The 139,592-nt window shown below is 35.6% G+C and overlaps 3 protein-coding genes across 5 annotated transcripts in view; 2 read left to right on the top strand and 1 right to left on the bottom strand.

Moving 5' to 3' along the window:
• Positions 1-3,449, top strand: part of timm44 (translocase of inner mitochondrial membrane 44 homolog (yeast)) — a 12,821-nt gene extending 9,372 nt beyond the window's left edge. The window contains exons 9-13 of the mRNA XM_058760832.1: positions 801-925; positions 998-1,048; positions 1,138-1,227; positions 1,423-1,533; positions 2,576-3,449. Coding sequence (XP_058616815.1) covers positions 801-925; positions 998-1,048; positions 1,138-1,227; positions 1,423-1,533; positions 2,576-2,695 — 497 coding nt within the window. The 3' untranslated portion in view covers positions 2,696-3,449. The remainder of the gene's footprint in view (positions 1-800; positions 926-997; positions 1,049-1,137; positions 1,228-1,422; positions 1,534-2,575) is intronic.
• A 33,091-nt stretch (positions 3,450-36,540) lies between these two features.
• On the top strand, positions 36,541-39,337 carry LOC131529969 (cortexin-1-like). The gene has a single exon (XM_058760003.1). It carries the CDS (start codon positions 36,707-36,709, stop codon positions 36,968-36,970), a length of 264 nt encoding a protein of 87 aa, XP_058615986.1. The 5' UTR covers positions 36,541-36,706; the 3' UTR covers positions 36,971-39,337.
• A 147-nt stretch (positions 39,338-39,484) lies between these two features.
• fbn2b (fibrillin 2b) lies at positions 39,485-120,119 on the bottom strand. 3 transcript variants are annotated; one of them, XM_058760000.1, is made up of 65 exons: positions 119,741-120,119; positions 117,748-118,042; positions 112,363-112,445; positions 110,525-110,623; positions 106,400-106,495; positions 105,943-106,038; positions 99,232-99,429; positions 96,071-96,196; positions 91,600-91,725; positions 87,540-87,692; positions 84,591-84,791; positions 84,369-84,509; positions 84,041-84,160; positions 82,802-82,927; positions 82,346-82,468; positions 81,181-81,456; positions 81,013-81,066; positions 80,811-80,936; positions 80,540-80,665; positions 80,322-80,441; positions 79,671-79,808; positions 79,095-79,145; positions 78,877-79,002; positions 78,420-78,647; positions 77,089-77,214; positions 76,679-76,807; positions 75,573-75,698; positions 74,024-74,149; positions 73,811-73,933; positions 72,308-72,433; positions 70,843-70,968; positions 70,642-70,764; positions 70,438-70,560; positions 68,855-68,980; positions 68,640-68,762; positions 68,063-68,185; positions 67,820-67,981; positions 67,283-67,351; positions 67,066-67,191; positions 66,036-66,161; positions 65,812-65,961; positions 64,088-64,159; positions 63,877-64,002; positions 63,677-63,802; positions 62,189-62,314; positions 61,994-62,110; positions 60,175-60,303; positions 58,439-58,558; positions 58,229-58,354; positions 56,673-56,825; positions 54,119-54,181; positions 53,910-54,035; positions 53,550-53,669; positions 52,507-52,629; positions 52,278-52,409; positions 50,697-50,822; positions 50,021-50,227; positions 48,721-48,846; positions 48,497-48,619; positions 48,258-48,374; positions 48,024-48,152; positions 45,030-45,149; positions 44,721-44,952; positions 42,096-42,255; positions 39,485-41,950 (listed from the first exon to the last, which is right to left on the bottom strand). In XM_058760000.1, exons 2-65 carry the CDS (start codon positions 117,921-117,923, stop codon positions 41,576-41,578), a joined length of 8,616 nt encoding a protein of 2,871 aa, XP_058615983.1. In that variant the 5' UTR covers positions 117,924-118,042; positions 119,741-120,119; the 3' UTR covers positions 39,485-41,575. The 3 variants fall into 3 exon arrangements, with proteins under 3 accessions (XP_058615983.1, XP_058615984.1, XP_058615985.1); XM_058760001.1 differs by lacking the exon at positions 119,741-120,119 and having other exon boundaries at positions 106,400-106,490; positions 117,748-117,802; XM_058760002.1 differs by lacking the exons at positions 117,748-118,042; positions 119,741-120,119 and adding an exon at positions 114,847-114,875 and having other exon boundaries at positions 106,400-106,490.
• Between the last annotated feature and the right edge of the window lie 19,473 nt (positions 120,120-139,592).

Below are 139,592 nucleotides of genomic sequence, written 5' to 3'. Positions count from 1 at the left end.
TAGATAGATAGATAGATGGATAGATAGATAGATGGATGGATATGGATGATAGATAGATATGGATGGATGGATGGATGGATGGATGACTAGATAGATAGATAGATATGGATGATAGATGGATGAATGGATAGATGGATAGATAGATAGATAGATGATAGATAGATAGATAGATAGATGGATGGATGGATGATAGATAGATAGATAGATAGATAGATAGATAGATAGATAGATAGATAGATAGATAGATAGATAGATAGAGATGGATGGATGGATGGATGGATGGATGGATGGATAGATAGATAGATGAATATGGATGATAGATAGATAGATAGATAGATAGATAGATAGATAGATAGATAGATAGATAGATATGGATAGATAGATATGGATGGATAGATAGATATGGATGATGGATAGATAGATAGATATGGATGATAGATGGATGAATGGATAGATGGATAGATGGATGGATAGATATGGATGGATGATAGATAGATAGATAGATATGGATGATGGATAGATAGATAGATAGATAGATAGATAGATAGATAGATAGATAGATATGGATGGATAGATAGATATATGGATGATGGATGGATGGATGGATGGATAGATAGATGAATATGAATGATAGATAGATATGGATGGATAGATAGATAGATAGATAGTTGATGGATGGTTGGAGAAAGAGGCAGTTGGATAGACAAACAGTACATAGGGAGATAGATGGATAGATAGTTGGATAGAGAGACAGTTGGCCGATCAGATGAATCATCGTAAGTGTTTTCTGCTCTTCTCAGGCGGCTTGTTCTCCAAAACCGAGATGTCTGAGGTTCTGACCGAGATCCTGAAGGTGGATCCGAACTTCGACAAGGACTCGTTTCTGAAGCAGTGCGAGCGGGACATCATTCCCAACATCCTCGAGGTGAGACACCAAACTCCCAGCATGCTTTACTCTTAAAGGCAAGCAAAAGCTGAACATTCGCTCTGTTTGCAGGCCATGATCCAGGGAGAGCTGGACGTCCTGAAGGACTGGTGCTACGAGGCCGTGAGTGTCCCGCAAACCACCTTTGCTGTCACAGGTTCTGGTGTAAAGGTGATGGTCTAACGCTGGTTTTTCTCTGGTTTTGCTTGCAGACGTACAGTCAGCTGGCTCACCCCATCCAGCAGGCCAAAGCCATGGGTCTCCAGTTCCACTCCAAGATCCTGGACATCGATAACATTGACGTAAGAACCATCGGAAAGACACATAACATCCATCTGCTGCATCCTAATGGCCCAGTAACTCCATCAGAGCGTCCTGATGGACGTATAATGCAGAATAATGGGATATCGGAGCGTCTGAATTTCATTATGAAATCATCATCATCATCTTCTCCAGATGTATGGAGTAACTCGTTTCGGTTGTTTTTTTCTCTGTAGTTGGCGATGGGGAAGATGATGGAGCAAGGTCCCGTTCTCATCATCACCTTCCAGGCTCAGCTAGTGATGGTCATTCGTAACATGAAGGGTGAAGTGGTGGAGGGCGACCCGGTGAGTGAGCGCTAGCATTAGCGATGATGTTAGTCGCTAGCGCTTGTGAATCAGTGGCGTGATTCACCTCTGGAGCCGCCGTGGCTGGGCAGTTCGCAGAAATCGCCGGGTATAAATCTGCTCAGAGGCCAAATGTAACGACACACCAGGGATGTTTCTGCGTTAGGAGTTTGTAGTAAATTTTCGCCGTCCAGCGCCCTCGAGTCGCTGAGTTCAGACGGTTGTGGATATTAGAAACGCTGTTTTATTTCACAGAGCTGAAGTAGCTGTCATGTGTTTGATTAAATCGGAACATTTAAAAGTTCATTTTTAGTTTCATCATAAAGGTTCTCCTGCAAAATGTCTGAGTCTCATTAGCTTTTGGCTGAATCTCATGTCCAGGTCATATTTAACCCTAAAATCAAAAGAAAAAAAATGCAAGATATAGTTTTATATATATTTATTTTTAATATATTTAGTTTAGATAATTTTATAAGATGATAATATTATTATTAATATTAATAGCAATAATATTATTAATATCTCATGATTCACTGCACAAAAAAAAAAACTTTAAAAACCCCTGTTTATAGAGCCATTAAGAATTATATAATTTATTTATATTAATTAATTTATATTATTTTTTATTATGGATAGATACGATTAAGCAACTTCACCCATAATTCTAATTAAACGCAATGACTATATGAATTATACCTTTAATATGAATTGTATTTTTGAAAATTATATGTAATTTATTATATTATTTATATATTCTAATTAGAAAAAATAATAATTTGTAATAATTAATTTTAATCAAATAATTAATATTAACAATTAAATAAGTAATTGTACTACAGTGGTTAATGAAGACAAAAATCTGTATTGAGAGTAATCTAAATTATGAAAATTTAAAATAAAAAATTATATTTTTAAAATTGTAAAATCTTACTGCAAAAAAATCTTAATTTTACTAAAATAGAATACAAATCTTTTGATTTCGTAATGAAAAATGTACGTTTTCATAAAATTCACGCATTCGTTGCATTTGTGCATTCCACAGGAAAAGGTTCTCAGGATGATGTACGTTTGGGCGTTGTGTCGAGATCAGGACGAGTTGAACCCTTACGCCGCCTGGAGACTCTTAGACATCTCCGCTTCCAGCACAGAGCAGATCCTGTAAACAACGGCTTCCTCAACAGGGACACGACGGGAGGGATTGGGGGTGTGGCTCATCTGGGGGCGGAGCCACACACATCACGCTTGTTTTACATAACTCCGCCCCTAGAGGTTTCTTCCAGAGCTCTACCACGAACCGCAGGGTTGTTCGCGGTGAGCCAAAATGGCCGACGGTTGGACTCACGCCATTGGCCCAAATCCCCATCAGTCTGAAAGACTAAGAGACTCGTTTTTGTTTGTGCGTATTCTCTGTTTAACTGTTTCTGGAAGGAATATGTCAAGTCGAGTGGTTATCATGTGCCATTCTACCAAGCTATCAATAACAATGTTGAATAATAATAATTATAATAAAAGTACTTAATTTCTACTGGATTGAATCTGAATATAACCAAACATCCCCAGGCATCTTAAACCGAGATACAGTCTGGAATTGTTGCGACAGATGTGTCTATTTATTAAAGATTTGGTCAAGGTTATGTAGGTTTCTCAATTACAGATTGTTTCTTTAAGATCGGCCTTAGCGCTTTCTTCTTCGGAGCGTTTCAACGGATTGTTTGTAAAGCCATCAGTTCGTTTTTTTTTATTAATTTCCGCCTCAGTTATGTGGGGCTAAAATAGTGGGTCGTCTTCAAAATGACAATAAGACCTTAGAATTTAATTCGATTTTCCTGCTGTATAAAAATAAGTTGCTGGTTGATGTAGAACTTGATCATAAACATGTAATGTATATTAAAAAATATTCCATGCTTCACCACGAAGGATGTGTTGATTTGGTTTGACTCATTCTACGATGTTACCAAAAGGTAAGACGATATAAAATGCCCAATAATAGCATTTCATAGTATTTGAACTGCTAATCCATACTGTTTTCACATATTGCTTTGACGATATACAGTATGTAAGCTCGAATTCTATTCTGAACAAGTTAGCTCGTTGGCTAACCTTGCTTATAGCAGCTTTAGGTGGATGAATCCTTTTTATAGAGAGAGAGAGAGAGAAACATAGCATTTTATGTTTTTAAATATTAACCAAATGCCATTGTTTATAAGTTTATAAGTTCTTAAAAAACTTTCTTTGTAGTATTTTGTGTAAATTATTTGACCTTAGCACCTGAGGCTATACTGCTCTGATTGAATATAAAACAGGAAAATACAAGCTACTCAATTTAAATATTAGCTAATTAAGCTAACCTTTAAAAAAAGCAGTTAAATATACAAGCTACTGCCATGAAGTTGCTACTCAAAGTAGTTTAATGTTAAGCTAGTTTTAGTGTAGCTAACTGCTTTTTAAAGGAGCAACTTTATTTGAAAGGACAGCTACTCAATTCAAAGGCGTTTAAGCAACTCTTTTAAAAAGCACTTCGCTATGCAACAAGCTACTAGCAAAAACTAAAGTGCAATGAAGGTAGCCACTCAATTTAGTTGTTTAAAGTTTACATACTCTTAAAATCAGTTTGTTACACTACTATCTGCAATGAAATTGCTACAAACAAATACTAGCTAACTGCATTGAAAGTACATAGCTAGTCAATTTAAAGTTGTACAATTAGTCACACTACATGCTACTAGCAAAAACTAGCTAACTGCAATGAAATAGCTACAAAAACCACATTAGCTACTCAGTTTAAAGTAGTTTAAAAGGTAGCTAAGCTACTTATTTGTAAAAGGCAGTTAGCAACACTACAAGCTATTAGAAAAACTAGCTAACTGCAACGAAGATATAGCTACTAAATTTAAGTTTTAAATAGTAGCTATTTAAGCTATCCTTTTGTAAAAAGCAGTTGACCAGACTACAAGCTACCAGCCACTAACGCAAACTAGCTAACTGCAATGAAGTAGATTTTATTTGTAGCATTATGGCAGTTAGCTAGTCATTTGTGCTGTTTTTAAAGGCTAGCTTGACTACTTTAAAAGTAGCTTGCAATTGCAGGTTATAATTTTAGTTTTTAAGACTTGAGGCAGAAAACTAATGTCTCTGCTAAGGTACGTTTATGTTAGCAGCTGGCTTACCTCCTGGGTATAGCCTAAACATATTGTAAGCAGCTAATTTTGCAGAACTGCTGGCAGTATCTGGCCATTTACCTACACAGTGAGTGAGAAAATACGGTTATGTAATGTGTTTCAGAGAATTGTTCTCTTCGGGTTTCTGTGGGCAGATGCTCGCCAACGTGCAATGCTCGTCCATGAACGTGGGAGCGCCGTTTTGACACGGTCAGATTTATTGCCTGGGCTTTGGAAACGTGGAGGAAGCCTGATAAACAGGCCTTCCTATTTGTTCATCCATTCATACATCCCCATGACAAGCACATATGTTTGGTGATGGATCTCCTCGGCTTGAGGAGACCGCTGAGGTGTGCGCTTCTGCTTCCTGAAGTTTCCCTACATCTGCAGAAGGATGGTCTGGATGTGCGGTTATGAACTGTCACAGTGAGGAGAACAACAGAAAACACACAAAACCCACCTCAGAACATGAGATGATATCCTAAAATATAAGACAATTCTGAGTTTTAATACTGGTTTAGCATACTGTATACTAATACTACATACTATTCTTGCGGTATTCTTGTAGTATGTATAATAGGCTATGTATACTGTGACCCACAATTTTTAAGGAATTAATTTTTTTCGAAAATGTGATGAATATTGCATGTGCGATTAAATATTGGTTCAGAATACCATACTATACCATAGTATTAGTACTACATTCTACTCCTGCAGTATCCTGTCCTGAAGATTAACCATATGGTTTACTACAAATAAAACCAAAAAACCATGGTTACAATAGTTAAACCATGGGAACCACAAATTAAACATGGTTTTGCAACACTAACCATAGTTTAACCATGGTATTTGTAGTAAAACTGTGGTCAATACGCCAAAAAAAACATGGTTACTACAATTTTACTATAATAAAAACATGGTTAATTTTCGTAATGGAGTGCGTGTCAACAAATTCCTAACCTAAAACGACTATTAAATAAGGCTAACATAAAATAAACACAATATAATATAGACTTTATTACAAAGTTTTGAAGGCATTCTCGTATCAGATTTGAGTTTTGGGTGCGTTGAAATATTTTATTGTCCATGACCAAACAGCACGTTTGGCACGATCGACCCGATGTGATGTATTCTAATCAAAACTACAAGCGTAGAAGTATTTTTCCACATGATAGGCCTATATCGTTTATTTTCTGTAGAATGGGTGGTTATGAATAATTAATTCCTATATAGTCCTTTTATAATGATGAAATTATTTACGTTTATATGTATATATAAGCACTGCAAAATAATATTTCTCCTCCAGATGTATTTTGTGGTCATTTGCTCTGTGTGAATAAATATTAATTAATTTGTTATTTATTCCCTCAATAAGCAGAGGGTAAATGCACTTGCTGTGTCCAAAACGATGCATGTTTAGCGGTTTAATTAAGGTTTCATATTGTTTTAATGCAAAAAAATCTAATATGAGGAAGCAGCTTTCAAAGGAACGGCTTTGACTGAAAATAATTACCCTTTATATACTCAAAATATCAAGTCCTGCCATTGCAAGCATTATGCCGATGAAAATGTTTTAATTGTCTCTTCATCTTCATGGTGTTCCCCTGCATGTCGATAAACACTTGCTCGTCCAGTGCCTCAATGGACCTTGCTTGATTTAATGGAACCTGGAGATTCGTCATAAAAATGAAGTCAATTATTATAAGGTGGGCGACGGCCGAGAGAGACTCTTCTGTAACTGTTTTCCCAACCTCCAGTCATATGATTTACGCCCATAGATTAGTTGTCACTTCCACGGAGCAAACAAACGCCTGAGAGGGCGTAAGTAACTGCCCTGGGGGTAGATGGGAAGATATATATAGGGCCGAAGACATGCTCACATCAACACCCACTTCCCACAAGGTTTGCCACCCCATTAGGCTTGTTTTCCAGACACTCAAGCCTAATTTCCTGCTTCTTGTCGGTTTCTTGGATCAGGCTGTTCCTAGAGTCATCTAATCCAATCTCGGGATTCCTGAGGGATTTTCAGATGTTTTCCAGAATAAGCTATATGCAACACAAAAATGCCTATCCATCACTTCTAGTTGCTAACTTTAACTTTAAACTGCTTTACATTGAGTTGCTATGTACCTTCATTGCAGTTATCTAGTTTATACTAGCTTGCAGTGTTGCAAGCATTTGAATGATAAAGTTGACCATCTTTAACTTGATTTTGTTCTGATGTTTTGTGTTCATCTGCTTCTCCCATCTGCTCTTTATACATTGACACACTATATAGACTAATGCAATCAGATACAACAATAATTTCTAAAATATTTATTACAATATACTGATAAATTGAACACTCACTTTAATGTTTGTTGTGACCGCATGCTTCAACTGATTTCCTACTGAACCGTCAGCAACCGAACTGCAGTGCTCGAAAACTATTTCAAATATAGTGAATTAAGCTACAAACTCAATCGTAATGCACAGTGTTTCCATCTAACATGTATTTTGAGCGGCAGCTCGTCATATTAATGGAGTATTTCACTTGTTAGCAGGTTGATTCTATAATTGCAGGTACATTTGGCATTTCAGAAAGTTAAGAAAAAAAAAACTGTTCACTAACAGAGATTCTATCTTATTGAAAACATATTAAATTTTAATAATTCAGTGCTTGCCAAACACAAATTACTTCCTTTTTTTTTTTTTTTTTTTTTTACTTTTAATGAAAAACCAGATGTCTTTAGGGTATTGTGTGTCAACTCTGTTATGGACAAATTGGGCAATGTGTAGAAATAACAGTAAATCATAACAGGAAAAATCATTCTTGTTTCATTAGACAAACAGTCCTTACATTCCAACACTTGAAACTGAGATAATATTTCACCTATGCATACCTTAAAGATGAAAAAAATGTCTTCACAGAACTGTCCACTTGGAGCAAATATTTTCATCTGAATATGTATTATATACAATATCCAATAATGTTGTTGAAATATTATAAGGGTGCAAAAATATCTCAATAATATTTATGAGATTTTAAACAGCAATTTTATTGTTTTTTGTGAAAATAGTTCATAAACAGAGTTGACCGAATTGAAGTAACAGAATTGAAAAGTAACAGAGTTGACAGAATTATCCGGTGGACTGTCAATTCTGTTACACTGTTGTCAGCATTGTTACTCTACCTTGGTAACAGAGTTTGACGGTAACAGAATTGACAATTTTATTTTTACCAAAAAATCCACTTGCTAGCATAAATGCTAAGAGCACATGGCACTAATGAAAACATGATTAAAAGGCGTTTAAATAACCCAATGTGTGATCAGTAATAAATTCTGTTTTCTTTTTGATATTGTGGTAACAGTGTTGACATTCTGCAAAATAACTCTTGGTGTAAGAACTTTTTAGATTAATATATTTTCTCAGAGAGAGCACACAGAATAAAAAAGCCAGTAAGTATACACAAACACAAATCTCTTAAGAAACATTTGCCATGGTTTAGTACAGTAAATGTAGTAGGCCTAAATATGTTTAACAATTTTCTAATCAATTAATTTTTAAAATTTTTGTATAACCAGAGTTGTTTTACTACAAATACCATGGTTAAACTTGTTAGTGCTGTAAAAAAAATTGTCAATTTGTGGTTACCAAGGTTTAACTATAGTAATGTAGTAATGTAATATAATCTTTTTTTCCTCATAAGGGATGTGTTGACAGGTTAAAAAACAATAATACATTTACACTTAAGGGGACACATTGGATGAATATAGAGATGCAGTTTTGAATGCTTTAGTATTAGCAGAGCTTTGGATAGTTTCCATGTACTTGTCTAGATCGACTTGTCCTTAGCAATAATTTTGATCAAACAATTAAATGTCTGACGTCTGCTGTTATGTCCCCACCAATGCTAAAATCAACCTATAGGCCCTTGTCGAGTTTACATTTCACAGTTCAGACTTTTTTTCTCTGAATTCTGATTTTACATCTCCCAATCTTTGTTTGTTTGTTAGAATTAAAAAAAATAAAAATAAAAAATAATCGGGACTTTTTATTTACGAGAAGAAAAGAACAAAACTGTGAGGAAAAAAGTCGCAAGCATCCATAAAGATTTCCTGAGTGTGTAAGTGTGTAAAAATACTAAAGAATTGGTAATGCAGTCATTAAAGAACTTGAATCTGAACCAAACCATTAAATTCAAAGTACGACATCTATTTGAGATCATCTTGAGGAAGCGCTCCCAGTTCCCAGACAGCTGTTTGCGATGTTTTAAGGCTGAAGTTGAATTTACACCAGCAGAAATCTCCCCCAGTCTCAAGCCCTGACAGAAACAAGTCGTCCTCCGCATTAAAGCCGTGACAAATTGCCATCCTGAAAGCCACTAACAGGAGAACCGCAGGCAGAGGACTTACTGATCAATAGAAACCAGATTTGCCATTGTTTTCGTCCTCCAAAGCAGAGCCATACATCCTCATAAAGAATCCGCCGCTGGGATGAGGCGATGGCCGTGTCTGCGGCGATTGTTCATTTCATTTCGGGCGAGGAGACGCCAACGTAGGCTCATGAGGAGATCGTATGCGGCTCCACAGTGGAAAATGTTTAAATACCCGTCGATTTGCCGCTAATTTGCTGTCGTTGAGTAATCGCACGTCTCCTTGACCTTTGACCTAACAGCACATCTCTCCTCAACAAGACACACGATCATTCCAACAATTATTTGCTTTCTGCAACATGCTAAGTGACTCACAAAACGGCCTAAAGGTCTAATAAATGAGCACTGGAGGGGGCTCATTAGCACGCCACTAAATGAATGCCAATGCTGCGGCTTATTTGCATATGTAAATGAGAATGCCTGTGTGTGTGCGAGCGTATGTTCTTGACAGGTCTGTGAAGAGACTTTGGGTTCGTTTGGAACGTGCAGTATGCAGTATACAAACAAGCTCCATTTCTAGTATGAACAAAAGGCAAAGGATCTTGTTATTTAGCATTTTTTAATTCAATTATGTACAAAAATTTAATTTTGGCTGGTCCAATCAAATACTGAGTGAAAAATGACAGTTACAAATTATATTTAATATTGCTTCCTGATCATTTGTCTCACTGGAAATGTTCACAGTATACATACTACATACTGAAAGAATAGTAAATAAATAGTATGGTAGAAAGCTATTCTGAAGCATTTTTAAAGTCAAAAGTTGAGACATTTTCAAACTAAATTTTCTTAAATATGGCAGGTCATAGTATACATACTATACATACATACTACATACTAGGTCTGGGTTTTGACAAATTTCACAGTTCGATCCGATTTTGATTCACAAGCTTGCGATTCGATTAGATTCAATATCAATTATTTTGGATATACAGCAGGTACAGTACATGGCAAATTTTCTCAAGGAAAAAACAAACTCAACTAATTCTGTAAAATATACATGAAAGTCAGTTGGTACTACATTACTAAAATATTGAAGTTTAAATCAATTGATTTGTATACAAGCATTTAAATTACGCTCAATTAAGTTTTTGCTAATAATAAAGTTACCTTTACAGTTACATAATTATAGTTCTACTCCAATTCGTTTTTTTAAATATAAACATTTACCCTGATAGCACACGTACATCTCCGAGACGTCTATTTGACGTCTGCATTTACATCTGCAAGACGTATTTTTTAGGGTGTTTGCTCATCTGCAATACGTCTATAGGACGTCTCCTTTTAGATGTCAAATAGACGTCTATTAGATGTCTTTAAGATGTTTATGACTTAGAATGTATGTAAAACTGACATCTTAAAGACGTCTGTCAGACGTTTATAGACAGCAGATGCTTTCCAGATCAAGAGATCTTTAACAGACATCTTGCAGACGTACGTGTGCTATCTGGGTAAAAGGTAGCTGTCATAAAAACATGACGGATTTATTAAAAAATAAATTAAAAATTGAAGAACATTAAAAAATCCTCATGGATATGTTATTTGGTGCATATATTTGGCAAAATGTTCCTCTTTTGGAGTTCAGTTTTCTACACTGAAAAAATTTTTTTTTAAGGCAAACAGCTTCAGCAGATTTTTGAGTTTGCTCAACTTATTTTTGTGGGAGATTCTCAAATGTTTGTTGTATAAACTTAAAACGACAAGTTGAGTTTTTTTTTTTTTTGCAGTGTAGCTGACTAAAGAGTCACCGAATATGTTTTTTTCTGAGGTAAATGTGACGTTATGTAACATTGTTTACAAACTGTTGCCGTGTTTCCGCAGATGAAACGCAGATTGAGCGATTATATGAGACAGGATGCAGATTTCGGTAAGTTGTACTCTTTATGTTGACATACTTTTGGGTGCTTATTCATGTTTATTTTGTGGTGTAATGCTAATGCTAAGCTTCTCTTGAACTGCGGTGCTACAGCGACATGTCACTCCACATTAAACAGCACCAAAACACCATTTATTGTTTGAATATTGTAATAAAATTGACAGAATTTGAAATGTGAGACTTTGTTTTGTATCAAAAGTAACGAAGTGCAAAGCTTATTGCAACTTCCGAATACAATCAGAGTTATATTAAAAAATGTCCTGGCTCTTCTGAGCTTAATAATCGCAGTGAATGGGTGTTGAGATTCTGAAACCCAAAAAAGTGCATCCATCCATCATAAAGTTAACAAAGGCCATCTGAAGTGAATCGATGCATTTGTCTAAGAAAAATATCCATATTTAAAACTTTATAAACTATAATCTCTAGCTTCTGCTAACTGTCATTTGCATGTACAGGAGAGACGTACGTCATCAAGAAATTGATATTTTTTACCCAGCCCTACATACTACAAGAATAGTATGTAGTACTAGTCACAGTATACATACTAGTAGAATGCTATTCTTAACCAGTTTTTAAACATACAGTCAAAAGACAAGATTTTTGTAAAGCCTTCATATTTTGTGTTTTGTCAGTAGTAGTTATAAAACGGTGGCAACAGCCATATTATTTATGTTCAAAGATTTGACGTGTAGGCCTACTGTATAGTGCTTTGCCCTCCGTCACCCTAATTGAGGCTCACACTTGAGGCATAAATGTCAACAGGACTAGTCTTAATGTTAACTAAGTTTGCTTGTGTCTGTAAATGTAGAGGGTGACGGATTGCGCAATGGTGCGTCTGTTGGGATAAATAGTCGTATTAAAGTCGCCGCAGCCCGAGATGAGCATCGCTTACTGGCCTATGAAATCTGCAAGGTCCTGCTCTACATGATAAATGAGCTATAATCTGCCGTAAAGCATATTAAAGTCATAATGCATGATGGATAATAAGACGGAGAAGAGGAAAGGGGACGGGGGACCGGGATATTTAGGAAGCCAGGATAAAATATGAAAAGATAGGAAATTTAAAACCCAGACAAAAATATCAAAATCAACCCCCTCCTCTCTCTCTCTCTTTAAATTACTGATGAAATGTGCAGATCTAATTTAAATTTTTAATGCCTCACGTCCAGGTTGGTGCTAAATAAAGATCTGCTTTGCAATCATAAAATCGCTCTGATCTTTTAATTCGGGAGATCCTGACGTGTCCTTCAAACCCAAGGGATCCCGTTGCCACGTCACTCTCAAGAAAAAGTCAATTTTCATATGTAATTAAATTAGACGTGCTCAATAATATCCATAGCTGAGTTCATGCAAAATCCACGTGCAACTCATTCGTGAATAATTTATAGCCTAGCGCTCCCACAATGGCAGTAATTATGAAGAAAATGTCATTTAATTATTTCACAGGACTGAGTAAAGTTTGGGCAATAAATCACTTTTCTGATGGTTTTGATATTTAGGGACTCAAAATTTAACGCATACGTATTTTGACGAATCAACACTCACGTTATGCGCACAGCACGCAACTAGCTAATAGTTTTTACCTAATTTACTTTCACACACCTCGTACCAAGAAAATTATTGTTAATGCTGGTATGAAATGTTTGCGTCCATTATGCATTCATGCAATATTAATAATCTTATGCATATCCGATGGAGCCGGGCTCAAAACGAGCACCTTGTTTTTGTGCCGTGGCTCAAGGAAACGCATAAATCCTCCAAACTCAATTCCCAAGGTCATTGAGAGACATAATGAGTTTATCGCCTGGCTTTTTCGCTCATAATAAAACCATTCCCGATGGAATATTGGGATTGATGGATGTCTATGGGATATTGATCGATACCTGCTGGCCTTCCGGAAAGAGGGAAATGAGTGACCATTAGTCCAACTCAATTCCACGAGCTCCGAGCGCTGATGGCGGGACTCTATTTCACAGCAGGGCATGACACAACTCAACGACGCCGCAGGACGCTGGTAGAGTTGTGTCTGAATCAAGCCCTTTGGCCGTTATGAAACCCCCGCTTAAGAAGGAAGGTTGAAGACGTTCAGGTGCTCTGCAGGTGCCCTCAAGAGCGAATTTGCAAAAACAAAGATTGGATTTTCCCTACAACACCATGGTTTGTTGTTTTCAGTTAAATAAACTGAACACAAACTCACTGTAATACTTTATTTTAGCATATTACCCGTGAAAATGTCACTAGTATCCCAGGTAGCAAATTTACGTTATAAAAATGTTGTGGGAACGTTGTTTTGAAATTTTCTATAATGCTGAAAAGTCGAGTTTTCTTGTTGTGATTAAAATGTTATTTAAATTTTATGAAACCGTTTCTCGTAACGTTCTACTAACTTCATTTTTACCCAAAATATATACACTGTAAAAAGTGATAAGTTGACTTAAGCAGATAATAATTTAAAAAAAACTTGACAATTCACTTAACTTTTAAATTTTTTTATTATTATTTACTAAATAATTTTAAGGCAACGGGTTTCCTAATTTTTTTTAAGTTAAGTCAACTTATCACTTTTTACAGTGTATATTTTAAGAACGTTAAAATGTCCAGTTTTCTTGTTGTGATTAAAGCATTATTTAAAGGTTACAAAAACGTTTTTACAACATACCCAAAATGTAATGTATTATTTGAATGTTTATTTTTTAATATTATAAGAACGTTAAAATGTCTGGTTTTCTTGTTGTGATTAAAAAGTTATTAAAGGTTACAGAAAAGTTTTTACAAAGTTCTACTAACTTAATTTTTTTACCCAAAATATAACGTTATTTGAATGTTTATTTTTAATATTCTAAGAACGTTACTTAAAATGTCCAGTTTTCTTGTGATTAAAGCCTTATTTAAATGTTAAAAAAACGTTTTTATAATGTTCTACTAACTTTATTTTTTTTACCCAAAATATAACATTATTTGAACGTTCATTTTTAATATTCTAAGAATATTGCTGTAATTGTAACATTATATAAAGATTACAAAAACATTTCTTAGAACGTTCATCAAATTCAAATAACATCACAAGAACATTCAAAAAATATTGATCTCAGAATGTTATGACAACATATCAAATATTAATACAATTAAAAGAACGTTCTATAAACATACTTTATGAACGTTTTGTCCTAACTTTTATATAACGTTAGTAAAATATGTGAGAATGTTATTCCCTGTTAGCAGGGTAAGTGTTAGCAGGCTAGTCAGTCCAACTGTAAAAGCTTCTGAAACACTTGTCAACACATTTTGAAAGGGTGAGGTTGTCAAATGTCTGAGAAAAATAAAATAACCAAGAAGAAAAAGAGGTGATTGAGTTGTTTATAGTTCATTGTTGCTCATTGCTTGCAAAGGAAGTGACCCAGAGGCGCCTTCCTCCTGTCAACCCGGTCTGGTTCAGCCCTCATCATATGAACAGTAGGCTAAGTCACACACAGACCGCCATAATTTAGCAAGATCCATATCACTGTGTATGGATCTTGCTAAATTATGGCGGTCTGTGTGTGACTTAGCCTACTGTTCATGGTGTTCAAATTATGGTGGTCTGACTTGTGATTTTAGATTTGTGTAATCTTATTGTCCAGGAAAACTACCAAATTTGTGGCTTCACTTTCCAGTTAACCTTTTAAAAGAAATGTATAGCCCATATACCTTCATAAAAACTGTACATACATGTCTTGAGGAAAAGGAGAGTGCTCTGAGACCTGTAAAGGTTAATGAGGTGCGTTTTGCGCTTGATGGAGACAGCGCTCGTCACGGAAGAAGGTGCATGTGCGGCCGGAGGGGGTGACGGTAATGACACCCCATGGATCTCATTATCAGGGTTATTGATTCGATCGGCCCACCTGCTTTCGCAGCGACACTCCGACCGCTTTCTCTTTTTAACAGGCAACACGCTGCAAGAGTTTCCTCTGAGGAACCGTCCGGTCCTTCTCTTTTCTCATTCTCTCTCACACATACAGATGAGTAGCGAGGCGTTATTTAAGGCAGTGTCATCTGACAAGGTGAGCTGGGTGAACTAACTTATATAAAATTGACAAAGCAGGAATTATTATAAAAATGCATAGCCCAGATAGCACATGCACGTCTGCAAGATGTCTTGTTAAAGATCGCTTGATCTGGAAAGCATCTGCTGTGTACAAACAGACGTCTTTAAGCTGTCAATTTGACACACTTTCTAAATCATAAACATCTTAAAGACATCTAATAAACGTCTATTTTACATCTGATAGGAAACATCCAATAGACGTGTTGCAGATGAGCTGGTCGTAGCTGGTTTAAGCTGGAAGTAGCTGTTTTTTTAGCTGGCCAGGCCGGTCAAGCTGGTTTTAGCTGGTTGTTCCAGCTGGTCTCCCAGCCTGACCGACTAAGGAAGTGGCCAAAACCCCTCTAAAACCAGCATGCTGACCAGCTAAAACCGGCCAACCAATTTAGGCTGGTTTTAGCTGTTTTTTTTTCAGCATGGTTGCGTCGCCCGGCGTGAATTTGCGTCTGTTCGTGCCTTTGCATTGACTTTGTATGTGATCTACTCACACAAATAATTCACATACCTTTGATGTTAATGTCATTTGTGTGTCGCAAGATGACGCCAGTGTGACAGAAGTGATGCGAACACCATTTTCTGGGAAGAATTTATATAATGTTTAATAAAGTTCTGAAAATAGTGCCGCAAAAATGTTTTTTTTTTAAGATTTATTTTTGCCATTTTTGCCTTTATTTGATAGGACAGTAGTTAGACAGGAAGCAAAGTTGAAGAGAGAGAGGGAGTAGTGTTCCTATAATGTTTACAAAATTCTAAAATGGAATGTTCCTTTAAAGTTTGCATTTAAAAAATAGAACATTTAAATAAACTGGACATTTTTAGTGTTCAGGGAACATTCAGGTGTAACTTTTCATAACTTTTCATTTTCATAGTTTTGTTAGCTGGGATTACGATATTACAATTTCCATATACCGTGATACTCCAAGGGTATTTTAGTCTTTGTATATGTCTGAAAAGTTGGAATTTGACCCAGCAGAAATTAAATTTTGAGTCATTTGCCTAATGAATCAATTCCCAGCTGGCATATCAGTGACTTTGGCCAAAGCCTTCAGTGAAGAACATTCTGATCTCTCCTCAGAAAAACATACATCATCTGACAGGACAGGTTTGGAAGATTGAAACTGTTAATTAGCGTTTGAGTAATTTGTGTATTTAACAGTATCAGAGAAAAATTAATGACAAGACAAACTGACGAGGTAATTTAAGGAGATTAGTTGCAAGCTTGCCAATACACCTCCTTACAGACTGTTTCCGTGAGGGTTCACAGAGACAAATCTCGCTGTCTGACCTGCGGGAGAGGCTGGCGTCCACATGCTTGGCACAAGCAAGGATTGGCAGAATGCAGCGTAGATGGCAGCAGGTGGCGCAGATGGCCGAGTCGCCACCTTCGGTTGGATGATTCGCTGTGTTGGGAGTAAGTTCTGGAGGGTTATGGCTTACAGAGTCAAACTGTAACCTTCGGTCAGACTGGAAACCTCAATGTAATTTGATGATTTTTCCATAAATACTGGACTTCATTGTGAGATTAATGTTCCTGCTAACAACTTTTGGTTTCCAGAATGTTCTGGAAAATTTAGTTTTTGGTTCTAAAAACTTAAAAATAGCCATTAGGGAACAATCTGTGTAGGTTCCCTTTAGGTTGTCACACATACACACAAAAAAAACTTTCTAGAAAGATTATATTAAGGTTACAAAAAAGAACCAACAGAGAACGTTCTCAGAACGTTTTTATTTGATTCCCAACAAAATAAACAAATGAGAACCAAATGGAACGCTCTGTGTTTGCTATCGAAGATATCAAAGTACCAACTCCAATGCAAATAAAACATCTTAATCTGTATTTTGGTCCTGTTTTCCAGTAAAAAATATATTTTAAAGGTATAGTCCACTCAAAAATGAAAATTCTGTCATTATTATTCCAAACCTGCATGAGTTCCTTTCATTTGTGGAAAACAAAAGAAGATATTTTGAAGAATTTTGGTAACCAAACAGCTTTGGCCCCCATTGACTTCCATTGTGTTTTTTGTTCATGGAAGTCAATGTGAACCGAAACCATATATGATTACCAACATTCTTCAAAATATCTTCTTCTATGTTCTGCAGAACTAAAACAGTCAGGTTTGAATGACATGAGGTGTATAATTAAAAAATAATTGTTTTTTGGTTAGGCTATTCCTTTGACAACCAAATTAATAATAATAAATTAAATACATTAATTCATGATATATTTGAGTGACACCAGAGTACTTTTTTTCCCCTTCTTGTGGCTTGGATTCTTGGATTCAAACAGAGAAACTGTAAGTGTTACATGCTTTTTTAGTTTAACACCTTTTCTTTGATCACATCATGTTTTGTCTACATCCTTATTCGTTTAAATTTAGTCTTTTGGGAAAGATTTACATTATGTAATTGGGTGTATGTGGTTTCTTGTTGGCAACAGATGGCCGGTGCTGTCATGAACAGATGGGGGGCCACACTGATCACAGAGGGATGTGTTGTGTTGTTTATTTCTGAGCAGTCAAAACATAATTTTTATGACACTTCACATGCACCCCTGAAGCTGGTGACTCTTTAAATAAATTCATATTTAGTTAATAGATTTTTTTTTTCTTGCCTTATCTTAATTTTGCCTTTGAAAAAAAAAAAAAAAAAAAAACAGTAGCCTATATGTGATTGAAATGTGTCAAAATACCAGAAAAGCCCTGTCTTTAAAAGAAACATTTATTTAATATAATGTTTCTCAACGGGGGCGTTCGGAGAGCATCGGGGGGCGCTGGAAGCAATATTTTTGAAAGGGGGGCGCTGAGCTGTTCTTGGGGGGCGTTTGGTTAAGGTGAGTTTACACCAAAGATGTATGAGCTGAACCTTGCAAAAGAAAATGGTCTGCCACATCCTAACGCCGTCTCTACACTGGATGCATCAAAGCGCACTTTCTGTATCTATTTGTCAACTTGTCTGTAGCGCGTTGAGTGCGTCAGAAATAGAACGCGGCGTAGCGCTTGCGCTCAGTTATGATTATAACGGGATCCATGTGCTTTGACGCAACGTCTCGCGCCGTCCGCGCCCGGTGTAGTAGTGTTAAACTAGACGGTGTATCATCTTCATAGCAACGACTCTTTACTTTAGTGTTCGCTCGGCTTTCTGCAGCGCAGCTGATGAACTTCCCGTGAAAACAATATGCGTTTAGACATGAGATGCTTTTTCTTGTTTAGAAAAAATAATATAAATGCTTTTTGTTTGCTGTTTGACAAATTTCTAATTCAATTCTCTAGTTTAGAGTTTATTCAACGCACAAAATATAGCCTAATTTATATTCACGAGCCTTTTTTTTGTCCTTGGAAAACTTATGAGTCCAGTCAAATCAAATATGGCATGAATGCCATTTGCCATTCAATGTTATATGGGTTAAAATACATGCTTTTAAGATATATATTATAAATAAAATATAAGGTCAGTAATGGTTTTAAAACAAATCCTTTCTGCAGTTGCATTTATTTGATAGAACATACAGTAAAAACAGTACAATTTGAAAGAACTGCGTTTTATTTGAATATATTTTAAAATATATTTTCCTCTCATGCTAAAGCTCTGTTACTCCAGCTTTCGGGGTCACGTGATCCTTCAGAAATCATGCTGATTGTTGCTCAAGAAATTGTTATTCTTTTTATTATTATAGCTGGCACACCACAACGACAAAAAAAAAAAAAGAAGCTAGATTTGCAATTGAATTGATAATAACAGATATAAATCAGGACTGCACTAAAATAATAACTACTTTGAAAATGAGAAGCATATGTTTCCCATTTTTCTACAACCCCAATTCCAGAAAACTTTGGCCGTTTTGTGAAATGCCATACAATCAAGAAAATGTTATGTGCTCATTCTCTTTAACCTATATTTAATTGACTGAAGTACAAAGAAAAATATACAATGTTTTTACTGGCCAAATTTTATTTTGTAAATATAAACTGATTTTGATTTTGATGGCTGTAACACACTCCAAAATAGTTGGGACAGCGGCATGTTTAACACTGTCACATCACCTTTCCCTTTAATTACAATGTTTAATTGTTTGGGAATTGAGGATACTAATTCTTAAAAGTTTTGTGAGCAAAATTTCTGTGGTCATCGTTGTCTGATTCTTCTTTTCATGATGGGCCGTACATGTTCAATAGGAGACAGATCTGCTGGCCAGTCAGTCACATGCACATGTGTCTATGAAACCATGTTGTTGTAGCACATGCAGAATGAGACCTGGCATTGTCTTGATCTAATAACCATGGACTTCCCATGAAAGACGTATATATCTCTGTACGATCCCAGTAAATGTCTCCATGTTAATGGCACCTTAACTCATAACCCATGCTGTTTGCTCTGCTGCACTCCCATACCATGACAGACGTGTGCGTTTGCATCTATCACTGATGGAAATCTGGATGGTCCCTTTGGTCTTTGGGACTGAAAACTCGACATCCATTTTTCCCAAGAAACAAGTTGAAATATGGACTCATCTGAGCACAGCACACATTTCCACTGCCTTTTGGACTATCTGAGATGGGCTCTGGTCCTGAGAATCTGGTGTTATCACTGCATAAAACTGATAGCTTTCTCCTTGAGTAACAGAGATTCAAGTTGCATTTCTTGATGCAGCAGCAGACTGTGTTAAGTGACAGCAGTTTTCTCAAGTACTCCTGAGCCCTTGCGGCTATATTTAACACTGCAGCATGATGTTTTCTCATGCAATGCCATCTGAGGGCTCAAAGAGATTCATGGATTCCCTGAATCTTTTCACAGTATGGTAATTGGTGAAAGGTCTAAATTCTTTGTGATGTTGCATTGAGAAATGTGATTTTTGATTTGTTTGGCACAAAGTAATGAGCCATGGCTGAGACTGAGATGATCCTTTTATACCCAAACATGATACCCTGGGCCTATTCACCTGCTTACTGTGAACTGTTTCAAAATAGTTTAATTTGGATATTCTATAGCCTTTTCATTTTTATTTCACCTCTATCCCAACTTAATTGGAATGTGTTGCAGCCATCAAAATTGAATTTTTTTTGTAAAATGCATTTATTTTGGTTAGCAAAAACATTGGAAATATTTTCTTTGTACTTCTGTCAATTAAATAAAAGTTAAAGAGAACTAACAAATCACAGGTTCTTGATTTTATTGCATTTTACAAAACATCCCAACTTTTCTGAAACTGAGGTTGTAGTATTTGTAAGCAAACTTTGAAATATTGTCACAGAATTTATGAAATATAGTAAAAGAGAGTTTATATTTCTTCCATTTGCAAGTGTAAATGTGGTTTAGCCACCAAAATTACCATGTCTACTATAAAAAAAAAAAAAAAAAAAAAAAAGGGTGGGGGTATTTCTTAAAACTAAGGGATAAATATTGTTATTTTTCACTGAAAGCTTATTGAAAACATCCATACACTGTAAAAAATGTAATGGGCTATTTACTTAAAAAAAGTATGGTAACAATATTACACTTAATATTTTTGAGTAGTTTTTACGACTTGATTTTTTAATGGAATCTACCTGAATAAATCATGTAAAATCTCTTAAACTAATTAATCTATGACACAATGAATTTAATATAATTAGTGAAATGAGCTCATTTATTTTAAGTTGATTCTCAAAAGTCTGTGATTTTGAGTGAGGCTTGTTTGTATTTGACTTTGAGTTATTTTGTACATTTAAAAGACTGTATACAGCCAAACAGCTCAAGTAGGAAAATACTTGAGAAATACTACATAACTGAACATTAAACATTAATAGATGTTTCCCTTCACTCAAAAACACATAAAATAGCATTTAATTTCAAAATTTACTCTCCATATCCAGCCATATGCAAAGCATGCTGGGAACTAACAATCACCTCTAAAATAAAACCCCAAAATTGAGCTAATTCTCTTAAAATAAATAGGTAGCCTTCTTTCTTTAATTTTTTTTTTTTTAGTTTAATCAGTTCCTCAATTCAAGCCTCAAAACTGCTCAAGTTTCCTTTAAAAAAATTAGGGCTCTTGGTTTTATTAGTAAAAAGTTCTCAATATTTTCTATTCAACACTGATTCACAATTTCTTTAATGAAATATACTCACTATTTTTAATTATCACCTTAATTTTTTAATGAAAATTACAAGAGCCATTATTCATTTTTTACAGTGATACATAATACAGCAGTAAAGGGGTGTTCAAGACTTCCAGGAACAGAAGAACAAAATCAAATCTTTTTTTTTTTTTTTTGTTTAAATGCCCCTGTGGATATATTGAGCCCAAAAAAGGTTGAGAGCCACTGATTTAATATGTGACCCTGGAGCACAAAAGTAGTCATAAGTAGCATTAGTATATTTGTAGCAATAGCCAGCAATACATTGTATGGGTCAAAATGATTGATTTTTCTTTTATGCCAAAAATCATTAGGATATTAAGTAAAGATCGTGTTCCATTAAGATATTTTGTAAACTTCCTACCGTAAATATATATCATTTTTGATTAGTAATATGCATTGCTAAGAACTTCATTTGGACAACTTCAAAGGCAATTTTCTCCATTTTGCACCCTCAGATCTCAGCCAAATATTGTTCTATCCTAACAAACATCAATGGAAAGCTTATTTATTCAGTTTTCAGATGATGTATAAATCCCAATTTCAAAAAAATTGACCCTTATGACTGGTTTTGTGGTCCCTGGTCACATATTAGCTATCTTAAAAACTGTTATGTATTTATGTTAAATTAATATCGGTAATTAATTTTAATTTTTTTTTTTTATTGTGCATAAAAATAACATATTTTATATTATTAATCTTGAATTCTGTTTTAACAAAATTTAACTTAATCCATGCCCAGCTGATTATTATCGATTTTTTCATGACTTATTAATGATTATATATTTATAAGTCCCACTGTATTCACTCTGCAAGATCCAAATCGAGCCAATCCCTGTAAATAATAATGAAAGAAATCGCTCTTCTCTGCTCTGATTGGTTTATGTGGTGCGCGCGGGTTCTTTAAGAACAGGTCGCGCGCCCGCTCGCGCGCTCGCTCTCTGTTGGAGCTGCCTCGTGAGCGCGCAGCGGCTGAACGCGCCCAAGTTTCGCGGCAGACACGGAGGAGGCGAGTCTCCTCACAGATCACACTTAACAACGAGCAGGTGAGTCTTTACTTTATTCCAGATTTTATTCAGATTTAATGCGTATCTGCGGGTTATTTAGATGTGTGAAGCGTTTTAAACAGCTTATATGTGAGCTCAGGCGAAATCTCAGTTATTTTACGGAGAACCAACTAATTAACGTAGATGTCATATTGAAAAACTTTAATTTATTTGGTCATATAGAATCAAAAAATTCATGTAACCTTAAGGAAATCAAGATTACTGCACGTATTTGTTTAAAGCTTTATGATATATGTAATTAGACAGAAAAGTATGAAAAAGTATAGGCTACCACATTTAATATGGTAGTACCATTGTATTCTTTGAAGTACCTCAAGCACTCAGTCATGTAGTACTTTGTGTTAAATTCATATAGTGTTTTATTTATTTTTTTAAATGTACCATATGTGACCCTAGACCACAAAACCAGTCATAAAGGTCAATTATTTGAAATTGAGATTTATACATCATCTGAATAAATAAGCTTTCCATTGATGTTATGGTTTGTTAGGATTGGACAATATTTGGCTGAGATACAACTATTGGAATCTGGAATCTGAGGGTGCACAAAAAAAAATCAAAATATTGAGAAAATAGCTTTTAAAGTCGTCCAAATGAAGTTCTTAACAATTACTAATCAAAAATTAAGTTCCATCTTCATGGAACAATGAAGATGGCATTACTGGCATTTTGGCGTTACTTAATATCCAAATGATTTTTGGCATTAAAAAAATAAATAAATAACAATAATAATTTTGACCCATACAATGTATTGGTGGCTATTGCTACAAATATACCTGTGCTACTTATGACTGCTTTTGTCCTCCAGGGTCAAATATATTACCTTATATTTTACACATTAATATGAATACCATTCAGTACCATGGTAATGTCAAATTGCTATATTCACATAGTGTTGCTATCCGACCTTCATATCATGATTATCACCATACTGTGTTGTTTTGGACATGTACTATAGCAGTACCATAGTATTTATTTATTTTTTTTCACCTTGGAGTAGTACTTTTTTTGTTTCTGTTACATGATCATATTTTTGCATTAATGCTAATATTATGTAATATGTAGAATACTCTGATATTAGGATGATCATCATTTTGAAAGCATGTGGTGATAATGCACTTCATTAAATATTAACATCTTTTCTCACACCATACATTTTATGAATATATATTAAAAACCTTGAGATTTAATCAATATTTTATGAACGTCTCTGTAGCTTTATATCAAACCTAACGAACTGAATTGATATAAATCATGAATTATAAAGTATATATGGCTTGAAACCAAGTATGCATGTCTTCTGAAATGATGCAGTAATCTGCTTTTAAAAAAATAAGACTATAAAACGTAAGCTGTAGCTGATGTAATGCAGATGATAAGGCACAGAATAGATACTCTGGTCCAGGATCATTTTTCTCATTGGGAAACTTTTGCTGATCTACTTCTATTCAATTAGATCGGTCTCCCACATCCATAAAGCAATGCTGTAAAGATCAGTGTTATTAATCTCAGTCAGCATGTTCACGACAGAAACAATTCATAAGGTTTTCGGTGCAAAAATAGTACAAGCTTCAGTCAAAATTAATTACAGAGTCAATTACACTCGAAAATTAGCTTGAAGTGACGGATGGGGCGTAGCCGTATGATAATACGCCTCTTTAAGCCCGATCAGACGAGTGATGTGAATTTAATCACATTTAAATTTGAGAACGACACTTTTTCATTAGTTAATGCACTTATAGTCACTTTTCCACTGCATTTTATAGCTGGCTGTGCTTTATTTGAGTTAAAATGAACGGCATTTATTACCACCTACTCAAAAGTCATTTAATAATCGACAGCACTGGGGTTGCATTATTTTAGTTTATGTTATTAAGATATGCATGCGTTCACGATTAAATTTGTTTAGTGTGCTTTTCTTTAAGTATTTTTAATAGGATTAGGAAGAAAGAAAAATGGGATATTAACCCTGTCCTTCCCAGCTAACAGGAAACGTTCTCAGAATGTTCTGGCAAGGTTCTCTCAAAATTATGAACAAAAGTTCTTCGAGTAACGTTAATAGAAATTTTAGCGCTATCTGTAATGTTCTCAAAACAGTAGCGCTAAAACGTTATTTATACATAGTTCATGGAACGTTTTCTTCAAAATTTTTTTGGAATGTTACTATTTGTTTCAGAATGTTCCGAGAACGTTCGATAGTAACGTTCTTATAATGTTTGCAGAATGATAAAACTGAATGTTCCCTGAAAGTTGCATAAGGAAAAAAATGTTTTTAAAACATTTAAAGAACTGGAGGTTTTAAGTGTTCCGTAAACATTCAATAGTAACGTTCTTATTTTGCAAACATTATAAAACTGAATGTTCCTTTAACGTTCGCGTATAGAGAAACATTTAAACATTTCAATATCATTTCACAAATGTTACTGTTGAAAGCTTAGATACATTTGAAATATCCATTTAAAAAAAATAAAATGTTAAAAAAAAAAGTAAGTTTTGAAAAATACATTTTCTGAACGTTCTCCAAATGTTCAAAATCTCTGGCTTTTTAAATGTTTTTCGCTATTATGGAAACATTAAGGGAACATTTAGTTTTAAGCGTTCAGAATACATTAAGAAAATACCGTTTTCATAATTTACAGTACGTTTTAAAAACTGGATGTTTTGAACACTCCGAGAACATTCAATAGTAATGTTTCCATAATGTTTGCAAAATAAAATATAAACTTCACATTTTGAACATTCAGAAAATCACGTTTTGATAACTTTTATTTTTAAAACATTTAAAAAGCCGCATGTTTTGAACATTCAATTGTAATGTTTCCATAATGTTTGCAAAATGATAAAATGGAATGTTCCATTAATGTTTGCATAACATGGAAAAAAAAAATGTTTTAAACATTAAAAAAAATAATAATAATAATTTTTAACGTTGAGAACATTCCCGAAAATAACATTTTCATTACTGACATTTTCAAAGCATTTAAAAAACTGGATGTTTTGAACTTTCAGAGAACATCCAACCATAACGTTCCCATAATGTTTGCAAAATGATAAAACAATGTTCGCATAACCAGGAAAAAAACACGTTTTTGAAACATTTACAAAAAAACTGGACATTCTGAAGATAATGTTTTCAGAACTTGCTTTATTAAAACCTTTGACAAACTTGATGCTTTTAATGTTAAGAGAGAGTTCAATAATAACATTTACAAAGTATCTGCAAAATTAAAAAGAAAAATTAAAGGTTTACATAACCAAGAAAATAACGTTTTTTTTTTTTTTTGTAAACATTTAAAAACATGGATGTTTTGAACGTTCAGAAAAAGTGTTCTTTTTTTAACAGCAAAACGTTCCTGGAACACATTTTTTGTCAGCAGGGTGTCCTTTGCCCTCCAGCTCTCACGTCTCGTTCTCCAGCTTTTTTTTGACTCTGTGGAAAGATGAATTTGAGCTTTCAGGGCCGGATGTGGGCGCTGGCAAAGCGATTGTTGCGTTTTCCTGGAATCAGCGTTTTTATTTCCATCTGTGGTGATTTAATAATCCGTTCTTAATAGCCGCACTCGCGTACATCTGCGCTGGGATCTCCCATTGTCAAGATTTGGCTGGAGTCGTTTTATCTCCCCTGGCGTCTCCATCTTGCCCTCCCGACGGCGACGCACACTTTTCATCTCATATTTGCTGAGGTTTGACATGACACAGCGTCTCTCTCTCCCTGCGCGGCGAGAGCTCTTCAGTATTCAGTTGCGTGCTTGTGGCTGGAGTTGGCTCATCTTAGGCAGCGATCGGTGTTGTCCTTTTGAATTTCGGCCTGCTGACCTTCCCACGAGCGGCCCTGTGACCTCTGACCTCGCTGAAATCAACTAGACAAGCCTGGCTGGATTCACAACCTTCTTCATTTGAGCATTTAGGTTATTTTACTTGCAGTATATGTCCATTTTGCTTTCATATGAAGAAAAAAAATACTCCGTTAGCTAATTCTGTTTCTTGAGAAACTTTTGGACTTGGTACAAAAATATTAGTTTTAATATTACCAATGGGACCCAAACTATGACGTACTACACTGATTGCAGTGTGTTTGATTCACTAAAAAGAACTGGTTTAAAAGAGTCATATGTTTGTAAATCATATACTATGCTGGTTGCAGTGTATGTTTTGATTCACTAAAAATAACCAGTTTAAAAGAGTATTTGTTCATGAAACAAAATGACAATGTTTTCAATGAAAATATTTACTTTAAAAAGTACTTTTTTAAAGTTACTTTAAAGGTCACTGTTGCTCAATGTTTTTACCCAGTTATGTAAATCAGGGTGTGTCTAGTTTTGTTAGTAATATTTACTGTTAAGTTTAAGTATGTAGTCCAAAAGTTTTTTCGCAACCCAGAGTCCGAGTCGCCCTCTCTTCCCGTCCTGTCTGACACCAGGCGGATGTGTCCGTTTGTTGAGGACGTCCCGCTAAGGACCAGCTCTGTCCAAAGCGCTCACTTACTGCCATCTCTTCTGTCCATCAAACACTCACGCAGCTCAATAATTCATGCTTTGATTTGGGATGTGAATTAAAGACGTCAGGAGTGCTGACAGATCACTTCCTCTCAGTCTCCACAGGCCACGTTCAGGTTAACACTGACCCGTTCAGACTGATCTGGGTCCAGCCGTCCTTGCGAAGTATTCCGATATTTCACTTCACAATACTTTATATGCACTTTTTATTCAAATGCCAATATTTTCACAGCAGAATACTCTAATTCAGTGACTTGCTCTTTTTTTTTTTTCTAAAAGTTGAGTGAATGATTAATTGGGCCCTATTTTAACGATCTAAGCACATGGTCTAAAGCGCAAGGCGCCGGTGCACTCAGGGCGTGTCCAAATCCACTTTTGCTAGTTTAACGACGGGAAAAAACGGTCGGCGCGCCCTGCGCATGGTTTAGAAGGGTTGTCCCTATTCTCTTAATAAATAATCGGTGTGTTTTGGGCATAACGTGCAATAAACCAATCAGAGTCTCATCTCCCATTCCCTTTAAGAGCGAGTTGCGCTCGCGCAATGGCGGATTCGCTATTTAAACAGCGGATTTTGCAAGCGAAAAAACTGAACACGTCTCCAGAGAGGAAACGGAGCAAATACGTAGCCTAATTCTGATACATGCAATGATTATCCATTATGATATGTAGGCATTTTTATATTTATGTAGCCTACACGATAATAATCTTTTACACTGTAATCCTTTAATGTTTAATATTTGTCATGTTTGTGTGCTGCTGCGCGTCCCTGTGTGTGTAATAAGCAGAGTGTACGCGTGTTGTGGATCCGCCTATAGGTGCATATTACTGACGTGCTCTTTAAATAACAAAAAAAGTACTGCGGCATTGACTTTAGACCAGGTTTTAGTTGTCCATTTCATTTGTCTCAAAATAGCAACGCGACAACAAAGGCTTTCGCGCAGAATTGGGCTACTTTAACACTGTTGTTTTTCATGTCTGCAAGTTGAAGCGACCCCAATAACGTAATATTTAACCCCTGTAATGTTAATTTTACCAGGGGAATCCTGCCAAAATACGTGAATTTTACCCCCCGGAATGCAATTTTTACCGGGGGACCCACCTCAAAATGCGATTGGGCTACTTCTGGGCTAGTTTTGAGTAGCAATTGGGCGGGTTTTGTTGTGAAAACCTGGCAACCCTGATGATGGGAGCACTGACTCACATTCATGAAGGCAACCATTTGTTGCTGTATGAATCCGTGCTTTCAACAAATCTGCTGAAATAATGATTCAGTGACTTCTCATAAAGACAGTCACTTCGTTTGTTTCCGAATGATTCAGGAACAAATCAGCTGAATGAATAATTCATCAGCTCCATCATAAAGATAGACACTTTCATTTCTAAATAAATCGGTTGACTGAATGGTTCAGTGATTTGGGTATAAATACAGTCACTTGTTTTGTTTCTAAAAGATGCTGTTTTTGAAGAATCTGAAAAGTCACTAAAATCTAAAAAGTAAATGTTTGAAAGGAAAGTGAATTATTTCCTTGTTATGGTCGATAACCGATAAATGGAAGATCATTATACTTTTTTTTGTTTTGTTTTTTCTGAAGAATATATATATATTTATAAAATATAAGAATATTTCTATTTATGCTTTTCAAAGATGCTTTTATAAACAATTTACTTTAAAAAATGGGTCATTAGTATCAAATATTTAAATTGACTTTGATAACTTTTGTACATTTTACCTTTTAAAAAAAAAAAAAAAAAAAAAAAGATTTTTTTATAAGAATTTAGTGTAAAAGTGATAGTTTTCATATTTAATCATTTTCATTTGAAAATCAAAAACGTTTTTAAGTTAATGTAGTAATAAAAGTACATATTTTAAAACTTGAAATGTAACAAGTATGTATTTTTAATATTGTTTAAGATTAGAAAAGTATTAAATGTTAATATAATCAAATATCCAAATATTAAAATTAGCTGTTTTAATACAAAACATTCTGTATTTAATATAAATTTAATATAAAAAGTATATTTTAATGTTAATCATTTTAGTCGTCTAAATGTAAAAACATTTTAAATTAATGCAACAAACTTATGTAATTTTTAATATTTAAATCTAAAAAGTGTTTTTTTAAAATGTTCTTTAAATATAAGATGAACAAATATTAAAATTCGCTCTTTTAATATAAATTTTATATGGATTTTGAATTCTGTATTTGATGTGAATTTAATATCAACATTAAAAATATTATTAAACGTTTTACTCTTTAAAACAAATCTTTTGTAATGTTTATTATAAATATTGTTGCGTGTTATGTATGTAAAATATATATTTCCTTTTCACTACAGGCAAATCAGTTTAAAGCGATCTTTTCCCCTTTTCATTGAAATTAGCTGTTATTATGTTCTGCTCGTCTGTATTTCTGGTTCTCTTGGCAGCTGAGAGCCTCGTCGTTTGGTTTGACAGCGAGGCCTGCGCGGCTCTTAAAACAGCTCCCATCAGCGGCAGGCCGTCTTTATAGCACGCCCCGTCCTGACAGATCCTGTGACACAAGCACTTAAGGGAAAATTGCACGGCCGTTTTCACTCACTACCAGCCGGGTCTAAAGCATCGGTCTCATTAGTCCACGCCGTTATCGCGTCAAATTACGCTGATAATTCATGCGATGATATAACCGTCGCAACTTTGTTTGCAGACACTAATAACCTCATCTGAAAAGACAGATCGTCCCCGATGGACGTTTTTCTTTCGCCTCCAAAGCCAAAGGAGGCATCCGTCATGCAGCCGAGCATATAAAACTAGCGTTTCTTTCCTCCTGTTATAAGGAAGGACAGCGGTTTGAAGACGTCTTCACACTCACGTCTCCTCGACTTGCCCACTCAGCAAACGCGTGGGGTGAGATTTCTCCAGTCTCTGCTGTCAGGAGAGAGATTTGACCAAAGAAACCCACTGTACGACAGATTTAAAGCGAGGAACATGCACAGCCGCAGGGAAGAAATCACAGTTGATAATCTCTGTACTATATCTGTTGTGTTTCAGAGACGGTAATGGAGTTAGATGGAAATACTACGGTAATCTCACATGTGACTCCCCTAGAGTCTCTAACGAAAATTCAGCGTCTCAAACTGTGTTCGATTCACCAAACCACCAAATTTTGCAGTGAAAAATTAAAGATGTCAGGCTGAGCTCAATATATAAGCTTTAATATTCAAGCTGATTGTTGTTTAAAACCTTGTTTAAAATCTTTAATAATTTTAATATTGTGTAGACAGCAGTGAGATTAGATTGGGGGTCAAAATTAAACGTTATATGAACATTGCTTATTAGATTATATTTTTATTTTATATTTACTTTATATTTAAAGTGGCTTTGAAACGATGTGTATTGTGAAAAGTGCTGTAGAAAATCAAATTAACTTAACAATACTGTTGTAAAATTTACATTCTATTTTATGTTTTTTTTTATAGTGCTGTCAAACGATTAATCGCATCCAAAATAAAAGTTTTTGTGTACATATGCGTGTCGTGTATATTTATGTATATGTATATACACACACACACACACGCATGTATACATTTCAGAAAAATAGGTTTTTATTTATAAATTATATGAATATACATATAGACATGTAAATACATGTAAATATTTTCAAAATATATACTGTATTTGTGTGTGTATTTATATATACATAATAAATATACACAGAACACACACACACATTATGTACACAAACTTTTATTTTGGATGCGATTAATCATTTGACAGCACTAGTTGTTTACAATTATTTGAAATATTATTACTTAGGCCTATCTTATAAATTACATTTTATGTTCAGTTTTATATGTAAGGTTTCTTTTTTTTTTTTTTTTAGGTTTTTTTACTTTATTAAGCTTTTTAATTTTACTTTTTATTAACAATTTTTATTTTAGATTTTATATACATATAAAATTAGATACATATTTTATATAGGTTTCATATACATTTTTATTATTTAGAACTTTTTACCTTTTATTTATAATTATTATTTACATTTTATTTTCTATTTTGTGCATTTTATTGTTTTAGCAATTTTATTTTACTTTTTATTTATTATTTATTTTATTTTATTGTAGATTTTATGTTCTGTTTCATATGCTTTTTATATTTAGCGTTTTTATTGTACTTTTTTATTTATTACTTTTATATGGCATGTTATAGATTTTATATTCGGTTTTATATGCATTTTTTATTTATAATTTTTATTGTATTTTTTTTTTAACATTTATTTTATATCTTATAGGTTTTATGTTCTGTTTTATGTGCAGTTTTTATTTAGAATTTTATTTTCATATATTTATATATATTTTTTTTTTACCAATATTATATTATTTTTGCAGGTTTTACTCTACATTTCCTTATTGAATTTTACATTTCTCATTGAATCAAAGGTCCAAAGTCTCCAATCAAGACTGATATCTCATATGAGTTCAAGTTTCTCATCAAAGCTGCTGTCCGCATTCATTTTGCATCCCTGAACTCGTATGAAAGCGACTGTGTATTGAACTTCAGGAGAAACATCTTGATTCTGAACCCCGCATTTCTCCATCATCCACGTGACATTTCACTTTTGTCGCGAGCTCAAGGTGACCAGGACGTTTCCCACAGACCTGCCGCCGGTGACAGTGATCCGTTATTGATGAATGAACACGGACGAACAGAAATATAAAGCCAAAAATCAAAGACTGTCAGCGGTATAACAGCCGTGATGGATGGCGTCATCTCTCGGGCCGTTTTCCTTTCTTTTCTCTTCCCAGACCCATTTTATCTTGATAAACACACAGCTGGCGGGAGAATTGAACCGAATTCGCTCGTAGCCCTTGGTTAGAGTTCGCTTCGATGCTAGCACCCTTCGTTTGTCATTCGATTGTGGCCTCTAATTAGTTTTGGAGGGGGCTCTCGGACAAATAACGATGAATGGCCGAATATCGTTTGGCCAGTCTCGGTGAATAATGAGATTGGCTTCAGTCGTTTTCCTCACAAACGTTCCCGCGGGCCGAGAGCAGAGAAACCACCCCGAGGAGCTTGTTAATGAAATGCCGTTCGTTTGCCTGTTTGCTCTGACGGCGTTAATGAGCGATGCAGATTTATCGAGAATCGAGGAGCAGACGAATGAACAGATGAAGAAGAGCTGACAAGAGTTTCTTCCTGCTCAAACACACACACATTTACTACTGTAATGGAAAATCTGATGCATCATGAGAAACTTTTAGACCAGTAAGGGATTTTCTGAAAGAAACTGTTCTGCAAGGATGCGTTAGGTTGATTGAAAGTGACAGTAAAGACATTTATAATGTTGGAAAATATTTCTGTTTCAAATAAATGCTGTTCTTTTGAACTTTCTATGCATCAAAGGATCCTGGAAAATAAAAAATATTGGGCAGCACAACTGTTTTCAACATTGATAATAATCAGAAATGTTTCTTGAGCAGCAAATCAGCATATTAGAATGATTTCTGAAGGATCATGTGTCACTGAAGACTGGAATAATGGTGCTGAAAATTCAGCTTTGATCACAACAGAATAATACAACATCAAATAAACACTGCCTTTGTGAGCAGAAGAGACTTTTCAAAAAAAGTAAAAAATAAAATGTATTCAGAGAGAAATTCTATATGTAGATAAATGCATGTATAAATATTTATAAGTAAATATGTGCAGGAAAATATTATAAAATATTGTTAGTTATTAGGCTATTAAAAAAAACAATTTCTACGTGTTCAATTAATGAAAAAAGCATAAAGCATACCTTTTTTGAGCCATAACAGAATATAATAGTAATAATAAACAGTATAGAAATCTTTCCAATTTTTATGTTGTAATATATAAAAAATAATATAAAATTATTTTATAAGTGAAAAAGCACAAAACACGCCTTGATGATTTTTACTGTAACTATTATTATTTTAATATTATTTAATAAATATATATTTTTGATAAACATAAAATATTTATTTTTATATTAAAATAATATACATTTATTATAGAATAAATGTAAAATGCATCAAGTATGCCTTGATTATTTTACTGTAGTTATTTATAATTTAAATCATATTTACTGTATTATATTTCACATTAACGGCCATAGCAGAATATAAGAGAATAAAAAAAAAAAAAATCAATTTTATAATGCATTATCAATGTAAATGTATTCTATAATACACTTAAAAAGCATAAAACGTGCCTAGATTATTTTTAATTAGAATTATACTACATTTTACTTCTTGCATTAAACATTTTACTTAATAAACAACTTCCATCTATCTATCTATCTATCTATCTATCTATCTATCTATCTATCTATCTATCTATCTATCTATCTATCTATCTATAATTAAAACATAGTATTAAAATGTTAAATAAACAGTACAATATGAAATATAATACAGAGTATACCATACTATATATAAGTATCACTAACAAAAAAAAGGACCAAAAAGTGTTTTTGGACAGTTTTTGAAAGTACCATGTTTCTTTGGACATTTACCATGGTATTCAGACTCGTTAGGTTTCAGTGACGCATAACTGGCATCATAAACAGAAAGAAAGATATAATATTCGTGTCCCGTTCACTTGTTAATTGATCCTGTGGATGTCATTGAGGGGGTTTAACAGCCTGAGGATCTGGCAACCGGCCTTGTTATTGCACAAACATGCGCTGGCGACCTGATAGATGTTGTTAAGGGTCCGTCTGCATGATTTGCATGGAGCCCCACGCTGGGACGTCCTGACAGGCGATTCGTGATGCGAGTGGTGTTTGAGTGGAGTTGAAGAGGGTTCGCTGAGATGAGTCCTCTGACTGTGACCTGTGATTTCTGAAGGCCTGCTGGGTTGCCATCTGCTCGAGCCGTCCAGCAGGCCGAACACAAGTGCTCTGTCCAGCCTATGAAGGACAGAAACCACAAACCAGATCTCTGATGTTTCAGAGCTTTCTCATGAGCACCAATAAGGTGAAGTGGCGCACATTTGTCGTCTAGAGTTTCAAACTGGGCTCAGATTTGCAGTCAAAAGTCTCAGTATGAACTTGAACATTTGGCATCAGATCCTCAGACTGGTTTTCACACTTTTTGATGCCAAGGACTGTCACACATGTGAATTCTTGCAAAATCATATCAAAATCAAATTGAAGGACCTCATATTTTTACTGGTAATACTGATGTATTATTATATAGACTACAATATCAAGTTTGGTCAATTTATTATTACAATTATGAACAAGAATTATTAGTATTTATTTTCACTAATCATTTATTTTAAAATGACATTAAAAGAATGAATAAATAGAATCAAAACTATAATATAATTTAAATATAAAATTTGTATAGTGTAAATTCCTGTTTATTAGTTGTATTTATTATTATTATTAGTATTTATTTTTATTATTTTAATGGATTAATAAGAACAATTATTAGTATTTCTAGTGTAGTATAGGTGTCTTTTATTCATTCATTTAATTATGATAATGAAGATGATGATGATGATGATAATAATAATAATGAATAAAATGTTAAATAAAAATATAGTTTTTAATATAAATGATTATTTAACTGGTTCATTCAAATAATATTCATTAATTGAATAATAACAACAATGATAGTGAATGAATGAAGAAAACTATTTGAAAATCAAAATAATAATAATGAATGAATGTTGAAAATCAAAATATAACTTTAAATATAAATGATTTTACTGGCTTATTCATATCATATTCATTAATTTAATAATAATTTAATATTAGTTAATGAATAAATAAAATGTTGAAAATCTAAATATAATTTCATTTTAGATATAAATGTAAATTCTTACTGGTTCATTAATAATAATAATAATAATAATACATTATTATATAAATGAATAAAAGTACTAATGATAACAATATAATTTGTAGTCTATTTTATTAGTAGTATTTACTGTAAGTTATGAATTTATTATTATTATTATTATTATTATTAACAGCAGCAGCATTTTGTTTAATTCGTTTTTTTTTTGCACACTAAAATTTCCCCCTGCTTTGTAAGACGGTTCTCTCCGATGTCAGCTCTTGTAAAACATGTCTTAGGGAAGACCTGATTGATTAAGTCCCGTTGATGAAGTGGCCAGAGCGAGTGCTGGCGCGATATGGCCTGCGTGAAGAGAGCGCGATAGTTTGTCAGCATCGTCTGCGGTGTCACACAGATCCTCCCATCGTCCCGTCATCCATCATGATGCTTGGGCCCGTCCATTTCAGCATCAGTGATTTCTGAGCCCGTCATCCATCTCTCCCCTTGTCTCTGTCTGATCGCTTTAATCACGCCACTGCTGTTCACAAGTTTAAGATAATCGTCTGCTGACATTTCGTATCCTGTGATCCCAGACTAGTGACACTCGAGAGAGTGAGACTCGTATTATTCACGAATGCTTATTTGGCTTCCTCCAGGAGTCAGCTAATGATTCGTTAAAACGCCCAGCTGATGGATAAAGACGACATTTACAACAGCCACTTTTGCTGGTATTGCTGTTTTGTAATCAGCTTCACCATTACATAGAATGTCAGGGTAATTATGGCAGTTTTGCTCGGATTAGTCAACATTCATTCACTCTCATATTTGACACATGACTTTATAAGGCCTCCACACCATTAACATGATCAACAATGTACTGAAAACATGATTTATGCGATGATTGATGATGCATTTAATGACATTCAGCTCACCACAACCCCTTTTTAATTCAATCAAAATTGCATTAAATCTTTATTAAATTTACGAAATTCTTGAAAATGTTTAATCAATAAATTATAAGATTGTACATACTCCAGAAAAATACATTAGTACATTTTGCATTTTGTTAAAAAATACATTTAAATGCATTTATAAAATTATAATTTTTGTCTTGTATTGACTTAAATAGTATTGTTAAAAGTGAAAAATAATATATAAAACATGCCTTCATTATTTTTAACCAAATTTTTACTGTTTCTCCCAAAAAATAAACATGCAAAATGTGCCTATTTTTTATTTATTTTATGTTTTTTAAATGATTTTTTTTTTACATATTTTGTTAACATGTGTTGACATTTCTGAAAAGCATTTAATATCTCTTTAATTGTGAGCATTTTGGTTTAGGAACAGTTACTGGTCATGCAACTAAACGGATTAAATGCTGAATACGTGTATGTTGTGTGTTTACAGGGTGAAGTACAACAGACCAGAGGCCAAACACACTGCAGCAAAGGCATCGTTTCTGTGACTCTGTGCTGTCCGCCTACATCCCATCCTGGCCCTGAAATCCACACTGTACCAGACATTAGCCAGCCTCGATCAATAGTACCAAGCTTACAAGACGCTTCTGTGTGAGAAAACGCAAGCAAGAGAGAACAGATCATCTCTGACTCATCAACCTAATGCACACCTACTGGAGCCCACTAATCTAACTCGCTTGAATGAACGGCTTTCCCAGATTGACATATTGATCTGATCCGATTAGCCGTCCGATGTTCATTGTCTGACGCTTCCAGCAGCAGCCAGAAATGGAATACTTGCCATGGGGCGATCCGTAAACTGGCGCCCAACGTAGGGACAACACCTGCAAACCGTGTCCCATCTGGAACCAATTAGCCTCATCCCTGCAGCCAAAAGAAACGAGCGTGTGACTCGAGTCCTTGCTGTTTTTATCCGTTGTGGCAGCGCGTTGTGTCATGTCCCATCGGCTTGCACCATGCCACTTGCGGGTCAGATCTGATTTGACAGGTCTGGAATAAAAAAAAAAAAGCTTGTCGTTTTGACCCCTCTTGGTCCCGGATTGCTCCACTTGTGTCACTTTGCGTGTCCGTCACGCGGTTGAAAGTGTCGACTTTGACCTCGTTTGTCCACATCGAGGCCGCCGCACCAATCTGGCCAATCTCTCCGTCCAACCCACCCTCACGACAGCTTGCAAGTTCTGTCGTCGCCCTCCCTGGAGGATGAGCGATGTGTCCACGCTGGACTATGAGCTGCTTTCGCCGGGGCCGTCATTTGCCGGGGTCCCCAGCAGCCCACCTGTTGGTGGTGATGCCGAGCAAAGGACGGCCTTCGCGTTCGTGGGTCTCCTGATGCTGTTTTTGATTTTCCTTTTGGTACGTTGCTTCCGGATCCTTCTGGACCCCTACAGCCGAATGCCCGCTTCGTCTTGGACCGATCACAAGGAGGGCTTCGAGCGGGGCCAGTTTGACTATGCCTTGGTGTAGTCACGTGACCTTGAGATACCAACTGCCTTAGCCCAACCTGCAGAGCTGGACAGTAGTGAAGTATTTTTACTTTACTCAAGTAAATTTAAAAAGCATCTGTACTTTATCAGAGTGTTTACGTCACTACATTCCAAAGCGTAATGTCGTACTTTTTACTGCACTACATTTCATAAATATTGTTGGTTAGTTTTTATCTTTTAATACTTGGGAACATTAAAAATGTAGTACTTTTTTGTACTACAGTAAATCTTTGATTAAAAGTAAGAAAGTACTAGATTTCTAATGTAATTAAGTATTAAATGATATTTAATATGAAACGTAGTGCAGTAAAAAGGACAATATTATGCTTTGGAATGTTGAGAAGTAAAAGTTTTCTAAAGAAACACCCTCTGATAAAGTACAGACACTTGGAAAGTACTTCACTACTGTCCGTCTCTGCCAACCTGTGGCCCAACTCCAACCCTGTAGCTAATTGCGCTTAAACCATCACGGGTTCGATTCCCAGGGAACGCATGTGCCATGTATACCTTGAAATGTAATTTGGGCGTAAACGTAAAGAACGCAACTTTCCGAATTGACAGGGTCGTCCATTTCTTCCGCTGTAGCTACTTCCTCAGGACGGTCTACAACGAATAAACACAAGAAGTCGACGGTTCAAGGTGACCGACACAATGCTCACTGTGAACTGTTACTACCCTTTGGCTACTGTACATACTTCATCGTTACTGTAGATATATCTTAATTGTAAAAGACATGATGAAACTCTTCAATGGACCTGAGTAGGCGGTATATTTAATTTAACGCAACTGAAAATGAGGCTGTGATGGATAGATCTCACTAAGTCGATTGTTGCTGTAAATTGATGTCAGTTGATCAGGCACCGAAACACTGGAAACATGGCTTTACAAAATTTTTTACAGTGGACGAAAATAAAAAAAAATATGCATAACAATTTGCGTTAAACTATACGATGAAATGACCGAAATTGAGACACATTGGCCCTGAAATTTGTGTATAAATCAACAAATGGTTTAACAAACTGAATGGTTGTTAAATTGTCTCTGTTAGTTGTTGCATTGAATGCACTAAATGGTTTTATGAATAATTTATACCATAAAAATGAAACTGTCACTAAATTGTCACTTTAAGTTAAGTTAAGTCATGACGTATTGTCAAGTATGGTGACCCATACTTGAAATGGTGCTCTGCATTTAACCCATCCAAGTGCACACACACAGCAGTGAGTAGTGAACAAGTGCACGCACGCACACACACACACACACACACACACACCCGGAGCAGTGGGCAGCCTTGCTCCAGCGCCCGGGGAGCAATTAGGGGTTCAGTGCCTTGCTCAAGGGCACCTTAGTCATGGTATCAAATTATTTAAAAAATGTTAACCCTAAATCTGTCAACTGTCTCTAAATTTTCACTTTACGTTAATTGTTTCAGTGAATGCAGCAAATGGTTTTCACAATTTACACAAAAAATCACTGAATTGTCATTAAATTTTCACTTTACGTTAATTGTTGCATTGAATGCAACAAATTGTTTTAACAAACTTTGCAATGTAAAAATCACAAAACTGATGTTAAATCATCGCTTTAGATTATTTGTTGTATTGAATGCAACAAATGGTTTTAACAGGTTACACTGTAAAAATCAGTAAACTGTCACTAAATTGTTGCTTTAAATTTAATAAATTACGTAAGAAATGGTGTCAAGCAATTTACACTTCATTCTGCTTAGTCATTGCTGCCCTCATTGCCTCGTTTTCATTTGTGTAAAATTAAATAAGCCTCCTACCATGATTATGGCCTATTCAGTATGATTTTTGTTCTATTTAGCATGGTAATTTTGCGTGAAATACATCTTTAAGGAAAACTTCAGTATTGTTGGAAAGTCCAAGGATGTCCGACATGCCTGCTGCCTTCGACAGACCCCGTTCTAAACTCTGTGCTTTATACATTTCTGAGGATGTTCTGGATTTGGAGCAAAAATCCCTTTAAGACTTTAGAACTGAGTGTCAGTCCTTGTATTACTGCTGTTTTGACTCTTTCCTCCTTTGACTGTGTATATAAGCCATATGTTCTCATATCTCGAGGGTGTTCATGTCATTGGTTGTCTGTTTGCTAATCTGCCGAGCTCTCCGAAAAGACCGAAAGCTTTATTTTTATATGCCGACTCAGATTTGGAGTTCCCTTTTTGCTAATGTGTTGTCTCGAATTTGTAGCTCTCATTTGGATGGATGTGCAAAGTGTTGATGTGCCAAGAAAAGGAGAAGCTTGCATTGCTTTGTGAGTTTTGTAAGTAGATTGGATATTTTCCTAATTCCCTTTTGTCTGAAATAAAACTGGGTTTATTCACTTAAGGCTTCCAATATCTTCAGGACGAAGTGTACAGAAGTGGCCACCCCTCTGAGATCAATAAGCCATTTCCACTTGGATACACTCGCTAGATCTCTTTAACGTGGCTAAAAATGGCCTTTGCACACAGAGAACAGAAAGACAAAGGTTTAAAAATATAACCCATGTTGTTTTATTGCCATTTGTTGTTTCGTACAGATGTTCACAAACATTGTGCGGATCACTCGGATCTAACATATGGATCGAAAATGGTATAAAAACAATGCATTTGGAATTACTCATTAGCAGTGTACGGGGTGCTCAGGTTTCTCCGTCATGGATCTTTATGGCTCAAAAAATTCATACAGATGCCCTAATCGATGCACCTCTGAGATTTATGGTATGGGACGACATCCTGAGCGACCCGGTCCACTTTCTTTGGTCTAAAGTTCGTAACTCAACACTAGCTTGATGACTATTTCAAGTTTGCTGCTGATTTTTGACATACAGTACAGTCACGCACATTCGCTCTTTTACATGTAGTGGCATCAACAAAAACAAAAGATATGAAAGTATACAAATTTCCCATGTTAGACAAATGGTTATGCATAAATATAGCTCAGGCTGTCGTACAGTGCAGTTACTGTGATGTTCAAGAAACAGTTTTGTCATTCTAGCACCAAAATCACTGTTTACAGCCTTTGAAAACAGTCCAATGTTGCTGGTCGATGCAGTAAACTACAGTATTATTCATTTAGATGATCGATGGACAAGCTCATGTAAACAGTGACGTCGGTCACGTAGAGCTCAGTGACAGTAAATTAAGGACACGGTGATCATTAATTGTCCGTATTCAGAGGAAAAACAAAGTCAACAGCTCTTAAAGGCTATTTATCTAATGTTTACAAGTAAATATTTGGCTTGGCAATCTTGATGCTCGAGAATACAAAAAGAAGAAGAAATACAAACAAAATCTACATTTCACTTTAAAATATACAATTAAAATTTTCAACAAGCTTTGATAGTATTGATTTTTCAGCATTGAGACAGTACAAAAGACAATCACACACGAAATAAAAAATAAAACACAAAAGACCTTTGAAAATGTCACGTTTGCGATCCACAAATCAGTTCGTAGTACAGCGTAAGTTGGAATCTTAGCACCTTGTTTGCTCGCGGTTACTGAGAAACTAAGAAACTAGGGTCGGTTTGTCATCGTTCCCACACTTGAAAATTGAAAATGTGTGTTTGCATGTCCATATCTATCTGGAGTGTTTTGGAGGACGGCTTGCCAAACAATCCTTATGTACCATTGAGACTGCACGTCTCCAGCTGCAATCAAAAATGGCCTCTGGTTGATTTACCCAGCAGGCTTCCAGTTCTCCATTCGTATGTGCTCTGTTTGCCAAGCACATCTTTGTCAAATACACCGACAAGAGCACACAAGTATGGAGAAGAAAATGGTTCAAATGTGAATGCCAAGTTTGTGCAACATCACATGCATATTCTAAAACCCTTTGGACAGTCGTTGCCATTTTTGGAATGAAAATGTCCCTGATTAAATACGCAGAGAAGGCCCTGTGCAAATTTTGAGCGTTTAGCACCACTCCTGTCCTAACTGCCGTACATATATTTGTGTGTGTAAAATGAGGTAACGTGATGTGGCAGCTCATGCAAACACTCCAGAAAGTCCCAGAAATCTTGTGTAAAAAGACGCATTTCAGTTTCGAGAACCACAAGCCGTTTGAACCCTCTCGTCATTTAAACCTGAAAAATTGCTGCAGTCCTTTGTGTGACCTTTTTTTTTTTTTCTTCAAAAACGGTACAATACTGGACAAATGACTCTAAATACTGAATGGAATAAACTTTGACCCCAGTTTGCACTGAGATATCGAGGTGAGTGAATGGTCATTATATATTTCTTCATCTATAATGCATCGTTTTTATGTGCACTAAAGACTGAATGTCATTACATGATGATTTTGACAACTGTAATAGCCGTACTAAAATTAAATCGTCCTTACGACTGATATTTCTGATTGTCCCTCTGGTAAAAGTGGGTGCTAATGCTAGCGCTAACGCACTTCTGCTAATTTAAGGTGGTGTGTATATATACATATTCCACCCAATCTGGTGGAGTCGGTGGGGGCTGACATGAAAGGACGGCAAATAAAAACAAACCCAAAACATGGCGGTAAATGGACACAGTCTCTCAGAGCCTACGCCCTGCAGTGAAGGGCACGGGGGTCAAGGGTCAGTCTCAGTGCAGGTGGATGTGCAGCTTGATGCGCAGTGCATCGCCGATCTCGCCCAGCAAGTAGTCGCTGTCATGTTGGTCCTCCATTTGCTGAAGTTTGCGTGGACCAAACAGACGCAAGCTGGCGATCTCCAGGCGGTACAAACCTGGAGGGGGTGGTTTTCGGCCCAGTCGCAGAATGCTCTTCCCGTCGCGACGCTCCAGGATGCGGAAGTGTTCGCCATGGTTTCCGTGCGTTATGACGTAGCGCACATGGTGCTCAAGTGGCTCCAGGGCTGGAAGCAACTCAAGTAGAGGTTCCTTGTTTTGCAGTTGCGCCAGACTGAGGTTCATGGGGATAGAGGTCTGAACATCCATGCTGGCCAAGCTCACCGTCTCCTGAGGGCAGGACAGAACAGTTGGAAACCTTAGAAGATGCTTCTGATACATTTTGACTTAAGTCTATCATACCCTTTCAGGGTTAGCAGTGTGGCCATATTCATAACAAGACAACTAAAGAGAGACGGACAGTACTCAAAAGTACCTTGAGCTTATTATCGCCAGTATCACGCCTATGGCGACCTTTCTTTCCAAGGTCACCGTTGATCTTGCATTCATAGCAGGCCTCTGGTGACAATGACTCTTCGTCATCCACTCCCTCTGAGCCAAACTGACCCTGGAAGCCCACTCCTGTGATGCAGTGCCTAGAAACGAAAAAAGTGAAACATTAATACATTCTTTGGGCTTATAAATTTCAGGGAAGGGATTTCCAAATCTTGCTTCTGGAGGGCCAACAACCTGTGGAGCAGGGATTTACAACCCCGCTCCTGGAGAGACACCGTCCTTGCAAAGTTCAGTTCCAATGCTGCTCCAACACACCTGTCTGTAATTATCAAGTAACCCTGAAGATCTTGTTTAGCTGGTTCAGGTGTGGTTGATTAGGGTTGGTGATGACCCAGGAGCAGCGTTGAGACCCCTGCGGAGTCTAGCGCCAACTTGTTTCAATACACCTGCCTGTAAGTTTTGGTAATTCTGAAGACCTTTTATAAGCTTGGTTCACAATACTTGGGGCTGAAGCTAAACTCCACAGGACAGTGGCGCTCAAGGACCAGGTTGGACACCCCTGGTTTAGGCCTTGCCCAAAATTGTGCATTTAATGTGGACTTGCTGTCTTTGCTTGCATAGGTCTATGGCAGGGGTGTCGAACTCAGCTCCTGGAAGGCGGCAGCCCTGCAGAGTTTAGTTCCAACACACAAACCATGTAGTTTTCAAATAAGCCTGAAGGATCTGATTAGCTGGATCAGGTGTGCTTAATTAGGGTTGCATCTAAACTCTGCAGGGCTCCGGCCCTCCAGGAACTGACTTTGACACCCTTGGTCTATGGAGTCCTCAATACTGTAGAGTAATCCGTTTTAGGATTCAGAAGGGTTCTTGCACCCTTGTTGAGCCCATGCTGGTGCGGACTCCACACGTTTGACAATCTATGTAGGAGTGCATCACCAAAATGTGAACTCGGAAAAGGGATATGAGTGGAATTTAGGACAGGACCTTTAAGTTTCAGGCGAGTATATGGTTCTAGACTACATGGCAAAAGGATGTAGGCATCCCCTTCCATTCACCAAGGAAAGACCTGAACACTTTTGAACTCTTTATAAAGTAGACTATAAACTAATCCTGTCACAAAGAACAGTAATGGAAGTCATTAGCCATGTTTCCACTGTCGGGCCAAAAGCGGGCGTGCTAGTGCATGCCAGGGCCAGTCGCGTTTCCACTGTCACTTCCGGGGCTTGATTGTGCCTCGTCAGTGCTTCCTCGGGGCCAACGGCCAAGGCTTTTTGGCCCGCCAAAAACAATGGCGGAGTTTCTCCATGTCTGGAGAGCGTCAGAGTGGGTCATTTACATAACACCAGTATTATAGACTTTTAAAATAATTTTAGCTCAAAACTCACTTTCCGACAGCAGTGAGTGTTTGAAATAACTTCAGTTTAAGATCCGATGTGGATTATTATGATCACCATACAATATAGAAATATTTAGAAGCGACGCAAAGGACTGTGCGCTAACCATTACCATAGTAAATACGACTGCTTGAAGAAATCAGACACATCACAGGCTATCAGAATTGTGTATTTATTTAGTAACATTTTATCTATCAGTAAGTCTCGTCTCTTTATACCTGACTGTGTGATGTTCATATTTAGCTCCATGTATGTTATAAAATATAGCCTATCATAATCATAGTTTTTCTTCGGGAGCTCCCTCTGCTACTCAGGTCGTATTTTTGACGGAAAATTATAGAAATGATCATTCTTTCTAAATGTGATGTATACTGTGACTACAAATAAACAAAAACAGACGCAACTGAATAAATGTGTCGTCTTTTGTGAAATAACGGTTAATACCACTTTATTGCTGTGTGGCTAATTTTCAATCCTGACAAATTAATTATGATCAATGTATCACTTTGTAAAACTGGTAAAACATTGCTTTTGGATTTAAATCTTTAAGTAAAAACAAAAAATGCAACAAAAAAAAAGCAGCTTTTATCATACTCGTTTTGTGATCTCGCTAGTTCCAGTGATTTTATTTCTGATTAGTTTTCCGATAAGTTCTCGAAATGATGGGGTTGAACTGGTGACGCTGTTCCAGAGAGGCGTGTAAAGGGCAGGTTTTAGTGAAGCGCTGAGGAGCTTCTGGCCCGACGGTGGAAACGCAGTGTGATTTTTGGGCTCTGTGCTACAGGTCCGAGGCTATTAGCCCCGCTCGGCCCGTTGAAAACACTGGCTTGCACTGGCCAGTGACTGGAAGCAAATCCTGTGGTCGTGTTCTGATATCATACAGAAAGTCTTGCCAATGATTTGGGATGGAGCTAAACCCTGCAGGACCGTAGCCTTCCAAGGCCAGAGTTGACCTCCCTGCTCTATAGTGTACAGAATGTTAAAACTATTTGGGTGTCCAGTCCTGCTCCTAAAGGGCCACCTTCCTAGACTTTAGCCCTTGAACTAGCTAGTGAAGGTCTTCAGGATTACTAGAAACATCCAGGTGGGTGCGTTGGAGAAAGCTGGAACTGAACTCTGAAAGAAAGTTGTCCTCCAGGAGCAGGAATGCACACGGCATAAACTCTGGTAATCCAGTGGTCAAATATGAACAGGCTAGCCTAAGTACTCACCCTTGTCCTGCTCGGTAGAAGCCTCCGGGACATCCGCACAAGTATCCGCCGTCTGTGTTGGAGCAGCCATAGCTGCAGGGGTTATTGTTCTGGGAGCATTCATTAACATCCTGGCATCCACCAGCAGAGGGCTCAAAGTCGAAACCTGACGGACACGCGCACTTATAGCTGCCCAGAGTGTTATAGCAAGACGCAGACCCGCAGACTTGGTTCCCGGCGCATTCGTTCTCATCTGGGTGGAAGGAAGATGCAGAAATTAGTACAACTGTGCAACTGAAAATCACTTTTCATCTGCGTAGAAATACTTACCCACACACTGGTTCCACTGGTAGTGCTGAACATAACCCTGCGGACATCCGCAACGAAATCCTCCCAGCATATTCTGGCAACCGTGTTGGCACCGGTGGTTTCCACCGCATTCATCGACATCTGTAAGAAACCAAAATCAGGTTAGCATGTGATTCTAATATATGGTGGCATAGATTGTGTTAGTGCCCGTCCACATTCTTAGCGGTGTTGGTTCCGTAAGTGTTTTTTTTTTTTTTTTTCAATCGATCTTCCCTTTGGGATTTTGAAAAATGCTTTGTTAAAGCATTATAAGCCATGAACCAGACCGAACAATTCCATGAAGCATTGCAAATGACAATCTGAAGCCCAAAGTATACTTTGGCCATTCATGATCCGTGACGGTCCGCACACTGTCCGTGTGATGCAATTTTCGTAATCAGAAGTGTCCGCGGACATCCGTGTACAACAGCGCAGACGTGAGGTGAATGTTGAGACCGAACGAGTCCACAAGGTGGTACTGTGATGTGTTGAATAGGCTTTGAAATAGAGACCTGTGAGCATGCAATTTCAGCACTGCGGTGAGTGGATTCTAACTTCTAACCTTCTTGGATTCTAACATCTGATTGGCCACTGCGTTCCAGAAATCTGAGTCTGTGATTGGCTACATTGCGCAACCCTTTAAATACGTGTTATAAACAGAAACTCTGCCTAGCTTGCGCATGTTAATCATTTTAATGTTAATATTAGTTGTTCTTTTTGCTTTTGTTGCAACAGATAAATAACAATTTATGTTTTAGACATTTTGATTGGATCACTTCTATTTTGTGGGAGTCCCGCGAATAATTTTATTCTCCCGCATCCCGCCCGCACCTGCACTCGCCCATCAAGAGTTGTCCCACACCGCACCCTGTTGCATTGGGTCCCGCGGTACTCCCGCGGGAGTGCAGGTCTCTACTTTGAAAGCCACGCTTACACGGCTGTGTGCGAGACGGAGTGGAACACGGAAAAACTACACCCGGACCTTAAAAAAGAAAGTGAAATTTGTATTTAAGTTAGTGCTGTCAATCGATTTAAAATTTTTTACTAATTAATCAAATTTTTTCTGAAATTAGCCACCTAATTAATCCCACCTAACATTTAAAGTTTTTAAATATACTTTTATATTGTAATAATTTCACATTCAATCTTCAAATGAATGTAGAAACAGCATAAAGAGAGTATATTTTTAAGATTTGTTTAATGGCATTTTTTTGACTAAAGGCCACTGATACCTATACTACTGATGTCTAGGAATTTTTTTTCCCCCCTTAAGGCGAGACACTGCAGGTGAATAGGGTAAAAACAAATAACTAATAGTTATCGCCTTACTTACCTAGTTCATTGATTACATTGATAATTGCAAAACAATTTTGTATTACAAGTTTTCTAAAATGTTCGGTTTAAATATGCAAATGAGGCATTATTTAATTAAATATGCGATAATTTGCATACATTTCTAGTACAAAAATCTAAACACTGGATGAAGTCAGTTTAATTTTTTTGACAAATTTTGGGTATCTCATTTCCATAATTCAGAAAATACTTAGAACAGAAAACACTATTTTCACCATTTTTGGGGGAATAAAATGTTGTATATAATTAAGTAAATTATATGAACAAATCCCTCTGTAAAAATCTTCAGGATATGGACAGGAATAAAAATGTAAAGTTTGGTGTGTGTAAGTGCTACTGAAGTGGAGATTTATGGCTCAGTGTAGGAGACATTTTTTTTAAATATGTATTGTAATTGAAATCTATTGACACACATAGATAAAGTGCTATAAAAGAAATGCTTAACAGTGTCTTTTGGATGTTTTCTTTCCACTAGTCTGAAAAAACACTTTATGAAAAACCAAAAAGCCCAAAATCTCAAACTTGACCGGTGCATGAAAAAAAGTGTTTTTGCCTGCAGTGTCTCCCCTTAATATTTAACCATTGACTATTGTCATTTAACATTTACAGTATAATTGAGAGCTATCAATTTTAACATTTTATTAGACTTAAAAAAATAACTTCACATAAACCCATTATAATGACTGTCATTTTTACCTGTGCCCTTCAGCAGATAGGAAATGCATAGAAATTAAAGTTATCAAACACTAACTTCTAAATTAAATGTAGCTGAATCCTTAAAGCTACAAAAATTATCGATTTCCTCTTTTTTTTTTTTTTTTTTTTTTTTTTTCTTTGATTAATAGACATCACAGCAGCTGGGTTGTTAGGTTATTTGGCTGCTATTACTTTAAGAGCTGCCGCTGCTAAACATGATGCGAATCTGACAAGCATGCTCGTAATTTCATTCGTGCATTAATATGAAATGATACAGGCTACAGTGTGCACCGCCGTATTTGTGCGTGCAATTGAAGAGCACATGCTACGAGCACAGTATAACGTCTGACAGGACAGGAAAATTCGTTTTTACTGAATTATGGCCAGACAGCATCTCATCTGACTGCAGTTCACTGTTGTTCTATTGAAGCTCCTCGTCACCTGTACCGTTTCCGCACTCGTTTAATTTGCACCTTTGATGTGCACGTTCTGCGTCTAAATAAACGCAATTGTTGTCAAGAAAAAAAGAGACAGAAGCAGCAGTTGTGAGTAGGGTGGCCAACCCTAGCTCTGCACTGGCATTAATCGCGTTAAATATTTTTAAATGGAAAAAATTAATTGTCTGCGTTAACGAGCTAATTTTGACAGCTCTAATTTGAGAGCGGATCGATTACGTAATTCACAGTGCTTTGTGGCAGTGGGCGGGGCTAAAGTCCTCTGTAGGCGCGATTTGATCACCACAACGGTGGTATTTTCCATAAAGCATCATGGGTAATGTAGTTTTAAGACAAATTCCACTGTTAAACATGATTATAAAATTGTGATATGCTTCAAGAAAAGCATATACCAGCGATTAGCTAACAAGCAATATCTGCACTGGCGCTTAGTGCAAATACATTTCAAATGGGCTCAAAATGGGAAACCTACCGTCACAGTTGAGTCCGGTGGTGTCCAGAGAGAAGCCCTTCTGACACTCGCAGTTGAAGCTGCCAGGGGTGTTGAGGCAGGAGGCGCGGGAACCGCATACATTTGGCTGATTGCTGCATTCGTTGTTGTCTAGGAGATGAAGCATGGAGGCAATTTTAGCTCCAAATGACCCGCTCAATTATTTAGTCTCTGGGCTAGGCATGTTAGTGGGCGGTTTGAGTTCATATCACTCACCTATGCATGCCGTCTGGTGCTGCGTGAAGCCTGAGGGGCATTTACAGGTGAAGCCACCGATCGTGTTGACGCACAGGAACTGACAGTTGTGTTGCTTGGTTGAGCACTCGTCCAAATCTGGGATGAAATAAGCAGTTTTTCATATTAGCACACATTGGTTTGATCACTGGGACGGATTATTGCTATGACCAGATTTTTATCGCAGCAAGGAAAAATCTACGCATTAATTATGAGCTAACCTTTGCAGGTCTTCCCATCAGGCTGTAGGATGTATCCTCTGGGACACGAGCACAGGTAACTGCCTTCGGTGTTTTTGCACAGGAAGTTACACGGTTTGGGCGACTGAGAGCACTCATCCATATCTAATTGAAAAGCATCAAGTATTGCATCAAAAACAGGCTTTTAGAACCGTATCACACTTTATTGTCTTAAATAAGGGTTACGGTGAGCGAGGAGAACGTACCGATACAGGAAGTGCCAGTGAAGTCATTGGTGTAACCCACGTTGCAATGGCAGCGGAAAGAGCCGACACTGTTGATGCACTGGCCGTTCTTACACAGGTTAGGCATCACCTCACACTCATTGATGTCTGCAAAAACACAGTGGATATGGTAAAAAAAATCCAAATATGTATTTCTACATCTAAAAGAAATGCCTGAATTTCAATTAAGTACTTCTAACTAAACATCTATAGCACTTTTTATTTAAAAACAGTACTAATATTAATATTATAACAATGATAATAAATTAAATTGTATGTATGTATGTATGTATGTGTGTGTGTGTATATATATATATATATATATATATATATATCTATCTCCACATCCAAACCAAGCAATGGTTGTGCTTTTTGTATAATTTGTACGTTATTATAGTGACAAATAATTCACTAAAATATGATTAAAAATTTTTATTAATGTAAACATTCATAATTATAAATCTAAAAATAAATAAATATTTTCTAAATGTATATATTTATTAAATACATTAAAATATTGGCATGTCATAAATAATTTTTTCAAATATCCATAAACTTATCTGACATATTAATAGAAACATGAATATATTAAAAATATTTCCCATGTACATTACTGGTAAATATTCACATCCAATATATTTGTCAAATTATTATTGTAATAAATAATTCACTAAAATAAAATGATAAACACATTAATGTAAACTTTCATAATTATAGATATAAAAATAAATCTTTTCTGAATTAGTTTTTAAAGATTCACACTATTTACATTTGATATAAATAATTAAATGTATTTTAAAAAATGTATTTGAAATATTAATAAAACATGAATATACATATACAAATATTTCAAATATATTGAAATGTCCCAAGCACTTTATCATATATCACAAATAAATTATTAAAAAATATACATATTTGATCGTTTGTCCAAAAGGTATTATAATAACAATTTATTACAATAAATTATACCAATTTAAAATATTAATTAATGTAAATATTCATAATTATAAACAAATATGAAAAGTAACACATTTTCTAAATTGATATTTAATAAATACATTTATAAATGTATTAAAAAATAAAAATATATCATTCAAAATAATTTTACACATTTAATTGTTCATAAAATATCTGTTGAGCTTGCGCATCATTGCATTGGTCTAAAAGAAGCTACTAATCTTTATTTATTATTATAAAGATTGATCAGCTGTTGTCATTTTCTCAGCTGTCGCTCAATGAAATCTCTTCACAATCATTCAGAAGATCTGAGATGCCTGACCTCTGCCGTCAGTGGTGTATCCGGGTCCGAGCGGACACATCTTCTTGTACTGGATGGTGCCGGGCAGAGGACAGAGTTCACAGAGCGAGCCCCAGCCGCGGCCGCCGTTACAGCAGCACTCCGACTTCGTGACCGTGTTTCTGTTGGTGGACGACTGCTGGCACATCGTCTGCAGGACCTCCGTGAAGCAGAAGCCCTTCCTGTTATCTGACAATCGCAACAGGCCAGTTAGACACAATTATTCTAATTTAAAACCAAAATTGTGTATTAAATGATTGAAAACTGGGGATTTGATTCAGTTTTAGCATTTGGTTTCATGCGATTTGTGCACACGTATCCCCATTTATTAATTTCACAAAAAGGGACAGTGTACATTAATCAATATTCATGAATTAGCCCGAAGGCTAGTTTTCATTGGTAGTCCCTTTGCTAGATGGGAAATATAAGAGAAATAGAAAAACAACAAAATACAACTCTCTAAAATACAATTAAACAATAGATTATACAAAATAATAATAAGTGAATAAAAATTATATGTTAAGGCCTGTTGTCAGCCGTGCTCTGATTGGACGCTGGCTCTTTCAGCTGTGTTCTGATTGGCAGCTGACTCTTTCAGCCGCGTTCTAATTGGCCGCTGGCTCTTTCAGTGGTGTTCTGATTGGCTGCTGGCTCTTACCGATGCACTCGGTGCCCGTGGAGCTCGACTCGAAGCCCTCGTTACATTCGCAGCGGTAGCTGCCCACGGTGTTGACACAGCGGCCGTTCTTGCAGATCCCCGGCTTGCTGCGGCACTCGTTCAGATCTGCCAGAGAGAGAGAGATGATCTGAGATGACTTATGCAACAAGACAGACGGCAACAGCACCATGAGCACATGCTATATAAATGTGACTAAATTACTTGTGTAAATTTAAATTATATCCAGTATGATTTAAATTATATCCAGTATAATACAGAAAATGGTTTGGGTAACATCAAATAAAAATGTTACAGATTTTAATTGCATAATATTGGACAAATTTTGCCTATTATATAATTCTATAAAATATAAATAATTATTCTTCTTTTATTATATTTCTTATTTATTTTACTTGCTTTTATATTAATATTGCATAAAATACAAGATTATTTATTACTATTATTATTATTATTATTATTAATAATAATAATAATAATACATAAAATATAAATTGTATGTATTTGTTTTATGCTGATTTTGCATACAATTTTAAATGTTGTTGTTGTTTATTATTATTATTATTATTATTTAAATGAATGTTAATTTATCCTAGACAATATAATTGTTCAAAATTATATCACTACATTCTCAATACTCCAATTTACATTAATATAATGTAACATTAAATTATTATTATTATTATATAAACATTACTTACTTACATTTACTTACATTTAGCCTAGTAAACTTACATTACTTACTTACTTGCATTACTTGCATTTAGCCTAGTAAATAATTTGACAAAATACAATAGTTACTTCAGTCACTCCAATTTATATTAATATTGCATAAAATACTGAATTAGTATTATTACTATACAGAAAAATACAATATTATATATATAATTTTAAAAATTAATTTAGCATATTTATATAATAATAATAATAATAATAATAATAATAAATTCATATTTCCTGCATTATTATAAATTGGAGTAACAAGACTGTAGTAATTAACTATTGTATTTTGTCAAACTTTTACTAGGGTAAATGTTTTACATGTTTTTAATAACATATGTATAATAATAATTTAATATTTTATTGAAAATGCATGTTAAAAATAGCCTAGTAAAATAAATTAATATTACATAAAATATTAAGTTATTATTATTATTATTATTATTACTAAACAAATATGATATTATGTATTTGTTTTATAATAATAAAATAAAATAAAGCATTATTATTAAATGAATGAATAAATAAATAAATAAATATTTTAAAAAATGCATATGCAAAACATTGAAATATATTTTGATGAAATACAATATTTACAATATTTACTACATTTAGTTATGCCAATAAAAACAAACTTATTAGTCACTATTAGTTTCTGTAATATTCTGGTCTTTTTCACCAGTTTTCTCGTCCACCAGTTGAAAATCATGAGTCTGTTCTCTTGAATTACTGTATATTTTTCTGATGACGACACACAGGCGTCGTTCTCTCTTTAGAGCTTGAGCGAGTGTCTCTCTCTCTCTCTCTCTCTCTCTCACACACACACTCGCGCTGGTTTCTCACCCATGCATCCCTCTCCGTCGGGCCGACGCGTCATGCCAGGCGGACAGATGCACATGAAGGTGCCGATCTGGTTTTTGCAGGCCATTCCTCTGGAGGCGCAGTCGTCCAGCCCCTCCGCGCACTCGTCCTGGTCTGCAGAGAGAGAGAGAGAGGAGTAACGATTATCACCTGCACTCGTGTGTGTGTGTGTGTGTGTGTGTGTATAATGGTATAATGATGTCATACAGACCTCGGCACATCCGGTTGTCGTCGCGCAGCACGTATCCCGTCGGACACATGCACTCATACGAGCCGAAGGTGTTGACACAGCGGAAAGCGCAGAGCAGCGGGTTCACCGCACACTCGTTAATGTCTGAACACAGAATAAAGACGAACACACAGATCGTAAGAGAAAACAACCTCTTTATGAATGCAAAAAACTATTTAATTTATTTTCCAGTAGCAACATCTAATCAACTTTTTAAAAAAAACATAATTTATGCAAAAATGCAAAACCCCTATAAATTAGGGGTTGACCGATATGTGTTTTCAGGGCTGATACCGATTATTACAGATCAAGTAGACTGATAACCGATATATATGTCTGGCGTAAAAATAAAAATAACATGGGCTCTGATAAAACTTTTTGTTAAATGCTTTTGAATAATTTTATAGGCAAATGACCGATACCGGTAACCATAAAAACACTTAATATTGCCGCTGATAATCGGCCAGGCCGATAATCGGTTGACCCCTACTATAAATTGTGTATCTTTAAAATGAAGCTTCTTGGGTAAATAAATCTGGTATTTTATAGGAATAAAGTAAAAAAAAAAAAAAAAAAAAAGTACACACACATACATATAAAATATATTAAAATAAAAAATATTAAAATTTAAATTATATGATTTTTTTTAAAATAAAATTAATCTATTTGAATTAAACAGTCATTAAAATAACTAAAGTTATTATAAAAATTAACAATTTATTAATTCTATAAACACTTTATTAAATTATACATTTTTTAAATTCAAAAATCAAAATTAAAATGACTAACATTTATCAAATTTAGAACATTTAATTATGAAACATTTTCAATGATCAAAATTAAATATGATAAAATTCTTAGATATTTCTTATTATTTTTCTAAATATGTTTCTATTGTTAAAAAAAAAAAAAATATATATATATATATATATAAGTATTTTTAACATCAGAATATAAAAATGTTGTCATGTGTTTATTATTCACATATATTGTGGAATACAGTGTAGCTTATCTCCTGCCCATACCTTCACAGGTCATCATGGGTCCGGGTTCGAATCCCTCTTGACAAGTACACTCAAAGCCACCAGGAACGTTTGAGCATGTGCCGTTTCCACAGGGGTTTCCGATCGAGCACTCGTCCGTATCTGTCCAATCAACCATCAGACCATCAGAAATGTGCCGTAAATAACCCACATAACTAACAAGTTCATCATTTGCTTGATACTTTGCTTTTATTATGTCGTAAACCTAAGGGATTTGAACCCACAACCTTCCCGCAGTGATCGAGAAGAGGGAGAACAGAGTGAATTCAGGTTAACTGGGACACTTTTAGCCAGTCCGAAGCAGAACTGGTCTCAATGAACGTGAGTTTCTGGTGAACTCACCCACGCAGTTGACGCCGGTGTAGTCGAGGTTGTATCCGAAGGGACACTCGCAGCGGAACGAGCCGTCAGTGTTGATGCACAAGCCATTCCCGCAGATGCCTGGGTTCTCCACGCACTCGTTCATGTCTGCGGAGGCACACGGGACGTTAGGACGGGGATTGTGGGAAGGAAACGTGCTTTAGTTGACAAAGTTTAACCGGTTTTCTTACCCTCGCGTCCCTCGGGTCGCGGGACAGCCTCGTGACCATACGGACACAACGTGTGGAACGCAGCTGCGGGAGAAAAACACCACAAAATTACTCTGATATTATAAAACATACAGACACGTGAAGGGTCTGATTTCTCTAAGTGCAGTTATTAAAGTAATTGTTAAGTGCAATTATTAAAGTTTGACATACTAAAATTTTACTATATAAAATATACAAATATATTTTGTATTCAATTATTCAATTTTTAATTAAACTATTATAATTAAAATGACTTTTTTAAAATAAACTTTAGAATGATTTTTTAATTTTATAAACTGATTTTTATTACGATTCAATTTTTGTTAAATTAAGTGATCAAAATTTAAATGACATAAAATATATATATATATATAATTTAAATTATTTATTGATTATATAAACCCTTTTTATTAAATTATTACATTTTTGGTTAAATTGTCAAAATTAATATTACTACACATAACATAAAATGATTTATTAATTATATGAAACAATTTTTTATTAAATTATTAACTTTTTTGTTTAATGAAATGATCAAAATTAAAATGGCTAAACTGTATCTAAAATCTAGAATGATGTATTAATTATATAAAACTGTTTTTATTACATTATTCAATTTTTTATTAAATTATCAAAATCAAACTATTAAAATGTATATAAAATTTAGAATTGTATTAAATTATTCATTTTTGGTAAGTGATCAATTAATATAATTTTTTAAATAAAATTGGGAATGATTTATTAATTATACAAAACATTAAATTGTTAAATTAAATTAAAACAACAATTTTATATAACATTTCAAACTTAATAAATCATTTTTATTAATAAAATGACAAAAGTTTCTTATTAAATTTAGAATGACAAACAGACATTTATATGAAACGGATAGTTTGTAAATATTTTTAAATTAAATTTCACTAAAACTTAAAGCTACTTTTAAAAAATAAAAAAATGTAGAATGTTTTATTCTTTATATACATGTCAAATATGTCAAACTGACCAAGAATATCTTTTAAAAATGTTACCAAAAAAAAAACAACTGAAAGTATACATTATCTTATAAATGCGAAAAAATTCAGATCACTAAAAAACATGAAATAATTAACTAAAGATTATACTGTTTTTGCTAATATAGGTAATGTTTACTTATACATTACTAATTTACAAATTTAAAGGGATAGTTCACCCAAAAATGAAAATTCTGTCATTAATTACTCAGCCTCATGTCGTTCCAAAGCCGTAAGACCTTCATTTATCTTCGGAACACACATTAAGATATTTTTGATGCATTAGGAGAGCTCTCTGACCCTCCCATAGACAGCAAGGATCCTGACACGATCAAGGCTCAGAAACGTAGCAAGAACATCGTTAAAATAATCCATGTGAAATCAGTGGTTCAACCGGAATTTTACGAAGCTACGAGAATACTTTTTATGCGCAAAGAAAACAAAAATAACGACTTTGTCTCCTCCCTATAAAGGGGACCCTATAGCGCCATTTTGCGTAACGTATGTACGCGGATACGTTGTTTACATTCAGATCAAAGTGTAAACAACGTATCCACGTACATGCGTTGTTTATGTATGTGATACTCTCAAAAATGGCGCTATAGGGTGACGTGGAGGGCGCATAGAGCAAAATCGTACTAATGCACGTTACTCCAATAAAAATTACACGACTATCTTTGAAAAAGTGCATAATGTTTAAAATGATGTTTATAAACCATATATACTTAATTATGTAGTTTAAACAATTAGAAACAAAAAGCATCATGTATGTATGTATAGTTTAATACTAAGGACCGAAAACCAGTGGGATGCAGAAAAACCGCCATAAAGTCTCGAGTCATGTTTTTAAATGCTGAACTTACATTAATTTCCCATGGCTTTCTAAACATGTGGCTCTCTTGTGCGAGACGCGAGTGCAGCAGTGATAGATGTCCCTCTAGAAAATGTGATAAATATCCGTTCTGTGTGAACGGCTTGGTTTCAGTTTTGAGGTAAACAGCATCTTCTCCGCATTGATGTTCTCTTTTTCCGCAATATTTTGAATGAGCAGCGCCGCATCCAGTGGGTTCAACTGGATATGCTAAAAAAAGCATTAAAATGCAATGACACCTAACGTTACATCGTCATCGCGTCTTGTGTGCCACTGATAAGGCAGCCTGACGGACACCTAAAATTCGAATTGCAACGTTTTTTGCATTCGAATGTGGATTTTTACTTTAAATTCGACGAATATTCAAAATTCGAATTTTTTTTGACAGCCCTATTACTGTCTATGGAGGGTCAGAAAGCACTCGGAATGCACCAAAAATAAGGGGAGTAATTAATGACAGAATTTGTATTTTTGGGTGAACTATCCCTTTAACATTTACTGATTTAACTCATTAGAAATAGATTTTTTTGTTGTGAATATATTATAAGGAGGAAATGAGTGTAGTTTCCTTCGATTGGACATAAATCATCATCTGTGGTGCTCTATATATGCACAGTGTGTCATCAAAGGCAGGAGGGGTTTGTGTGTGCCGTACCCTCGGTCTCGCGCGGGCACAGTTCGCAGGGGTCGCCCCATCCCTCGCCCGGCAGCAGGCTGCAGCAGCACTTGGCTTTGGTGGTGTTGAGCGGTTTGGGGACGGAGCATTTGCCTGCTTCAAAACGTGTGAAACAGAAGCTCTCGCGTGTATCTGACGACAAAAACACACATTCATGTGAGGAAAATACATGGAAATACTCAACACAGAGCTGCTAAATACAGTAATATACCTCACTTTAAAGTGTATGAAAAAATAATCATTATAAATAACATATTGTATAAAAAATAATTTAAATATAATAATATAAATAAATAAAATCATTTTATATATATTTTTATAAATATTTTACGTAACGCATAAATTTATGCTAAATACAACTAATAAAACACCCTATATTATCTAATGCAATTGCAAAACATATACTTTATGTAAATAAAATATTTATTAATGGCAACGTATTATATAAAACATTATAGATACATGTAGTATTAGTATTTTATAATAAATAAACTGTTTAAAATATTCATACATATTTATACTTCAGTTTGACGTAATAAAATGTTAAAATCTCAATTATACAAAACACTATTAATTTTTTCATTAAATTAAATGATCAAAATTACTAAAGTTTTTCTTGTAAAATGTAGAATGAGTTATTATATAAAACTATTTTTAATAATTCAATTTTTGTTAAATTGAACTATGAAAATTACTAAATTTTATACAATGTAGAACGATTTATTAATTAAATGAGACCATGATCAAAATTAAAACATGAAATTTAAAATGATTGATTAATTAAATAACATTTTTATAAGTAAATATTTTTAAAGTTTTATGTATAAAAAAATAATGTTAAATATATAATATCGTGTACGTTATGTGTATATATAAAGACACACATACAGCACATATTTTGAAAATATTTACATGTATATATTTATATTCATATAAATTATATAATGTATAAATTTATTTAATATATAAACGTAACATTTTCTTAAATATATACATGCATGTATATATTTATATATATATATATATATATATATATATATATATATATATATATATATATATATATATATATATATATATATATATATATATATATATATATAAATAAATAAAATATATATATATATATATATATATATATATATATACACATATATAAATAAATATACACCGTACACTCACATATATTATGTAAACAAAAACTTTTATTTTGGATGCGATTAATCGTTTGACAGCACTAGTACTAAAACACAATTTCACAATTGCAAAATATCAATATTTAACCAAGTGAATAACTATATATATAATTTATATTTCATTTATAAATTCACACAACTACACTAGAATAATTTATTAAACGGATTCATACGATAAAAATCCGCCATGTTGCGCACAGATCTATTTAATAAGGTAGTTCACTTAAAATAATAATAATAAAAAAAAAATAATAGTTAAAACAGCAACATAATATAATAAAATAAAATAAAATAATGCTTATAAAAGCAGACTGATATGATGAAATGCGTGTTTCTCACCGAAGCAGCGGCGGCCGTTGTCGGACAGCACAAACCCGGGCTGACAGAGGCACTGGAAGCTGCCTGGTGTGTTTTTACACGTGCCAAACTGACAGATGTTGGGCTCCACGTTGCACTCGTTGATATCTGTGCGGGACGGGACGGGTCAGTGCTGCTCACAGGGGTGGGTGTGTGTGTGTGTGTGTGTGTGTAAATAAGTGAAGCTCTTACCCACACACTTGTCGTTCTGCACCTCGTATCCAGGCGGACAGATGCAGCGGAACGAGCCGTCCAGATTCTGACAGGTTCCTGGCTGACAGGCGCCCGGCAGCGTCACGCACTCGTTAATATCTGACACACACACACACATTATTACATAACAGTCCTGCACAACACAAGACATGATGATCAGAGCAACTAAACTACAGCAAAGATAACAGTCTGAAGAAGTCTTTAAATGACTAATAATGCTTTGATAACAGGGTGATGTGTTTTTAAATATACAAAAAAAAAAAACATCTAGGCAGTGTTTGGCACACAAATTTATCTAAAAGTAGTGGTTAAATATGTATCTGAAAAATAAAATATATAATAAAATATAATATGGTAACACTTTACAATAAGGTTCATTAGTTAAACATTAGAACTAACATGAACTAACCATGAGCAATACATTTGTTACTGTATTTACTAATCTTCGCTAACGTTAGTTAATAAAAAATACAGATGTTCATTGTTAGTTCATGTTAGTTCACAGTGCATTACCTAATGTTAACAAGATTTTAATAATGTATTATTAAATGTTGAAATTAACATTAACAAAGATTAATAAACGCTGTATAAGTGCAGTTTATTATTAGTTCATGTTAACTAATGTAGTTAACTAATGAACCTTATTGTAAAGTGTTACCGATAATATATATAAAATATGTATAGATTATATTTGTACATTTATATAAAATATAAAAAAGTGAAATACTTTTAGTATAAAATCTATAATAAATATAATAGATATGAAATATGTCACCCTGTTATCTAATTCAATTGCAAAATATCAATATTTAAAGGTAATATTTATAAAACAAATATTTTAAAATTAATATTTATAAATATCTATTTTTATTTATAAATGTACACTAGGTACAACTAATAAAACATGAAACATTATCTAAAAATAATACTTTAAAAAGTAAAAAGTATATAAAACATAAAATATTACATATACATGTATATATGTGTGTGTGTGTGTGTAAAATGTATACATCTTATTTATAAATATTTTTACGTAAAACAAATTTTGCTAAATACAACTAATGAATCACCATTTTTCATTTAATTTAATTGTAAATTACCAACATTTAAATAAATTAATTCTATATTTTATTTATAAATTTACACTAGGTAAAACTACTAAAATGACCTACTTTATCTAGATAAAATAATATTTATTAATGACAGTGTAATATATAAAATATATTAAAAAAAATAGTAATATGAGACATATTATAATATGTGTACATCTTATTTATAAATATTTTAAGTAAAACTAATAAAACACTCTACTTTATCTAAACAAATGCATATTTATGAACATCTAGAATTTATTTATAAATTTACACAGCTAATAATATGCTATTTATAAATTGCAACACATTAAATAAAACACAAAATGTGATTAATATCAATGCATTTGTAAATTGCTAACAAAACGTGGGATTTTTATTTTAAAATAAGGAGTGTGCTCACACTTATTTTGACAAACTGTATTTTATATTAAAAAAGCATCGTTATTTCACTTATTTGGTCTACGTCTTTACAAACACAAGATGCGTTTCTGAAATAAAAGTTTTCCCAGGAGGTCTGCAGTTTCCTGATCAATGGTATGGATGTTGAGGTGTTTCATGAACTACTGGATCGATAGAGAGGTTTCAGCCGGAGAGTGTTGATCTGTACAGTAAGAGTCTCACCGACGCAGTTCTTGCCGTCCGGCGTCAGGTTATATCCGTCCAGACACAGACACCTGAAGGAGCCCATGCTGTTGATGCACTGGCCGTTCCTGCACACCTGACTGGCGTGAACGCTGCACTCGTCGATATCTGAACACACACACCGCACACCGTTAACCCTTCACAGTCAGCACACCATTAACCCTTCACAGTCACTCCTCATAATAAACCACCTCTGCTTTCATTAGATTATCATACGTGTATGCATAGATTAATACACATAGAATCAGTAACAAATGATGATCAGTATTGCGAATTTCTGTGACATTTTGCAATTTTAACTAAAATGTTCATAAAACATCCAAAATATGATTACATTATTTTTGCATGCACATTTTAGTTCATATTTATTTTATTTTCAAAATGTTTGAAGACTGAACATTTTGGACTTAAATTATTGCCTAGAATTATCTGTAAAAATGTAAAAAAAAAAAAAAAAAAAAAATTTGTTAAAAAAAAATTAGACACATTTCTGTACAGTATTAAATAGTTAATTATATATGTGTTTAAATGGTTGAAGTCAAAATATAAAAAAAGTTTAAAATATTAAGATAAAAAATGAAATTGTGTTTTGATTAAAAAACATTTTAGTCTTTCCTGTTGACAATATGCAAATGTATTTACAATATTAAATTAATTATGTATTTAAAGAGTTTAAATGGTTAAAACCACAATGTAAAGTTTAAAATACATTTAAAATTGTAAAGTTTCGTTTTAATTGAAGGAAACATTTAAGTCTTTCCTGCTAATATGCAAATTTATTTACAATATTAAATAGTTAATTATGCATTTAAAGAGTTTAAATGGTTAAAGTCACATTATAAAAAGTTTAAAATACATTTTAAAATAGTAAAGTTTAATTTTGACTAAATGACAAGAAATATTTTAATTAAATTTTGAAATTATTTCCTTTATTCAAAGTGAACCTTTCCAATTTTCGAAACTTTTCTAATTTGATTTTAACCATTTAAACTCAAACATTTAAATACATAATTAACCATTTAATATCAGTGTGCATATTATCAGCAATAAAAACTAAAATGTTTCTTTTCCTTTAATCAAAATAAAACATTTTAGTCTTTAATGCTAATAATATGCACTTTTTTTTTTTTAGATATTAAATGGTTAATTACGTATTCAAAGAGTTTAAATGGTTAAATTCACAATATAAAGTTTAAAATTCAGCTTAAATTGTAAAGTTTCATTATAATTAAAGGAAACATTTAAGTCTTTCCTGCTAATATGCAAATTTCTTCACAATATTAAAGTGTTAATTAGGTATTTTAAAGAGTTTAAATGGTTAAAGTCACATCAAAAGTTTTTAATACTTTTAAAATCGTAAAGTTTAATTTGATTTAAAAGATAAAGGAAATATTTTAAAATTATTTCCTTTCCTTTATTAAAAATGAAACTTTTTCTAATGTGATTTTAACCATTTAAACTCACATTTTAAAATGTTTGTATATATAAAAAAAACATTTAAATACATAATTAACCATTTAATATCAATGTGCATATTATCAGCAATAAAGACTAAAACTTTTATTTTCCTTTAATGCTGATAATATGCACATTTCTTCGCAATATTAAATGGTTAATTATGTATTTCAAGAGTTTAAATGGTTAAAGTCGCTTAAAAGTTTCATACTGATAAAAACAACATGTAATCATATTCTTTATGGAAATATATTATTAACAGGTTTCCAGTCACATTATGGTCGCTCTATAAGTGTCCAGAAGCTGTAGCAGTTGTAATATCTGTGTTTTGATGTTTTCTCACCCATGCAGTCATTGTTGTGCGTGAGCTCGAAGCCAGGGAAGCACAGGCAGTTGTAGGAGCCCACGGTGTTTTTACAGGTGCCGTTTCCACATGGCTGCCGCTCACACTCGTCGATATCTGCCAGAGACAGTGAGATTCAGCCGATCAGACACGATTCAGAGCAGCGGACACGTGAAGAGCCCTGCAGACACTCACCCATGCACATGGTCTGGTCCGGCGTGGTCTTGAAGCCGTTGTGGCACAGACAGCGGAAGCTGCCCTGAGTGTCGATACACTCGCCGTGGCTGCAGACGTTCGGGATCTCCTGACACTCGTTACGGTCTGACAAAACACGCCACAACAACAGTTACAGCCAGCCCTTTACTGGAAAACACTGGGATTTATAAAGCCACAAAATCAGCCAGAAATGACACTTTATGAACATATAAAAATGAAATAAAATAAATATATAAATATGAAAAAGAACAAAAAATTAGTAATAAAATACTAATAAACAAAACAATGCATTTAAATAAAGAAATGATTAAGTAGACATTAAATAAAACAAAGAAAAAAGTGGTAACACTTTACAATAAGGTTCATTAGTTAACAACATTAGTAAACATGAACTAAGAATGAACAATACTTCTACAGCATTTATTAATCTTAGTTAACGTTAATTTCAGCATTTACTAATGCATTATTAAAATCACAAGTTGTGTTTGTTAACGTTAGTTAATGCACTGTGAACTAATATGAATAAACAATGAACAACTGTATTTTCATTAACTAACATTAACAAAGATGAATAAATATTGTAATAAATGCAGTGTTCATTGTTTGTTCATGTTAGTTAATACATTAAATAATGTTAATAAATGGCACCTTCTTGTAAAGTGTTACCAAAAAAGTAATTAAATAAGCTGTCATTAGGTGAGTTAATTTTTGAAGGTGTGTCATTTAAACTCAATTTACAGAAAATAAATCAAATTAAAAATAATTTAAGCAGTCATTAGATGGGTTGGTTTTTGCAGTTGTGGAATTCAAATTCAGTGTCTATTTGCATGAAATAAAATAAAAATATAATAAAAAATAAAAAGTAATTTATCAGTCATAAAAATAAAAAAAAAATTAAATAATTTAAGCAGATGTTAAATGTTTTTTTTTTTTTTTAAAGATATGGGGTCCAAATTCAGGGTGTATTTAATTTAAATAAATAATAATAATAATTTTGCATAAAATAAAGTCAAAATAAAAAATTTAAATAAATAAAACAAAATGATAAATAAGAATAATTAAGGAGTCATTAGTTGAGTTGGTTCTTTTAAAATGTGGCTTTCAAATTCAGTCTGCATTTAAAAAAATAAATAAATGTATGTAAATAGTTTTAGATGCACAGATATTTGTGAATTTTATGCATTTTATAATGAACCCCATTTGCATAAATAGCAATAACATTAAACCAGCACATATTGTGCCTGCTAAAGTTGTGCAAGTGGTTTCGTGCAAAAAAAAATTCTCAAATTGTGCGCAATTAATGCCTACTTAAATTTTTATTTTATTTTATTTAGCCTGAATTTGAATGCCACAACTTCAAAAACGAACGCATATAATGATGAGCTTGAATTTGTTTTATTATTTTAGTTTATTTGGTATATTTGCTAAACGGTGGCGGATGCTGTGAAACCCCGGAGTAGAACTCACCGACGCAGGCTCCGCTGGGCGACAGCTTGAATCCGGCCGAACACTCGCAGCGGTAGCTGCCGGGGATGTTGATGCAGTTGGCGTTTCGTTGGCACAGGTTGTCACCGCTGTTGCACTCGTCGATATCTGTGGCGAACAGACGGCGTAAGTCAAGAAATACGACAGCGATCTTCAGTACAGAGGCAGTCACGCATCGGTACCTTCGCAGATGAGCAGGATGTTGTTGTAGCTGAAGCCCATGGGACACTCGCAGCGGAAACTGCCGATCTGGTTGATGCAGACGCCGTTCGCGCAGATTCCTGAGATCTCGCGACACTCGTCGATATCTGAGGGGAATATAAACGGGCTGTTCGTATGAAAGCGCTCACGCAGAGCTTATGTTGATGAAGTGAGATGTTTCAGGCGACTCACCGATGGGTTTTCCGGTGAGAATGTCGATGATGAAACCGGGAGCCTGATTTCCACAAAGCAGCTGGTACTCGGCTGCAGGAGACACAAAATAAACACACATCAGTGAGACTATAATCAGTGCGGAGACTGAATTTAATGCCACAGCCTCAGAAAAACAAGACCCAAATAATGACTGCTTAAATTATTTATATTTGAAGAGTTCAGATGCAAAAGTGCCATCTGAAATTTTCTTCTAAAATGAGTATTTTTCTCAGGCTCCTACGTTTATGTTCAGTTATTTCACTATAATGGCAATGTAAAGAACCTATTCATTGCCATTAAAGTGAAATTACTGAACCTACACACAGGAGTCTTTTACAGGCTTTTACAGGCTTTTGCATCTGAACTAGCTTGAATTTCAATGCCAAAAATGATTCATATTTGTATATTTATTTTTATATAGTTTTTTATTTTATGCAGTGATGTGCAATGCATTTTATTCTATTTTATTTTGACTTGTGACTTTGAATGCCACACCCTCAGAAACAAAGACCCAAATGATTTTTATTTATATATTTATTTCCTATTTAAAATAGTAGTCTAAATTTTAATGCCATACCTTCAGAAACCAAGACCCACCTAAAATAATTTCACTGCTTAAAAATAATTTTACAATTTAATTTAAATTAAATTAAATTTAATTCAAAAGTAGCCTGAATTTTAATGCACACCTTCAAATAATATATGTATATATATTCATTTCCTATTTTATTATTTTACTTTATTTTTTAATTAATTTTTACAATTTTATTCCATGCAAATGGAGCCTGAATTTGAATGCCACACCAAGGCCTAATTTAATTTAATTTAATTCAAAAGTAGCCTAAATTTTAAACCAAGACCACCTATAATAATTTCACTGCTTAAAAAGTATTTTACAATTAAATTTAATTTAAAATTTAATTTAATTCAAAAGTAGCCTGCATTTTAATGCACACCTTCAGAAACCAAGACCCACCTAAACAATTTCACTGATTAATAATAATTTTACATTTATATTTATTTTTATATTTTCAAATATTAATTTATATTTTTATTTTGTACAACGCAACTCATTTTACTTTACACTATTAAATTGTATTTTATGCAAAGCTAAGCAATAAAAAAAAGCCTGAAATTTAATGCCACACCTTCAGAAACCAAGTCCCACCTAATGACTGCTTAAGTTATTTATATTTCTATATTTATTTTTTATTTTATGCATTGCAATGCATTTTATTTTATGCAATGGAAAATTTGCCTACATTTGAATGCCACACCCTCAGAAACTGAGATATATTTATTTATATTTTGAATTTTATGCAGCGCAACATATTTAATTTTATTCAAAGATAAGCAATGCAAATGGAGTGTAAATTTGAATACCACACCATCAGAAACCAAGGCCCAATTAAATTAAATTATTTATTTGTTATTTTCTGTATGTATTTTTTTATCTTATGCAATGCATTTTGTTTTATATAATTTATTTTCTATATATTTTTTTTTGTTTTATTTTGAGCAATGCAATGCATTTTGTTTTATAATTTATTTTCTATATATATTTTTTTTAATTTGATTTTGTGCAATGCATAGTAACGTCTGTGTATTTTCTCAGTGATTTCTCCTCAATTATTTTGACTTTTGTTGAATGCCACTCGCATCCACTCTCATTATGTATTTAGACATGGTTCTCCCACACTCACACGTGGCCGGCGTGGGACAGGCCTCGCAGGGTCTGTTCCAGGCTTTGCCCACGTTATAGGAGCAGCAGCACATCTTCTTGGTCATGTTGAAGGAGAGCTCGTTCTCGCAGGTGTCGTTGAAGTTGCGGTAGCACACACTCTTTCTCATATCTGTGAAACAGAAAGACGCGGATGAGCTCCAGAAGCTGTGATTCAGTCCTAATCACTCAGCGAGCGGCTCTTACCCATGCAGTTGTTTCCTCCGTTCACCTGCATATACTCGGGCGGACAGACGCAGGTGTAGTTTCCCAGTGTGTTGTAGCAGGTTCCCGGACCACAGATGCCGATGTGTGCCGTACATTCGTCGATATCTGAGAGAATACATCAGAAAATATATCAGCATTCAAACACTCGATCGACTCCAACTCTTTGCTCGTTGCTCCTTTTATAGATGTTTTTATTACAATTATAAAACTTAAATAACTTATATATAGTGTAATAATAGTTATATAGTGTTAATAATTTCATTAAAAGTAAATTACACAAATTCATAAAAATACATTCATGAACATTCAAATAAAGTTAAATAAAAGTAATGCATTTAAATAATACATTCAAATAAGTTACTGAACGTTAAAATGATTAATTATTAAATAATTAAAAATATATAAAAATACTAAAAAATATTAAATCATATAAATTTAATATAAAACTACTTTAATAAAAGAATACTTAAAATAAAATTTGTAAATTAAATATAATTATTATTCACTTAAAAGTAAATTCCACTTTAAAGTATTCAAATATGAATCTACACTGAAATTAAAATACTCATAAATTTATTAAATTAAGTTATTTAATTAAAATAATTCATAAAATAAATTTACATTTAAATTAGTAGAATATTGACATAAACTTTGTATACATTTTAATTTAATTAAAAGTAAAATGTAATTTAATTAAAAGTGAATTATTTCATTTAAATTACAGAAATAAAATATTTAATTGAAAATACATTCCTAAAAATTCAATAAGTAAATTTGATTAAATATTTATTAATTTATTGAAATGTATTATACGTTTAATATAAATATTAAATTGTTTAATTAAATGTTAATTATTGTTATATTAATATTTCAGTGTTATATTTAATTAAAAGTAAAGTAATGCATAAACAACAATTAATCATAATTTGCAAATTGCATTAAATTACTAAATTTAAATTTAAATTGCTGAATAAAATTTACTAAAAACTAAAAACTCTGTCGACCGGACCTTCACAGATGCGCGTCTCCTCGTTGAGGTAGTATCCGGCTGGACACTCGCACTGGAAGCTGCCGAAGGTGTTGACGCAGTTTCCCCCCTGACACAGACCGGGCAGCTCCTGGCACTCGTCGATGTCTGTGAGTGGGACAGAGAGACAGAGAGATTATTAATGTAGGCGTCGTTAGACTCACAGACCACAGGCGTTGCGCTGTTGATCCACTCTTACCCTCCAGGATGACGGTGATGGGATTGGGCCTGAAACCCTCTCCTCCAGGACACAGTGTTTTGTACTCAGCTGTGAGGAGACACACATTTCATCATGAATACAATCAGTCTGTGCTCGTGGCAGAATCAGTTTTTAATTGGCTGATAATTGTACCGATATTTAGGAAGCAGAGTGAGCGACAGCTGTTATAATGATGATATATATATATGTACAAATTACTTTTAAATGACAGTGAATGAGACAAAAATTGTCTCCGGGAATTCAAGTTTTAGGTGGTTTTACTACAGCACAGGTATCGGCTGATGGGAAAATAGATAAATATTTATAATATACCTGTGCTACTCATGACTACTTTTGTGATCCAGGGTCACATTTAACAACATTTTAGCATGTTCTTTATATACGCTATGTATATATCTCTATATAATCGTTATGTTAGCTATTTGCCACCCTGCTTTCCAGATTCATTCCTGGCCACTGAGAACAGTGATATGGTTGGACTGCTAGAGGTCAGTGTTGAGGTAGTGTTGTTCGTACTGGAGTTGATGGGCGGGCAGAGTTCGCAGGGGTTTCCCCAGGCTCCGCCCAGCGAGCAGCAGCAGGAGGCGCGGGTCACGCCCACCCCGATCTCAGCGCTGCAGGAGATGCCTCCGTCGCCGCGGTCCAGCGTGTCCAGGAAGCAGTTCCCCACCCGCGTGTCTGACAGAGAACGAGACAAGCCGTGTTATGTTTACAGTGATGGCGATGAATGTGACAGACTGAAGCGGGACGGCTCCATACCCACGCAGCCCACGCCCGACGGGTTGAGCTCGAAGTCCGGCGGACAGTTACACAGGTAGCTGCCGGGCAGATTCATGCACACGCCATTGATGCAGTTCACAGGGTCGAAACACTCGTTAATGTCTGCAAAAGAGAAACGGATGAGAGACGAAAGTGAGAAACAACACACGGTGCTGATGAGATTAATACAGCTGCATGTCTTCATTAAAATGATTCAAAATTAAATACTGTAAAATTTCTTTAAATGAAGGTTAAATACTTCATTCGGATTGGTAATTTATTAAAAGTAAATTACGCAACTAAATTAATAAAATAAATAAAAAAACGATAAAATGAGTAAGTTGCTAAACATTCCAAAAATGTGCAATTATTCAATTAAATTATTCAATTAAAAATAATTTTACAGTATTATTATAAATTAAAATATAAATTAAAATACTGACATAAATGCAATAGAAAATTATTTCATTTAAATTACTTAGTGCCTCTTTTGTCGACATTTGCTGAAATGAACACAGTCTTAAGATCTCCATGATGCCGTGATTCAGGGGTGTGTGTGTGTGTGTGTGTGTCTCACCTGTGCAGTTTCCTCCGCTGCGGTCCAGCTCGTAGCCGTAGTCGCAGATGCAGCGAAACATTCCCGGCAAGTTCTGACACGATCCGAACACGCAGATGTTCTGGAAGTTACACTCGTCGATGTCTGACGGAGGACACACACACAGCGGATCGAGTGAGTGTGTGTTACTGTAAGAGAGTGTGTGTGTGTCACTGTGTGTGTGTGTGTGTGTTTACCCTGGCAGGCCTTGCTGTCTTCAGTCGGCGTGAAGCCCATCTCACACTCGCAGCGATATCCTCCCGGCGCGTTCAGACACTGACCGTTCTCACACAGATTCACGTTATCAGCACACTCATCCATGTCTGCAGAGAAATACACAAACCACCAACAATCATGCCATTTATGTCGAGTTTTATAGCAGAAAAGAAGCTGGACAAACAAACTTAAGACCAGAGATATATATATAAATATATATGTATATGTGTGTGACATTACAATATCATTACTCATTATTAAACACATAAAATAAAAATATACAAAGAAAATATGGAAAATTAATAAAATAAAAATAGAAACTTATTATTAACATTAATTTAACAATAATCAAAAGTAAATTATTATTTTTAGAATTAAATTAATTTGTTTGTCATTTCCCTTTAATTCATTACGTTATAATTTTATGTTACTAAACATAAAAGTATGTATTATGTATATATTCTGTATGAAATTGTAAATTATAAACAAATTAATAATTTATAAATAAATGGAAAAATAACTGCATCAATTAACTAAACTAAAATTAAGTAAAATTACATTAAAATTTAGCATTTTAATATTTAGTAAATATTACATAATTATTTATTACACAAGCAAACAGAAGAAATCATAAAATCAAAGTACAAAACTGATATATGTAAATATAAAATTAAAGTGAAGTAAAATTACATAAATGTTTATTATAAATGTTAGTATTTTAATATTTTGTAAATATTACATAATCATTTAATTATTACACAAGCAAACAGAAGAAATCATAAAAACAAATGGAGAACGGATGAATGTTAATATTATTAAAATGAAAAAGTATATTAAAATATATTTATATAATTTATTATAATATATTTGTTTATTAAATATTAACAAATGAACAAATAACTGGATTTATTAATTACAATTGAGTAAAGTGACAAATGTTTATTATAAATATATTAATTTGTTGTAAATATATTCATGTAATGTCATTCAAAGACTTCAAAGTATATTAGAAAAAAATTTAAGCTTACTAAACATTTCAATGATATAATATAAAATTATTTAATCAAATGGAAATTATTTTATTTTATTTAAAGTAAATTACACAAACACAAATAAGATCAAATAAATAAAGATTTCAGAACAATAAAATGAATATAAAACGACTTAATTAAAATAAAAATTACTTCTAGGTAAAGATTACTTTATAAGATTACTTTTTAAGTAAAGATTATTTTTATTTAAAGTAAAGTTAAAAATACATTACACAAACACAAATAATAAGATAAAATAAATTAAGATTTTAAGAAATTAATGTAAAATTTCTTAAAAGTAAAAATTATAGTTATAATTTTATAACTATATAAACTTAACTATATATAAACTATATAACATAGTTAATGATTACTTTATAAGATTATGTTCAGATTACTTTATAAATAAAGATTATTTGTATTATTTAATTAAAAGTTCAAATTAAAAGTGAATTATACAAACAAACATATACAATAACTTCATTAAACAAAGTCTACTAAACATGAAATGAAAAGAGTGTGTTGTGTGATACCGGAGCAGGTGAATCCATCGCCGTTGAATCCCTCCTTACAGGCGCAGCGGTACGATCCCGGCGTGTTCATGCACTCGGCATTCGGGTTACAGTTGTGTTCTTCCGTCACGCACTCGTCCACATCTGCAGCGATGCAGAAACAGCCTCAAACCACATTCAGGACTTGTAACGTTAACCTGACGGTCGTCCGCAATCGTCACTCACCGATGCACTTGATCCCGTCACCCTCCCAGCCGTCGCGGCAGCGGCACTTGAAGCTCCCTGGGACGTTGACGCAGGAGGCGTGCATGTCGCAGTTATGAGCGCCGATCTCACACTCGTCGATATCTGACGCAAAACAAACACTTTAGAGCAGCTGGTCTTTTTGTTTGAGGTTGGACTCGATTCTTGAGGAATCCGGGTTACCTGTGCATCCGGTGGAGCCCTTCTTGACGAAGTATCCCAGCTGACAGTGGCAGATAAAGGAGCCTTTCGTGTTTTCACAGTCGCCGTGCAGACAGATGTTGGGATTCAAATCGCATTCGTTGACATCTGGACGAATACAAGACGAGACAGATCAAATTAGGACATAATACAAGCATATAAATGCATAAAAGAGGCATTACACTATCACGACTAAACATCAGGATAAAATATACAAAGAAAAAAAATTGGAAGTAAACAAATAAATGCAATAAAATAATTTGTATGAAAATTCAATAAAATAAAAATAAAACTTACTTTGATTAAAATTTAATTTGTATAATTTATTTAAAATTAAACAAGTAAAATAATTCATAAAATAAATCAAGGTTACTACATATATTATAATTAAATAATGGCAAATGATTAAGTTAAAAGTAAATTATTACTTCATAAATTACAAGAAAGTTAAAGGAAGTAGCAAACACACAAATAAAAAATAAAATGTCAAAAATGTGAATCATTCTTAAAATATTATACAATGAATCAAGGTAACTAAACGTTCAAATTGAATTAAAAGTAAATATTTTTTTAATTTAAAAGTGAATTTTTTTAAATGAAATTAATAAAATAAATCAAGGTTACTACACATTCAAATTAAATAATGTCAAATTATTAACTTAAAAGTAAATTCTCAGTTAAATTACAATAAAGATAAAAAGGAAAGGATACAAGCATACAAATAAAAAATAAAACGGCAAAAAATTGAATAATTCATTAAAAAATAAATTATAAAATATATCGAGGTAACTAAACATTCAATTATTTAATTGAATAAAATATTATTTTATTTTTTAAAGGTTAAACAAACAAACAAAAATAAATAATAATTCATAAAAATAATTCACAAAGTAAATCAAGTATACAATTTTTTATTATTTCAAAGTAAAGCATTTCTTTTTTTGTTATTTAATTAAAAGTAAACGAAAAGTAAATTTTAAAAATCATTTAAATAAATCAAGGTTACTAAGCAATAAAATTAAATAATATAAATTCCTTTTGGTACTTTCAAGCCTTTTTATTACTTGAATATAAATACAACATACAAGCAAACAAATTCGAATAATTTATAAAAAGGAAATCATAACGAATCAATCAATCAAACATAAAATAATAATAAAAAAAATAAAAATAATAAATCAAGGTTACTAAGAACGAATATATCAAATTAATTTACTACTTATTTTTATTATTTAAATTACACAAATAATTCTTACAAATAAATTCATTAAATAAATCAAGGATACTGTAAAATTATTTAAATAAAAGTAAATTATTCGAAGATGTTTATTAAGAGTAATATACACACAAATGCATATGAGTTGAGTTTCTTATCCTCTCTCACACACACACACACACACACACACACACACACACACGCGCGCGTCTGAACTCAGGTTAGTCTCACCGATGCAGGTGCGCATGTCCATGGAGGCCATGAAGCCGTCGTAGCAGAGGCAGCGATATTCTCCAGGGATGTTCGTACACTGGCCTCCGTCGCAGATATCCGGCGTGTCTTCGCACTCGTCGATGTCTAGAGGAGAGATGAGGCTCAGTCTGAGAGGAACTGTGTGTGTGTGTGTGTGTGTGTGTGTGTGTTAGAGCTGCACAATTCTCCCATGATTCTGAACTTAACAAAATAATGTGTGGCAAAATATTAATTGCTGCAGTCTATTTAAACGCGTTTAATTAATTTGAATGAATTAGTAAACATTTTAATATATATTTAAAATATAATATTTAATACACCAATTTTTAGTATTAAAATCATGAAAAAGTGGTGTTAAAGAATGATTCAGTGACTCACTCATAAATACTTAACTTGTTTTGTTACCGGGTGAATCAGTGTTTTTGAACGAATCTCTTGAATGAATGACTCAATGACAAATTCATTTTTTAACAATCACTTATCGCCACTTGGTGACGAAACGATCAACACAAACGTTATTCGACGCGCCAGTTACTTTCAAAAGATGATTTGCTCTATTTTGATCGCTACCATAGACATCGATGTTTATATATAACAATAACAGGGGTTAAAGCAAAAAAAAACACTTGGCTCACTAGAACGAGACAATATTTTAATACTATTTTTAATAAATTTTCAATGACAAAATATTTGTCTTTTAATTATAAAAAGTAAAACAATGCAGTTGTATTTAGAAATATTTTAACTAATCTAGGGCTTTAACTAATGATTATTTTGGTAATCAAGTAATGTACTGATTATTTTGACGATTGAGTAATGATATTTTTATTAACACAAACAGACCCAAGTGAAAACCAGGCTTTAGTACGACTATTTATATACAAACTAACGATGAGGCAATAATAATTGGCTCAAATAAAATATCAAAACCAAGTAATTACATGGTTTTATTGAACAACACAGTTAAAATACATAATGTAATATGCCTATACATGTGAACGTAACCAACTTAAGTAAATTATGTATTATAACAAATACCTGCAGAGGGCGCCACCGGCCTGGTGACGTTTCGCTTTACAGCGTGATTAAACGATGTTTAAATTCATTAAATTTTTATAATTGGCCACATGCAGAAACTTTTATTTTGAAATCGCGATGGACATCTTTGACCATTTGCGCCTCGCAGGATTTTTTTTTTTTGCAGCCAAATGCTGCACGCCGGAGATCCGGCGCGGTGCCGGAGAACTTTAAGCCCTGCATTAAACTTTCATCCCAGTATTTCTGAGATAATATGAATGACTGTAGGACAAATAATACTGTGTGGTATTATTTTAATTGTTATTAGTATTATTAATAGACACGGGGGCGAATCGCTGTCATTTAGAAATGAGGTCGCGTGGGTGTTTGAATCGAGATTGCAATCTTTTAACGATTAATTGTGCAGCTCTAGAGTGTGTGTGTGTGTGTGTGTGTGTGTGTTACCGGCGCAGGTCCTGAGGTCAGGCATGAGTGCATAACCTTCGCTGCAGCTGCATTCGTAACTTCCCTCAGAGTTCGTACAGTGAGTATCGCAGCCGCCGTTCATGATGGTGCACTCGTCGATGTCTGTGGAAATGAGAAGATGCACGTTTATAGTTGATGAACTGATCTGGATTGTGAGTTTGATGCGTGTGGATGTCGGTGGAGGTTTCTCACCCACGCAGCCCTGTCTGTCGGGCGTCACCTGGTATCCCGTGTCGCAGGAGCACTGATAGGTGCCCACCATATTCACACACTGACCGTTCCTGCACAGGTTATCACTCAGCTGACACTCGTTCACATCTGAGGGGGAAAAAAACTGACGTGTGAGATAAAGGTTTGGCTTTAAATCGCTCCAAAGATTATCGGGACACATTTGAATACGATCACATTTAATTTCAAATGCATTGTACAACAGTATTTTTGACCAGCTTCTCAAATTAAATTAAATAAAATTTTAAAATGGCTATAATACAGTCACTTCTGTTATATTTCAATCATCGTCATATCAACAATAATAATAATAATATATTTAATTATTATTTTTAATACTATTAATACATATATGTATTTTTAAATACTGTTTCTGTAATAATAAAATTATGAATTAAATAACATTAATAAATACAGTTATTTTAATTAAATATTAACGAGTGATAAAAATAATAAAAATGTTGATAATCAATTAGTTCAATTAAAATGAAGTAAAATGTCCTATGTCATGTCATAGAATAAATTCTACTATACTCCAATTTTAATATACAATTATATTTCCATTGTATTTAAGTGGTGGTAATAATAATAATAATAATAATAATTATTATTATTTATTTACTTCTGTAATACTTATATAAAGTATTATATAAGTACACTAATGTTATAAAGTATTTTTTATATATAAATTAATAAATAGAATTATCACATATGAATAAATGGGTAAAAATATTAAATTAATTAATGGATAAAACATTAACTGGATTAGTTATTAAATTAAAATTAATTACAATTATATAAATAAGTTCTGTATTTCATGCATATATGTTCTATAATATACACATTTTACATATGTATGTATGTGTATGTGTATATGTATATATATATATATATATATATATATATATATATATATATATATATATGTATATGTATAGACAGACACACACGTTGGCGTAATGGTTTTATACTGTACAAACTGTATGTGCTATTGCCCCACACCTAAACCTACCCCTTACAGGAAACTGTCTGCATTTTTAGATAAAAAAAAAAACACCATTTAGTATGTTTTTTTTAAGCCTTTTGATTTACGGGGACATAGGCAGTGTCCTCATGAACCACCTTCAAATTGTAATACCTCTGTCATTATACAAATTTTGTCCCTGTAAACCACAAAAACCAGTACACATGTACACATTATAATATTAAAAGTTTACTTTGTTTATAACATTTATTATGCATTATATATTTATGTAATAAGTATAAAATTATATTTTTTATAAATTAAATTAATAGTTATTTTAATTATACATCAATAAACTGGTAAAAAAAAATATGATAAAAATATGGATAACTTGATGGATCATTAAATAAATGTAAATGAAGTAAAATTATACAAATGTTTTGTAAATGATAAATAGAATATATACAAATTTGAATGTGAATTATACACAATTACACTCAGATTATTTATTTTATCTAACGTTTTCACCACTAGAGTAAAGTACAGTACCTTCACAGGCCGAGGCCTCTGCGCTCAGCTGGTGACCCGGAGGACAGTCGCACTCATAACTTCCCTCAGTGTTCAGACACGTCCCGCCGCGGCACAGCAGGGGTTCGCGCTCGCACTCGTCGATGTCTGCGGGACAGAGAGAGACGCTGTCACACAGTCTTTCAGAGGCCGAGGAGAACGTCCAGGGTTTGAGTCTCTAAATTCAATTTTAAAATGTCTATAATACAGTTACTTCTATTATATTTCAATCATCATCATAATAATAATAATATATTTAATTATTATTTATTAATACTATTAATACATATGACATGTATTTTTAAATACTATTTCTATAATAAAAATTATGAATTAAATAAAATTAACAAATACAGTTATTTTAAGTAAATATTCATGAATTGATAAAAAATAAGACAAATGTTGATATTTAATTAATTGAATTAAAACGAAGTAAAAATGGCATGTCATAGAATACATTCTACTATACTCCAATTTTAATATACAAATATATTTCCATTGCATTTAAATGGTAATAATAATAATAATAATTTATTTACTTCTGTAATATAAAATATAAAGTATTTTGTAAGTACCATAAATTATAAAGTATTATATATAAATTAATAAATACAATTACTTTACATTACATATTACATATTAATAAATAGGTTAAAATAGAAAATATTAATTAATGGATAAAACTTTAACTGAGTATTTAGAACATTTTTATATAAAACTAGTGCTGCCAAACGATTAATCACATCCAAAATAAGTTTTTGTTTACATAATATATGTATGTGTACTGTGTATATTTATGTATAAATAAATACACACACATACAGGATATATTTTGAAAATATTTACATGTATATACATTTATATTCTTATATTTCATATTATATATAAATATATTTAATATTTAACAACATTTTTCTTAAATATATACATGCATGTGTTTGTGTTTGTATTTATATATACATAATAAATATGCACACACACACACACACACACACACATACATATTATGTAAACAAAAACATTTATTTTAGATGCGATTAATCGTTTGACCACACTATATAAAACATTAACATTTAATGGAGTCTCACCCATGCAGTTCTTCATCATCATGAAGCCGCTCTCGTAGCCGTCGAAGCACTCGCACTCGAAGCTGCCGGGCGTGTTGACGCAGACGCCGTGTCCGCACAGGTCCGGAGAGATGGTGCACTCGTCGATATCTGTGGGAGCGAGGGGAACAGAGTGAGTGGTAGGGCTGGGAAAATAAATCGATGCATCGCGAATTGAGAAATGATTCAGCATCGATTTTACGAATGCATCGTAACTTGATTAAAGCGCCATCTGCTGTTAAAATCTAAGCACAGAATAGATTCCAGAAAGAATCGCAATGCATTCGGAAGATCTCAGAATCCATCCACAAATCCATTCTGCATCGATTTATCATCGCAGCCCTAGTGAGCAGCGCAGTGAAACAAGTGCTAGGTTTGATTTAGTGTTTGACCTGTGCAGTTCCTCTCCTCCATGGTGAGGGCAAAGCCACTTTCGCAGCGACATTTGAAGCTCCCGATAGTGTTTCGGCACGTCCCATGAGTGCACAGGCCTTTGAAGACCTTACATTCGTTCACATCTGCAGAGAAACACAGTCTCATAACCTCATTATTCAACACAGAGGAAAAACCCTAAAGAAAATACCACAAATCTGACTTTCTGTGTCTGTAAGTGTTTTTGTAACCTAGTAATACTTTGGGAACAATATTGCAGAAGAATGCACAGAAAACCAAAAATTGGAAAATAAATAAAATGTTGTTGTTGTTGTTATTATTTTTATTATTATTATTATAAAGTACCAAAAATATATTTATTTATTAGAATTGTATTTATATTTAAATAATAATTATAATTAAAAAAATTATAAAAAATATATTTGTCAATTTGTGTATAAATTATATTAAATTCATTTTATTTAATTTCATAAAAGGTTCAATGTAAAAATAATTATGTAATATAATTACATTTATATTTAAATTGTAATTTTTAGTTATTTTATATACATTTTGTCAATTTGTAAATGTGAAAATTTCAGGTAACAAATAATTATATTTATTAAAATTGTTTATATTTAAATAATTATAATTCTTTATATATTTTGTCAATTTGTATATAATTTATTTATTAAATACATTTGTATTCAATTTAGCGAAAGTTTTAGGTAACAAATTTATTTTTATTATTTTATAAATAATTCAAATTTTTGTTATGCCTTATATATTGTCAATTTGTATTGTAATTTTATTTAATAAAAAAGGATAATGTGAATGTTTTAGGTAACAATTAAATTTATTTATTATAATTGTATTTATATTTAAATATATTATCACATTTTGTATATTTTTTAATTATATTTTTATTATTTTTAGGGATAATTTGGCTTAGTTTTATAATATATATAATATATAATGATATAAAATATATAAATTTCATAGAATTCTTTAACTTATTTTTATTAATATAATATATGAAACTACTTTCATTAATATATTATTAAATAAAAGTTTTATAATTGTCAGTTTTCAAAATACTGAAATGAACAGATTTATAATGTCAGCCATTATATCTGTCTCAGATAATAGATTATCGGTATTGGTCAGATTTAGCTGATATTGGAATCCGATCATTTTTTTTCTAACAATGTTTTCAAATGTTGTAAACACTATAATATCGGCCAATATCGTTTATCGGCAAAAAACGACATAATTATCGGTATCATATCGGTCAAAATTCCCATATCCGTTCATCCTTATGAATAAATGACAGACAGCTGTGACGCTGCACCTTTGTAGAAGGGTCGTCCCGTCAGGATGTCTCCTCGATTGGCGATTCCAGGTCCCCGCGGGCAGATGGTTTTGAATTCAGGCGTGTTTGGTTTGGGACAGGCCTCACAGTCCACGCCCCACGCCGCTCCCACCGTACAGCAGCACATATCCACGCGATACCGGCCCGGTAACGGCTCTACGCACTCGTCCTCGTCCCATTTCATATAACATTGCTCACTTCGGATGTCTACAAGACACAGAGACTGCTGTAAATCACCGCTGTTTGGTTCGCACATGTTGTCAGTTACAAAAAAAAAGGGTTTGTTTTGGATCAGTTGTCCCTTCTAAGTCATAAATCAAGTTGACAGTTTCTGTTTTTGGTTTAAAAACATATTCATGTTGATGTATTATGCTGTCTGCAACCAATAAATCAACTAAAGCAATAAATAATTTGAGAAACGAATATGTTTCCATACCAACACATGTTCGTCCGGCTCCGTCCAGCGTAAGTCCCTCCGGACACTCGCATCGGAACGAGCCCTGCGTGTTCACACAGCGTCCGTTTGTGCACACGCCGGGAAACACCTCACACTCGTTAATATCTAAAGACAGAGCAGAAATGGGATGTGTCGTCATGCAAAACTCTAGATAGATAATATGGTTAATGCACCAAAGGATTTTGGGTAACGCGTACCTTCACACACAAGTCCCTTCATGCGACCGAAACCTTTCGAACAGGCAGGATCTGTAGAAAATACATGTCAAAAACTTTATTTTGTGTGTTAAAGATAGCGTCTTTAAAGCAAACATTGGTTCATGTAGCTATTCATTAATACATTACATTTTAGCTTGTTTTCAAACATTAAAACTTTCACATTACTCTTTTTAATAAATATTAATTTAATTTAATTAATATAAATAAATACAAATTAGCAATTATTTAAAAAATAATAATTATTTAAATATAAATCAAATAATAATAAATATTATTTTAAATATTTTAAATATATTATTTAAACAAAGTTTCGCAATCTTTTATTAAATGTAATAAAAGATTCTATAATTCTATTAATATAAATTGTAAACAAATTGGCGAAACTTATATAAAATACACACAAAATATAATTATTATTTAACGTAAATACAATTACAATAAATAAATATAATTATTTAAAAGTGTATGTAACCTATGTAACCAAATCTATGTAACCAAACGAGCATTTTTTATTTTTTGCATTTTTAGCATATTGCTTTTTGCATATGAACTAACCAATTTCGCAGCGTTCACATGGGCTTCCCCAGGCCGCCCCCAGTGTAGAGCAGCACTCGGACTTCAGCGTGGCCCCGTTTATATTCACCTCACACCGGCCGTCCTGGATGTTTAGCCAGCAGGTTCCTTTCATGCTGTCTGCACGGAGCAAATACATGAAAGAGAACCAAAAAAGCGTGACAATGACAAATGGACATTCTGACATTTGGAGCGGCTCCCCTGAGGAGAGTCATTGCATTTCTGCAGATATATAAAAACAACTCTGATATCTAGCGGGATGGGATCGCAGTGGGCATTCATCCTGAAAGCACAACGTGCGACCTATTGCCTTCATACTCCATTAATTTCAATCAAACGATGTTCGGTTTCAGACAAAGAATGAAAACCGCCTGGCTAGAAATTAATAGCCTAAACGTCACAGAATGCTGTTCAGTTACTTCTAAAAACAAAATAAACATTGACTCGCACATCACTGTGCTAATGTTGCGTAATAAACTTAAATGGCATTTGGTTGCGTATTTAGCAGTTGCATTTTAAACGTTTTAAAAAAACACATTTAATAGCCAATAATATATCCATAATAGATCCACTTATCTCACTGTTACCATGGAAACACTTCTGTTAGCCTTTAAAACGACTTTTCGTACTTACCTACGCAGATGGTGTTGGTGGAGTCCAGTTTGCTGCCGTGGGAACATTCACAGTTGAAGGAACCGGCTATGTTGCGGCACACGCCATTGATGCAGGGGTTGGAGTCACATTCGTTGATGTCTGAATAAAAGGTACGAACGAAAGATACAATGTATATAATTTTATGTGAAATTGACCAAAAAAACATAACGAACGAAAAAAATTCATCATAAGCAAACCTTCGCAAGTCTCAGAATCAGCTTTGAAGGAGAATCCTTTGGGGCAAGAGCAAGTGTAACTTCCTGGCGTGTTTCTACACATGCCGTTGTCGCACAACAACCGATTCACCAAACATTCGTTAATGTCTGAAAGATATGCAGTTAACAAAATTGATCAAAAACAACTACTACTCATAGTTTTCAGAGCAAGTGTTGTACAAGACGTCTTTTGAAGCTAAGTTTCGCTACCAACAAAAAAAGTTACATAATAAAAAAAGTTAACACAACATACCCACGCAATTCTTGCCGCTAGCGTCTGACTCGTAGCCGACGTTACAGATGCAACGGTAGCTCCCGCGCAAGTTCTCGCAGATGCCGTTTTGACAAATGTCTGGATCCAAAGCACATTCGTTGATGTCTACGAAGAAACCGAATGCAGTCCGTTAGCATTTAGCATTCATAAACAAATAGCAAATTAGCGAAAACAGACTTACCTCGCCCGTCTGCGGTGATTCCAGGTCCACTGCTGCACACCGCTTGAAACTCGGCTGCGAACAAACAAACAATGTTAGCCACCTGCTAGCACACATGTCAAAGCTAACATATGGTGCATTAATATTAAAGTATCGTTCGCGACTGGAAGGTGTATTGTTGTGGTTTACCAGAGTTGAACGCTGGGCAGGGTTGGCAGGGTTCTCCGAAGCCGTGTTCAGGGTTGGCGCAGCAGCATTCCGACTTCGTCACCGCCCCGGGGAACGGACGCGAACACGTGCCCATCTTTATTGCGCCGTAGCAGGTGGTGCGCATGTGAGTGTCCACACAGACGCGGCCGTCCACGTCTATGGCTAGTCCTGGCGGGCACTCACAGCGGAAAGAGCCCTCGGTGTTCACGCAGCGCCCGTTCATACAGATGCCTGAGGTCTGGCATTCGTCGATGTCTGTCAGAATGAAACAAAGGAGGAAATAGCGCAAGCCGTTAGAGAACAGCATGTCAATAAAGAATAATGACGTCAATGATGGTCACGGAATGCGCCAGTTTATGACATTTGACATCACTGACATGAAAGACTTATGTCAAACGGGATCTACAAATATACGCAAATGCAAATGAGATTTAAAAGTTTCAATGAGGGGGAAAAGTTTTCTGAGAATAACAACTCAAATCTTCATTCACAATAGACATCAGATGTAAGAACCAAAGATGTCTCAAAATGTGTGTCGTCAGATTTGACGTCAAACTTGAAAAAATGCGAAATTGGAAATGTGATTTTGAATGATAGCGTCTGTTTCTCGGACAAAAATTATCATTTGACTTCAGAACGCTTGGAATGTAGCGTCTGGTGTTCCTATATGTCTGTCAGAGATTAACGAATGAGAAAATGGCGTAAACAATTAGAGAACAATACATCAATAACAAATAATGACGCCATTGACAAGGTGCAACATTTGACATCACTGAGATGAAAACCAGGTTTGACATTAATGGTGTCAAATGTCATTGGTTATTGTGTCTTGCGACTATTGGCTATTGACGTCAAATGTGCCAGGGATGTGCAAATATACGCAAATGCAGATGAGACTGAATCGTTTTCAGAGAATAACGACTTAAATTTTGGTCATTAAAGAAATCATTGACAAATGGTCAACCGATGCAAGAACCAATGATTTTTAAGATGTCGCATCAGATTTGACACAAGACTTGCGCAAATGGAAATTAGTTTTTAGTGATTTAGCGCCTGTTTCTTGAAATATAGTGTATAGACTCAAAGTTTCTAAACAATTTTGGGGTTTTTATAATAGTTTTAAGTGAATCCCAACCATGCTCACCAGTGCAGTAGCGTCCATTGGGCGCCAATGCAAATCCAGGTTTGCAAATACACTTGAAGCTTCCATCTTCGTTTATGCACATGCCATTGAGGCACATGTTGGTGGTGGCACATTCATCATGATCTAGAGGACAAGAAAACATTCTCAGTGTTTCTGAAAATACACTATAAAACAAACGTTGGATATTCAATTGTGTTCTTAGACTAATTGTATTCATCAAAATGATTAATTAAAAATGTTTATGTTGACCTTCAAAAGAGATTTATAAAGCATTTAAAACCATTTTAAGCACTTTAATGCAGGATTTAGAGTATATTATTAAATAATCAGCAGTTAAACAGGTGAAGCATCTAATTTTGTGTGAATATTTAAAAATACTGAGTGTAAAAACATGAAAAACATACAGTATATATTAGGTTGTTCAGAGTTTCTTAAAGTTGCAGTTTAAGCGCTTACCGACGCAGTTCTTCCCGTCAGGACTGATTTCAAAGCCAGCATTACAGATGCACTGGAAACTTCCATCAGTGTTCACGCAGCGTCCGTTACGGCACATAACGCCGTTCACAATACACTCGTCAATGTCTGAAGCAACAGGAACAGATTAGTTACAGTTGTCCACACACAGGGCACTGGGCCGTGTGAAGAGAAGTTGTGCTGACTTTCATCATTACATAAAGGGATAATTCACAATAAACTGTCATTTGAGTGCTGTGTGTGCAGGATACAGAGCACAGTGACATTATTTGGTAGATTTATTTCTGGTTAGTGTGTAATGCAAAATAGCTTTTAAAATATTTTTGAAATAAAGCTGAAATAAAATATAAATATTTGATATAATATTTGATAAAATATAAATTGTATATGTGTGTGTGTATATATATATGTATGTGTATATATATATATATATATATATATATATATATATATATATATATATATATATATATATATATATAACAAATTTTAATTGAAGTTAAGGTTGACGTAAGCAAGTTTAAGTTGAAGTATTAAAATGACTAAAAATAAAACTGAAAAAATTAAAACTATATATACATTTTAATGTTATAAAAATACATAAACACATAGACATAAGATATAAATATTTAAAGTTATAAAGATATAAAGAAGATATAAACATATATTTAAAAAAGCACATAAAATTACTACAAACTAAAATGAAAAGTGAAATATACTAATAGTAATAAATAATACTAAAATAAGTTTATAGTAATATTAGCCATCTTGCCTCCATTAAAATTTTAATGGGTCATATAAAATTAACTACTTATCTAAAATTTAAATATTATGCATTCACTGTTTATGTAGCATTTAAGCATTTTTTTGTATTTTAAGCGAAAAATAACAACAAAACATGAAAAACAACAAAATGAACATATTTTACAAGTAATATAAATATGTAATTATAATTATTTTTTTTTGCATTGTAAGAGAGAAACTGTTAAAAAAAAACAAAAAAAAACCTAAATTTATAATCATATAAATTAAATAATAGAGTAGGCATGGAGCACTAGACTAGAAAAGTATATAATATAATCATATTTTCTGCTTTAAAGTTGTTTTTAGCCCTAAAGACTTTTGAATGTAAAAATGTTAGCATTAAACATGTTCTAGCCCTAAATTGAGAAACTGCAGAAATGTTTTTGGCATATAATAGAATTATATCATGCCACAAACCAATGCAGGCCTGTTTGGTGGGAGTTCCCTGGTATCCATCGTGACATTTGCAGTGATACGATCCTTGTGTGTTGACACAGTCTCCATTCACACACGGATTACTGACGCACTCATCCACATCTGAGGGTAGAAAACAGATGTATAAGAGACCATTAAAACTATTAATCAATAATATGTGCTAAAATATTGACAAAATCTGCTGTTTATAACTCTCAGGCCTGTGGAAGTCAAGCAAACCGCCTACAGATGGCAGCAGAGGACATTTCAGATCATGCCAGCATTCAAGACACTGACTTTTCTTGACTGAAAGATGAATGCACAGGTTTACCGATGCACTCCCCGCGCACGTCCTGCCGGTATCCCATGTTGCATTCGCAGCGGTAGCTGGTGGGCGTGGGAATGCAGCGGCCGTTCAGGCACAGGTTGGTGAAATGCTTGCACACGTCGATTGTCGTCTCGTTCAGCTGGCCTGAGCACAAACAGGAAAACAACGTTGAGTTCTTAGCTTGGGACGGTTAGTTGAAGGGAAAAGCTGGCAGCTTCCACTCACTGATCTGAATCTTCGTGCCGCCGTTGCCTCCATTGCCGTTTATGATGGTGTGCTCGCCGCCGTAAATGTAGCTGCCACCGTTTCCGTTCTGCGAGGGACCTTTGCCGTAGCTGCCGATGTTCAGACCGCCGTTGCCGTCGTGGATGCCGCCGTTACCGGTAGCAAACGGAAGCCTCTGGATGCAAAGTCGCCTGTATTCATCTGCAAATTAATAATAGATGCTTTTACACTATACTAATTGCAGGGAGATGGAAATATATTGCAATTTATACAAGTTGCAAATTGCAGAAATTCCTATGCATATTCCTACTTTTAAATGCAAACTTTTTGAATAACTATAAATTAATTTTGTTTTTCAATATTAATATTAAATATTAAACAATGATATTATATATGATATGATATATTTATAATGATATGTATTTTTATAATCATAATATATTTAAATAATATTTAAATGAAATAGTTAATGCACTTAAAGTAGGACCATACGTAGAAATTACAACATACTTTGCAATAAACAATATATATATATATATATATATATATATATATATATATATATGTGTGTATATATGTGTGTGTGTGTATATATATATATATATATATATATATATATATATATATATATATATATATATATATATATATATATATATATATATATATATATATATGTATGTGTATATGTATGTGTATGTATATGTTTATTGCAAAGTCTACGTATGTTCATATATTTTTTTAGCTATTACATTTAAATTTATATATTTATTTATGTATTGTATATTATTTTATTATATACTATTTTATGTACACTAAAATAATATACAATTTATAAGTTTTGAACATACTTTTATGGACATGAATATGAATATATATATATATATGTGTATGTATGTATATGTGTAATATTTTAAATAATTATATTGAATATAGATAATATATACTGTACAAGCACCTGCTTGTTTGTTCAACACATGAAAAACAGTAAAAAGATGAACAGACTTTTAAATCATTTTTACAATTTCATTATTTATATGTATGTATGTATGTATGTATGTATGTGACCCTGGACCACAAAACCAGTCATTAGTGTCAATTTTTCAAAAATAAGCTTTCCATTGATGTATGGTTTATGATTGGACAATATTTGGCTGAGATACAACTATTTGAAAATCTGGAATTTGCAAAAAAATCTAAATATTGAGAAAATCCCCTTTAAAGTTGTCTAAATGAAGTTCTTAGCTATGTATATTACTGATCAAAAATTAAGTTTTGATATATGTACGGTAGTAAATTCACAAAATATCTTCATGGAACATGATCTTTACTTAATATCCTAATGATTTTTGGCATAAAATAAAAATGGATAATTTATATCCATACAATGTATTTTTGGCTATTGCTACTTAAGACTGGTTTTGTGGTCCAGGGTCACACACACACACACACACACACACACACACACACACACACACACACACACACACATATCATATTTTTTTTAAACATGTTAAATTATTTCATTAAATATAGATAATATAAACAAAGATTTACTTATAAATCATTCAATACCTGAAAAAACAATGAAATAATGAGCAAAGTGAGCTTTGCTTGTGCATTAAACGAAAGCAGAAAAAATGAGTATTAGGCAGCCGCTCGGCTCATGCATTCCTGCGGAAGACACGCGACGGCGTCAAAGAGGAGGAAGAGCGTAAAACACACGGGTGTAAAGATGGGGAATGAAAGAGAGCGTTTTATTATCCCGAGGGACGATCGCTTTGCTGACCTGACATGTATTTATCGTGATTTTGTGGTGAGGTACAGCATGTTTGGAGCGATTCTTCAAAGAGAGCTACATAAAGGTCAAACGCTCGCACATCTAAAGAAATTCCTCCTTTGAAATTTTTTATTGTAATACAGTACTGTAAGTATTGTAAGAGTCAACACTCATTTCAGCGTATCATGACAGGATCATAATGTACTTCAAAATCTGTGCAGTTCAGAATTACATTGAAAATACCACAAAAGATGGCATGTAATACAGTTTTCTTTCTGTATTTCCCGTTGAAAAAGGAAGTTTGGACCATTTTTGAAGGTGCCAATAGTCTTTAGCTTGCATTATAGCCATGAACTATATTACTTGCTATCGCTATTCAGAAGCAAAAGCTTCAAAAAGTTCAAAAAATCTCATTTTAAATGTGTATATATGCTGAATATCTTTTAGGGGTGTGTTAGCATACCGATGTTAGACTCAAAGCTAACAAACATGGACTAAAAACCTCAAAAAAGTTATAAAAAGCTCATTTTAAATATGCATATATGCTAAATATCTTTTAGAAGCATGCTAGCATAAAGATGTTAGCCTCAAAGCTAACAGTCATGGACTATAACCATCAAAAAAGCTCTTAAATATTCTATATATATATTATCTTTAAGGAGTATTCTAGCATACAGATGTTAGCCACTAACAGTCGTGGACTAAAAGTTCTAAACAGCTCATTTTAAAAGTATATTTATGCTAAATATATTTTAAAGGTATGCTACAGTAGCACACAAATGATAACCTCAAAGCTAATAGATGTTGACTAAAAACGTAAAAGTTCTAAAAAAGAAAAAATAATAAAAAAGACTATTTTAAAATGTGTATTTATGCTAATTCTCTTGTAGAAGTATGCTAAAATACAGACGTTAGCCTCAAAGCTAACAGACATGGACTATAAACCTCAAAAAAGCTTTAAAAAGTTATAAACCGCTAAAGATGTGTATATAAACTAAATATGTTTTTGAAGTATGCTAACATACAGACAGTAGCCTCAAAGCTAATATTGACTAAAAACTCTAAAAAGCACCTGACAACGTTCAGGTGCAATTTCTAGCATTAGTTGACGTTAGTTGATTGGTTGACGTCTAAGTTGTAACACTAGTGATTAGCATTAGCCCACTCACCGGATCCTCTGACGGGGCACATCTCTGGGATGTGTCCGAGTGCCCAGCAGCGGCCCGTGTCGCAGCAGCACTGCATCTTGGTGTACTGACCGGACAGTTCGCTCGCGCAGCGGCCGTTCGCTAAAGACGCGAAACACGTACCGACCCGATGATCTGTGAGGGGGATGAGAGAGATATCAGAAATGCTACTGTTTTTGCGTAGTACGCACACTGTAAACAATGTCAATTTTATCAAAATGAGCAGTATGAAACAACAGTATACCGTATCCCACAATGCAATGCGCTCAACTTGGCCTTTCATTTTAAGTGTGAGACAATAGGTGCATCTCAAATTGCGTACTTATGCGCTATTCTATGTTTTGTAATATAAATAGTGCGAGTAGTGTGTTCACACTGAAAATTCCAAAAAAGAATAAGTGCACTTTAAATACCCGAATGATTCACTTAAATAACAAAAAAACTAAGTGTGGAATTTTTCACACTTAATGCACTCAACTGTTGCAACTTTAATTACATTAGACTAAAATTACAATGACAAAATAACCTTATAAAATTCGTACTCTACATGGTTGAGTACATAGTGCATAAGTACATAGTGTATAAGCATATAGTGCATCATTTGGGACGCAGTTATTGACCTGGAAATAACATCATATATAATTTTAACTACCCTTTTTGACTCGAATTGCCAAAAGTGATGGCATTTATACAAATTTATTAACTCCAAATACCACAAATGCTTTTCTCGCAAGTACAGTCGCACTTCGCAGGAGGTCAGGTCCCATGCGTGCCCTTTTACACAGTCCCCTAACAGGAAGTTAATTTATGAAGTGGGAGCCTGAGAAAGCCACTAGAGGACCAAAAGCGTACAGGCTTGAGATGGGACGTTTCGCTTAGTCAAGGTCAACGAGGGGGGCTGGTTGCGATAGGGTGCGTACACTGTGACATTAGCGTGAGCGGACCATGCAAAAAGGGGGTGAGAGTCGATTAACTCGGCTAATGAGCCAGTACTCTCCCATAAATCAAGTCCATGTGGAGTAATCTCAGCCAATTACGTTGGGCATAAGAAACCCTTCGTCTGGAGGTTGCAAGCGCATACTCCCGAACTGTAGCCTCCTGGGATCGACCCGGCCTGAGGGGGGCAGGGTGGGTTTCGCAAGCGTGGTGATGGGAAACTGGCTTCAATTGGAACCAGACCTTCTCTCGAGCCTCAAAGAGAGATTTTTTGTGTTCACATTGGGGCCCCGCAGTGCATTAACGCTGATTAGCGTCAGGCTAAATGACTCCCCACGGCCTGGTTTTGCGCGATACAAGGCACCAACGCAAAGATACCACAAAATTTTGCGCCGCCTTTGGTTTCTGGCCTAAAACAATGTCTAAATAGCTTGTTGTTTGTTACTAATAGCATGGATCGCCTTTGGAATAACATGCACTGATGAATTGCGCACAATTACGAAAGTCAATTTTGATTTCACGTCAACTTTCGAACATTCTCCCATGACATCATGCTCCCAAAACCATTTTGGCTTCCTAGAGTCTTTTTTTTTGTATGTCAACATGTAGAAAAACACAAGGGCTGCCCGCATTCTCCACTACGACTGGATCCATATGTACAGTGAACGCTTGCCGTAAATCCACACGGGTTTCTGGGAACAAATGAAGGCCACGTCAACACGTCATCCAGGGCCGATATCTCACGTTTCTTTATTTGCACCCGGGGACCCGGGGTTACGAGAGACATATGGGGTGGCGGGAGTGAGAAACTCAAGACGGCGTGTATAAAAAGAGAAGGGAGTGTGAGAGAAACGGACAGTGAAGAGAAAAGACAGAGGCGATGCCAGAGTCAACAGTGCCTCTGCCTCACTGTACTGGAATGTTAGCAGGAGGAAATAGCATCCATGTGACTCTGTTTTCACCGTTGTCCGCTGGCGACTGATCCCCTGAGACCGGATGAGACCGCGCGAGACCTGTTCACCAAAAGAAACCCACAAACTCTCTCCGTAACCAAACTGAAGTCTCAAACTAAAGAAAGACTAGTCAGTTTGGATTGCATTTTTAAAGGCAGTGTGTAACGGCATCACATTTACATTTGCCTGTGCATTTGACCTTTGTGACGTCAAAAAAAAAAACGTAAATTGTTGCATTCATGAAATCACCAAACAAATTTCCAGATATTTGTAAAACTAAACATTTTTCGTAATGCCAGTTTACAAAGAAATTTCTCCATGTTTCCCAAAATGTTTTGATGAAAGATTACGAAAACAAACTTTCTTATTGAAAGCAACAATAATTATAAGGTGAGCGTGAATATGACATCCTTTACCTGAACGATTTTCATTTGTATGAAGTGTCATTTGTATGTAAATGGTTGCATTCATTAAATCAACCAAATACATTTCCAGGTAAATTATTTGCGAAACCACAATTGGTTTTGCAAAATTTTTCGTACTGCCAATTTATGCAGAAATTTGTTCTCCATGTGTTTCCCAGAATGTTTTGATGAAAGATTATGAAAACAAATATTTTTTTTTCTTATTGAAAACAACAATCATAATAAGATGAACATTTATATGACATCTTTTACCCCAAATATTTTCATTTGCTCAGAGATTTATTTGTATGTAAATTTGTATGAACAAATTTCCAGGTAAATTATTTGTGAAGCCAAGAAGAGTTTTTCTTTTCTAACAAATAGACATAGAAATTATTTCTGCTTGTGTTTCCCAGAATGTTTTGATGAAAGATTGACAACAAACTTTTTTTTTTTTTTTTGTAAAACAACAATGAGCATGAGTAACGTAAGATGAGTAACATAAGATGACCTCTTTTATCCAAGGGATGTCAGACTACACAATTTTTTTAATCAATTTCATAACGCAAGCATGTCCTTCAGCAAAATTGGATTTTGAGTCAGTGTTGTTCTGAAATGCACTGAACCGCGCAACACCAGGCTGAGGTTTCACGACAGCTGCTTCAAAAACATGAAGTTTCTAAAAGGGATTTACAGCCCAATAACATAAGAGAGCATTCATAAGTTCTTATAATTCAATTCTTAGGATGAAATTCTTATAAACTTTTAAATCCTTAGCATTAAAGGTTTGTTTCATAATGCAATTATGTTCTATTAATTAAATTCTTATGATAATGAGCACAAACATTAACATGCCAAAAAATGGACTGACTATTTTATGTTGGCTAACAACAGAAAAAAAAAATCAAGATGTTAAAAAAACCTGAGCATAAAAGTAAATCCTGACACGAAAAATGTTGAGTTCTCAAAATAAGGAACCCATTCAAATCTTAAAAAGATTTGAAGTTCTTGTGAATTCATTAAAAAAGAACCTTTTTAAGTTACAGAAGAACTTTTAGCCATCTTTTGCTAAAACGGACTGAATATTAATATATATTAATATTTTTGCTAGCAACAAAAATTCGTTTTTTTGCAACATGTTAACAAATCATGAACATTGAACGAGTAACTACTGACACTGGAAGATGTTAATTCTCAAAACAAGGTTCCAAGTTTTTATGGAGTCACAGAAGAACTTTAAGTTTATATGATGCTACAGAAGAACTTTTTTTGCTAAAATGAACAGGCTACTTTAAGTTTGCTAACAATAGAAATTAAAAACATTTTTTGCAAGATGTTAACAAAAACACGAACGTACAACGAGCAAATCCTGACAATGAAAAATGTTAATATCTCAAAATGAGAAACTCATTTGAAGCGTAAACGTTTCTGCGCCATTAGCAGCACCAGAGCAAAATTTTTGACGTCAAAAAAATTCACTTCCGTTTGGTGCCACTAGTGGTGCAAAAATTACACATTTGACCTGAAAAAATACGTCGCTAACTCATCCAGGTTTGCAGATGAAGATACAGGCCTATATACACACAAGCACTCTTGCCCGAGCTTGAAGCGGTTGACCACACACGAGTTCATCTCATGAGTCATAAAAGCAATATAATGCACGGCTCAGATGCGACCCAGGACTGTAAGGTCACGGGAACACACGTGGGCGTGCATGTGTGTTTGTGTGTGTGGATGAAAGAGTCTCACCGACACATCTGGAGCCGTCTGCGCTGGTAACGTATCCCCGCGGACAGGTGCACACGTAGCTTCCGGCGGTGTTGGTACATTCCCCGCCGTCACACACTCCGGATATGGTTGCGCATTCATCGATATCTAAAATACAACACAATGATAAATTTCCTGGAATTGTTAAACATTTCAAGATGCTGATGTAACAGAAAACATAGTAGAAACCAAACAGTATGAACTCAAATGCATTTTTTTTTTAGGAGAAACATCTAAGCAGCAACTCTCATTGGATTCTACAATGCGAGCAACAATTGAGAAAACAAAGATCTCATTTGTGCTCATCAAACTGCATCTTGGCTTCATCCACCTTCTCATGGTAGCGTACGGGTGCAAACTCAAAGCGAAACTCGACAGATGGTAAAGAGATTTTTTTGGATTCTATTGCGTTTCGTTCTTATATTTATACACACGTGCAATTTAGTAAAATTATATGCGGACGCTGTGTCGGGTTTGTCGCATGAGATTGAGGCGGGATGTGGGAAGAGCATGACGAGCGATTACGTGTTTGATGTGTGTGTGGAAACCGGGAGTCATGGTGTCCCACAGCAGCTGAAAACGGCCCTGCTGAAGTCATAAAAACCTCTGCAAAACAAACCGCTCGTCAGCGGAGCCCCAAAAGCAGGACTAGACTTTACTCAGGGTGGAATGACAAATGACTGCTGGAGTGTGTGTTTGCATCCTCATATGTTAGGAGGAGAACACTTCTTTGGGTTTTTGCATTGCAGATGCAGTTGTTTCTCTGATCAAATGGTTGTTTAGTCAAGCTCTGTATTTAAAGAGAAACAGGAAAAAGCAATGTTTATGAAACTGTCTCCATTATTTGGGCTTTTTGACTTGCAAAAAGTAACGGACTAAAATTTAAAAAAAAATAAGATAACGGTTCTAAATAATGAGAACATTCCAAGCTCTTAAATTGCAGTATAAGAACTATTTTCAATGCAATGTCATAAAAAGGTTCTTCTGAGACATAATAACTTAAAAAGGTTCTTCTAAAGGATATTGCAGACTGAGTCCGAAATTCTCGTCCGCAATTTTCACACGTTAAAAAATAAATACTACCTCACACTGTGTCAATCACGCTTACACACTATAAAATCAGAAAAAAAAAAAAATAAAATAAAAAATCAGATCAGGTTCGATTTTCTGCGTTTTCATATCCGTAGCAAGAATTTTGATAGGAAAGGATGACGAATACGAAAAAAACAAACAAACAAAAAACGCATAAGCATAGTGTGCAAGGACCTTAAGTTCTTATAATATCACAGAACCTTTTAAAGTTCTTGTAACGCCATTAAAGTACTTCAATTTCTTATATCATAAAGTTCTTGCAGAACCTTTTTAATTTCTTATAAAGCCATTAAAGAACCTTTTAAGAAATCACAAAAAGGTTCTCATGTCTGAAGAACTTAAATAGCTTCTTCTTTCACAGAAGAACCGTTTTAAATTCTTATAACACCATTAAAGAACTTATATCATACATTTCTTTTTAGATTTTATGATGTCCTTGAAGAACCTTTTTAAGTTCTTCTAATTCCATTAAAATTTTTAGGTTTTTCGTAAGGTTTTTCTATGGCATTGCAAGAACTTGGAAGAACCTTTATAACTCCTTAATTCACAGGAGAACCTTTTATGATGTTATAAGAACTAGAATTTTAAGTGGAAATTTTAAGCACTTAAAAAGGTTCCTTAATGGCATCATTAGAACTCAGACAAACCTGTTTAAAAGAACAATTTTATGATATAAGAACGTAAAAAGGTTTCTATGACATGGCAAAACCTTAGAAGACCCTTTAAGTCATAAAATAAGTAAATTATGACCCTTAAGTCATAAATTATTTTTTTTTAAAATAATATCATACAACAAAGTTTAATGGCATTATAAGAACTTTTTGAAGTTTTATTCAATGGCATCGAACTTAAACAGGTTTTTATAATAACTTACAATGTCTATCACATCTATAAGAACCTTAAGTTCCTATAATGAACTTTAGATTCTTATGATATCACAAAAAGGTTCTTCTATGACTTAAGAACTTAGAAAGGTTCTTCTATGACATTGCAAGAAGTTGCAAGAAGTTTTCTTAATGTTAAAAACAATGTTAAAAATCTCCAAAGAAGCATGTCTTCTCATCTCAGGAACTCATGACAAATCAGGAACCCTAAATCACTAAATATAAGAAGTTCTGCTAAACCCAAAGTCCAGCAGGAATCTTTATATGTTAAATAAATGCTTTAAATGCTAAATTAGAGCGACTTTCTCTGAAATGAGCTCCTGGCTTCTGTGAGTCTCCTGACCACCTCTCGAGAAAGTGCCCCGTAAGCAGTGCGAGGTACACCTCATGCTGTACCTCCTCGCCCGGGGCAAGACTTTTTCCACCACACCGTTGTCTTGTAATTAAGCGCCCCTCCTCGCCCCACAGAACTACCACCTGGGGGGTTTTTTCCACCATCCACGCGGCTTCAAAGAAAACAGAGCAGCACTTTTCCAGCGAACTCCAGCCATTCAGACTCATAGTTCAGGGTGTTTAAGTGATCACCCGAGGATCTCATTTACAGACGTTTCTCTCTCGCTTGCTCGAGGAAAAAGGCTGCTTGGGTGTAGCCTGCAGACAGAGGTCTGCTTCTTCTCCAAACCTTCATTTTAGTCATGACCTTGTCATTCAGGGTCAAAATGTGATTCTGAGTTAACTAATAACGTCAAGGGTTGGGATTCCCTCTGTATGGCTTACTGGAAGTATGTCGAATCCTAATGGTTTACATTCTTAACTCTTTACTTACAGTTTTGAACGAGAAGTGAAAATGTAGAAACTTGCAGGAAAGAAAAGTCACAAATGAGACCTCAGTTGTTTCTCCGAGACACCAACAGGATTAAGTCGGGAGTAAGCGTTTTCAATTTTGCTTAAGTTTCTTGCTTCCCAGAGGCATCTATGAGAAAATAAACGTGTGTCTGAATTTTTACAGCGCTGTGCTCTTTCTGTATATCAACAACTCATTTGTGCCTGTTAGTATTCCTACTCAGGAATTTTATGACAAACATCTGAGGCAAAGTAGATTCTTGAATGAAGCATAAATCAAGCCTGCATCAAGTTAATGGAGCCATGATAAAAACAACCTTGGAGTAATGTCATTTACTTCAGGTAGGACTCTTTTCATTAAAAGACTGCCTGAAAAAGCAAAATGCAAGCTGTAATCAATGCTGACATTTATAAAACCCATTTTAATGAAATTGCAGTGTAAAATAAAATATAATTTTTAATACATTTTATAAATAGCGCAAGTGTAAAATAAAATTACATAATAGATTAAATGAAATGAAATAAAAAAATAAAATAAAAAGAATGAATAAATTTTATTTTAGCTGAAATAAAATGATAAATATATTAGATGAAAATTTTACTTAAATTAGAAATGCTGCCTTGGTTATTAACTGAAATAAAATAAGTTGAGGCGCTAATTAAGAAAACTAGTAAATATAATTAAAGTAGGAACATAGTGTTAAAATATATAGACTTGTATATTAAAATATATAGAATAAATATGGAATTCAAATAGAAGTAAAAAAATAAATAAATAGATAAATAAAATGACAAGCACATAATATTTATAAAAAATAAAATTACACCGAAAATATCTAAAATATTTTTTTCTGTTCATTAATTCATTTTAATACCATAAAATTATATACTTTTACCTAAGAAATATTTATATGAAGAAATACTTTACTTGAGAAACATTTAATTTATTTACTTTTATTTACAATTGTTCAGTTGTACTGTATTTTCAAGAACACATTTATTCAAAATTCTTATTTTTACACCTATTGTTTTACTTTATTTGTTAATACTGCCCATTTTCTCCATTTGTACTATTGTTAATTCACTTGCACTTTGCGCCAGTATTGTAATGCCAAAACAGCACACTAAATTGAAACATAATACTGTGGTAGATAAGAAATAACCTCACCCATCTGGTATATAATAGCTGTGATCCACTATCTCTCTCTCTTTATCTCTCTATTTAAGTTTTATCTCAATCCTCCTAAAGGTCAGACTTGGATCCAAGAACCGCAGACCCCCGCTTTACAAAACGCCTGTTTGTTTTCACTCGGCATTGTTTAAATTCCACCCAAACAGCACTGTCTAATGTTAAAGACGGACCCAAAGGGGAAAACAGTCAACCAGCTAAACCAGAAACCAGCATAAACCATCATGTAGGCCGATTCCAGGCAATTCTCACTGGATTCTCAGATCTGACGTCAACATTTCATGCATATCAAAAACTCATACAAAAGCTTACAGTGTCGAAGAAGACGCCAAGTGTGTGACTCAACTTTTTTTTCCAGTTACGAGTTACGAATAGGACTGAGATCATTCTCGTGCTGTTTTCTGGCAGCTTGTGTGGTTTGGACTTTGTGCAGTAAGTGATGTACCTTCACACTTCTGGTTGGTCTCACTTTGCCGGTGACCCGCGGGACATTTGCACTCATAGGAGCCCACTGTGTTAATGCAGTTTCCTCCAGCACACAGTCCTGGGACGGCCTGACACTCGTCCACGTCTAATAAAATGAAGAAAAGAAAGTAAGCAAACACAGTTTGAACACAACTTCACCAAATGGTTTAATGAGTTATTTGTTTTTTAAACCGTAAACAGTACTTTTGCAAAAATGCAGTAAACAACCAAAGCATGTTGCACTCAACTCGCTACCAATAAACACATCCAATTTAATTCAAAATTAAATTTTAATTCAATTTTTACAACCTGGAAGCAATATCAACCAAGTTTTAAGCTCTATCATTTCATATTATTTGATCTGACTGCAAAAATGAGGCGCCTTAGTAAAACAGTGAGACTTTTTTTTTTTTTTAATTGTTTAAATCGTTCATGTTAAACTATTTAAATGATGCCGTTTAAATAAGGACAGAATTTACAATTGATTAACACAGAAATTAGTATATATAATGGATATAATATATATAATGTAGTGGCAACAGTGTTGTGTATATCTAGAGCAGTGTTTATGTTGCATACTATTTCATGTACTAAAAAGTATTTAATTCTAAACATAACCTATGTTTTTCTTTTCAGGTCAACCAACACGACTGTAGCGACAGCAAGACCTTTTATTTCAAATTCAACAAACATTAGTTTAATTTCCAGGTTTCGGGCATCTTTTTATGTAGCAAACAAAGCACTGAATTTTCCGTAAGGGCACAATCCTGGTACAATCTGAGCTTTGTTCGGTAAGGAAATACTAACTACTACTGCAACAACAGCATCTAAGGGCCAGATTTACTAACAGCTTGCGCCAGCGCAAACCGTCTTTTGGCGTTAAAACGGTACTGTCAGGATTTACTAAAGATGTGCAGTGAAGAATTAGTGCTGAAAAGGCGTGGACAGTATATTTAATATGCATTTGTAGGAGTTTCCCTTTCAGACGCAAAATTTATGGGAGGACAGTATTAAGCCCGGTACACACCAAGCCAACGCTGACGGACTAGTGGCGACGAAAGCAGACTGCGGGGTTGGCTCACGTCGGCAGCATCTGGGTCCAAAGTTGTCCTGACACACCAAGCCTCAAAACTTAGTCGGCCGACGGACAAAAACTGCCCGATGGCCGACCGTCGGTTTGGTGTGTACCGGGCTTTAAAATGAATCACGCAACGTTATTTACTAACATTTGCGCTCGTCAATTTAATGGTATTTGCGCCATTATTTAACGCCCCAAAAAAGCATGTCTTAAAACAGGCGGTAATTTGCGCAGCTCTTGGTAGATTGTGCTGGTCATTATGGGAACGAGATGTTGCGTCTGTGATCTTTAAAGTGCGCATTGTCAGTAAATCACTTGCAGAAATTTCCCCTAACGTCGGCGCATTTGTGACCCTGGACCACAAAACCAGTCTTAAGTCGCTGGGGTATATTTGTAGCAATAGCCAAAAATACATTGTTTGGGTCAAAATTATAAATTTTTCTTTTATGCCAAAAATCATTAGGATAATGGTAAATTTCTTACCGTAAATGTATAAAAACTTAATTTTTGATTAGTAATATGCATTGCTAAGAACTTCATTTGGACAACTTTAAAGGCGATTTTCTCAATATTCAGATTTTTTTGCACCCTCAGATTCCAGATTTTCAAATAGTTGTATCTCAGCCAAATATTGTCCTAACAAACCATACATCAATGGAAAGCTTATTTATTCAGCTTTCAGATGTTGTATAAATCTCAATTTCGAAAAATTGACATTTAAGACTGGTTTTGTGGTCCAGGGTCACATTTAAGGAATTGCGCTCTAACGCTAATTTGCCCTGTTTAGTAAATCTGGCCCCAAAGCTCTTAAATTGAGACTCATAATGGGTTTCGCTCAGTTTAAGGATCTCTCGTAGGTCACTTTATATCTATGAGAGGGTTAAACACATGTATAATTTTTGTTAGCTCACAGTCTGGGCATTTTCCGACTTCATAACACAACTACAGATCTTCGGTATTGTCTGGATTGGACAGTACTAACATATCAGGCTAGCACTGCATTTATCTGTCTCTTTATGTTGATACGCACATCCGCAGACCTTCAACCTGTATCCAATAAGCACAAAATCATTGGTTCTGTCTACTAATATAGACCGAAAATAACTTCTTCCATTAAATGCCGTCAAACAGAAAAAGACTCTGGAAAGCTCGCTGCACGGTACGCAAATCCTCCCGCCCAAATGTGCACATGTGTGTGCTTTGTACTTTAGCCAGACAGACTTTTGCAAAAGCACTCCGTCTTTGGGCAAATCCAGGCCAGACTTGGAGCTGTCTCTTATGTTGTATATTGAGGGGAGGAAAAGAATATCTTAAGTTAAAGAGAGACGTTTGGGAGGGGTCGTCCTTGAGATGATGTGAGAAATCAGGGTGGCATTTGCGATTTTGGCTCTAAAATAGACTACATATCTCTGAGGGCGAAGCAACTGGATTGTAAGAGCTGGTTATTTTCATCTACGCTGCTGCAGAATCAGGGTTATTGTCATTAACTAAATCTAAATGGTACATAAAACACTGCAGAATCTACAGCATCAATGCAAAAGAACTGAGAACTGATTGTAATGACACATATATACTGGATCCTGCAAAACAATACGTAATTCCCATCAAAATAGTTTTGCTTGCCCCTATTGCAAACGAAAAATTGTAGCTGACTGAAAAAAGCCTCTCCAAACCAGTGTTAATCATGCTACGGTAACCTCATCTACTGAATGTTCATGACCTAATGTGTAACAGGCCTTGAGAACAGAATTAAATCATGTCCATCTGTGTCCCTGAAAATCAAGCAAGAAGTCCAAACAGTACGCCCATAATTACAAATAAATGTGACAATCCATTATGTAATCCCATTTAAAATACTCCCAATGGAAGTCATCTAAATATTTGACTCTACTAAGAAACACAATGGGGAAGTGTCCACTTAGACAGGGACTGAAGTGGTATGGTTTACCCTAAATAGGCCTCTTCGTGTCATCTGCCACGTCAGGCTGGTCATTAGGGCAAGAATTCTCCAGACGCTGAGAAGGAAAGAGCTGTTTGCTCAGACGCCAGACGCTCATTCTTACCTTGGCAAGCACCGGTGCGGATGTTGGGGATGAAACCTCTTCGGCAAGGGTGGGGTTGGGCAGGGCACATCTCGCATGGGTGACCCCACGCTCGCCCGATGGTGGCGCAACACAACGTCTTGGTGCACACGATGCCGCTCAGCTGACCTTGGCACATCTGGTTGTTGACTTGTGTGAAGCACGGCCCGGTCCGGTAGTCTGATTATGGGAGGGATGAAGAGCGTTACAGAAGTCAATAAGTACATGAATAAAACATTGGGACATTGCTACAACCAGAGCTGGGTAGATTACATACAAATTGTAGTCCGTTACGGATTCCAAATTTCATTAATCTAATTGTATTTAGTAACGTAATCCATTGCATTGCACATTTTAGGTAATATAATCAGACTACTTTTGGATTACTTTTGACCTAACTCGTTTATCACATTGATTCAAATAGGATACTTTTGTACAATATTGATTTAAAAATTAATTGTAATTAACAACATGAAGTGCATTAAATACTACATTACTTCAGGGTTTCCCAAACTGGGGTTTGTGAAAGAACTGTAGGTGGTTTGTGAGTTTAATTAAAAGCTAATAATTAATTAAATCATAATAAATGTAAAATTAAATCATTTTAAAATAACATCAGTCAAAATAAAACACTTACTAAAAAATGGAAATGTTTCAATTGTTTTAACTGCATGTCATGTGACCATTAACCAATATCAGAGAACCGTGAACATGCAAATGGGATACTTAAAATATTTAGTTTTGAAACTCAGTGGTACTTCAAGTAAACATATTGTGTGAAAGCGGTTCAGATGACAAAAAAAAAAAAGAACAAACAAAAAAAAAATTGGGAATCCCTGCATTACATGTAAATAAGAAATAATGTGAATTTGTGCATTTTAATGTGTTTGAAAAACAAAAGCCTTCCAACGAGACACAAATAAATGGTTAAGTAACCTACTGAGTGATAATTCAAATAAAAATGGATAAAAAAATAACTGTAGTCTGATAACGAGTATTTTTAAATGTAATTTAATCTAATTGCAAGTATTTAATTTTTGGACTCTGATTACGTAATCCAGATAACATGTAATCAGTTACTACCCAGCTCTGGCTACAATAGTGAAAAAGCCTTTCATAGGGTACAATACCATCTCAAAACCATAAAAACAGCTTAAACTGGCCTAAGGTGGTGTGCTGGTTTTCACTGGTCAGGTTAGTCTGGCCAATTGCTATACTAGGATAAACCAGCCAAGACCACCAAGCCTATATGAGCTGACAAAACCATTCTGTGATATGACAAGAAAAGTGCTAACAAACATTGACACGCAACCAAGAAATTACGACCACAAGAAATCACATTCATGGATAAAGAAATAAGCAGATGCATCTTCTCCATCACGCAGCTGTTTCCCAATCATTCCCATGCTGGAGGTCGGTCTGGGAATGCTCTGACAGAGATTCTCTTTCACGGTCTTCTAATAGGATAACCAGATAATCGCTAAAAAATTGCTGGGTTGCATCAATAATGGTAATTTCCATGACAAACCATCTTGTTTTTGGCTGAGGCAGAAATGTGGGATAGTGGTACTAGCACTGTTTTGACTGTTGGAGATTTGGCCAAGTGACTTCCTTTGTGCTGGTTGCCAATTGAGACGACTTACAGTAATCACATTAACGATGTTTTGAGCATCAAACAAACCAATTTGACACTGAAATAAACTGACCATTTCAGGATACAGTCATTTCTGTTTAAAAGAACTCAAACAAATGCCCGTCTGTGCGGTACTGCATCTTCCAAGTCTTTGCTAGTGTTGTTTTGAAAACATAATTGAACGAGATCCTGCATTTGTTTGGGGTATACTGTGAGAGCCGGTTTACTCTGGCGGGATATGAATGAGATCCTGACCCTGGTCGTTCCTTAAAGAAATGAACAAATCTTTCCATATCCTTCATAATATTGCATGCGAAACAAAAGCTAAATCATATGTCCATACCCAAGAGGGAGGGAAATGGCACTAAGAAAGTAGGTCAAGAGGAGAAGACAAAAAAGGAAGGACTATGAAGATTTCCCCTTCACGTGCCTTCAAATCCCCTTGCTGTCCCTTTTCCTCGTCCCTCATGCGCTCCCCTGACCTGACCGTTCTTCCTGGACGATTTGAGTCCAGGAATGCAGGTCCTCTCCAAGTTGAGGCGACCCACTGTGAGCATCCTATGCACATCTGGGATTGATTAATTGTGCCTGGTCAGGACTACAGTGGGACAAGCTAAGGCCCAGATGTGTCCGTGCATATCCAGTATTCCAATTCATCAGCCTCTCTATATTGCTGCTTTGACTCTTACTGTGAGTGATGATATTCATATGGGTAAAGCCTTCTGGGGCATATCTATCAAGTCAAGATTTTCTTGATTTATGGATTTGGTCATTTCCCATGTTGGGAGCAAACAAATTCAGTACAAAAAAATAGTGTCTATAAGCAAAAACAACCTTGCAGCCTCTACTTTGAGGGTTGGGAATCGAACAATTCCAGTTCCAGAATCGGATACATAATTGGATATTTGCTGTAAAATAAAAATTTTGATTCTTCCTATCGATCCCTATATGCACTTTTTTCTTTCATCTGTGAGGACCCAACCTGGCGATCTGCCAGGACCTTGCTCAAGCGCTCCAAAGTTTGGCAACACTTGTGATCAGAAGCCAAAAAAGCTAAGTATAATATTTGTGATAAGCTAAACATGTTGCTAAACATGTTGTGTCACCACCAACATGACAAAGCACTTTAATTTAACAGATCAATAAAGATCACGAACACGATACAAACACCAACGTGATTCTATTCCTAAATTACAACGATTTATCCGTTCCATTCCTCAACCTTGCGACGTGTGCGATCACAACGTTGTGATCGCTTGGTTCGTCCGTGCAGCGTGCGCTCATGCCAGTGTGATTTGAACACTTAAATCTGCATTCGTGCTGCTGCTGACCTGAAGAAAGCAGCTGTCATGTATAGGTATGAAATAGCTTCACAGTATTTTCAACCACACACTGTATAATTATTTCTGTGTTACTAATTTTCAATTAATAATCACAGAAGTACTGGGATAAAAGTTTATAGTTCGGGACTAAATGTGCACAGTAGTGATTTGAAATAAGAGTAAATCACCTTTTAGAAGTTTTTAACACTTTAAATAAAGATTTATTGATTACTTTGTTATGCCAGTAGGTAGCGAAAATGGGCTGTTAAAATGTATTTGTCTTTGAATCATTCAAGAGATTCGTTCAAAATGCTGATTCATCCAGTAATGAAACGAAACAAGTAAATCTCCAGTTAGTCATTGAATCATTCATTCGTAAATTACATGTGATTTTGTTTAGTTGTCTAATGTTTTTCCTTCAGAATCGTGAGAGAACCACGATCTCCATTTTAAACAACGACAACAACAACAACAACAAACAAAAAAAAACTCAATTTATCCAGAATCATGCAGCTCTATTTTGCATATTTGATTTAATCACATTGGAATCGAAACTGGGAATCGAAAACAATCAGAATCGATAAGCAGAATCGGAATTGATCAAATTAAAATGATACCCAACCCTAGAGTGCCACTCCACTAGTTGGTGAACGAGTAGTGAGTCATTTACATAAAGTCTGACTTGTCGAAGGGTCTACTACAGGGGTATCCGAACTCGGTCCTGGAGGGCCGGTGTCCTGCAGAGTTTAGCTCCAACCCTAATTAAACAGACCGGAAGCAGCTCATCAAGGTCTTACTAGGCATGCTAGAACTTCCAGGCAGGTGTGTTGAAGCAAGTTGGAGCTAAACTCTGCAGGACACCAGCCCTACAGGACCAAGTTTGCAGACCCCTGGTCTACTTTTTTTGGACATGTAAGTAGTTGTACAATACCTACACAGAGGACTACATGGACATCACAAGTTGCTTTGCAGTGAAGGATAGTAATATAGAAGGTACTGAGAAATGTCTGCCATAAGAACATCCTTGAAGCTGCTCAGGTTTGTCTAACAACCCTTTGATCTACAATGAAACTGGAGCCCGGGAGTCTAAAGGCTCCTGCCAACATCATTCGGAAGCCGTCACGTTGTTCGAACCTGCCAATTTCTGCACAGAACCATTTGTATGCGCACACGGCCAGAAGAAGAAATGCAGCGTAACACGGTAGGTCCACGCTAAAGACTGGACTCCTTTGAACACTTTAATACACAAGATTGCAGTCTCGTAGTAAACAGATCTGCAAGGCATAAGGGAGACCGGTTAACCTCAAAGTCAAGTTGGCAAACTTGGCGGCAATGAGCAGACCTTGCTTCCCAGAAGCAAGCAGACTCATATTCTGGAGAAGGGGGGGATGTGTCTGTGATGCAGACAACATTCGGAAGTAATTTCGCCTTGATTACTGTTCGAGTGGCTTGTCAGATCAAAACCATTCACCTACACCCTATCCTGCCAAACGCTCACTCACCTCTACTTTCCGTTTAGTCACCACAGTGTTTCCCTGCCAGTGACGTCTGCCAACTATTGAGCAGCGTACATTATCATGAATCATGGGGCAAGATGGGGAAAAACGATGCCTCAGAAGGTCGCTGATATGTGGCATTCACACTTGTCCAAAGATTGAGCGGCAGCGTGATTTGGCAGGAGGAATTCCAGCTTTCTTCACACTCCAGCGGCTTGGCCTGTTTTTATCATCCTCAGTGCTAATGGACTGAAAGGGAGTAGACTGTCATGAAAGACCCTCTAAGAAATGAAAAATCAGCCAGAGGGAAGTTAATCTAGTCTGGAACGTTAAGCCGTGGGGACCAACTGCAGGTGGAAACCTCAAGCGCAGCCAAAAACGTGCTTAAGAGTCAACGACTGGGAATAGTCACTCACTTTGTTGTGACCTATTTCGGTTTAATCCGAGTACACACCAAGATAAGAAATGTGTTTTCACTTGGGAAGAAGCAGAAGTTCATTCACGTAGGCCTGAAGAAAATAAGGGGGGTAGAAAGGAAACATTAGACGGTCAGGCCTTCCTGTGAAAGACTTTGAAGTTTTTCGGATGGACCAACAAACTCTTTTACTGCTCTGTGATTTACAGTACAGCTAAATAAGACAGGCAACCTCTTCGCATCTTCTCTGTTGTACACATCCGACAGCCAAGGTTACAAAAGTTTTATGACTCCCAAATGAGTCAGTCTAGTGACACTGTTTTTGTTTTCATTCATTCTCTTGTGGTTACAGGAGGATTAGTCACGTTTCATTGCTCGGAAAACCCTTTTTCTCTAGAATGCATGAAAAAAAAAAACAATGGCATCTGTGCCAAAACGGTGGTAATTGATCAAACTAAAATGGACTAGTGACCCATGACCCTGAGCAAAGTCAGCCCTCGACTGCGAATGAATATTATGCATAGCTTTCTTTGGTGCGGGACACGGAAAGCGATAACGCAGAGCACACGTGGCTAAACGGAAAACGAATTAGATGGGCCTAACACCATTCTTACCGTTAACTCGCTTAACTCCCTCTATTAACCGTGCCGACTCACAGCTGAGCTTGCATTATGTTTGCTGAATTCTTCTGCAGACGACTGACTTTCTGAAAAAGCCAACTATTGTGCTTCGTCTTCCAAGAAAGAGGAAGTAGCAAAGAAACTGGATCGTGAAAAGACTGGTGCTGGCTTTTTTTGGAAGAACCAAATAGAGAGACTGACATCAGGCCGGCATCATCTTTTGGAAATTCATCAACTGTGTGAAATCCAGTCGCTTGATGATAAACAGACTCTTTATTTAGCCTGGCTCAGGCACGCCTATCTCTGCTCTGTGAAATGACTAATTGTTTAGATTGACGTTTTTACAACCTACAAGCAAGGACCTTGAGGGTGAGTCTGGGGAGTTTCGGAGACGAGAGTCTGGACTGAATGGATCTGGTCGGGTGGCCCAGAAAGGAAGAAGGTGTCCCGTGGACGGCACTCTCCGTGTGAAGAGATTGTTTGTACTAGTTCAGGCCTGACTGTGTATACACAGCTGGGGTCTCCATTTCTTGGAGAACACCTCCCCCCCCCCTTCTTGTCAGAAAAGTCTCCACAGAAATGTTCCCTTGTCATTTCCACCCTACTTTATCTACTGCCAGATGTCTCCCAAACTTTTCCACCTCCCTGTGTTGGGTTTTCAAAGGGAACCGGCCTACGATTGCACAAGGGGCTTCGTGAAGGGGTGGGGTCAAACAGAGAACCAGACGCAGTAGGGTGGGGTACCGAAAAAGGGCTTAGGTATTCGGTCTAATGGGCCTGGGGCGCTTCTCTCCCACAATCCACAAAGCCTGATGGGAACTGCCTTTACGGTCCTTTCAGTCTGTCATTTTCTCATAACTCCAGCCAAGGATTTCACCTCTGATAGAACGTCTCGTGCACACGTGAAGGGAGGCTTTCGTCCTTTTTTTTCGCCCCAGATTACCTCATTGTTCCTGCTCTGAGAGACGTGGCCACAATGTAAACTGTAGCATTAATTTCACACCGGCTACAATGAAGGGGGAAGCACACCGCCTCAAAAATAAAAGTACTGTAAATTACCCTCGGAGCGTTTCTGGGTCACATTGACACAGTGTTACCACATTCTTGAAGCAGGCCTGAGACGGTAAACAAACCACACATCTTCACAGACGTCAACACAATTAAGACTTGAGAAAATATGAACTTTGGAAGCATAGCGATGGCTTACCTCTCTCGCACTGCGGCCCAGTAAAACCGTAGACACAGGCACATCTGTTGGGTCCAATACAACGCCCACCATTTTGACATCCGCTCTCACACACAGCTACAGAAAGTATCAAAATTGGTGAAATTAAAGAATGTTTTATTAAATTTTATCCTACAATTAGAAAAAAAAATACATATAGAGTTCTTGAGTTGCTATATTCTTTGGAATGTTTGGAAAGTTCTTGATTTTCATTAAAAGGTCTTAAGATAAGTGAATAAGAAATAAAATACTAAAAAATGTAAAATAAAAAAGACAAGACATAAAATAAAATATTTAGATAAATATATAGTTGGGTTTGAATGCAATCTGAAATCATTTGTGTCTGTAAGCTAATCTCTTGTGAAATCATCTATTGTTGTCTGTGTCTGGACAGGTATGTGGGGATGTCTGGACATTCTGAAAAGAGAAATTCACTTACGCTGTCCACAGTGAGTTCCAGTGTAGCCCTTCTGACATGAGCAGGCATCTTCATTACAGACCCCTCCATTCATGCATCTGACGCTGCAGGACTGGACTGTACAGAGACAAGAGAGGTGATTAGAATTCATCTGGAGCGCTCAATTGTGCTCAGTATAACAATGAACCATGCATGCAGCTAAAAGTAACCCTGTTATTTGGGAATATATTGTGAATTTAAAGTAGAAAAACAGAAATAGGATCTAAACTTCAATCTTCAATTTCGAAAAATAATTCAAAAACAAGTGAAAGTGTCTGTTAAATGTATGAAATCGATTCAAAACTGATTAAAAAATGTTCACAAAAGTTTCCACGTGGCATTTTTTTATGTATTAAAATGTCTATTTCATGAAAAACAGTGTGTGAAACATTTTTAGACTCGATTTTTCTATTTTTACACTGTTTAATGGAAATGAAGATTCCTGCATAAATGAAGAAATACTAAAAATACAGAAAAGCTCCAAAAAAAAATGTCTTGGCTATATCACTCAGCCTATTTATTAAGATCTGTTTTCAGAGAAGATATTTTGAACATTCTTCAACTGTACATATATATATATATATATATATATATATATATATATATGTATGTACACCCTTACACTGGTGTATATTTCAGTTTACCTCTCACTATTTATTTAACTTAATCATACTTACAGTATGCACTGAGAAAGACCCTTAATTGTTTTACGTATTTATTGTATTTCCAATATCAGCGAACGCCAATTCAAATTCCTGGTAACTTGGCCAACAAAAGCCTATTTTCATCCTGATTTTATACCAGACGTTTTTTTGGACGAGTAGATTTATTTTCCAACGATTTTCACGAAATGGAAATTCTCTTGGCGCAGAACGATTCATTTAGCAAAACTTTCAATAGAGTTCAATAGAGTTTGTATATGAAATCATGGTGATTTAAAATTGCATTTAGATGACATAAGCACAACGAATCATCTCTGATGGGACTCTTGCACCGAGTTTTTAAAAAGATTGATGTCCCCCCATCGGTTGCATCAAAACGTTGCTCTTCCAAACTCTTTCGTTCTGTCTAAACAAAGGCATCGTGCCATTACGCTTCAGTCCAAATATAATTCAAGCTAATACTTATCCCTCACAAAAAAATTTAAGTTCCTCATTTATTCCTTTTATCTTGGCTTGCCATGATCTAATCCTTTTTAAAGAAACTTAAAAAAGAATAAAATAAAACCGAGGGTAAAAGATGAAAAGGGTTTTTTTTTTTTTTTTTGTAAAATTTGCCTGTTTTTGTCTGATTTCACATGAAAAATGCTGCTGGATGTAGATCAAACGTGAGTGCTTTTTGTTTTTTTTCCCCCTGATGGCATGCTTTCAACAGCAAGGCCTGTAAATGTTTGAGCATGGGCCGTGTTTTCCAAAAGCGCAGGAAATGACTTCATTGGCTAGACCTGCTGACGGCCCCCTACAGGTTGGTTCGCTCACTGACCCATGCTAAGTGAGCATGCACGTGCTGAGGCTCCCCGAGGCCTGCCACCCCACAATGCACCTCTGTCTGCAGCAGTCACATCTGTCAGTTTTTTACAAGCTACGTTGACGGCAGGAAACATGAGCAAGGCTGAGAAACAGAGGTCCTTTATGGTCGTTTCTTTCTCGTGGCGTGGAGTGAAGTGGAGATCCGTAGCCTGTCAATGTCAGGTTCACCAACGAGACATCATGGGGTTAAGATGAAAATGAATAGCTTCTCGAAGTACAGCAGCGAGCGCTAGTTCTTGTTCTGCGTTCTATTATAAACCCAGAGATCTGATTTAAGAGCTGTCGGCCAGGGTTTGTGGGTTATTAAAACTAAAACTATTAAGTTACATTTTCATTACTTGAAATACAATAAACGTTAACTGAAATGAATTAAATATAATGTAAAATATAAACAAATTTTATTTAGTTAAGTTTAAGAATTAAAATAACTCAAATAAAACTTAAATGTTTCATTTCAGTTAGTTTAAAATTAGAAACATTTCTAATTTCGTTTATTTTAAGTTGAAGTACTAAAATACCTAAAACAAAACTTGAAACTTATTTTTATTTTAGTTATTCGCCAAAGCAACATTTCTAATTTTTCACTTACTAAAATAACCACAACAAAAATGACACTCATTTTATTTCAGTTAGTTGCCAAGGTAACATTTCAGATTTTCGTTAGGTTTAAGAACTAAAACAAATACAACAAAACTCAAACTTTTTATCTTTAAACTAACTGAAATAAAAGCATGTCTATTTTTTGTTTATTTTAAGCTGAAGTACTAAAATACCTAAAACAAACTTAAACTTGTTTTTATTTTAGTTATTTGCTAAAGCAACATTTCTGATTTTCATTTAGTTTAAGTACAAAAATAACTACAGGTACAACAAAAATTAAACTAAATTTATTTCAGTAAGTTGCCATAGCAACATTTCTAATTTCAATTTATTTTTTTTTATTTTTTGTTTAAGTTGAAATATTAAAATATCTAAAACAAAACTTTTTTTATTTCATTTAGCTTCCAAGGCAACATTTCTAATTTTCATTTTTAGATTAAGCTGAAGTACTAAGAAATTAATATTAGTAACACATCGCAATAAGGTCTTATTAGTTAACATTAGTTGCATTAACTAACAATGAGCAATACATTTGTTACAGAATTTATTATTCTTTCTTAACATTAATTAATAAAAATACAACTATTCATTGTTAGTTCATGTCAGCTCAGTTCCATTAAAAATATTAACTTTTTTACTTTAATAGTATATTAATAAATGTTGTAATGGTGCTTGAACTAAAATTAGTGTTTTTCATTAACTGTTGTAGTTAACTAGTGTTAACAAGTGCAATGGGTTAACAAAAATCAATAAAATGACTAAAACACACAACAAAATTACTAAAAGTTTAACTAAATTGGATAAGATAAAAATAAAAACTAATTGAAAAAAAAAATAATAATTACTTTAATAGTACATTAATGATACTAAAATAACCCTACTGATGGCCTAACGTAAAAATTCAGATGTATGGTAATCAAACATTAATGATGAAGAGGAAGAGGTTAGCGTTACAGTATCTTGAGCACAGCTGCAGTATTTGGACGCTAATGGCTACGGCTAACATCCGTATGGCGGCTTGTTATTTATGGAGTAATTGCAGATTCATAGCTGCCTCATAAATGTGGCTGCTCCCAACCACTGCAGACGGTACGCGGTCGGGTAGGCGTAATGACAGCATCACCGATCTCGCAAATCCCATAAGGCTGCCAAAACAGAGTACAAGCGTATGTTTAGCATTTGCTTTCAAACAGTCAGAGGACTGGCAGCTGAATTAGATGGTCAATTTCTCATTGCCGAATAAATTGACTCTGGTTTTACAGCTTACGAGACCGAACCCTATGGTTTGGTGCATTTGGGTTTATTTGTCTATGACCACATATTCCGGGCATTCACTGGGAAACAACTGGACGCCATTGGCAGAGAGCAAGTGCAGTAAGAGAAACCTGTGCTAATGCTAAACACCTCGTCCAGGAATCACCGACAGTCATTACTTTTCCCAGCGCCATCTAAACAAAATCAATCACGCTTTTCTAAGTAAGTCATAAAAAACGCTCGGTGCAAGGTTTCACCGGTGGACGTGTGGTCTCAAATTTAACATATCTCAACAGAAAACACTCCTAGCTTAGCTAATGATTCAAAGGATGAAACGCTATACATTGTCAGAGCGATTTCACAGCATTTCCAGCCAGCTGTATCTCTGCTCAATTTCAACTCTCAACCTAATAAATCGCTGGAAATGTCAAGGAAAAGTTCAAAATTATGACAAGCCCTTCAACCACAAAGGAAGCAAGCAGGGTAGAGAAAATTCTTTAAAAAAACACATCTACAGTCAAAGCCGTGCCCTAGCGGTTAGCGCACATGCTCCAAACATTGCAAGAAGTCATTTCATTATCCAGTTCCTCTTTTTCTAAACTATGCCTATGAATGAAAGCACCAAAACGGCCAAAAATCAGAAAGAAACTAGTCAAAAATGTGTTTTTCATACAGCCCAGGGTGTTTTGTTGACACAAAATGAGACCGAAATGAATGAACTCACCTGCGGCCGCACCACAGCTCGGGGCAAGATGACCACTGGAGCAGGTACACATGTTGGGCCTCGAGCAAAAGCCATCCCCACACGAGTTCCTACAGATCGCTGGAGAGACAAATATTCATGATAAGTGATCAGCAAAGGCATTTTGATCTCTTAGCATTCAAACAGGTGGATAGTACACAAGAATAAATTAGTATATGCAGTTTTTGGACATAACATTTGCTTGAGTGCAAAAGCACGCAACATAGTGAGATCTTGTGGAATATTACTTGTTGCACGCTGCATACTGTTTTCCAAACATTCTTTGCAGTAGGCCTGGGTTTTGACACAAATTTCACGCTTCGATTCGAATATGCATCACAAGCTTGCGATTCGATTCAATTCAACAACGATTATTTTGGATATATGTCAGGTATGGAAAAAGATCTCTCAATTAATGCTGTACAATGTACATGAAAGTCAGTTAGTACTACATCAAATATAATATTGAAGGTTAATATTAGCTGATTTGTATGCAAACACTCAGACGTTTTTATAATATTACTTAACTTTAAATTAGACTAATTATATTTCTACTCCAATTCATTTTTTGAAATATAAATATTTAAAAGGTGGCTGTCATAACCTTGCTGAAAAAAAACAATAGAAAATGTAATGGATTTAATGGTTATAATGGGAATTGTATTGGTTTTAATGGAAACTATAATGGTGTCTACTGGTATGTGATGGATTCTATTGGTGGGATGTTAAATCCTATTGGAAAAATGCCCAAAACACACTACAAAAAGGAATTTTGTAATGGTTTTACTGGAAAACGCTAATGGTTTATAATGGTATTTTAACGGAAACCATTAGAATTTCTGTGATGGTTTCTATTGGGCTTCTATTGACTTGACGGATTTATTGAAGTTGAAAAATTGAAGAACAGTAACAATTATAATGAATGTTATGTTGCATATATATTTAGCAAAATGCTCTTCTTTAGACTTTTAATTTTTAATAAAAAAAATTAAGTCACCAAATATGTTTTTTTTCTGAGGTAAATGTGACATTACGTGACATATTGTTTACAAGCTGTTATACTGACATCTTTCCGTGGTTGAAACACTGATTGAGCGATTACATGAGACAGGATACGGAATTCGGTAAGTTTTACTCTTTCTTTTAACATATCTGCTGATCTGTTTAATCATGTTTATTTTGTGCTGAAACTGCTATTAAAGCGGAGGAGATGATCAGTTAACATGCGTTTCATGCTGCCGCTTCTCTTAAACTGAGGTGCTACGATCTGTCACTCCACATTAAACGGCGTCAAAACGGTATTTATTTTTTGAATATTGTAATAAAATGGACAGAATTTGAAATCTGAGACTTCGTTTCATATCAAACGTAACAAAGCACAACGCTTAATGTGATTTATTGGGTGGGAGGCGTGCAACAATTCTGCGTTCATTAACTGAAAACAGGCTACACTAACCGATTCTTGGGATTTAAGAATCGATGTTTCGGTAAAAATGAGAATCAATTAAAATTGAGAAATCAATATTTTTTACCCAGCCCTACTGTGCAGTACGCTAATATCAGTTTCTGAACATAGCTTGTGTCTTAGGTCCAAGCCTTTATCTCTTGGGGGTTGTGTTGTGGTTAAAGGTCTTGGGGTCAAACCCCAGAGAGAGCAATTCATGAACTGGTGAGTTGCTGATTTCCCCCTTATGTACCCATGTGCAAGGAACTTAACCACAGTTAGTCTAAGGTTAAATGCTAACATTGTGGTTACGTGTACTGTGGGTAAGTGGCATCTTCATCATGCAACTTTAAAAACAAATATTGCAGATACTTACGAACTATACACTGGTTCCCACCGGGAAGCGTTTTCCACCCTGGACAACAATAGGAGTGGAAGCGGGAACCACATACGTTGGGCCTGAAACAACGGAAACCAGTCCATTAAATTACAGAAACCAAATATTATTCCTGAACATTTCTCAGAAACATACAACATAATGAAATATCCACAGTCGCAAAGACCTCCTGACCCTTCGCAATAAATATGGCTCTATACATACAATGGCCCCAAAGGACTTTCCAGGGAAATTACATGAAAAGAGTTTGTTTTGAGTAGGACCGTAACCAAACTTCCTGAGACAGAAATATTTACTAAAGCTACTCTTACGTTCCCAAATGTGCTCATCCATGAGCTGTTTTTTGGCAACTTTCTCACCAAGAGTTGGTTCCAAAGAAAAGTGTCTGTTTAGTCATGATGTGTGTGATTAATGACCGCACCAAACCCAAAGTTCTGTATTTCTCTGCTTAAGTGTGAACAAACCCAGCACCATGTTTTGGGGCTCGCTGTTTAGTGACTTGATCCAAGACGACCAACTAGTAACTGACAACTTGGAGGCAAATCACCCTCAGAATATGTAATTTTGGGAGTTTCTTTCCAACAAGCCCTTAGGATCTCCATCAAACCTGGACCCTCGCTGCGAAAACAGCTTTATTTCTATCAGCACCAAGTTAAGCCTGCCGTAAATGGACCTTTAAAAAAACCACAAGGTACATCTGTCTTTCTACGCACACGCATAAATTCCTTTCCTCCACAAGTCAAGATGTTTACAAATGTCAGTCACCTGGGGACGACCAGCTGTAGTTTGAGTCTTTTGATGGATTTCAAACCGCATTGCCAGACGACACAACTGCTAACAGCAGAGACCAAGAGAGATGTGGAGGGCCAGAAAGAGTAGAGGCCAATGGAAGGCTAGATGTTGGAACATGAAAACGGAAAATGCTGGGGAAAGGGCAAGTATCAGTGGGAGGTAAAGAAAACAAGTGGAAGTGAAAAGTTTGGGGGGTTGGGAGGTGGGCCGCGGAAAACAAAAGCAGCAGCGGAAATTAGGCCAGAAGATGATGAATTATTAGCGATGTGGAACCATAGAGTCTTATTTCTCAACTGGAGCCTGAAGATTTAGGTCTGAAACTCATGCACAATGATGCCAAGAAGGTTATCCCTGGAGGCAAACCGATCTCTTCTTTCTTAAATCCTACGCTGTTCAATAGGGATGCACTGAATGTTCGGCAACTGAAATTATTTGGCCGGAAACAGCCGAACCAAATCTCTTTTGGTGTTCGACCGAATAAGTGAAAATGCTGAATAAATTGTACCGAACAATGGCGTTTTTGGTGACGCGATCAAATAACAACCAGCGTAAAGTGAGAGGCACGCACTCTTTATAACGCAGCAAACATGTCAGCAGTAGATAAGCATTTAACTGTCCGAGAAAGACGCAAAAATCATTACAGCTGAAAATCTGCACTGAAAACGTTTTACTCGTCAGTTGCTTGGTAACCTTCAAGTCATGGATGTGAGGATGTGATATGTGCAACAAACATCTTCCCAAATTCGTAATGTCAACAAAAAGAAGCACTGAGGTCTTCCTAACCCAAAATATAAAGCTCTATGAAAAAGCAAGGCATCCATCAAAAATGTTAGTATTCTAATTTTACTGTTGTTCTGTAAAATAAAATAAAGTAAAACAATAATAATGATGAAAATAATTACAACAGCTCTAGTAATACATTTGTTATAACATTTACACATAGTGTTCAAAAGTTTGGGATCTGTAGTATTTTCTAATGTTTTAAAAAGTATTTTCTGCCCAGCAAGGCTGCATTTATTTGTAAAGTAAAAATACATTAATACTGTGAAATATTATTACAATTTTAAATAACTGTTTTGTATGTGAATATATTGTAAAATGTAATGTTCATTCTAATATGCTGATTTGCTACTGTCCAGTTTTCCTTCTTTTTTGTCTTTAGCCAATCACATATCTGATTCAAGAAGGGAGTCCCAAAAATGGCTGAATAATATTTTTAAATTGTTTTGTAATTGATTTTTTTTTTTATTTGAAAAGCAAGACAAAACAGAAAAAGCACAAGTGGTCAAGAAAAATTGGCAAAATACATGGGGGAAAAAAACAAACAAACAAGAAAAACCATGTTCAGTATTCTGCCAAGTTTTCATTATTCATTCAGTTTCGGCTTCAGCCAAGAATTTTCATTTCAGTGCATCCCTACTTTTCAGTGTGTTCACACTTCTTTAAGCTGGAACACTACTTCGGGTGGTCGTGAAGTATCTGCAGCGAATACCAGAAAATGCATTTCACACACGCAATCCATGTGCAAACTACTAAATGTATTAGTTGCAGTGCGGTCTGTTTACCAATACTAAATGAAGAACATTTACAAAACCCAACATCTCAAATACGAACCAGCACCTCAAAGAGAGATATAAATTGGTAACGGGTTCTTTGCTACAAGGCAAATACCTGGAAAGACCATGTGACTCCTTCAGCTAGATGGACCAATTCATTTCACTCCACTAGGTCAAATCCTTTTTCATTTACAGGATTTACCAGCCCTCGGGCCTAAAGAGATTTGCAAGCAATTCTTTACTGAAGATCTCCAGATAAAGCAGGTCAAATTTATGACGTTTGAGAACCCCTCACAAACTGAATTCCAGTAAGGTCAGGACAAGGCTGAGATAGGAAATCGGGAAGCTTTGACGGCCTCTGGCCAGTTCTTGGTGAGGTCATAAAAATCTAACAGGACGAAGGAGAGAGGGTTAGACAAAGATAGCACAATTCCGTCCCACCAGCTACCACTCCAAGAGAGGTTAAAGGTCAATTTAGAGGAATCTGCTCCCAGCCCCCAGGATTGCTGCTAAGTCCAGAGCCAATGAGCTAATGGCACGGTTGTTTTAACATTATAAAGCTCCCATGCGTAAAGCCTCTGGATCTCTACGGCTTTTCCTTGTCCAACTTGGCCTGTTTCAAGCCCCTGACCCTAATGAACTCCAATCACACTGCCGTCTAGACTATATACACTTTTAATGCAACGATGGCGGAGGGGGGTCGCTCCATATGATTTCAAGTCCCATGTGGGATTGTTGTCACTTTCATGCATTAGCTGGTCCACAAGACACTTCGGAGCGACTGATGGTATCGGGAATAAACAACAGAAAGCAATTGGCTGTTATGCTTTTTCTTGTTTGTTGCAATACAATGAGTGCATTTGATAAGACGATAAGAATTTCTGGGCATGCTATTATGCACACATAAGGATACACTTATCAGATCTGCGTCTTCCTTTCCACTGGTTAGATGACAAACCCCACTGAAAAGAGAAAAAACAAACTGCTTTTCTGGGTTTTTTTTTTTTTTTAAAACTAAGTTGGCTCCATATCCACAGGCAATTTTTTTGTTCCTAAACTTAAAAATTGATTTCTGCAAAGAACAATTCCACAACAAAATGTTGTTGGCTTGTAGCAAGCTCTTCGAGATCCAAGAAGGATTGTTTTCCTTTTGACTGGCATGCACTTCTAGCTGTTAAAAGAATATAAATCCAAGACAAAGAACTCAGTCTCTCTGGGGATGCAAACATCAAGCGCTTTGGAAGAATTGTAGCCCATCTTTGGAGTCTAGTGGAGCTGACATTGCCTTGGAGACATGTTGAGCAAATGAAGAGAAACCCTGGCCAAGCCAGCAAGACTTCTAAAAACATCTACCCTGAGCACGCGGCTGGCTTTGTACTGGGCGAAACTCCTCAGGGTTGGCATCGAGAACCACATAATCATATTCTCACCCCAAGCCCATTGCTTTTACAGCAGTCTCCCAGACTTTACCTTCATTTAAGGGGCCCCCAAATGCAATGTGATCAGACTTCTCCAATCTGACGGCCAAATTATGCTTAGCAAGGAGAGCCAGTGAGCTTCAAATCCTACTGCAGCTCTGTTAAACCGTCTGACCCGGGATAACTTGGCTTGATTGGTCAGCAGTAGATCAAATGTGCTTCTTTGTGCAACGTAATTATAATCAGTGTTCTGAAGGGCTGTTCTTACACTGCGTTGGCATGTTAAATAGGATTACAAATGGTGCATGGTGGTGATTAGACCTTTCTTTAAGACTACAACATTTGTAAGAAGGGTCTTTACGTTGACAAAGGGAACTGTTGGACAGGAAAGCATGCAAGTCCCTACATCTCTTTGGGCAAGTTTGTGTTTAGCATGGGCTCTCAAAAGGGCACTGTGGCACATTTCTCAATTGACTCTGTGCCACATGGTTCTGCTCCACTGACCGGATCAGAAACTCCCTCTTAGTTTACCTGGAAAATTGGCCAAAGTGTTCAGTTAACAAATTTTTCAGTACGATGCAGGTCAACTACTATTGGTCCCACTTCTGGTACTGGAGTACCGTACAAAATGGTGCTTTTGTTTCTGAACTTCAGTCGGACTCAAATTGTCTGTTTGGCCTTGCTAGATTTGTTTCAGACCTTAACTGAAAAACCCTTTCCTGATTAAATAAGAATCCAAGAATTAGAGACATATCTCTGTTGTGAAATGCCCTTTCTCACCTCCAGCATGAAAACAAATGTCCCTTGTTGGAGCCCCCTGAGTAATCAGAATACCTCATTTCCTGTTGCAGTTTGCAGGGGAGTTATAAGCAAGTACAGATGAGCGGATGATTGGAATAACTGTTCCGAACATATGAGGGCCGCACGACACAAAACAGCCATTGTTTTCCCAAAAATGAGAAAAATACACCGCTTTGGCTTTGCGGAGACGAATGCAGACACTAAGTTCGAGAGCCACTGGAGGGCTTGGAAAAACAGCCATCATGCAATCACTCATCTTTTAATACATTTAAGTGTGTTTACCTCAGCTTTCAACAGAAACTAGAGACCTAAAACACCATGCATTCTTCTTGGACATACATAGACGCAAAATTTACGATAACCAAACAATAATATCTTTCAACGGTGCAAGTTATCAGTAGGAAATGACACTCATGTTGTCATTACCAACATACTGAGGCATTTCAGTACTTAAAATTCCTTCACAGCAGATTCACAACACTTCTGCAGCTGGCTCCATCACATACGTTGCTTTCTTAATCATGCTTTCATCCCAGTTTGGCTCTAACCCAAACAGCACAGCAGGTTGCAACATAAATCTACTGCATTTAAAAAGTGCATTTAAGGAAGATGATGCTAGCTTAGAATTCAAGCTTTAAAGATGAGATATACCAACCCCCAAATGAATATACTGTAGTTCTGGTAATAAAAGTGGAGTTAAACCCTCCGCCTATATGGTTAAGCCATGATTAGAGTGTCCACTTCAAGAATGAAACTGACAGAGAACAGGAGCAGGACATGACTGAAAAAACTCTTACCCCCTGAGGGTCTCCTGGCCTCTCCGACGGACCCTCTGTTGCACCTCCCCCTCAGGTTTTCCAGTGAATCGACTGGCCTGGATGTTTCCATCTCCTTGCGCCTGTGCCAAATGGACCGTGGCCCACCAGATCGCGGCCCATCCGAGCACCACCTTGGCCAGCTTCCACACTCCCATTGGCCCCTGCTGTGCGACTCCTGAAGCGCTGTTAAATGTGCCTCACCTGCAATAAAACTCTTCCTTTCCAATGAGGTCTTCAGACGCAAACTTCAAGCTTGTGCACTCCAGACTGAAGTCTAAAAAAAGAGAAGATAAAATGCATAGCTTTACTGCTTAGCCTATTTGGCATATACAGTGAACATACGAACAAATGTGCACCCTCATAAATTTATCCATTAAATCGCCCACGGTCGATGATGGAGTTTTTTTATAAAGTGTAGTATTATTCCAGGCAAATCGTGTGGCTCTTTAAGCGCCAGCCTGCATCCTTTTACAGGCCCACTTAGACTTGTCTTAGCGTGTAGAAATAACCAACTCTTGGCCAAGAGTGGACTCCTGGTTTTGTCCTCAACCGGCTCATTAAAAATAAGATTTTAGGGTAAATAATGGGCCTCAAAAGATTTAGAACCATGGCAGAAGTGGGGTTTCAACTTCAGAGGGGTGGCAAACAACATAGTTTTCTTTTCAGCATGATATATTTGTGTTAAACCTCTGCAAAGTGGGTGTACTGCTTAAGAACATTCTTTAACGGAGGTAATCTGGTTATGTCTCCACAGACTTGCTTATTATAATATATAACTTTATTTTACTGCAAGCCGCTTGATAAAAGTGTTCGCAAAATGAATACTGTTTAACATCAAAAGCTTAAAGTTGGTGTAATGAGAAGATTGTGATAATAAAGTTAGTTAAATTACAGCACACCATCTTAGATGACAGGTCTAGCAGGTCTGAGAAGGAAAGTTTGAAGAGTTTAAGTAGGCGGGTCTAATTGCGGTGTGTCAAACTGAAAAAAAAAACATCAATAAGGAACGGCATTTTTTTTTACAGTATACATACATAGATACATTTATATTCTGATAAAGCATGAATGCAGCTTTGATGTTTGCGGTATTAATTAATTAAAATATTATTTAACTTAAAAATGGCGTTCGTCGTTAGTTTAACGGTAAATTTGATTAAATCACAGTTCATCTTAATTTGACAGGTCTGGCATATCTGAGAGGGAAAGTTTGAGGAGTTTCAAGTGGGCGGAGCTAAACGCGGCGCGAACAAAGAAAAAAAAAACATCAATGACAACAATCATCTTTCCAAGGTATTATTATGAATTACATCGTCCGCTGTTCCGCTCTTAATTACGCCAGACACCGTGACACAATTCAACATCTTGTACTTTAATTATGACGTTAAAAAGACAGCACGTGAGCGTTTCCTTTGTGAAGGAAAAAAAAAAAAGAGTCGCTAGAAAAAAAACGTTGAGTTTTCTGAGGTAAACGCGCTTACTACACACGAGCGATTTCGCGATTACATTAACTGGCGTCCAATATTCCGCTGATAATCAGTGTACTTGTTGCGTTTTAGTCTATTTTAACGAATATCAATTGGATATTTGCAGATGTAACGCGTTTAAGATTTAACCAACTGTTTAACTTAAAGTTTAATCTCTCTCAAAGTTACTTTTTTCATGTTTCTAAACTTTACAACTTTTCTCATCTTTATAATTTACTTCTAATGCAGTCATATACCAGAATGATAGTTTTATCCGAGTTTTAAATGAGTTAGCCGGTCAACAAACTGTAAGGAAAGAAACGCCGGTTTGCGTCACCAAGGACTTTTTTCTTCAAATTAAATTTTGCAAGGTAGCCAAATTCTTGATCGCCTTAAATTCGTTCTTTTCTACATTTCAAATGAAAATCGCGGTGCATATTGTAAGCGCTTCGTTGAAACTGATGCAAATAAACCATGCATAAATAATCAGGATATTGAAGCAGAAATACCTCAGATGTCTTGGAGTGGCTGGAGGAGTCCGTTATTGTCACGAGATATGTTCCCCTGAATGGAAAACTGCACTGTAGCCCTTGTGAGAAAGAGAAAAGTAAGTGAATTACCCTGATAGGTCGAGGGGAGGTGCTTTGGTAGAAGAACCATAGAGGAGGGGGTTTGAACCCGCTGACTGCCCCCCTGCACTGCAACCGACCATTATTTACAGGAATGAAAGAGTGAATGAAAGAGAAAGCTAAGTATGTGATTTAGATCTTTTATAAAATTTCTCCTCTATTTCTTTGTAACCAGTGATCGATGTAGTAATGAAGTGGACTGATTAAGTGATTTACTCATGACAAAGTAAGGATAGTCCTACAAATGAAATCCACAACAATCACGAGGCTACATTTTGTGGTTATTCTGACATGAATAACCATAGCATTTAATATGCTTGTAGTACCTTTCTTTTTTTTATATATATATACATATAGCATTTAAAACATTGCTATTTGCAAAAGCCATATATACATTATGAACTATATAATCATATATATATATATATATATATATATACACACACACACACACACACAAAATATATATAGACAATCTAAAACTTTCAAATTGTTGACAATTATATTATTGAATCTAATTAAATTTTTGACAGTGTAAATGTAAAGCATTGACATAAAATGCAAATAAAAAGTTGATATAATTTATTATAATTTTTATATGTAGTATATATATTTTTAAATGGTACATAACTGCAAAATAAATGTATTTTTTACTACAAAAAAAAAATGTGTATAGTAAAAAGTTTTTGTTTTGATGTAGCATTTGTGTAGCATTTTTATAAACAAAATATTCATATTTATTCTTTACAGTTTTTGTCACAACAATCTATGTGAAAAGTTGAATTGGAAAATTTTAGATCGTCTTTGTATAAGCTGACTTTATTTTGCATGTTTTTGCATACAAACATGTACCGTTACCATTATATTGTCAACATAACAATTTGAGAGAAAAGTTGAATCGAACAATCAAATTGTGATTTATCTTGATATGAATGCTTTGGTATGATTTATGCCGACTTTATTTCCACAGCACATGCAAAAACAACAAAAAGCTGACTTTTACAATTAAAGTAAAACTTATTACATTGCTATGACTAAAAAGTCAAACTAAAGTAAAACTGACTGAAGGTCATTCGGGTTCAACATGTTGTCATCATATTTAAAGGGTGAATAATTCAGTGTTAACTAAGCTTTGTTTTCTCACTCAGTTTCTTTACTGCTATCTAGCTTGCCTGATTTTAATTGGCTGTTGGGGTTGACGCGCCACCTGGGTGGTCGAACAGCTGAGCGCAACCCAAATGCGAGCGACAACGTTTTTGAAATGGCCAAACTGAGTCAGCAGGTTTAAAAAACATAGATGCCTTTGTTGCTTGAGCAATTTCAAGAACGGCCTCCATCACCCTCGCATTTATTGTGCTCGTTTTGTCCCTCAGTAAGTCAAAAACGTGGGAGATTCGGTAAAAATATGTTAGTTCCCAATGTCATAAAAGTTAATTGAAGAAACCAGCGCGTAGCTGTGTTTGAGCAGGTCTCGTGATTAAATCGTCTACGTCATGTAAAATACATCCATGGGCTTTTTAGTGCTAGAAATGATTTGCGGCGAGTTTTCCGATCCCCCTCGTCCTTGGAGCGAATGCAATGGAATGAGATAGGAGCAATGTTCTTGGCAGAGACGTCTTTCTCCGAGACCCACGCGGCTCACCCCTAAACAGAACCACATTGTGTGCTGAACCCGCTTTTCCTTTCTTTTGACTCCCCCTCAACAACAGGTTGTGTCGAACAGTATGTTTGCGCCCAAAGAGGATGCGACATCCAGAGCCTTTCCAGGAAGATGATAAAGAACGAGACATTTTCTGGCTAATCTTGTGACTGTCTTTTGTGAAAATTGTAAGCATGGTCTACTTTCGATTGATGTAATACTTTCCTTATTAGTGGCGTTTGCTTAGCAAGTTTCACTACTACTTTTGCTCAAAGTGATTGGAACAAACATCTTGTGCTCCAGACATTAAATGAATAGTTAATCTGCTGAAAATGTCCTCAGTCCATCCAAGAGGTAGATGAGTTTCTTCATCAGATTTGGAGCGATGTAGCATTACGTCACTTGCTCACCAATGGATCCTCTGCAATGAATGGGTGCCGTCAGAATGAGAGTCCAAATAGCTGATAAAAACGTCACAATAATCCACACACTGCGATCCATCAATTAACATCTTGAGAAGACGGATTTGTTTTTTACAAACACGCAGCTTTTGGTTTCACAAGATGTTAATTGATGGACTGGAGTGGTGTAGATTACTTGTGGATTATTACTTGTGATGTTATTTTTCAGCTGTTTGGACTCTCATTCTGACGGCACCCATTCACATCCATTGGTGAGCAAGTGATGGAATGCTACATTTCTCCAAATCTGATGAAGAAACAAACTCATCTACATCTCGGATAGCCTGAGGTTGAGCACATTTTCAGTAAATTTTCATTTTTTTGGTGAACTATTCCTTAAAGCTGCAGTCTGTAACTTTTGGTGCTCTGGCGGTTAATAAACAGAACTGCATGCGTCTTCTGGAAGAACATTGTATCTGGAGCAACTTCTCTCTGTTTATGTCTATGATGAATCACACAGGTTACTGGGCTACTCCGCAGCGGTACCTACCCGAACCAGTCTAAAATAGTCAGAATATAAACACTTATTATAGGTGTACCGTAGTGATTCAGGACAAGCCAAAAACATGGTTTGGAAAATGGATTCATGGTGAACTCTCTTATTATATAAATTTTGTAAATTTTGAACACAAAGTTACGGACTGCTGCTTTAAATTATGTGCTTTATTGCTTTTCTAACTAATCAAACTTGCCTTTATTTTGCTTGACAGAGTCATATTTCGAGGCCAGAATATCTGAAAACATACAAAATATTTGTCAATACATGCTCTCAATATACTATAAAGAACACTTTTAATTAAATGTGCATGTTTTTGCCAGATTGTTTGTTAGAAAGGCAATAATTACAAGCAGGATTCGAGACGGTGTTGCACTAAGGCTGGAGTTTGTCCAAGAGATGGTTTGTTTATGCGAGATGATAGAACCTGCGTGAACCAGATGACGATCCAGTTGTTTTTAATAAGGTTCTGGTCCCATCGAGAAGCCTCTGTTTCAGTCCTCCATTAATCCTGTCGATGCCGCTTCAATTGACTTCAGCTCCGCATCTCTGTCTTCTTTTTTAAAACAACACCGTGCTTTGTTACGGGAACACAGTGCATTATAAGAACGGGAACTGCATTTTATATGAGGCTTTTTGGGGTCATAAAATGTAAAAACAAGTTAGATGACAATAAATGTGTTCCCAACTAGCCTAAACAGTTAGTTTGTTTCAGTTTTATGATCTCCCAGCATGCATTGCAGTGTGACAAATGATGCAGTTATTGCTATAGGATCATTTGTTGTTTGTTTGCTGACTTTATTTGTGCTGTTGTTGCTGTTTTTGTCCTATTGCTCTTGTGCTTTGTTTTTGATGTTTGCGTGTTGTGTGCATCTACGGTTTGGGGTTGGTAAGATTTTTTTAATGTATTTGAAAAAAGTTTCTTCTGCTAACCAATGCTGAATTTATTTGATCAAAAATAGTAAAAACAGTAATGTTGTGAAATATTATTACATTTTAAAATAACTGTTGTCTTTTAGACTATATTGTAAGATGTAATTTATTCTTGTCATCAAAGCTGAATTTTCATGCAGCATCGTTACTGATGTGTCACATGATCCTTCAGAAATCTAATATCATAAATCATTCTAATATGCTTATTTGCTGCTCAAGAAACATTTCTGATTATTATCAATGTTGAATACCGTTGTACTGCTTCATATTTTTGTGGAAACCGCGATACATTTTATTTTTCAGGATTCATTGATGAATAGAAAGTTCAAAAGTACAGCATTTATTTGAAAGATAAATCTTTTTTTACATTGTAAATGTCTTTACTGTCACTTTTGAGCAATTTAATGCATCCTTGAAAATCTTACTTAACCCAAAACATTTGAATGCATGTACACATTGCACAGTATAATATCTGTGCAAGACATTTTCTTCAGAGGCAAATGTTATGTCGAAGAATAAAAATTAATTAATCATTTGTTGAACAGAATATTTTGCTGTTGATTGTCTGAATGAGACTTTTTTTAGGAGATACAGTTAACATGAATAAATCATAACTTAGAAACTCGCAACTTTGTAAAATTCATATATCAAAAGCTTCCTTGAGCTTGATGAAACCTTGATGAAGTTCATCTGTTAGGAAACTAGATACTTCTATAGGTCCTGATATATGAAGAATCTCAGCTGAAATCTGTTATCGGTGCGTCTCAGAGCATCACAACTGAGGCCGTAGCGAGACACCCCTGTCATTTATTTTGGAAAGACATTTGATTCAAGCCACATGGGGAATGTTATGCACATTAGTTCTGTGCAAACTATAAGCATGCACATATCTTCAGGTTCCTGAGGGTTTGTTCAAGAAAAATGGGAATGCTCCTTATCTGTTGGGTAATGAATGCCTTTTGCAATTTGACATTGTAGCCTTGATGCAAGGAACGGATGTATAAAATGCCCTATGTTGTAAAGTATTGAGTCACTAAATGAGGTTTGGACTGGTTTCAGATCTGGGTTTGTGGTGGCGACCCACAGGGGTCAGGGTGGAGCGTGACTCAGTTTTGAGATGCTCCCTGCGGTCTGGCGTGAAAACGACCATGAAAGAATCGACGTGACAGTAGAAATTAACGCATCTTTAAGTATATGTTTTACTTGTATAGAATAGATCAACGCAAACATATTCTGCTAAACATCTTATTTTGTGCTCCACAGAAGCCATAGGGGTTTGGAGCGACACAAGGGCAAGTAAATGAGGAAATCTGCGGTCATCAGTTGAAAGAATCCACCATTAAATCTCCCATAAAGTCCTTGAGTTTCATTCTGTTCATTTCCCCAAACATCAGAGGAGCACTAAACTCAATGCTACTTTGGGAAGCGGCTCTTCCGTCACTCTAATTTCTGGTGCTTTTACACCTCAAGAACTCTTTGTTCTTTCTTTGTTCTTTTCTTTTATATATATATATATACCGGTATTTAAGTAATGCTAACCTCACCTTCCTCCGAGGCAGCTGTAGACCTCCAGTGATGTAGTGAGGTAAGAATGCACAACTTCAAAGGCAGAAGAGAAGACAAACGCAAGCTGTTTTCAACCTGCAAAACTGTGTCATCCCGTAAAACAGGGAAAATAAAAATGTGCACCAATGCCAAACAACATCACGTGCCTTTGAGAAATTAAAGTGGGAATTACACACGTGAGAACAACTCCTACATTGATAGTGCGTGTTAGATATGATGTTTATTGATTGCTTCTTTAAATTACCAAGAGAAGGTAAGAGACCGAAATGAGTGAGTAGCAGAATCACTGGGACATGTAGAAAGTTCCCAGAATGCAACTCCACAAAGCTAGAAATGTCCAATAAAGGAAGCGGGGAATTGGCAAGGAGAAGGAATTCCAATAGAGCTGCATGGAGCGTCTGCTTGTGAACTGCACCCCGTGCTAATGGATTTCAGATGTACCGTGTCTTGCATTCTCGAGTGCGCATAAAACATTCTGTCGTATGGGAATCTAAGAAACGGCAGGAATTTACTGCACACATTCGTAGCGAAACCTAAAGATGTGTATGTTATGATGCTATTTTGGGGAAATGAAAGACTTGAACTTATTTACGTTTAAATACATTGCTCATTCCAAGTGGTGCTCTATTTCTGCTGTGAAACAGAAATAAACAGTGTACAAATAGCGCAGTATCTGCAGGTAGGAAGGAATCCTGGCAACCTCTCTAATAAGATGCCTCAAGTTGGTGAGTTTTTCAAAAAAGGGTCCTTTGCTACCTCTACCGCACATGTGCATTCAAAAATGACCCATCAAAATTAGTTGCATCAGGTCATGAATCACAACAATAAGTTGCACCACTAGTTGTTGATGTCAAATTTGGTGCAACACATCTTCTCCAATAGTTGGATGTACACACATGAGAAACCTATGACGAAGGGAACTAAAATTTTGGGCTGTCCCTCAAGTGAAGATATCATTTCAGACGACTTAGAAATCAATCATACAATAATACTTTTTTGCCATGTTTTATGGTGGTTTTTGACCTTTGGAAACTCGACAGCCCCCGTTCTCTTTGCTTTCTTTCTGTGGAAAAGTGCAGCTTGGACATCTACAGAATATTTCCTTTTGAAGATGCTAGTGAGTATATGATGATTTTAAGCATTTGTGGTTGTACTGTGCCTTTAAATATGCACTAACACCCATTTTAATTGGTTCTAGATCATCAAATGTGATGTAATGACGTCTTGGAATCCCATCTGAGCTGGTTTACTCAAGACGCACCTTGCTAAACCATTGACAGCTGCCTTCTGTTTCGGAAACATCCGTGGAAGGTCATGAGGTTGCAAAATATCCGTTCTTAATTAGAAATACTCTGCATCAGCAGTTTTTCATAGTCTATCCCCTGTCCAAACAGATCTCCACCCCAGAGAACTCATCCATTCTCACCCCACGCCCTCGGAAAAACCGCAGATTCATTCAGATAAACGCCATTCATGCAGAGAATGAAAAACCACTTTGACTCCTCACTTAATATGGTCATTAATCTTTTGCAGATCGGATGTGCACTTCCAGGTTCGGATGAAATGTTCGCATCTGTGGTTAATTACGAAAAGTGGGGAACGCTGATCTCTGTGGCTTCGTCTTGATAACGTAGAATGATAAGGTCCATGCCCTAGAGTGAGTGAACAGCCTTGCTAAAACAATGATTTGCGCTCCAGGGAACCAACTTGTCTTCGTTTTTGGTTTAACCCGACTGTAAACTTGTCATGTTAGTTTGTTCCAGTGATAATTCATAAACGTCTGCAATGTTTTTGCAACGTTTTGGCCTTGAAACACCTGGTTCCTTTAGTGAAACGGTTTTGTCAGTATGTGGTAGAAGCACCCTCAGTGTGCAGTCCCCAAAACCTGGGCAAACTTGTGTGCAAAAGTGGATATCAGGTTTCAGGTAAGGTTTTCGAGGCCCATTTTTGGTTTTCAGCTGTGTAACAGAAGAACCCTGATATGTTTTGACTATAGTTTACCACAGACGGTGACTCTTACCATGCTCAGCGTCCTGCTGAGGATCTAATCCTCACCCATTTCCTCTCTTCAGTCTTGAGTGGTAGCGTGTCTTGTATGTCCATTAACTCTTTGTTGGGAAGCTTTTGTCAAATGCTTCAGCATTTGGAAGCACAACTGTGAGTTCACACCTTGTATTTAATGATATTAGTAGAACATCAACAATGTCTACCTCTCACTTGCTTGCGATATCAACTAATTCTTTCTTTCTTTTCTTAGAAAGACAGAGCCAGGGAGTCATTCAACTCAGCAATAATAAACCTGGATGTGCTCCAGATCTCAGATTATTTGCACAGCGGCTCCCTGTCTCAGTCACTCCAGAACTGGTTGTTTACATTGAAAATGACCCAGAAAATATGGCCCAGTCTTTGGCCACCAGACCCCCTTTTCGCTGAGGTGAAAATGGCGTCACAATTCATGCAAAGAGCCGTTATAAGCAAACATAGAGACTTTCTTTTCCAACACGAGGCTAAAGCTGTGAGGTATTGCGAACTAAGTAGGTTATATAATGCCACTGGAGGAATTTCTTTAATGGGAGTAGTGTAGTTGGGCTCTGAAAGTATGAACCTCCTATAGGAAAGAGTATGTTTTGCCTAGATGGTAGTGAGATAAAACTGAGAAACTTTTGCACAAGTCTCCTGCTCCTGCTGAGAAAAAATACCAAGCTAATCTAGTGACACAGCTCTCGAGTTTCAGAAGAGATCTTAACATTTAAACTGTGTTTAGATTTACCAAGATACCAATGTGTGCAATGAAAAGTACTTAATGGCAAACATTTCTCATCCGATTTTTAAAGGTGTGCCATGGCCTCCTTATCACCACCTGTGATTGAAGCATAAAAGTTTTACACCGGTTATGCTTTACTGTCACAGTTTTCTCCGTTCATGTACATTACTTTAAGAATTAAAAAAAACAAACAAAAAAAAGCTCAAGGTCGAATGGTGTAAACTTGAAATTTCCCACCAAATCTAACCCTAAATGTTTAAAACATATAGCATTATTATACACTTTCCAAAGTTTTGAATGCTGAATACTTAATAATTTTTACTATATCACCATTTCTTTTTTTTTACTCAATAACGGCTGATTAAAAATAATAATAATAATAATTTATTAAAAAGAAACATTAAAAAATACCAACATTTTTGGTGTAAAAATGAACAAACTTTCCAATGAAATTATCTGATCTCTATCCATATGTCAGCAATTTGTCTCATTTGAATATTTTCTTATAGGATTTTTAGGAAAAACTTCTGGTTTAAAAACTTTAGGTTTAACTACTGCTTCCCAGTACTTTAAGTAACAATAGCATACATTGAAACTCAACGTTTTCTAATAGCACCCTTGATAGATAATGGTTAACGGCCCTAAATGACTAGTTCCAGCACAAGCCAACAAACCGCTGGGGGAACGGCACCAAACAGCCTCTTTTATGGGTGTGAAAATCAAGTAAAGCAGGTGTACCCTGGACAAATGGATGGACAGCCTGGAATATCATTATGGACGGGAAGAACAGATGCTCGACAGCTCGGTAACCAGAACATCCTACCTGTGCCCACGGTCTACGGCGTTTCCTGCAGCTGTTTTTAATGTAACATACCTCATAGCACAGGAATGAAAGGTCAGAGCTTGTTGATTCACAATTTTGGCACTTTAGTTTAGGAATCTGTACTTTTTCACATACCTGTACTAGAATGAATAGCTCCAAGTGATACTGATTGCCCATGTAAGAGCAACAATAATATGCTCCAGACATCAAAATGGGTCCAAAAACCATTCACCCCCTCCTCCCTCTAGATTTGTGCTTGTGTGGTCATGTTTGGCGCTATTTTGTAGAGGGTCAGTTTTGCTAAGAGTCAATCAGGTGGCCAGCTGTGTTTGCTTGCTTCTTGACAACTATGCAGGAAACCCAGTGCATCAAAACCACTAACACCCTTGTGCAAACACATGTAAAACAACTAAGCACAAGCACAGTCACAGGGAAATAAAGTGAGCAAATAGCCTGGAAGATACAACCAGAGATTTTGTTGTTGCATTCTACGTAATTGACATACATAGTCCTTTGCCTGGAAAGAATCACTGGCTCCTAGAGGAAAGGTTTGCTGCTTAGAAGACTTAACGAATATCAACTTTGTTTTTGGTGTTTGGTGACAAATGAGTCAAGAGTTGCCAGAGTAATGATTAGAAATGTTTGAGCTCATCATACTGAATGTGGCTTGAGATGTTATCTTTTGAAATGCTAAAGAAGAAACATTGAGATCTTTTTCTCAGGAGGAACATCTGAGAAGTGGTAACAACTTCCTGTGCGAAGAATTCCTGGGAAAGCAAGCAACTTCAGTCTCCAAAAGTGTCCATTGCTTTTTCATTTCAGAGATCTTGAACCAAGGGCGAAGGTTTGATTTTGGCATTGGTGGGGACATAACAGCAGACGACAGTCATTTAATTGTTTGCTAAGGACAATTTAGTAGTGGCTGGATATTGGTAGGGACATGTCATAGCATCTCTACTAAATTCGACACACTTGAAAATCACAACAAGCAATGTCCGACTTCGGAAAATATAATTTTCTGCTAACTAAAGAAAACGGTCAATATGACAAGCTGCAGCTCAAAATACATGTTAGATGGAAACACTGTGCATTGTGAGTTTGTGGCTTAATTCACTATATTTTAAATAGTTTGACCATTCAGTTGGTGACAGTTCAATAGGAAATTTGTTGAAAGCATCCAGTCACCTCTTACACTGAAGTGAACGTTCAATTTACCAGTATATATTGTAAAAAAATATTGGAGAAATCATTGTTGCATCTTATTGTATTATTCTTGAGTGATAGTCAATGTAAAAAGAGCAAATGGGAGAAGCAGCTGACAGCATAACAACATAAAGTTAAAGAAGTTGAAGTATGACAACATAGTTAAAGAAGGTAAACTTCATCAGTCAACGGAACTGTCCTCGTATGTTTTAAACACTTTGGCTACCTTATATGACCTATTTCTGTGGCCGAAATTACAACAACAGTGGTTACATACACACATTTAGTTGTTTGATCAAAATTATTGCTTGGGACAATTTAGTAGTTGCTGGATATTGGTAGGGACATGTCCCTAGCGCCCCTACTAAATTCTACGCCCTTGTCTTGAAGAGCTCTCCAGTGCTTTGTGACTTTTCTATCCTGTAAGTCAAACATCTGTTTGCTTAGCATTAGCAAGTGCGATCCTGTCAGGCAGGGCCATGGAGGAACGGCACCTCCATGGGACTCCCAGGCGGCTGCTTTGAAGTCAGCGTTTGGGAGTTTGCCGATGGGGGTGGATCCGTTCCTCCACTGACGGGTGAAGCCAACCAGCTGTTAGATGCCCCACGCTGGGATCATTATGAAGTTCATCACCTTCCGATATCTGCTAGGCCATTGTTACAACATCATATATTCACACTAACAGGTCATTTGTATTGTTTTTGGGATATTATGTTAATTACACACAGATGAGATCTCAATATTGCAATTCATTCTGATGGCAGTGAGATGACCCAAATACATCTCATCTAGAGTTTCAGATAAGATTCCAACTTCTCAAAGCGCTCAAATTTCCAAAATCAAGTCTGCATTCTTAGATCTCAATATGAACTCAGACATTTCACATCAAATTCTCTCAAGGCTAAATGATCTGAGCCGCTATCCACATTAATTTGATTTCTCTAAACACTTTTCCATCCCCCAGAAGGTAATTTTAGGAGAAACATCTGAGATGAATTTGAAATGTAAAAGAATCTGTTTTCTCAATGTTTGTTCCTCCACGTGACCTTGTTTGTACTTGGTATGTTTGGGTTGATTTCACTTGGTTTAAGCTGAAACATAACTGAGACCTCCTTTAAATCTCCTGAGTTCCAAAAGAGCAACGTCTAACCAATAACATGTTCTTCTGGGAGATTTTTGACTTGTTCCCGGCATTAATATTAGCAACATTAGGAAAATAACCATTGTTTTAGAAGGTGTGTGGTCCGTGAAAGGGAAGTCTCATTCAAACATGCTCTCGGCCATCTGGTAGTTGTTGAAGTTTGGCTTTTGATTGCACTCTGCCGGCTCTGGAAGCCACAGCAGGCCCAGTGCAGCATGGGATACATTTAGCAGGGCACGGCCACTTAAGATGGGAGTGGAATGCACTCTTCCTCAGCGAAATTCACTCTCGGCCGGCACAGAGAGGTGATTTTTCAAACAGATGCCTAAACAGACTCCTTGCTCTGTTGAGTTTAAGTGTGGCTTGTGTTCAAATGACCGAATTCCAAAGAAAGACATACTATTGAATGGGTTTGAAAATTCAGATGAGTTTGAATGGCCTACGCGTATAGCTGTATAGTAGTGGCACCACTTCTGTAGTGAAATACATAGTTAAATATTACTGTTTGTCACTGGTGATTGTTGATGTATTTTCTGTAAATTTATGTATATTTGTGGGTAATTGTGACTTCTCATTCTTGCAACTTTATATCTCTCACAATTTTGACTTGCAAGTTTTTCTTGTATTTGACTTCTTTTTGAATTGCAACTTTTTATCTCACGATGTGACTTTATTTCTCATGACTGGGACCTTTTATTTTTTCCGCAAGTTTCTAATTGCAACTTTTTAACCCACAACTGTGATGTAATATTTTAAAAGTGCAACTTTTATCTAAGCATTGTGACTATTTTTTTGTAATTGCGACTTTATTTCTCGTAGTTGCACTTATTTTAAAAGTGCAACTTTTTATCTCAGCATTGTGACTATTTCTCACAATTGCGACTTTTATTTCTCGCAAGTGTGGCTTATTTTCTAATTGCAACTTTTTATCTCCGCATTGTGACTATTTCTCTTAATTGGGACTTTATTTCTCACAATTGAGACTTTATTTTTCACAATTGCAACTTTTATTTCTCGTAGCTGCAACCCATTTTCTAATCACAACTTTTTATCTCACAGGTTACTTAATATCTTAAAAATGCAGCTTTTATCTCACAATTGTGACAGTTTCTTGTAATTGCAACAATTGCAATTTCCTGTAACTGACTTTCAATTTCAATTATATTGCTATATTTATGATATTTCCCAATTCAACGTTATTTCTCTCAACAATGTATCTATCTATCTATCTATCTATAAACAAAATATAAAAGTTACATTTCAGTCTTGGCCCTCATGATATTTACAGTCTACTGCAAGTGAAGTGAGGTGAATTCCTGACTGCGACCAGGCACGTTCTGGAAACTAGTGGAAGGCATAACGATCCGCAAAGAAGAATGGGGGGTTGCAGGTTAGATGGGACAGGATATAGATGCTGTGTCCTGCTGCTATACCATCAATTTGGGGTTTGCCTGTGAGCTAGGGAGTTGGCAACTGGACCTTTTGTTGCAGGGCAGCATCTCAATATTTTGTGTACCCGCTAATGAGGAAATGATTAGCACCTTTCAATAACAGCTGAGGTAATCTACCCCCTGTGGAAAGCCAAGGGCAGCCAAATTAACTTGGCACAATAAACTATCAAATGCAATTTCCATATATTCTTGAGTCACCCAACCCACCCCATACAGCAGGGTTTTCCCAACTAGGGTTCAGCACAGCTGTTCATAATGAAACTGCAGATCTTAACAATAAAAACCAGTCCCATAAAACATGATTTTTTTTTATTTTATTTTAATTATTTGCAAATAATTTAAAGATTTAGTGATGTGAAAAATATTTTGGATTTTATTATTTTCATTACAAACTAGTTTCTAACTAGTAACTGTTAGTTCAACAAAGATGTGTTTGCAAAATAATATAGAGGTAAATTTCTATTATCGACAAATAAATATTTACCTCATGCAAATTTAAATATGAGACCCCTGCTAAAATCTATAAATGCTATGTGGTTACCAAGGCATTTAGAGTGGTTTTAGCATGTTGCTATGTGGTTACTAGGGCTAGGTAGTTTTAACATGTTGCTATGTGGTTACTGGGGTGTTTAGAGTGGTTTAAGCATGTTCCTATGCGGCTGCTAGGTATTTTTAATATGTTGCAATGCAATGTGGTTACTAGGGTGTTTAGAGTAGTTTAAGCATGTTGCTATGCGGTTGCTAGGTAGTTTTAACATGTTGCAATGTAGTTACTAGGATGCATAGAGTGGTTTTAACATGTTGTGTGGTTACTAGGGTGTTTAGAGTGTGGTTTTAGCATGTTGCTATGTGGTTTAATTCTACAAAAGTGTCTTCATTCGTTGTATTAAGGGAGAAATACATTGAATGTTGACCCAAAAGACTTCGTGCCAGAAATCTGCTGCATGACTGCAATCATTCTTCTGCGCATCATCCTCGTAACACAAGTGCGTTTCCACACATGGTGCCTGTTATCCGCAGACCCGCGTGTCCTTAGATGATGCAGTTGGAACAGAATTTACCGGCCTTTGATAATGATAATCATTCATGAAATGATCTCACGCAGAGCAGACCTGAGATCATCTGAGGACAATGACAGACTTGGGAAACCGCATGTGTTAGGTCTCTCTATGAGCAAACCAGCGAACATTTATGAAAAAAACCTGAGCGCCGTATGTCTGTACAGCATGTGTTTCTGAATCACTATGTGGGGTGCACTAAGAGTGACACTTATACATTTTCAATTCATTAAATTAAAAAAATGTTATGCAGTTACTAGGGTGTTTAAAGTGGGTTTAATGTGTTGCTGTGCGGTTGCTAGGGTGTTTAGAGTGGTTTTAGTATGTTGCTGTACGGTTGCTAGAGCGTTTAGAGTGGTTTTAACATGTTGCTATGTGGTTGTTAGGGTGTTTACGGTGATTTGCTATGCAGTTGCTACAGTGTTTAGAGTGGTTTTTGCATGTTGTTATGAAGTTGCTAGGTGTTTAGAGTGGTCCTCCTAACATGTTGCTATGCGGTTACTAGGGTGTTTAAAATGGCTTTAGTATGTTGCTCTGCGGTTGCTAGGGTGTTTAGAGTGGTCCTAACATGTTACTATGCGGTTGCTAAGGGTTCTGGGTGACAAAATAATTTTTTTTAAGTTTCTAAATGTATAGCATTGTTGTTTAGTTGAATTGCTGATTTGAAATGTATTATAGAAACACAGTCTTGCTGTCCCTCTTTTAGGAACTATACTTGAACGCCCATAAATAAACAGCTGTCCAGAGGTGTTAGCAAGATGGCCGCTGGGTGACCTGACCTGCCACATGAACTGCTGTTTCTCAGTGTTTAAAGTAAATCTCTGTTGTCTGTAAGGATTTCAAAGTGCGCTGATGTTTGTTGTTTAACAGAATTACAATGTTCCTTGTAAATTTGATGCAGGACAGCCTTCTAAACATTAGCTGAGTGAGAATCAAGTGTTCGACCACCAGAAAGTTTATTATGCCTCAACAGTAGATATGACGTATGTGATTCGTGCTAATGTTTACTTGTTAATTAAACCCATAAATGGACAGCCCCTAAGCTGAAAAGAGTTAGAAAGGTGGAAGAAAATAAATATTATTCTCAAATACCGTGACTCACAAACCAGCTTCACTCATTCAAACTCACAGCTGGTTCTGAGCAGCTACTAGAGTCAATTCTGGCTTGTTGCTATAACAATGGTTGCTGGTTGTCTGTGTTTTGGCTGGTTTCTAGGGTGTTCTGGCTGGTTGCTATGCAGTTGCTAGAGTGTTTTGGTTGGTTTCTAGGGTTTTCTGGCAGATTGCTAGAGTGTTTTAGGCTGGTTGCCTGCTAGGTTGTTCTAGGTAGTTTCTAGAGCATTCTGCCTGGTTGCTAAGCAGTTGCTAGAGTGTTTCGTTGGTTGCTATGTTGTTGCTGTGCTATGTAGTCATTAGGGTGTTTTGACTGATTGCTAGCTAGTTGCTATAATATTTTGGCTAGTAACTAGGCAGTTGCTAAAGTGACTTGGCTGGTTGCTAGGTTATTCTGGGTGGTTGCTACTGCAGGTTTTTAGGTGATTTCTGGCTGGTTGCTAGGCAGTTGCTAGTGTGTTTTAGGCTGGTTGCTTGCTAGTTTGTTCTAGGTGGTTTCTATGGCATCCTGCTTGGTTGCTAGGCAGTTGCTATAATGTTTTGGGTAGTTACTAGGCAGTTGTTAGTGTTTTGGCTGGTTGCTAGGTTATTCTGCATGGTTACTACTGCAGATTGTTTTAGGCGATTTCTAGAGTTCTGGTTGGTTGCTTCTGTAGGTGATTGCTAGAGTGTTTTAGGCTGGTTGCTTGCGAGGTTGTTCTAGGTGGTTTCTATGGCAAGAGTGGTTTCTGGTTGCAAGAGTGGAACAACAAATTTGCAAAGTTGCAACAAATCTAGTTTAGAAAAACATTGTGGGAACATGGTTTTGAAATGTTTCAAATTTTGAAATGAAATGTCGATGAAGTTCTTGCTGTGATTTATATTGTTATTTAAAATGTTTTTTTTTTTTACAACCTTCTACTAACTTTATTTTCACCCAAAATATAACACTATTTGAATGTTTATTTTTAATATTCTAAGAATGTTAAAATGTCCAGTTTTGTCATCGTGATTAGAATGCTGTTTAAAGGTTACAAAGAACATTTCTCAGAATGTACAAATAACATCATAAGAACATTTCTAGAATGTTGATCTCAGAACATTTTCTCTCAGCATTGATGTATATCAAATATGAATAAGGTTATAAGAATGTTCCGTAAACGTTACTTCAACAACATTTTGTCCTAACATTTATATAATAAAAAAAAAAAAAAAAAAAACTTGATAAGGAAGTTGTGAGAATGTTTCCTGTTATCTGGTTAGTAGGCATTTACTAGAGTGCTTTGGACGGCTGCTAGGCAATTGCTGTAGTTTTGTCAGGTTGCTAGGTTGTTCTGGCTGGTTGCTAGGCAGTTGCTAGAGTGTTTTGGCTGATTCCTGGGAATTTTTGATGCTCATTTTTTCTTATTTGATAATTGAACTTTAGATTGTTTTAGTATGGTTAATTTTTTTTTGGGACAGAATGACCATGAACTTCACCTCCCTGTCCCTGTTTTTCTTCTACACCTCCACAAGACATTTGGTGCCTCTGCAGAGAGGATAAGACATGGAAATATTTGCTGGAAACGTGAGAGGGTGGACCAGTCTGAAAGAGCTTTTATTCAAGACAGACCGGGTCATATCAGTTTAGATTGTGTCCAAATTAATTTTTTTGATGAATGAAAAACTAAAAAATATTAAATTGATTTCTCCTCTTTGGTCTCTTTGTTTTTTACAAACCAAATAAGTCACACAATCAGAGACATGGCTTTGGCATGACATTACAGATAAATATACAGCTCACCGCCGAAAGATTGTTTGTTTTTGTCTTATACACCAACATCATAAACTAAACAGCCAAACAACAAGGTCTTTTCAAACCCTTCATGCTGTGATTGCAACTGCCAACAAAGAAACGTGACTTAACAAATGCGATATTGCGCCCTCTGCTGACACTAAAGCAGACCTGCAGTCCTTAAAAAACAATCTGTGGCTTTGTTCAGAAAAGCATGCTACCATACTACTTATACTGTTTCTGCAGTACTCGGTGCATTTACTGGGCAAAGCAAGCACATTTTCTGTATGTCACCGATAAAGCAAAGCATGCTGAAATAATCTGATGTCCAATGACGAAACTGATATAAGCAGCTAAAAATTATAAAGCTGCTGACAACAATCTAGCATTACCCTAACAACTACCAAGAACAATCTAGCAACCAGCCAAAGCACTGTAGGAACTGCCAGAACACCATAGAAACCACCTAGAACAACCTAGCCAGAAACCATCTGAAACACTTAGCAGCCAGACAAAACACTCTAGGACCTGAAGTACAACACTCCAGAGACAGCCTAGAAACCAGGCAAAAACCCCTAGAAACAACTTAGCAACCAGTCAAAACATTCTAGCAACTCCCCTGTAAAGAGCCAGAACTCCCTATAAACAGAACACCACAGTAACCTATTTTGAACCACCTAGCAACCAGCCAAAACAATCTAGGAACTGCCTGGAAACCAATCTAAGCACTCTAGCAATTGTTTCTGGTTTGTTCTGGCTGGTTACTAGGTAGTTGCTGGAGTGTTTCTTTAGGGTTTTTTGCTAGTGTATTGTGGCTTGTTGTTCTGAGTGGTTTCTGGGGTTTTTTGTCTGGTTTCTAGGATGTCTCTAGCATGTTTGACTACAGTAGTTGCTAAATTGTCTTGACTGGTTGCTAGGCAGTTGCTAGAGTGTATTGGCTGGTTACCAGGCAGTTGCTAGAGTGTTTTGATTGGTTGCTAGGCAGTTGCTAGAGTGTTTTGGCTGGTTTCTATGTTGTTTTAGGTGGTTTCTTGGATCAAACATGTGAAATTAAACAGCTTTTTCGCCACGTTCTGAATCAGTAGTGCACTGAGAAAGTAAATGGGGTCAAATGCGATTTCACGAGTGAATCCCATGGGAAAATCTCACGCACAGTCCCTCGCTACGCTGTGAAATATGGCGTCCCTGGCCACGTTCCCTGCTGCCCTGCTTCTGTTGCTGTTGGCCATCAGAGGGGCACTGTGAGGGAGACCACAGCCCGAGCGCTTTGGCCTCAGTGGTCGGATCGCTGGCACTATTAGATGTTCAGCCTGGCACATGTCCAGCTCCCTGCTTTACAGCACTCGTGACTTCTTTAACACACTTTATCTCTCATTCTCTCAATTATAGCTCAGACATGTGAGCTGAACTGAGGTGGGATTGACAGAACGGAAAAAACAAAAGGCCCTTATGCTTTGTACCTTTACGCTAAGTGACCAAAAGTTTTATTTTTGTAAGCTCATAGCTGCAGGTTATACTTTGCAAGTCTATACTGAACTATCCAACAAACCAGATTCACCTCTTTAAACCCAAAGGTGGAGGTCTAGGGTGGTTTTGAGATCTTACCATATATCTAAGCAGTTGCTAGGCACTTGCTAGGAGTGTTACTGGCTGGTTGCTGTGGTGTTGCTAGGTGGTTGCTGGGTTTTATGGTGTTAGTTGCTAGGTTGTTGTGAGTGGCTGCTAGATGCTGCTAGAATGTTTTGGCTGTTTGCTAGGCAGTTGCCAAATGGCTGTTTTTTTGCTGGTTGCTAGGTAGTTGTGAGAGTGTTTCGACTGGTTGCTAGGCACTTGTGAGAGTGTTTTGAATTGGTCTCTAGGCAGTTGCTAAATGGCTAGTTTTTGACTGGTTTGCTAGGCACTTGCGAGAGTGCTTTTGATTACTCGCTAGGCAGTTGCTAAATGTCTGGTTTTTGGCTGGTTGCTAAGCAGTTGCTAAATGGCTGCTTTTTGGCTGGTTGCTAGGAACTTTCTTGAGTCTTATGGCTGGTTGCTAGGAAGTTTGTAGAGTGTTTTAGAATGTTCATGAGGCAGTTGTTAGGTTGTTCTAGGTGATTTCTTAGCTGTTTTAACTGTTTGCTAGGGAGTTCCTAGTCTCAGCCTCAGATGTCAGTCACGCCCACGGACCATTGGCTAAACATCTGATGCATATGGCACACTAAAGTGGAAACACTTTCAAAATCGTCCTCTGATTTGTTGAATTATTCAGGATTTCCGGGAGACGTGTGTGCCATGTTCTTTAACGTTCCACCTGGAAACAAAGATGCCGAAACGCCAAACCCCCTCACGAAAGAGAAAGCTGTCGTGTCCAGCTAAACGCTGGATTTTCAAAAGTATGTGAAATATTTAAAGATTGCGGCATAGAATCTTTAAAATACGTCTGAGAGTTTTACACACCGGTCTGTTATTGCGGCGAAATTTCCACGCCCTGAAACATGACGCTGAACAAAACGAACTGTGATTGGTTGTTTGACATGTCGGTCAAACGGCCTCATGGGTGGGCCTTGGCCAATAAAAGCTGCCATTGATTCCAGACCTTCAGCCATCAGTCTGAAGGTCTGGCTACGTGAGACTAGGGAGTTCCTAGAGAGTTTTCACTGGTTGCTGAGAAGTAGCTAGAATATTTTGTCTGGTTTCTGGACAGTTGGTAACATGTTTTGGCTGGTTGCTAGGCAGATGCTGGAGTGTTTTTTTTGGTTGCTAGGCTAAAGTGCTTTGGCTGGTTTCTAGATTGTTCTAGGTGTTTGTTGTTGTTGTTTTGGCTGGTTGCAAGGCAGTTGCTAGAGTGTTTTGAATTGGTCACTAGGCAGTTGCTAAAGTGCTTTGGCTGGTTTCTAGATTGTTCTAGGTGGTTTCTTGGTTGTTTTTACTGGTTGCTAGGGAGTTGCTAGAGTGTTTTGGGTGGTTGCTAGGCAGTTGTTAAAGAGCTTAGGCTTGCTAGGTTCTAAGTGATTTCTTGGCTGTCTGTTTTTACTGGTTGCTAGGGAGTTGCTAGAGTGTTTTGTGTGGTTGCTAGGCAGTTGCTAGGGTATTTTGCCTGGTTGCTAGGCAGTTGCTAGAGTTTATTTAAATAACATTGATAAATCAGATATTTAATTTAGCATAGCAGAGAGAACATGCAGTGTTTGGCATTATGAAGCTAAACAGCTGGCATCATGGAAACTCACATACAGTGAATATATTATGTACAACATAATAAGGCTGTCCTGAACATTTGCAATGCATACATTGGCTTTTAGCCACATATATTGCATTTAGATTTAGTGCTCTGCAGTCTGGGAAAACATGCACA

The sequence above is a fragment of the Onychostoma macrolepis genome, chromosome 22 (assembly GCF_012432095.1).
Source record: "Onychostoma macrolepis isolate SWU-2019 chromosome 22, ASM1243209v1, whole genome shotgun sequence".
NCBI lineage: Eukaryota > Metazoa > Chordata > Actinopteri > Cypriniformes > Cyprinidae > Onychostoma > Onychostoma macrolepis.
Note: the sequence above shows the minus strand (reverse complement) of the source record. Positions and strands in the feature narration are given on the sequence as shown.

What these genes read in the sequence shown, in the direction of transcription:
- fbn2b (XM_058760000.1), bottom strand. Translation starts at nt 117,923, where the DNA reads ATGGGAGTGTGGAAGCTGGCCAAGGTGGTGCTCGGATGGGCCGCGATC. An exon ending in GACCAACCAGAAGTGTGAAG is followed by an intron (nt 91,726 to 96,070) that starts GTACATCACTTA and finishes GTTGTATTTTAG; the next exon opens with ATATCGATGAATGCGCAACC. An exon ending in TGATTCTGAGACTTGCGAAG is followed by an intron (nt 80,442 to 80,539) that starts GTTTGCTTATGA and finishes CCTTTTATTCAG; the next exon opens with ACATCAACGAATGTGACTCC.
- LOC131529969 (XM_058760003.1), top strand. Translation starts at nt 36,707, where the DNA reads ATGAGCGATGTGTCCACGCTGGACTATGAGCTGCTTTCGCCGGGGCCG.